We start from the raw sequence: 144,179 nt of genomic DNA on the forward strand, positions 1-144,179 counted from the left end.
TCTGCTCTGAGATTACCTTCATATTAATGATGGGTTTAACTTTTACCCCTGGCAGCCGCCTGACTAGATTAGGGGTCATTTGTCAACAGTGTGGGATCATTTAAGGATCGTTTACTATAAGCATGTGAAGAGATTAACAGTGAGAGAGAGAGAGAGAGAGAGAGAGAGAGAGAGAGAGAGAGAGAGAGAGAGAGAGAGAGAGAGAGGGGGCTTGTGACTCTCCCAACGCAGACTGTATTGCAAGGCACAGCACAGCGCGGCAGAGTGCACACGTGGAATCGACTCTCAGCTGATGAACTACAGTCTATCTAACTAAAGAGCTGGGCTTTGTCTTCAAACACATTTTTCTTGTAGGCGACAGACAGCTCAGCTTTCGTGTCCAGTCAATACTTGACACTCACCCAGAGAGTTTGATTACCAACTGGATTGACTGACTGACAGAAGTGTGTGAGAGAGAGAGGAGCAAGCCGGAGGGATATACAAGACACCCTGGAGTATCTGACCGGTGGAAAGATGACATCCAAGTCATCCAGGCAGGGCAGACCCTCCTCGGCAGGGTCCAAGCAGCCCTCTCAGAGAAAGGAGTGCCCGGCAGGTAATCGCTCCTGTATGCTGCGGGTCGGGGAGAGGCTTATGAGGGCTGGGAGTGAGGGGAACCTACATGCTGTGAGACCCAAACCCGCCCAGCAGACACCACTGGAGGGGGGACACCAAAAGTCCGGTTCCATCACAGCCAAAGGTAGGAAGTCTTAAAGGTCCAATGCAGCTGATTTTATTTAAACAACAAAACATTTTTGGCTAACAATTTACTTCCTTACTGTGATTGGGGCAGCAGGGTAGCCTAGTGGTTAGAGCTGTTGGACTAGTAACCGGAAGGTTGCAAGTTCAAACCCCAAATCTGTTGTTCTGCACCTGGACACGCAGTTAACCCACTGTTCCTAGGCCGTCATTGAAAATAAGAATTTGTTCTTAACTGACTTGCCTGGTAAAATAAAAATTATTTTAAATTATAACAAAAATATTTTCTTAGTAGAAAACATTTCCTCAAGCAAGAATTTTGTTCAACTGTCTGGGAGCGGTCTGTGTGGGGAGGGGAAAACTTATTGCAGAAAAGGTTTGGAACTCTCTTACTTATTGTTCTATTAACTCATTTACCACCTGGTGATGTCACCGTGGAGGTTAAAACTCCATCCCACCAAAAATGGAGGAAAAAAAGGATTACATTTATACTACCGTTCACAAGTTTGGAGTCACTTAGAAATGTCCTAGTTTTTCAAAGAAAAGCAAACATTTTGTCCATTAAAATTACATCAAATTGATCAAAAATACAATGTAGACATTGTTAATGTTGTAAATGACTATTGTAGCTGGAAACGGCTGATTGTTTATGGAATATCTGCATAGGCCCATTATCAACAACCATCACTCCTGTGTTCCAATGGCACGTTGTTTTAGCTAATACAAGTTTATAATTTTAAAAGGCCAGTTGATCATTAGAAAACCCTTTTCCAATTATGTCAGCACAGCTGAAAACTGTTGTGTTGATTAAAGAAACAATAAAACTGGCCTTCTTTAGACGAGTTGAGTATCTGTAGCATCAGCATTTGTTGGTTTGCAAACGGTCTCTAACCAGAATAGAAGGAGGAGTGGGATGCCCCGGTGCACAACTGAGCAAGAGGACAAATACATTAGAGTGTCTAGTTTGAGAAATAGACGCCTCACAAGTCCTCAACTGGCAGCTTCATTAAATAGTACCCGCAAAACACCAGTCTCAACGTCAACAGTGAAGAGATTGCTGGCCTTCAAGGCAGAGTTCCTCTGTCCAGTGTCTGTGTTCTTTTGTCAATCTTAATCTTTTCTTTTTATTGGCCAGTCTGAGATATGGCTTTTTCTTTGCAACTCTGCCTAGGAGGCCAGCATCCCGGAGTCGCCTCTTCACTGTTGCCGTTGAGACTGGTGTTTTGCGGGTACTATTTAATGAAGTTGAGGACTTGTGAGGCGTCTGTTTCTCAATATAGACACAATATAGACACCCACTCGTCTTTCTATTCTGGTTAGTGCCAATTTGCGCTGTTCTGTGAAAGGAGTAGTACACAGCATTCTACAAGATCTTCAGTTTCTTGGCAATTTCTCGCATGGAATAGCCTTAATTTCTCAGAACAAGAATAGACTGACGAGTTTCAGAAGAAAATTCTTGTTTCTGGCCATTTTGAGCCTGTAATCAAACCCACAAATGCTGATACTCCAGATACTAAACTAGTCTAAAGAAGGCCAGTTTTATTGCTTCTGTCACAGTTGTCTGAATAATTATCAGACCAAGCTGCAGCGCGATATGGTTTCCACATATTATTTATTAGAAACGCAGAAAACAACAAAGAAAGAATGAAACAAACAACAAACCGTAACAAAGCGGTGTAACATACACTAACTCAAAACAATATCCCATAAAACACAGATGGAAAAAATGTTGCTTAAATATGATCCCCAATTAGAGACAACGATAGCCAGCTGCCTCTATTTGGGAATTATACCAAACACCAACATAGAAAAACTAAACTAGAACCCCACATAGACCTATTCTACCATAGAAAATAAGGGCTCTCTATGGTCAGGACGTGACAGCTTCTTTAATCAGCTCCAGAGTTTTCAGCTGTGCTAACATAATTGCATAAGGGTTTTCTAGTGATCAGTTAGCCTTTTAAAATTATAAACTTGGATTAGCTAACACAACGCGCCATTGGAATACAGGAGTGATGGTTGCGGATAATGAGCCTCTGTACGCCTATGTAGATATTCCATTAAAGATCTGACGTTTCCAGCTATAATAGTCATTAACAACATTAACAACGTCTACACTATATTTCTGAACAATTTGATGTTATTTTAATGGACAAAAAATTTGCTTTTCTTTCAAAAACAAGTACATTTCTAAGTGACCCCAAACCTTTGAATGGTATTGTATATATATAAAACTGCACTGGTCCTTTAATGTCTATAGACTTAAGCTGAGTATACCAAACATATACCGGACAAACGCCCCTTTTTGCCCTCAGCCTCAATTCGTCAGGGCAAGGACTCTACATGGTGTCGAAAGCGTTCCACAGGAATGCTGACCCATGTTGACTCCAATACTTCCCACAGTTGTGTCAGGTTGGCTGAATGTCTTTGGGGGGTGGACCATTCTTGAAACACACAGGAAACTGTTGAGTGTGAAAAACCCAACAGCGTTCTGGTTCTTGACACAAACTAGAGCACCTGGCACCTACTGCCATACTCTGTTCAAAGGCACTTACATTTTTTGTCTTGTCCGTTTACCCTCTGATTGGCACACATACACAATCCATGTCTCAAATGTCTCAAGGCTTTAAAAAAACATATTTAACCTGTCTCCTCCGTTTCATCTACATTTATTGTAGTGGATTTAACAAGTGACATCAATGAGGGATCATAACTTTCCTTTGGATTCACCTGGTCAGTCCATGTCATGGAAAAAGCAGGTGTTCTTAATGTTTTGTAATACTCAGCATGTAGTCTAAGGCAGTCACTGCTGTACTGCAAGCCTTTAGTGGCAATTTACTAACTCTTTGTTTTCTGTTGATGTATTGTATCAATCATAGGATGCTGTATCGGAGTTCTGTAGAACTTTCTCTGCACCACAAATGAATAATAGATCTGATGATGTACAGCCAGTGTTACAGTGCTACGGTTGCCGACAGTACAGTCGTGGCCAAAAGTTTTGAGAATGACACAAATATGAATTTTCACAAAGACTGCTGCCTCAGTTTGTATGATGGCAATTTGCATATACTCCAGAATTTTATGAAGAGTGATCAGATGAATTGCAAAGTCCCTCTTTGCCATGCAAATGAACTGAATCCCCCAAAAACATTTCCACTGCATTTCAGCCCTGTCACAGAAGGACCAGCTGACATCATGTAAGTGATTCTCTCGTTAATACAGGTGTGAGTGTTGACGAGGACAAGGCTGGAGATCACACTGTCATGCTGATTGAGTTCGAATAACAGACTGGAAGCTTCAAAAGGAGAGTGGTGCTTGGAATCATTGTTCTTCCTCTGTCAACGATGGTTGCCTGCAAGGAAACACATGCCGTCATCATTTCTTTGCACAAAAAGGGCTTCACAGCAAGGATATTGCTGCCAGTAAGATTGCACCTAAATCAACCATTTATTGGATCATCAAGAACTACAAGGAGAACGGTTCAATTGTTGTGATGACTGCTTCAGGGTGCCCAAGAAAGTCCAGCAAGTGCCAGGACCGTCTCCTAAAGTTGATTCAGCTGCGGGATCTGGGCACCACCAGTACAGAGCTTGCTCAGCAATGGCAGCAGGCAGGTGTGAGTGCATCTGCACGCACAGTGAGGCAAAGATTTTGGAGGATGACCTGGTGTCAAGAAGGGCATAAAAGAAGCCACTTCTCTCGAGGAAAAACATCAGGGACAGACTGATATTCTGCAAAAGGTACAGGGATTAGACTGCTGAGGACTGGGGTAAAGTCATTTTCTCTGATGAACCCCCTTTCCGATTGTTTGGGGCATCCAGAAAAAAGCTTGTCCGGAGAAGACAAGGTGAGCGCTACCATCAGTCCTGTGTCATGCCAACAGTAAAGCATCCTGAGAACAATCATGTGTGGGCTTGCTTCTCAGCCAAGGGAGTGGGCTCACTCACAATGAATAAAGCATGGTACCAACACATCCTCCGGGAACAACTTCTCCCAACCATCCAGGAACAGTTTGGTGACGAACAATGCCTTTTCCAGCATGATGGAGCACCTTGCCATAAGGCAAAATTGATAACTATGTGGCTCGGGGAACAAAACATCGATATTTTGGGTCCATGGCCAGGAAACTCCCCAGACCTTAATCCCATTGAGAATTTGTGGTCAATCCTCAAGAGGCGGGTGGACAAACAAAAACCCACATATTCTGACAAACTCCAAGCATTGATTATGCAAGAATGGGCTGCCATCAGTCAGGATGTGGCCCAGAAGTTAATTGACAGCATGCCAGGGTGGATTGCAGAGGTCTTGAACAGGAAGGGTCAACACTGCAAATATTGACTCTTTAAATCAACTTAATGTAATTGTCAATTAAAGCCTTTGACACTTATGAAATTCTTCGTAATTATACTTCTGTATTCCATAGTAACATCTGACAAAAAATATCTAAAGACACTGAAGCAGTAGACTTTGTGAAAATTTATATTTGTGTCATTCTCAAAACTGTACATGACTCTGTGCCGTAGCAGTCATACACCCCCCCTCCCCCGTTTCATTCACACACACGCACACACACACACACACACACACACACACACACACACACACACACACACACACACACACACACACACACACACACACAAATACTGTACTGTATGCAGAGAGCTTAGATCACCCTGTCAGAGGGTCATTTTGTATCGTCATGCATTCCTGGGTGAAGGACATGAGTCTGACCACATTGTTCTGCCTAGGCCCCCTCAGCGGCCAGTGGATTAAGCCCTCGGGTCAATCCTTGTTGCTCTCATTGTGCTGATTAGTTACATTTGCCCTCTTATCATCACATTCCCTTTCAGTAGAGTTGAGCTAATCTCCTGCCCCTGTTCAAAAGCAACTGCTGCAGCCGACCGTCTGGTTGCAAATTGAATTTGACTTTGCCAACTCTGCAGCTGGAATCAGTCACAAAGAGAAAAAAACATTTCTCACACTATCCAGAGTACAAATGAGGGTGTGAGAGAATTCAACTCACAGGTGCATGTGGCCTAATCACACTCGTAGAAGTAGAAAAGTAGAAAAGTAGAAAAGTCTTTTTGCTTTCCACTTTCATTTTTTATTTTCCTTTTCTTTGCAGCTTTTTATTGGGATGTTTTTAGTCAAGTGGGATGTTCCAGAAACATCAAAACAAAGTCATAGGAAAACTCGCTCAATGTCATAATTCAGCATTTAAGGAACTTCCTCTTGGAGTTCTGAAAATATTGCTAGACTTCCAAGCCCAGTTCTCAGTGTATTTTACAAGTAAATGTAATTCTGTCTTCATGCACGGAGAACCTACTCCCCAGGGTCCCTAGGTCGTTTGAGCTGACGAATAATGGCTGCAATACATGTCCTATGACTAACAGATTACATTTGTTGTGACTGTCTATCTATCGTCAGCTGCTGCCAGTGGCAGACTTAACACCAGCGGCTCCATGTATTCGGAGAAAGATCTGAACACTAATCCTCTGTTCTCCTCTCGGGACATGATACAAGACTGTTGCGCTAAACCACCCTTAAACCATTGCTATGCAAACTTTTTCAGTGGGGACACATTTTTTTGCGTCAGAATTTCTGGGGACCCCATTTTTTCCCTGATAATTTCACCCCGCTGCTAATCTTATGACACAACCTTAAAATCTGTAATTTTTCATTTTTACATCAATAATTTTTCCTCAGTGAAATTGTATTTTTCCAATTATATTTCTCAAAACGTTTGTATATTGACTCATACAATAATCTATATGTACTTCTATATTGTATTCTTTTTTTACATTTTGGCAACCCCAATGCAGTTCCACCGCTAGGGGTAGCGACCACTGCCTTAAACCATCCTATTTTTGAAATGTCTTCCCTTTCTCCTTACTTTGTGATGAACTATTTTTCTCACACTGAGCCCTCGGCTTAAATATTCTCACACATCTTCTCACACTTGCTGTGAAATGCAAATGACATACAGTAGAGTTAAATGGGAAATTATGTAAATATATCACTAGCCACTTTAAACAATGCTACCTTATATAATGTTACTTACCCTACATTATTCATCTCATATGCATACGTATATACTGTACTCTATATCATCGACTGCATCCTTATGTAATACATGTATCACTAGCCACTTTAACTATGCCACTTTGTTTACATACTCATCTCACATGTATATACTGTACTCGATACCATCTACTGTATCTTGCCTATGCTGCTCTGTACCATCACTCATTCATATATCCTTATGTACATATTCTTTATCCCCTTACACTGTGTATAAGACAGTAGATTAGGAATTGTTAGTTAGATTACTTGTTGGTTATTACTGCATTGTCGGAACTAGAAGCACAAGCATTTCGCTACACTCGCATTAACATCTGCTAACCATGTGTATGTGACAAATAAAATTTGATTTGATTTGATTTGAAATAGGATACAATAGAATAGTACTGGTCTTCTATTGTGAGTGATAAGGTATTTTGCAATTTAGTTTGGAGTAAATAACCTGTTTCGTTTCTTGTGTGTATGATTAATTGTCACAGATTTTTGATGTTTCACGGTTATTAGAGTTAGCATAGAGTGTAATTGTATCTCTAAACGGTGGCTTGAGGCTCGTACCTGCCCATCTCTAATTGTTTGTCCGGCCTCAACACTCCCAGTAATCTGTGAATGGTGTATATAATCATAGCTGTCGTTTTCACTTTTAATGTACTTTTTTTTGTGCCTCACAAAGACTTGCAGTGGACACCGTCTGGTGGAAATCCTTCCTGCAGTTGAAGCGTATGTTTCTGATGCCAGAAAGGGGGGTTTAAGTGAATCTCTAAACCACAAGATGACCCAAAAACTGTAGTATTAAAGCAAAAACAGATCTCAAAACTCTTTCACAGGTTTCAGCTTCAAAGTGATGCCTATTTCGATAAAGTTGATGTTGTTCATATCAACACCTTGTTTCCAAAGATAGAGATCTGTTTTTAAGTATTGACGTGTGTTGAAAGTTTATGCTTTTAAACAGCAACATTCAGTAGGCTAGATTAAATTGATGGCCACATCTGATGGTATCACTATCAGATTAATAATCCAGATAATGAGCAAATTGTACCCAAATGTTCTCTGTCAATGGAAACATGAAGAACGTTTTTTACGATGTGGGGTAGAAATGGATTCAAGATGTGAATAATATTTTCTGCAAGTCATTACATTGTATACCTTATTGCCCCCAAAAAATACTTATCTGTGCCTAATTAGACATAACATACTTTTTTCATTTGGATTAAGTCACTTCATTTTCAGTTATGTAACCCTTGTGAGTGTGCTTCCAAAATTGTTAAAAATGTTCATTGCAGGCAGCAGCCTAGCTAGCAGTCCCTGATTTGCTCTGACAGCTGCGTGATTTCAGATCAGACAGAGTTCTGCCCCATCCTATCCCGTCAGTCCCAACCCCCACCTCCCACTGCTACAGCCTCTACACTACAGGTCCAATGACATTTGTCTTTTTATATAGTCACAAACTGTGATGCGTGCTTCGATGAACACAACACAAAATCTGAAACAGCTGCTCAGTCCATTTAGACTTCATGTTGATCCCTTGTTGAGAATGATTTAGGTGATACTGGCATGTCATGGCTATTTCTGTGGCTTTGGTGTAGTCTTGGGATGAGATGCATACAGTTGGCATCATGGACGCCAGTGTCCCCGTAAACAATATAAATCATTCCTGCTCTCCCATTTCCTGCTCTCCCACATCCCCATCCTCAATTCTCCAAACAACGCACTTATAACTGGAACTATGTCTCCTCTCTTCCAAGTTGATGGTTGACTCAGATTGATTTGCAGTAGTACCCATCTACCCTGCAGATATGTACCTATTTAACTTGAAAACAACCCTTTTGAATGAAAGTTTTCTTTGGCGTTTGTTTATCTTTCCTCTGGTAGATTGACAGGCAGATAGAGGAGCATAGACACAGCCTTTCATTATCTGTAGCTATATGTTATGGCTAATCGTGCCATACAGGCAAAGAAAATACAAAATCCCCCCCCCCGCCTCTCTTGGTGTCCATAACCTCCTACAGTATATAAGGGAATTATTGTTCTGTGCTTTCATTGTTGTTGTAAAATTCTGTTGCACGCCACATGCTTGACAGCCCCCACCAAGCCAGTTATTGAAAACACTCCCCCGCACATTAGTACTGGTAGCATAATATGAGATGTAAATCGTGCAACAAGAGTGTCTAAGCTAGGAGGAGAAGATGTAAGCACATTCTGTATGAGCTGATGCTAATAACCCATTAGATTAGTGTACCCGAAAGCCATGTTGGGGCAAGTTCACACAAGGTTACTGAAACTATTGTAATTAACCTAATCCTTCTTGATAGCATGCCAAGTTACCTTATATGCAACAAAAGCAAGGCAAAAGAAGAGCAGTCATTTGGAAACGGTTGTTGGCGAAGTTAATAAAAGCTGATATTGAGCATAATAGGGCATGTCTTATTATTAAACAGTACATAACCAGTTTAGACTTTCATTCTATTTATAGTACCCTGATCCAAGCAACAGGTTGCTGTCATGTGAGGCAGCTATTATTGTGAAAGTCTGCCTGTGATATTAGGTGTTTTATTGCTACAGGATGCCATCAGAGTTATATATAGGCCTAGTAGGCTATACCAGGCAGCACATTAACACCACCCTCTCAACATCTTTCAAAACTGACTGAAGGGTAGAGTTAATGACTTTGAACAGGTTTTGATTTCAAGTGGATGAGGCGTACCTCCCCACATCTTTACATGAGATGGATACAGGGTTTAGGTTTTTTGATTAAGTTGCTGGGCAATCTAGATAATTAAAAGATAAGTGAATTTTCAGTGTCAGCTCTTAACAGACACGCCACCGTCCTTCGGGAGTTTCAAAAGGTGGGGGGGGGGAGCGACATAACTTCTTTCTGTTATTGAGTCAGTGATCAGGAGGGCTGTATTCTTGACAGAGCGAGGCAGTGTCCCAAATGGCACCCTATTCCCTACATAGTGCACTACTTTGACTAGTAAATGAGGGGTCTGAATAGGATGGCATTGTAGCTTTGGGAGCAGATAGCTTTGGGAGCAGATTTACCTTGGATTTATTTCGTTTGGAATATGACATGCTACTCAATGATAAACACATTGAGAGTTACTTTTACAAAAATCTGTATACTTCTGGCCCACCAATAGGGGTCATTTGCCAGAGCAAACCATCTCATATTGTGCAGGGGCGGCCACGGGCTCTGGGGGCCCCCACCCAATGGTTTGCCAGTGCTGTGATAAAATATTGCGTTAAAATAATGAATTTGAATAATTTATCTGTACTGTATGTTTGTTAGCTAGCTAGCCAGGCAGTTTTAGAGGAAACATTCCATACCTTTTTCTAATTAACTGCCAATGTGCCAACATTCTATTCAAACAATGCTGTCAATGCACAGTCATACACTGGCTGAAATCAGGACTTAGACAAGTTGTAAAAGCAACTAATTCTGATATTGTATCATATAATAGCATTCTTAGCCTTCCAAGAAAATAAAAATGTTGACATTATGGTCTGTTTGCATATATTTTAGAGGCTATAGAGAAAATGTGTATAAAACCCACATAAACTGTATTTATGATTATATGACAATATTTTAGGTTACAATAAATGTATTTCATCAGTTCTGATATATCACATGCCTTTGTTGTATTTTCCTGCGTAAGTAGAGTCAGGGTTATGCTTCTACTGCCATTCATTCCAATTAGAGTGATTTGGATTTCTCCCTGACCAATATGGCTCCCATATCCACCCCGTTCTGAACTTCGAGGCAAAAATCTGAGGGAGCACAAACTACATGAGGATGGTCTGCTGGGGGGGTAGACTTCTAACCCCTGAAACAGCCATTTAAATGCAATCTAGAGCCATAACCATTATGTTGAATCAATTATACGTTAAAAAAAATGTGCAGTATCTTTTTCTGCGTATCTAAGCATACATCTTGAGCTGTCTGTATCCTCTTGACTGGTGATTCTTTTTTAAAGAAACTAAATATGCTTCTCTGCATCTCTGCTAAAATCTGGGTAAAAGATTGAAAGGACTGTGAGTCTTATTCAGTATATCTAGTTATTGCTTGCTTTTCTATGGCCTGTTAACCTTGCCAGCAGGCATGCCAGCTAGCTGCTCTAACTTGATGGATAGCCTGAAATTACTTATTTTATTTATGTGTTACATTTTTTATTTTACCCTTATTTAACCAGCTAAGTTAACTGAGAACACATTCTCATTTACAGCAACAACCTGGGGAAGTTGCAAGGGTGAGGAGAGGTGATAAATGAGCCAATTGGAAACTGAGGATGATTAGGTGGCCATAATGGTATGAGGGCCAGATTGGGAATTTAGCCAGGACAGTGGAGTAAACACCTCTACTTGTACGGTAAGTACCATGGGATCTTTAGTGACCACAGAGAGTCAGGACACCCATTTAACATCCCATCCAAAACACATATTACAGGCTTCTTGGTAGCTTGTTATGAGATTTGGAGATTCTGAACCTATCTGTGCTAGCTAAAGCTAACTTCATAACATTGCTAGGTGGCTAGTAGTATTACAGAGAAACAACAACAAATTCAATTAAATTCAAACAAATTCAATTAATTTAAATAAATACAAATATTTGTTAAACATGACGTGCCTTTGTGCCCCCTATGGGCATGAAGCCTCTGCTTCGAGGGTTTATGACATAGCCCCTCTAGTATGTTCAAGCCTAATAGGGGCCCCACAAAAAAAACTGCAGTACGCCACTGGCATTGAGATGCAAATCTCAGAATGTTCATGGTTGTGCCACACGACCCTACGATAAGGATACAAAAACCCATCCAGAAAAAAATCCTCCTTATAACCATAGTGGCATTTTCCAGCACTGTACAAAGCGATATGTAGTTAAAGCTGAAGCATTCGCTTGCTGGCAGTGTAGAGTGTAGTCAGTGAACCAATGCAGCATGGCAGACCAGAGATCCACCTTCGGGGCTGAAGTGAACTAGATCAATCAGCTCAGCTTTGTCAAAAGGAGAGCGAAAGACTAGGCTTCCTCTCTTCTTCGCAGCTCTATCTGCTGCTTCCCTTACATCTCTCTCTCTCTCTCTCTCTCTCTCTCTCTCTCTCTCTCTCTCTCTCTCTCTCTCTCTCTCCCTCCCTCTCTCCATCTCCACTTGTGCGGACTGTCACACAGTGGACCTTAAGTGACACATTCACTTGGCAGGCTTTTCATGTTGAATCAATTCAACTGCTGAACAAAATGTGTCAGTTTTTTTATATATAATTTTTTTTTGGGGGGGGGGATTGACTGAAAAACTAAACCGTATAGTTACCATATACAGAATGTGTTAGCTGAAATGTCAGATGTTCTGCTATAGGATTATTTTATTTTATTTATGAACATATAGGCTACATTTCCAATCATCATGATAATGTGATTATATTAATTTGAGCTTTTTAAACAACCTAATACAGTACACATGTATATACGCTAGTGCACCATGCAAAAGCATTACTTTATGAAATTATAATTTTATAATGTCAAATTTTGTTCTGTTCTTATGAACAGTCAAATATGTGACACATCAAATATCATAGCCTGATGCTCCGTGGTGGAAAAAGTACCCAATTGTCATACTTGAGTAAAAGCAAAGATACCTTACTAGAAAATGACTCAAGTAAAAGTGAAAGTCACCCAGTAAAATACTACTTGAGTAAAAGTCGAAAAGTATTTGGTTTTAAATATACTTAAGTATCAAACGTAAATGTAATTGCTAAAACACAGTGTATTCGGGAAGTATTCAGATCCCTTGACTTTTTACACATTTTGTTACATTACAGCCTTACTGTAAAAAATGTTTTTTTTAATGCATCAATCTACACACAATAACCCATAATGACAAAGCGAAAACAGGTTTTTAGACATTTTTGCAAATGTATTAAAATAAAAAACAGAAATAACTTATTTACATAAGTATTCAGACCCTTTTCTATGTGACACGTAATTGAGCTCAGGTGCATTCTGTTTCCATTCCATCATCCTTGAAATGTTTCTACAACTTGTTTGGAGTCCACCTGTGGTAAATTCAATTGATTGGACATGATTTGGAAAGGCACACACAGTTGACAGTGCATGTCAGAGCAAAAAGCAATCCATGAGGTTGAAGGAATTGTACGTAGAGTTCCGAGACAGGATTGTGTCAAGACAAAGATCTGGGGAAGGGTACCAAAACATTTCTGCAGCATTAAAGGTCCCCAAGAACACAGTGGCCTCCATCATTCTTAAATGGAAGAGGTTTACAACCACCAAGACTCTTCCTAGAGCTGGCCACACAGCCAAACTGAGCAATCAGGGGAGAAGGTCCTTGGTCAGAGAGGTGACCAAGAACCATATGATCACTCTGACAGAGCTCCAGAATTCATCTGTGGAGATGGAATTACCTTCCAGAAGGACAACCATCACTGCAGCACTCCACCAATCAGGCCTTTATGGTGGCCAGATGGAAGCCACTCCTCAGTAAAGGCACAGTCCGCATGGAGTTAGCTAAAAGGCACCTAAAGGGCTCCTAGACAATGAGAAGCAAGATTCTCTGGTCTGATGAAACCAAGATTGAACTCTTTGGCCTGAATGCCAAGTGTCAATTCTGGAGGAAACCTGGCACCATCCCTATGGTGAAGCATGGTGGTGGCAGCATCATGCTGTGGGGATGTTTTTCAGCGGCAGGGACTGGGAGACTAGTTAGGATCGAGGGAAAGATGAGCGGAGCAAAGTACAGAGAGATCCTTGATGAAAACCTGCTCCAGAGCACTCAGACTAGGGCGAAGGTTCACCTTCCAACAGGACAACGACCCTAAGCACACAGACAAGACAATGCAGGAGTGGCTTCGGGACAAGTCTCTGAATGTCCTTGTGTGGCCCAGCCAGAGCCCAGACTTGAACCCGATCAAACATCTCTGGAGAGATCTGAAAATAGCTGTGCAGCGACAGTCCACATCCAACCTGACAGAGCTTGAGAGGATCTGCAGAGAAGAATGGGAGAAACTCCCCAAATACAGTTGTGCCAAGCTTGTAGCGTCATACCCAAGAAGAGTCGAGGCTGTAATCACTGACAAAGGTGCTTCAACAAAGTACTGAGTTAAGTGTCTGAGGACTTGTGTAAATGTGATATTTTATATGTTTTATATATTAGCATCATTTTCTGATTACCTGTTTTTTCTTTGTCATGAAAAAGTAAAAGTCAAGAGGTCTGAATAATTTCTGAATGCACTGTATACTTAATAAGAATCTAAAGCAAAAGTACAAATTATTTCAAATTCCTTCTATATTAAGCAAATCAGATGGCAAGATATTCTTGTTTTTTTGAATTTACGAATAGCCAGGGACAAACTCGAACACTCAGATATAGTTTACAATCAAAGCATTTGTGTTTACTGAGTCCGCCAGATCAGAGGAAGTAAGGATGACTAGGGATGTTCTCTTGATACGTGTGTGAATGAGACCATTTTCTTGTCTTGCTAAGCATTCAAAATGTAACGAATACTTTGGATGTCATGGAAAATGTATGGTGTAAAATTATTATTATTATTTATCATTTTCTTTAGGAATGTAGTGAAGTAAAAATAAAGTTGTCAAACATTTAAATAGTAAAGTCAAGTACAGTATTATGAGATATATTTGTTAAATCTTTGACCATCTGGAACATGTTATGCTGTAAAGATATGTGCAGTTGTCGTTGGAAGTTTACATACACCTTAGCAAAATACATTTAAACTCAGTTTTTCACAATTCCTGACATTTAATCCAAGTAAAAATTCCCTGTTTTAGGTCAGTTAGGATCACCACTTTATTTAAAGAATGTGAAATGTCGGAATAATAGTAGAGAGAATGATTTATTTAAGCTTTTATTTCTTCCATCACATTCCCAGGGGGTTAGGAGTTTACATACACTCAATTAGTATTTGTTAGCATTGCCTCCAAATTGTTTAACTTGGGTCAAACATTTCGGGTAGCTTTCCACAAGCTTCCCACAATAAGTTGGGTGAATTTTGGCCCATTCCTCCTGACAGAGCTGGTGTAACTGAGTCAGGTTTGCAGGCCTCCTTGCTCGCACACACTTTTTCAGTTCTGCCCACAAATTTTCTATGGAATTGAGGTCAGGGCCTTGTGATGGCCACTCCAATACATTGAATTTGTTGTCCTTAAGCCATTTTGCCACAACTTTGGAAGTATGCTTTTGGGGTCATTGTCCATTTGGAAGAGCCATTTGCGACCAAGCTTTAACTTCCTGACTGATGTCTTGAGATGTTGCTTCAATATATCTGCATAATTTTAAATTCCTCATGATGCCATCTGTTTTGTGAAGGGTACCAGTCTCTCCTGCAGCAATGCACCCCCACAACATGATGCTACCACCCCAGTGCTTCACGGTTGGGATGGTGTTCTTAGGCTTGCAAGCCTTGCCCTTTTTCCTCCAAACATAACAATGGTCATTATGGCCAAACATTTCTATTTTTGTTTCATCAGACCAGAGGACCCAAAAGTGCGATCTTTGTCCTCATGTACAGATGCAAACCGTAGTCTGGGTTTTTTATGGTGGTTTTGGAGCAGGGGCTTCTTCCTTGCTGAGCGACCATTTCGGTTATGTCGATATAGGACTCGTTTTCCTGTGGATATAGCTACTTTTGTACCTGTTTCCTCCAGCATCTTCACAAGGTCCTTTGCTATTGTTCTGGGATTGATTTGCACTTTTCGCACCAAAGTACATTCATCTCTAGGAGACAGAACACGTCTCCTTCCTGAGCGGTATGACGGCTGCGTGGTCCCATGGTGTTTATGCTTGCGTACTATTGTTTATACATATGAATGTGGTACCTTCAGGCATTTGGAAATTGGTCCCAAGGATGAACCAGACTTGTGGAGGTCTACAATGTCTTGGCTTTAGATTTTTTACCATGATGTAAAGCAAAGAGACACTGATTTTGAAGGTAGGCCTTGAAATACATCCACAGGTACACCTCCAATTGACTCAAATGATGTCAATTAGCCTATCAGAAGCTTCTAAAGCCATGACATCATTTTCTGGAAGGCACAGTCAACTTAGTGTATGTAAACTTCTGACCCACTGGAATTGTGATACAGTGAAATCTGTCTGTAAACAATTGTTGGAAAATTACTTAGTAGATGTAGATGTCCTAACCAACTTGCCAAAACTATAGATTGTTAACAAGAAATTTGTGGAGTGGTTGAAAACGAGTTTTAATGACTCCAACCTAAGTGTATGTAAACTTCTGACTTCAACTCTATATTAATTGGTTCAGCCAAGTATTCCCCAACACACAGGCAAAGGCTGGAAAAAGGGTGTCTGGAAAAAGTGAGGACAGCTTTACAATGGAGCTTCCTCAGGAACACACACAGACACGTTTTAACCGCAACTTTCCATGTATGAACTTACACAACAGAAAGACCTGAACACCGTGTGCTCTGTCAATGTAGAGTTCATATTGTTTAAGAGAATAGGGCACAAAGTAATGGAGTATCATGACATCAAACATCACTGGAGAGGGAGAAGAGGTAAGGCCATAGCGTAATATAATCTTGGTGAAGACTAAATGTTATTTTCATGATTTTACTTTCTCTGCTGATTCGTCTCTTGCTGCGTGTGGTCTGTGCAGTATTCTTCTGGTGGATGTGTTTTGATACTCTCACTGTCATGTTAGGGAATAATTATCCAAGGTGTCATTGAGGAGTCATTGAGGAATCACCAGTAAACTCAACCTAAACAAAAGCAGCAGCCGGAGGTTGCTATAGTTATAGAGATACTTAATAATATTCCCAGTATTAGCTGACTAACACCCAGTTTTAGCCTAACAGGATTGTCAAGTGGGGACCGCTAAGCTTAAATATTTCAAACAGGATAAAAGACAAGGGGGAGGACAAGGTTCTCGAGTGGTATTACTATACAAAACGGTATTACATAAGTGGATTACAAACCCATTTCTCGTAAACTCATCAATTAGTCAGCAACTTTGATAAGCAGAGAAGATGTCTGAACTCTGAAGTGTTTAAGTCTTACAACAAACACTAAGCATATTTCCTGACAACTATGACTACATCATGATGAACTGTAGGTTTGGACTATAATCCAGAATTACATACTATACGCTATAGTGTCAGATTATATTAGGCTATGTGTGGACTTTCTGTATCGTATTTTGTTTCTTCAAGCAGCTGCACATCGAAGTAATAACATCATGTGAGCTGAGATTTGATACAGCACACACCCCTAGTGAATAACAGGTGAATAACTTGATACCAACTGACCTAGGGTCTATTTTGGGTTCAGGAGCTACTGTGCACTCAAATGATACAGCAGAAAACAAATTATTCCTGCCTATTTAACTGGTTATGATAAATCAACAATAAATAGGTTTCATAGCCAAGATAGAAGCACGTGGGTGAAATTCTCAACAGCTGTGTACATGTGCATCCCTGCCTTCCCCGCCCTCCTCCTGAGGAGGCTTCACAGCACATTGCACATGCCAGAATGGGTTCCCTCTCGCCCTTGGCTCCTCTTACCTAATTCCAGTAAGGTAAATAGTCCAGCTTCACTACAACAGGACTCGTACGAGTACATGGGTCTCTGACATGCCACTGTCTCTGCCTCCTGTCTCATGCTTTCTTCCTTTATATCCTGAGTATAATAGGACGTCTTGCTGATTTAAACTCACACACAGTTGATATCTAACTGGGTTGAAATTAGAAAAGCTGTGGTAGAGAGGACCTGAATTAGCTATATTCTGGTTACAAGCCCAGCTTTCCTCTGGAATCAAAGAAGGACCCTCCTTGAACTTAGTCTGTGTCACACCCTTTGTTGATGTATTTTTCCTCCATGCTGGTTGAGGACATCCTCTGGGCTATGCTGCTTGTACCCCTTTGTTTAAAATCTGAAAAGGTTAGGGGACCATTTCCGGACTTGCTCCGGACTTGGCTGATTACTGCTTTAGGGCTGCCTGTGTTAGATTGGAAAGATAGCAATCATCTCCCAGCAAACATCACATGCAGATGGGAGTCTGTTTTTCAGCAGAGCCTTAACCAACGAGGGATGGCTTTCTCGTGGGATAGGCATTGTTTAGAGCAGGAAGGAAATATATGTTGAACATAACCTATAAGAGTCTTCTCTTGGTGATGCTTTTGTCCCATCATTGAATTCTTTCCTATATAAGATTTGCAATTACACTACAACAGGTATGTTCTTACGACACTGCAGCTTTGTGTAAATCTATGCCACTTGTTTCCTGTGACATCATCTCCCGTACAACCCGGGCACGCACACTCCACCCTTCTAGCAGAATTCTAAAAGTCATTTCTGCTTAACCAAAATGGCCTTCATCAAAGGCATACCTTTAGGTCCACTTAAAATGTCAACTTCAATGTTTCACAGCATTCTTTGCCTGAAGTTGTGCTAAATACTACACAATAATGTGGACAGGGCATTAGTCATTAGTCAGGATGAAGTAAACATAGCTTTTGCATGTTCTGATTAAAGCATTTAAAGCATTGTATCTTTATAATTTGTCAAACTGCTCACCTTCACAGCCTGCAATCTGTACGGAACAGAATGTCATAAAATGTTATCTACCTTACAACAACCTCTCTAGAGACGTTCCAAAGTCGAATGCCTGATGTAGGACAAGTGTTCAGTTTTTACTCAATCATAAGAAGGATATTTTCTATTAATAAGTAGACCTATTGCATTCACAGTTTGTCAACTCACAACCAATGAACGTGGCATATTGACCATTGCATATCATAATACTGTGGAGTGCTGTGGAGTGCTGCAGAGATTTTTGTGGAGTGCTGCAGAGATGGTTGTCCTTCTGGAAGGTTCTCCAATATCCACAGAGAAAATCTAGAGCTCTGCCAGAGTGACCATCGGGTTCTTGGTCACCTCCCTGTTCAAGGCCCTTCACCCCCAATTGCTCAGTTTGTCTAGGCGGCCAGCTCTAGGATGAGTCTTGGTGGTTCCAAACATCTTCCATTTAAGAATTATGGAGGCCACTGTGTTCTTGGGGATCTTCAAAGCTGCAGAAATGTTTTGGTACCCTTCCCCAGATCTTTGCCTCAACACAATCCTGTCTCAGAGCTCTACGGACAATTCCTTCGACCTCATGGCTTGGTTTTTGCTCTGACATGCACTGTCAACTGTGGGACCTTATATAGACAGGTGTGTGTCTTTCCAAATCATGCCCATTCAATTGAATTTACCACAGGTGGACTCCAATCAAGTTGTAGAAGCATTTTAAGAATAATCTATGGAAATAGGATGCACCTAAGATAGATTTTTGAGTCTCATAGCAAAAAAATGTGTTTTCACTTTGTCATTATAGAGTATTGTGTGTAGATTGATGAATCCATTTTAGAATAAGTCTGTAATGTAACAAAATGTTGAAAAAGTCAATGGGTCTGAATATTTTCCGAAAGCACTGTAAGCAATATAACAATTGAGATGTACAAACCACGGCATAAGGCCGTAATTTAATAAACCGTCAGTTAGATTAAAACTTTAATGAGTGAGCGGTCGATATAACTACTTGTTCAGCACTTTTGAAATGTACAGCGACACAATTGATAACACATGTTATTCTTACTGTATTCTCCCTGTACACCAAGTCAAAACCGTAGGATAAATTCTGAGGGGGAAAGGGACCAAATGTTTAGGTTAAGACACATGGGCTGCTAACAGCTTGCTACACAACATACACTTAGTCTTTCTTTATTAGCTACTGATCACCCTGGCATAATTCATTTAGCAGAATACAAGACATATTTTTGGACTCACCGTTGTTGTGCTGTGCTCAGTTGAAAGTGGCGCGGCGGTCCTTCTTGTGAGCAAACTTTGTCATCAAAGTCTTAGATTATCTGGTGCTTTCAAGACAACTGGGAACTTGGAAAAAAAACAAAGTCGAACCATGACGTCAGTGATCTTCAGATCGGAGCTCTAGAAAGAGAACAGAGTTCCCGACTTGGAATTCCGAGACAGAATTTTCCCAGTCCAAGTTTTTTTTTTCACAGTTGTCTTGAAAGCACTGAAGTCTAAGATTTCTCAGTTCAGAGTTTCCAGTTGTTTTGAATGCTGCGTGTGAATGTTTATCCTTTTAAGCTTGGAAAAGAGACCCTTTCAGACACGTTTTAAATCCTTACCCAGACTTGGACCACATACCCTCTCCACCAAATAGCAAGCAGGGGAAGCAATATAGTGATTGCTTGCAGTTAGCCATTGTTTCCTTCCAAACCCTTCATTGTTGAATTTGCGATGTCCGACTTGCTGTGTAATGTTTATGTCCAATGGACAATAAGCACCGATACATTTTACTCATAACTTCTCTTCATCTGACAAGGATTGAAAATTATTTGCCAGTAGATTGTCAATGTGATTCATGATGATAATTGCTTATTTAGCTTGCTAGCTAAGATTGTGAAAGTATGATGTTGACATGATCAGTCCAATCAAAGCTATGGTAGATATAATGTGATTTGAGGTAATATTATCTGTGGCCAATGACCTTGAGCCTTCCTGGATGGGCACTGCTAATGTAAATCTATGGCAGCACCCAAGAGTGCTTGAACTGCCTAGCTTGCCCTGTAGCTTCTGCGGTGATGTTTTGTCCCCATGAACAAACATGACAGAACACTGAGCTAATCACATCGCAACTAGAGAAGATTATCAATGCCTCTGCTATGTATTTTGGCTGGCTACCCTTTTACCACAAAAAGCACTGAGCTAGACACCTGCATTTTGGAGCGACCTTACTCACAAAAGACCACATTTGTATGCGGCTTTATTAACTCAATGATTTTATTTGTGTTTTACATTGTTTGCAAACCGATATGTGACACGAATGAATGCCAAAATAACTTGCAAAACAGGTGGGGCTCTGCCTACAGACAGTCTGACTCCAGACTAAATCAACACTGAGTGATATAATGAATAAAGTGGATTAGCACTGCTCTCTCATTGGGTCTGCCTGCTTTGAGATTCTAAGCCCTCATATTCAAGATGTTTAGGTGATAACACCTTTCATAAAATCAAACTCCATGGTAGCCTTATCATTCTTAAGCCATACATAGTCAAATGTTTTCTTTTTCTATCCACATTTCTGGATTCTGGATTTACAACATACGTAGTAAGGCACATGCCTGAGTTCAGAGTTGTGTGTTGTGCATCTTCAGGCTTCTTGCTGATGGAGGAAATTTAGGTAACATATATACATACCAATGCTGAAGTGGTCTGTGTTGCATCTTTGAATACAGTATACAGGGACAGTTAATGTTGCTTTTGTATTCGTGTGCTTGCTGCATGAATAAACAAATGTGCTGAGTTTTGAACTCATGGCCGGAGATGAGTGCAGCTTAGACTGTCACCCATTGAATTGTTCAGGACAAAACAACTTTCTGAAGGTTCATGGAACAGACAGCTATGATTACTCATCACGTTAAATACTGTTGTACACATCATGCATGATCATCAAAATCAAATCAAAGTTAATTGGTTGGTTACACAGATTTGCAGGTGTTATAGCAGGTGCAGTGAAATGCTTATGCTACTAGCTCCAACAGTAGAATGGCTCACAAATACACAAATAATCAAAAATCAAAACAGGAAATCAAGAAATCACAGAATGAGTCCAATTAACAATCCAGGAGTAGATATATTAGTGAACATGTGTCAGAATCCATGTAAGAATGGTTGATGTTGTTTTTTACTTCATAACAACATAATGTGTTTGGTGTGTTTGAATCCAGATATCTTAATATTTAATATCTGTTTTACCAATAGAGTCAGGAAACAACAACCCAAGACTGTCATCACCTGAGGATGTAAAGCGCCTCTACAGACATCAGAACCTAGAGAACCAGAACCACCACTCTGAGCCACACTCCCCTAGCACTGTCCCCAGGAGGTACACCATCGGAGGGCAAGGGCACCGCAGCACCAGGGACCCCCTGACCATGCAGCACGCTGACATAGAGAGGAAGAAAGAGGTGTTCCTGGAGCACCTGAAGCAGAGGTATCCTCACCATGCTGCTGTCATCATGGGCCATCAGGACCACCTCATGGGCCATCAGGATCGCCTCAGAGATGTAAGTGAAAAAAAATAATTTGTTGGTTCTGATTTCCCTGCATAGTGGCCTGGAGAATAGCCTAATGAAAATTATGGAAATAGACAGGTGAATAAACATTCTCAGTACTGACAGCATAAACAGCATAAAGAATGGACCATAGGATTAGCCTATTGTCCATCCTACCTGAAATAGCAGGCGCTCTGTCTGTATACATAACCGTTGCCGCATTAGGGGGGGAGGTGCCGTGCGCGCGCTTATGCTAGAAGTGTGGACATGCACTCTCCCATGTGGTAAAAATAAACTTTGACTGTTCTGCAAGTTTGACGGGTAAGTCTAGACCCGCATGTGGGCTAGGTGGAGTTTGTTTCCATGGCCACTTCATGGAAGGGCAAGCTCAAGGAGAGCTCATTTTACAAACGAACGCGGTTTTGTTGGAGTCATTGCGAAAGAAGCCTCCTATTTTGTTCGGAATTAAGTAGAAGGGCGCATCGCATGTAGCGCGCTCTCACCTTGACGCATTTCAAATCAGAGTCGACATTTTATAGATGGATGTTAATCGTTTCCGAATGAGGCTTTGATATTTACGTTCAGGTAATTTATCAATGAAAGTACATAAGCCTACTTTACCTACTTTGCTATTAGTTGTGCAATTATAGTAGGTATAGTGCATATGTTTTTACAGTAGGCTAGTGATAACTTGTTGGTGGTTTGCAGATTAACGTTAACTTGTTCGATATGAGGAAAGCAGATACCCGCAATGGCCTGTCCTACACATTTCCTAATCAATGTAGCCTATGCTACCAGTAACGTTAGATCTAATCTTTTGTATTTTGTATTTTTCCCCATTTCAATTTAGTGTAGCGCCTGTATTGTATAACTGCCTTAATTTTGCTGGACCCCAGGAAGAGTAGCAGCAGCTAATGGGGATCCAAAATAAATACAAAAACACCCCAAGCACATCGCTGTATATTTGCATTAATTGTTTCAGCTGCTGATTGGCTGCCCGCCATTGTTTCGTTAAAAGCTGAGGGATGGGGCTGTACAAATGTAACCGCTCTTACATTAATAGACAGAGCTATGGATGCAAGGACTGACCATCCGTGATATACTAATTATAGTTTTAACCATGTTTTGAGTCTCGTTTGTCTATATTTGCTTTGTTTACAAACATCGGAGTTAAACAGGTATGACAGTTGAACTAAGCTCATAAGGCATTTATAAATTATGTTCAAGAGTCAGTGGGTACATATCATAAAGTCCAACAATTGAACAGTGTAACCATAGCCCTCTTCTTATGTGGTAAAGTCAACATTGCTGTGGGACTAAAATGCTCATCCATCCACCTGTTACCCAGTGTGATCATTCTAATGGTTTGCACTAAAAGGGAGGGGTTGAGGATAAAACATTTTTACAATTGAGTTCAAGGACCTGGCATCTCACCAAAGCAGATGGATCATGGTCTGGTCTCTCAGAAGCCCGTGCTTCTGCCAGCGATTAGAGGAGATCAAAGTGTGCCATTTGAGCAAACTAATGCTTGGACCCAGCTTTCTTCCCTAGTGGGCTCACTGTGCTGCGCTCTCCCCTCACTTCACTATTAGTAACATCTTGAATAGTAACTGAGTGCTACCTTATGGTGGAAAGGTATGCAATTGTAGATGGGGTCCATATGTTTTGGGGGCACACTTGGAAGTGTTTTTGTTCTAATGAACTCTTGACAGGCTGAGTCCATCTTGGTCTGAGAGGCTTGTAGCTGAACAAAGTGGAGTCTTTGTTTTCACTGCTCAGAAATGGCAAGGTCCTTCTAGAGGGGACCTTTTACAAGCTTTGATAGTCAGATCGGTGAGTCCCACTTTAGTGACACTGGCTTTAACATGTACTAGCTACAATGTGCTACATTTACTTTGTTGCATTATTGTACAAGCTGTAAGCACTATCACAATGTGAACCTGTCTTTACACTGTAGTTACACTGTACCTGTCTGTAGTTATTATGTGTGGTACATGGTTTTACTCCCACTTTTTTATTTTTTTATTTAAAAGAAAATGGAACCTTTATTTAACTCGGCAAGTCAGTCAAGAACAAATTCTGTATTTCTGTAATGTAATGATTATTATGCCAGTCAAAGTGAAGTGGACAGGGTGCTCTGATCCATAGAGCTGCCTGAGGTGGTTATTCACCAGTGTGTCACCATAGCCCAGTCAGTGCCAAGCTTAAAATGTAAATGCAGTGAGTGACTCAGTGTGTGTGTGTGTGTTTGTATCAGGTTGCAGATGTCCCCAAAAGTCCCCCTACAGATGCAGGATGCATCAGGGACACATTCACATCACACGTGATTATATCTGGGGGGGTTTTTGTTGCAAGAATTACAAATCTGTAGTGGACTTAAAGACATACTGTGTGTGTGTCTGTGCATGTTTCACAGTTATGCAGTGGAAGTAGACATTGCTTAAGGTTGAATACACCACATCTTTGACTACAGGATTTTAGTGAGTGTGTGCTGGTGACTGTTCCTCAATTTTTCATTTCTCCTTCTGCTTCTCCAGGTCAGGAGCCCCCCGCACTCTGTCAGCCCCCCGCCCGGTGTAGGGGAGCAACTGGAGCACCTCTCCGTGGTCTCTCTGGAGTCTAAGGAGACCATGTCAGAGGGAGATGGTCCTGCTGCCTTCACCCGGGGCTGTCGGGCACGGGCCAGTCTGCCGGTGGTCCACTCTGCCAACCAGACCAGGGACAGATCACTAGGTAGGTACTATGGAGCTGTCAGGACTTTTCTTTCCTGCAAGCTCTGTGTCACACAGGCTCTCAGTGTGTGATGACATGCTTTCTCTATCACTCAATTTCTCACACAATCACTCTCCTTGAGCACTCACATGTCCCCCCCCCCCTCTCTCTCTCTCTCTCACTCTCACTCTCACTCTTTCACCCTCACCTCTCCAGGTGTGCTGTACCTGCAGTACGCAGAGGAGACCAAGCAGATCCGGATGCCCAATGAAATCACCAGTGGAGACACCGTCAGGGCTCTGTTTGTGAGTGCCTTCCCCCATCAGCTCACCATAAAGATGCTGGAGTCTCCCAGTGTGGCCGTCTACATCAAGGATGACACAAGAAATATATACTACGAGCTAACTGATGTCAGGTGAGTTCATCTAGCTATATTTATGACTTTGCTTTTTTTAATGACTTTTCCCCTCCAGTAAGCATGTTATGCTAGTCTATAGTGCATGCAACACTGGAAGGATTACAGGGTACAGTAATATGATACTACCTAATGCTACTCTATGTTGAGGTTGGGCAAAAAAGGGATTGTCAAGCTTTGTGTACAGCACCATGTATACTACTATATAGTAATAGAGTAAATTATGTCCTATCTATGCTGTTAAAACAATCCATCTTTTAGTATGGATCTTAAAATTACAGGGGAGGCTTGCAATTAATTTTGTCTCTACTTTGGCATTTCAGCATCCAAAGCGCTGCATGAATAATACTCCACCTCCTGCTCTTTCAGTTTAGGCAGGGAGGCATTAAACGTGGTATTGTTGAGGAAATTAGAGAGGAGGCCGATGTCTGAGCGTGTGCTGCTGATAACAGGGTGTCTGTCTTGACCACACCCTAATCTGCACAGACACTACAGTAGACTGATGAATATAGTACCGGAAGGGTTTCCAGTTATACAGTGGAGTGGAGTTCACTGTTAGGCTGTTAGATGGCGATGACCTGTGTTTACTTCAACCAGTGTAACTTTGACGTGTCTTTTCTTCTTTCCAGAAATATCACACCTGGCTGCTGTCTGAAGGTGTACCACAAAGACCCTGCACACGCCTTCAATCGCAGCAACGCAAGGTCCAACAATGCCGACGGCGGGGTTAGTGAAGCCTGACCTTGCACGGCAACACAGCCAAGTGCACAAACTCCCCTAAGTCGCCTAAATCTAGCTGTCTATATATTTGGCACCAAGGAAGCTTCCGCTCCTAAATCCCTAACCAGGGGACAGTGGTGGAAAAAGTACCTAATTGTCATACTTGAGTAAAAGTAAAGATACCTTAATAGAAAATGACTTAAGTAAAAGTGAAAGTCACCCAGTAAAATACTACTTGAGTAAATGTCTAAAAGTATTGGAGGACAAGTACATTAGAGTGTCTAGTTTGAGAAACAGACGCCTCACAAGTCCTCAACTGGCAGCTTCATTAAGTAGTATCTGCAAAACACCAGTCTCAACGTCAACAGTGAAGAGGCGACTCCGGGATGCTGGCCTTCTAGGCAGAGTTGCAAAGAAAAAGCCATATCTCAGACTGGCCAATAAAAAGAAAAGATTAAGATGGGCAAAAGAACACAAACACTGCCTAGAAGGCCAGCATCCCGCAGTCGCCTCTTCACTGTTGACATTGAGACTGGTGTTTTGTGGGTACTATTTAAGGAAGCTGCCAGTTGAGGACTAATGTACTTGTCCTCTTGCTCAGTTGTGCACTGGGGCCTCCCACTTGTCTTTCTATTCTGGTTCTATTCTGGTTAGAGCCAGTTTGTGCTGTTCTGTGAAGGGAGTAGTACACAGCGTTGTACGAGATCTTCAGTTTCTTGGCAATTTCTCACATGGAATAGCCTTCATTTCTCAGAACAAGAATAGACTGATGAGTTTCAGAAGAAAGGTCTTTGTTTCTGACCATTTTGAGCCTGTAATCAAACACACAAATTCTGATGCTCCAGATACTCAACTAGTCTAAAGAAGTCCAGTTTTATTGCTTCTTTAATTAGCACAACAGTTTTCATCTGTTCTAATATAATTGTAAAAGGGTTTTCTAATGATCAGTTAGCCTTTTAAAATGATGAACTTGGATGAGCAACGTGCCATTGGAACACAGGAGTGATGGTTGCTGATAATGGGCCTCTGTACGCCTATGTCGATATACCATAAGAAAATCTGCTGTTTCCAGCTATAATAGTCATTTACAACATTAACAATGTCTACACTGTATTTATGATCAATTTGATGTTATGTTAATGGACAAAAAATGTGTAAGAGACCCCAAACTTTTGAACGGTAGTGTACGTACTGTACGTATCAAAAGTAAAATTCTAAATCATTTCAAATTCCTTATTTTAAGCAAATCAGATGGCACCATTTTAATTTTTTATTATGGATAGCCAATGGCACACTCCAACACTCAGACATTATTTACAAACTAAGCGTGTGTTTAAACACATGCAGAGGAAGTAGGGATGACCAGGGATGTTCTCTTAATAAGGGCATTAATTTGACTATTTTCCTGTCCTTCTAAAGCATTCAAACAAGTACTTTTGGGTGTCAGGGAAAATGTATGGAGGAAAATGTACATTCAATATAGGAATGTATTGAAGTAGAAGTAAAAGTTGTCAGAAATATAACTAGTAAAGTACAGACACCCCAAAGAACTACTTAAGGAGTACGTCAAAGTAATTCTTCTTTGCACCTCTGCAGGGGCCCGTAGCTCATCATGCTGAGACACACAGGGATAAAAGCAGCCTTGTTTATTCTCGACTGTAGCAGAAGCAGGATCAGAAGCAGGGTTTTTCTTCTGTGTTTGGGTATACCCTAATAAGCAGTTATGATGCCCCTCTGCATTGGTTTCCAACTGATGTTGAGATTCCTAGTCAGAGGAACCAATATCCTGGAGCCTCTAGAATCCACTGGGCAGACGATTTTGATTAAATTTGATCCTTTTTAGGAAATGTCAGTGTTTTTACTATTAGAATTTTTTCGTGTTACTCTGAGGTAACACGATCAAGCTTTCTGTTTTCAGAAACTCCTCTCTCACATGACAGGAATCCGCTGTAGTACCAGTCAGTATACCATGATCCTGATAATATGATAAACTCACTCTTCTCGTAACTGTCTTTTATCCAATAATCACATTGGCCATGTTATAGGATCACTACATTGGTCTGAATTGAAACCATGCTACATGTACTAATGTAATATCTAGTACGTTGATCCTTTCGAGGCAAGCTCCCATTCTGGATTAGAAATGACAAGTATTTACAGTAGAATTGTCTGTACTTCTATTACAGCAACAAAATGTCAACATTAGGATATTATTGACCGCCAATGATGTAGTTCATGTCATATAGAAAGAAAGCCAGAGTAAAGTAATACCATAGCCACATAAGATGTGTCTCAACAAACTGTTGAAAGTCATATGATATTATATCTTGTTTCTTTCTCCAGATAGTGGCTGTCTACAATATAGTGACATAGTCCATATGTACATATTACCTCAATTACCTCGACTAACCGGTGCCCCTGCACATTGACTCTGTACCGGTACCCCCTGTATATAGCCTCGCTATTGTTACCTTACTGCTGCTCTTTAATTATTTGTTACTTTTATTTCTTTGGTTTTTTAGGTATTTTTCTTAAAACTACTTTGTTGGTTAAGGGCTTGTGAGTAAGCATTCCACTGTTGTATTCGGTCTATGTGACAATTACAATTTGATTTGATTCGATTTGAAGCTGTGTGACTGGATATGTCCGACAAAGAGTACCGTGTGTTATTCATATCCTGCTGCATTACACAATGGCATATTTGCATCATATTTCTCAGCATTTATCAGGGACTGGGCACTGGATGGGGCCATAGAGGCTTGAGAAGAGTCTTTCTTTTCCAACTATCAGCTTTATCACAGAGCCAGGGTGCCATGAGGGATTGGGAGGCATGTAATCCTACTAGGAAAGCGCTCAAATTCCTTCGGTGGGTGTTGTTTTCAGCACGTTGTTTTGTGGTCTGAGGAGAAGTAATGCCTAGGGATCCGATGTCCTGTTGTTTCCAGAGCGTCCTGTTAGATTGATGGATAGACGTACCGCGTCGAACCTCCACCAGAGGAAGAGCCTGCCCGATCATCCTCAGATTGATCCTCCGATCTACTTGATTTAACTCGCACCTTAAATCAGGCTCACCTCACTGTATGATCAGAGTATTTATGTGAGTTTAGTGGTAGCGCAGATCTTCCTCTCCTATGAGAGATCACCTCAGATATAGATAGACAGAGACTGTTCGGCCCCATGGATGAAAGATGATCTCACTTTTGCACTGGTCTGGAATGCATCGCAGCTTGGAAATGTGTCTTTGTTTAAGTTTATTACTGTACCCACTGGTGGTCAGCCCAGCATGTTGTTCCATAGATGGGGTATGTGTTTTGGGGGTATTTCTGAGCAGATAACATTGATAATGCCTTGCTCTAAAAATATTGTTGTTGTTTTATCACAGGATGAGCAAAGGTTAATGGGGGGATACAAGATAGAAAATATTTCCATTGTAGCAGGCCTACAGGGTTTTTCAGCTGTCCCCGTAAGAGAACCCTTAGAAGAACCCTTTTTTAGTTCCAGGTAGAACCCTTTTGGTTCCAGGTAGAACCCTTTCCACAGAGGGTTCTACATGGAACCAAACAGGGTTCTCCTATGGGGACAACCGCAGAACCCTTTTGGAAACCTTTTTTTACAAGAGTGTATGTTAATTGTCTATGTATGTGTGCTTTGTTGTGGAAATATTGTGGTATCAATGTTAAGCTCAAAAGGTCATGAAGATAATTATGCTAGAATTATGCACAAAATACTATAACTATAGCAAACATAGCAGATGGCAAGTTGTGTATGAATGAGCTGCTCTCTTATTTGCATAAAAATACAATCGGTTTAATACTCTATTTCGCTTTATTTGCGGTCGTTGTAAATGAGGTCACCTCTTTGACTCTAGGGTTAATACTGGAATATTCAAATTACAGTTGTATCTGTTATGACACGCCGCCTTATGAAGGGGGAATAAACAATCCCTATGAAATAGCAGAGAGCCAAGTTAGCCCACACCTCTCTTGCATCATGCAACCATTGTAGAACTCTCTTATCACTGTTCAAATCTGCTGATCTGCTGAAGGTAAAGCATGTAGCACGAGGACTAAGAAGAGTGTGAGTACTATATGAGAACCCTTTGAAGAACCATTTTTGGTTCCAGGTTTAATCCTTTCCACAGAGGGTTCTATATACAGTACATACAACCTAAAAGAGTTCTACCTGGAACCAAAAAGGTATCTACCGAAGAACCCTTTTGAAACCCTTTTTTCTAAGAGTGTACAAAAAAAAATTGTACTGTAGGTCCATGGGGCGACGCACAATTGGCCTAGCGTTGTCTGGATTAGGGAGAGTTTGGCCGGTAGGAATATCCTTGTCTCATTGCACACTAGTGACTCCTGTGGCGGGCCGGACACAGTGCACGCTGACCAGGTCGCTAGGTTGGTGTGGCTGGCTTCCGGGTTGGATGCGCGCTGTGTTAAGAAGCAGTGCAGCTTGGTTGGGTTGTGTTTCGGAGGAAGTATGGCTCTCGACCTTCGTCTCTCCTGAGCCCGTACGGGAGTTGTACCGATGAGACAAGACAGTAACTACTAACAATTGGATACCATGAAATTGGAGGTAATAAAGGATTAGCTGCAGAGGGCTCTACAGTGCAACCATTTTACTCGCATATGCGCCCATTTAAAAATCACCCAGATGATAATTGTTACAATGATTACTTCACTGTACCGCAGCCCGTGAGTGTCATGGAGAATACACTGAGCGCAGATTCATAATTACCATGCTTGTACCATTACTACAAAGATTACTGTGTGCTCTTACATTTTTCAACTTTGGCACACACTTGCTCCTTGTAAAAAAGGTCATCGTAAAGCCATGCTGTATGTTTAAACATCAACATTAATTGACTGTTTCACGGAAACGAGTCCATTTTATTTGACAGTATGATGATGTAAACAATCTTTTTGGATTGTTGTTGTGAAAAGGTTCGGAAGTGAGTACAGACAAAGAGGCAGATCAGGGAGAATTATATGTCAATGCAATGGTCATGTTAGGAGTTCCTCATACTGCATATTGATCTTGTCCTGCACTCATAGTGAACACAACAAACGCTCTCTGTGTCTGCTCTGTACATGGCGAGGCATGACAGTGTTGTTTAGCTATGGTACCATTCAACCTTTGTGGATGTGATTTTCCTCTCTGTTTCTCTCACACTCTGTATATGGCCTTTGTCAGAACAGATCCTCGTTCTGTCTGCGATTTGTCATTTTGAAGGTAATATTTTGACATGTATGACAGTCAGGGAGGGACAACAGAAGATGTTTTTTATAGATTAATTGTTGAGAACACAGACATACCGCTAACCTAATGACTGAGAATCTCTCTGCATAGCTCATCAAGTTTTGTATTAGCAGGCTTTTCTAGTCTCTTTCCATTGACTTTAAGATGATATGTGCTCTGAATTTCCTCCTGTCTACAGATACCAAGAGAGATACTGTATGGAAGTCATAGCCCTGTCCACACTTTACAATCTACCCGCATTCCTGTCCACGCCATTCAGGGGTCCATGTCTCCCCCCATGGCCCGCTCCATGCCCTCCTCCCCCTCCAGGATCCCCTATGGTCGCCAGGCTGGGGGTAGGGTGCCAGGCAGTGCCACCCTCCCCAGGGCCAGCATGTCCAGCGGGCCACCCAGCAGGTCCGTCACCCCCTGCCCCAGCGCCATCCTGGAGAGAAGAGATGTCAAACCTGATGAGGACCTGAGCAGTAAGAGTATGGCGCTGGGGCGTGCCGACGGGTTGTATGTCAACGTCACTGACCCCTACGCTGTCCAGGAGGGCCGGCTGAGTATCGCCTCCTCACAGGGGGGCAGCCACATGGGGGACGTGGTCGACATGGGTGGTGGCCTCCTCCGGGCTTCAGGCAAGTCCACAGCCTCCTATTCAGAGAACCCAGAGCAGCAGCACTCCCTCTACAGACAGAAGTGCCGGAGGTATGGTGAAAACCAGGGACTACCGCAGTTCGACACCAAAACCCCACCACCTTCCCCTCACAGAGTGAATGAGGTCAGGATGATTGACAACCATGGCCCTCTGGCCCCGGAGAGAGGGTCTCCTATTCGCCGGTCCCTGCGGAGGGAGAGTAATGGTAATACTGTGGAGGTGGTGAACAGGACCAGGGGTGGTGTGTCCTCTGTGTCCTCTCCTGTGTTCCTGGAGTTCCCCCCAGGGCACCATGGCGACAAATTGTTCCAGGGTCACCTCACCCCCAATGACCCTCAGACCAGGTGAGACAAAAAACAGAGAGAAGGGCTGGGCAGTCTGAGGCAAACTACCACTTGAACTTGGGGTTTTATGAACATAGCACATAGCACAGTACTACAAAACACAATATTGTTATACACTAGCACAGTATTATGAACTACATAGCACAGTATTATGAACTACATAGCGCTGTATTGTGAACTACATAGCACAGTATTGTGAACTAACGACACAATACAGTATTATGAACTACATAGCACTGTATTGTGAACTAACTACGCAACACAGTATTATGAACTACATAGCACTGTATTGTGAACTAACTACACAACACAGTATTATGAACTACATAGCGCTGTATTGTGAACTACATAGCACAGTATTGTGAACTAACGACACAATACAGTATTATGAACTACATAGCACTGTATTGTGAACTAACTACGCAACACAGTATTATGAACTACATAGCACTGTATTGTGAACTAACTACACAACACAGTATTATGAACTACATAGCACTGTATTGTGAACTAACTACACAACACAGTATTATGAACTACATAGCGCTGTATTGTGAACTACATAGCACAGTATTGTGAACTAACTACGCAACACAGTATTATGAACTACATAGCACTGTATTGTGAACTAACTACGCAACACAGTATTATGAACTACATAGCACTGTATTGTGAACTAACGACGCAACACAGTATTATGAACTACATAGCACTGTATTGTGAACTAACTACGCAACACAGTATTATGAACTACATAGCACTGTATTGTGAACTAACTACGCAACACAGTATTATGAACTACATAGCACTGTATTGTGGACTAACGACACAACACAGTATTATGAATTACATAGCACTGTATTGTGAAGTAAATAGCGCTGTATTGTTAACAATGTATTGTTTGGGGGGCAATTAGCCGAGTGGTTAGAGCGTTGGACCAGTAACCGAAAGGTTACTGGCTCTAATCCCAGAGCTGACATGGTAAAAATCTGTTGTTCTGCCCCTGAAAAAGGCAGTTAACCCACTGTCCCTAGGCCATCATTGTAAATACTAATTTGTTCTTAACTGATTTGCCTAGTTGAATAAAGGTTAAATAAAAAATAAGAAAATTATAATAATTACATAGCACAGTATTGTGAACTACGTAGTTGCCGAGTTGAATAAAGGTTAAATAAATATTTAAAAAATAATAATAATTACATAGCACAGTATTGTGAACTACGTAGGTAGCACCGTATTGTTTTGGGCCAAACATGTATTGTTTTTTGGCAGTGAGCGAATGAAGGCCATGGAACAACAGATCGCCAGTCTTGCTGGCCTTGTTCAGCATGCACTTTTTATTGGGCCAGCTGAGAGAGATGGGAGGACTGCTTCTCCTTTCCATGTAAACAACAGTGCAGGTAACTGTTATTACATAACTATATTAGTGTTACAAAGTCAGTATTGTATTAGTTTTTTTGTTTTTCCATACATGGTTAATGAAAGTTATTTTGTATCTTCCCTATTTTAATCCCACATTACAGTTACTCATAGAATTGTGTCTAACTGATCTGATATGTAGGAGTGTCACCAGTTCCTGCAGCCAGAAACCCTGCCCTCCTGGCAGACGCCGCCAGTGCTCTAGTCTCTCAGGCCTATCCCCCTGACCCCGCCCTGCAGGTCACACTGACCACTGTCAGGAGGAACGTCACTGATCTGCGACAGCAGCTGCACCATCTCAGACAGCTACAGGTAGTCAAGCCACCTGCACATTACATTCGTCCGTTATCTGCATAGATACAATGTACAGGTAACTCTGCCAAAATAAAGGGAACTCCAAAATAAAGTGCCTTGATGAAGTGACAGAACAGCTTCAATGCACCTTAGCATAGATTCTACAAGTATCTGGAACTCTATTTGAGGGATGTGAGTCCATTATTCCACCATCATTTGGTGTTTTGTTGATGGTGGTGGAAAACGCTGTCTCAGGCGCCAGTCCAGAATCTCCTATAAGTGTTCAATTGGGTTGAGATCTGGTGACTGAGACGGCGATGGCATATTGTTAACATCGTTTTCATGTTCATCAAACCATTCAGTGACCACTCGTGCCCTGTGGATGAAGTCCTTGTCATTGTATGGGGGCATTGCCATGGTAGCCAAACATAATGGCCTGCCCAGCATTTTTATACATGACCCTGAGCACGATGGGATATTAATTGCTTAATTAACTCAGGAACCACACCTGTTTGGAAGAACCTGCTTTGAATAGACGTTCTATCCCTTGTTTACTCAAGTGTTTCCATTATTTTGTCAGTTACCTGGACATGTACACAGCATATTTTTATGAGGTGTGTTTTTGTATGTGATCAACAGATTTGCGTACTCAAGCCGCACATCACGATCATCCAAATCTGCATATATACAGTACATCTTAATTAGGTTTTTATGTCGTCCTCCAAAAACAAGTTCAGCCATTACATTCATCACATTCATCCATCAAATAGCTGTATATTAGTCATTAGATATACTGTTTGTAATACCACTGAGAGTCCTGAGACCAGTGGGTGTGATGATCCATCCACAGATGCAGAACCAAGACAGTGTGAGGGTGATGCTGAAGAGAGCGGAGCAGGAGCTGACTGGGGTTATGTCTGAGACATTACAGAGACAGCAGCATGAGACAGAGCCTGCCCAGAGACAGAGGACCACAGTGGATGAGGAGAGACACAAGTACCTGGCCATGGAGGAGAGAGTACTAGCCCAGCTCAGGTAAGGGTTTGGAAGTATTGTAGAGCCCCACAAACTGATTGACAGGATAGACATTTAATGAGGGCATTGACTTTATTTTGCCTATCTTACTTTTGCATACTCTTTGGTGCTCGTCAAAAAAGAGTAAATAATATGATCTTAGTTTCCAAGTTCGAGTTTCAAGAGTTATTAGTCGTATGTACAGGATACACATGGTATACACCGTCCAACCAAATGCTACCTTGCATACTTAAATATTATGATTTTAAAGCATTAGATTAGAATTATAATTTGATGTGCTATGGTAGCCTTTCAACATTCACAATTGGAACAATAAACAGTAATCAGACGATAGTAATCCGCTCCAGATGCCATATTTGTTTTTTTTATGTGGCAAAACTGCAGCTGCTGAAACTAACATTGTGAACTAACTGCGTTATCTCATGTTGAAATGTGAAGTAATATAATTACGCAATTAGTTTCAGCTAAAGTGGGATTAATAAATCAACTGTGGTTATGCAATCGGTTTCCAGTGATATAACAAATGTTATGCAAAAATGAGTCATCCTCCTATAGCTCCTCCCACCAGCCTCCTCTGACCCGGAATGTGGTACATACAGTATTCCAGCTATGGAATGAGTCATTGGTGTTCTGCCAAAAATGTCTAATAATGTTGCACAATGTTTAAATGAGTGAGGCTGTTTCCCTTGTGATCTGGGGGGACTGTGTTACAGACTGTGATAGGAGAGATAAAAAATGGAGTCAATGTCAGCTCATTGGACTAAATTGGGGGCTCACTGGGGGCGTTAGAAAAAACCTGTTGAACAACTGTTATATACTGTATGTAGCTGTTATGTAATCTTGAGAGCACTGTTTGGATGGGAAAACATATATTGGGAAACAGCTCTTTGTCACACTTTCTCACGCTTACTGTAGTTATTTTGGATAGTGAGTCCCTTTTAGGTCCAGACATGCATGTACTTGCTGTGTGACTTTGGATGAAGCATTGTTGCTTCAGAAGAATCCAACCGTTATGGTCATTTTACATTCGACCATTTCAGCAGGAATTTAATTGACTTAAATACGTTTACATTAGTCATGGTCATTGTTCTGCATCTGGTTGTTAAACACCTGTTTTGAGTATTTTGATTGCAGCAGCTGACACAGAGACTGTGCTTGTCAGACTGTTGTCAACAAACAGCTTCTGACTGAGCATGTCAAACAGGTTTCTACTCTGTCAGCAACACTATATCTTTATGTTTGAACTTCCCTCATGGCATAACATCAGGGCTAGCTTAAAACTGTATCAAAGAGTAATGGGAAGCTTAGGTTTTTAAACATGATCTTATCTATAACATTATACTGCAAAAGTTTGAAATCAATTGCATGTCATGAACTCAATGTTTTCTGCCATTTTGTCTATTGCTGGTTATTACATTAGGAGAAATCACCATGCAAAAACTACGGAGGCTATGAGAAGTGAAAAACTGAACAATTCATTTGTTGCGCAGTGAACACAATCACAACATAGGGCCAGGCCAATCTCCAATGTCTTTCCTTGTCATTCCAAGCATGACAATTGTTTTTACTGTAATGTAATTGCCAGTGTAACCTAACCTATGTCTCTCAGGGAGCTGGAGGAGTACGTAGACTGTCTGAGAAGAGACTTGTCCTCTTGCCCAGGTCAGCTGTCAGTCACCCTCAGGGATGTGGAGGAGGGAGCTGTCAACCTCAGGAGGGTGGGAGAGGTCTTGGCTGGGCTTAAAGGTGAGCACTGTCTGGGGCTGCAGCTAGAGGTTAGCACATCACTGACCACAGGTAGAAGATGTTGTGCAAGCAATTCAGAGTTACCAATAGCAGGAGTTATTCCACAGCCACAGTAGCAGCATTAATCAAATCCAATAGTTATTCACAGCCAGTTATGTCATGTTTTAAGGTAAGGGTTAGCTGATGCCTCTTTGAATGTGTGACAACATTTGGATTAATGGCCCAACTACCTCCTCCCTCCCTCCCCCTCTCTCTCCCTCCCTCCCTTCGTCAGGTGAGTTTCCTAGCCTCCAGGGGAAGATGCGGACAGTTCTGCGTGGGGAGGTAGAGGCAGTGCACTTTCTGAAGGAGGAGCCTCACAAGATGGACAGCATGCTTAAGAGGGTCAAAGCCTTGACAGAAGCTCTCAGCGGTCTCAGAAGGTACATGCTGCCCCTGTATATCCTCCATAACATGTAAGAGAATGATTGATGATCTGAGTAGTCGAATAAAGTCATGTTGCATTCCCTTCAGATGTGTCACAGAGAATCATCCTCACGATCCCGAGCCTGGAGCAGCCAAAGCATTCATAGAGGTGGCTGTAGAGCCTGCCATTGCCCAGTCCAATCCCCCACTGAGGAATCGCCCCACCGTGGAGTCCCCCAATCCCCAGCCCAGGTCCTCTGTCAGACCGCCCCTACCCCAGCTCCAGGGTCAGAACCCTGCAGTCAGGCCAGATATGGCCCCCACGTCTCCTGTCGTCATCCACCGTGTGAAGAGCTCTCCCGTCGATATGCAACCGTGTCAGCACTCAGTGGCCCTGCCGCACCACCACCACCCCAGCCCCCCGCTGACCCCCACCCATGGCCGAGACTCCCCCACCGTGGCCACGGTCAGTCCCCGCAGCCGGGAGAACAGCCCAGCCCTGCAGAAGAGAATGATCACCTGGTGCGGAGATGGACCGGCCCCCACGGCTAGCAGCACTGAGACCACCACACAACCACCTGGCTCAGCGGAGAACCAAACCAACAGGGGCAGCATCAAAAACAAAGTCATGGACATTGAGGTAGTCATCCGTCTGATATATATTCTCAGCAATTATCTAATTGACTTCAATGAGACAAGGTGTCTTAGGTTGAACTGGAGAGTGTCTTTAAACCACAGTGGTCTGTTACTTACTGTGTAATATAATCATAAAGCATAGTATAACTGATTAATCATAGGCTTCTGCCAGTTCTCTCAGAAAGTAATCTCAGCAAAGTGCGTCTAAATTTCAGATTGGTATGAGTTGAGATGTCTGGGCCTCTCTCTCCCACCATATAGGCTGCAGAGAGAGAGGGGGACCTGGAGGAGGGGAGGCCACCACAGAGATCAGCCACCTCTGCTGGGAGTCAGTTTGAGCAGATTCTCCAGGAGGCCCAGGCCAGCCTAATGATGGCCATCCCTGACTTAGAGTTGACCGAGATGGGGAGGAGTGAGTCTCAGTCTCCCAATCCACCCTTAGCTCCAGACCAGCCATCTCTCCCCCAGACCCTCCCAGACCCAAAGATGCCCCTCAACACTCCACTGCTAGACGAGATGGATGTTCCTGAACCTACTGAGGCATCTCTTCCAGGTAAGAAACTTTGGAAGTTAATAGATCCATTAAAATGTTGGAAACTATGGAAGGACATGTGTTTTATTTTATTTGGGTTCAGTTTAGGATTAGTATCTTGACTAAATGCGAAGATATATCAATATTATTTTCTGTTTTGTAAAGTACAGTACATTCTATACAGTGTACAGTACATTGTCTGTGTCTGTGTGTCGTCGTCTGACAGAACCCACTCAGCCAGCTCATGTGGCTTCTGAGATGACTGTTCAGGGCAGCCCTGAGCGACCACACAGGCCTATGGTTGAGAAGCCTCGCAGGCCCAGTGTGGAAAGAGAGATGAGGAACAGCCCAGAGAAAGGAGGGAAGTCCCCTCCACCACCCCCACCACGGAGGTTCTTCACCTCACCATCAAGCCCAGGGCTGACCACAGGGAGGTCTGGAGAAGTCGTCTTTACTACCAGGAACGAAGCTGCCACCACACGGGTGTGTGACTAATTTGTTTGGCAGTTTCCCTAGTCAAGCAGCATTCCAAGACATGTGTCTTCAAAAGGATAACCTCAGTGTCTAGAAATAAGCATTCAACATGTGACCCAACATTCATATACATAATATTTGTAACACTGCAAGTCAAATGGAATCTTTAGTAGTGTATGCGGACTATGCACATATGACCTAGTGGGGGATAGAGTGTCAATTTATTCAAGACAGTTTTCAAGTTTCCAAGTCAGTGTTTTACTATCCCCTTCAGGACGATGAAGAGGAGGTGTTCCTTCAACCCAGTCCCAAACCCACCAGACAGCCCCCAGAGGTCAAGCCCAAGCCCCAAACCACATCTGTTATCACAGCCTCAGCTGAGCCAGAGGAAGAGGAGGATGAAGAAGAGGATGAGGAGGAGGATACATTCATGAAGGAACTACAGGTAAATAAACACTCTGTCAGATACAGAGTGACATTTCCTGACATTTAATCCTAGTAAAAAGTCCCGGTCTTAGGTCAGTTAGGATCACCACTTTATTTTACGAATGTGAAATGTCAGAATAATAGTAGAGAGAATTATTTATTTCAGCTTTTATTTCTTTCATCACATTCCCAGTGGGTCAGAAGTTTATATACACTCAATAGTATTTGGTAGCATTGCCTTCAAATTGTTTAACTTGGATCAAACGTTTCGGGTAGCCTTCCACAAGCTTCCCACAATAAGTTGGGTGAATTTTGGCCCATTCCTCCAGACAGAGCTGATGTAACTGAGTCAGGTTGGCAGGCCTCCTTACTCGCACACACTTTTTCAGTTCTGCCCACAAATTGTCTATAGGATTGAGGTCAGGGCTTTGTGATGGCCACTCCAATACATTGACTTTGTTGTCCTTAAGCCATTTTGCCACAACTTTGGAAGTATGCTTGGGGTCATTGTCCATTTGAAAGAGCAATTTGCGACCAAGCTTTAACTTCCTGACTGATGTCTTGAGATGTTGCTTCAATACATCCACATAAATACCCTGCCTCATGATGCCATCAGTTTTGTGAAGTGCACCAGTCCCTCCTGCAGCAAAGCACCCCCACAACATGATGCTGCCACCCCCGCCCTGTGCTTCACGGTTGGGATGATGTTCTTTGGCTTGCAAGCCTCCCCCTTTTTCCTCCAAACATAACGATGGTCATTATGGCCAAACAGTTCTATTTTTGTTTCATCAGACCAGATTATATTTCTCCAAAAAGTACAATCTTTGTCCAAATGTGCAGTTGGAAACGGTAACCTGACTTTTTTATGGCAGTTTTGGAGCAGTGGTTTCTTCCTCGCTGAGCGGCCTTTCAGGTTATGTTGATATAGGACTTCTTTTACTATGGATATAGATACTTTTGTACTTGTTTCCGCCAGCATCTTCACAAGGTCCTTTGTTGTTGTTTTGGGATTGATTTGCACTTTTCGCATAAAAGTACATTACATCCTTCCTGAGCGGTAAGATGGCTGCGTGGTCCAATGTGGTTTATACTTCCGTACTATTGTTTGTACAGATGAGCGTGGTACCTTCAGGTATTTGGAAATTGCTCCCAAGGATGAACCAGTCTTGTGGAGGTCTACCATTTTTCTCTGAGGTCTTGGCTGATTTCTTTTGATTTTCCCATGATGTCATGCAAAGAGGCACTGAGTTTGAAGGTAGGCCTTGAAATACATCCACAGGTACACCTCCAATTGACTCAAATTATGTTAATTAGCCTATCAGAAGCTTCTAAAGCCATGACATAATTTTTGGGAATTTTCCAAGCTGTTTAAAGGCACAGTCAACTTAGTTTATTAAACCTCTGACCCACTGGAATTGTGATACAGTGAGTTATAAATTAAATAATCTGTCTGTAAACAATTTTTGGAAAAATTACTTGTGTCGTGCACAAAGTAGATGTCCTAACCGACTTGCCAAAGCTATAGTTTGTTAACAAGAAATGTGTGGAGTGTTTGAAAAACTAGTTTTAATGACTCCAACCTAAGTGTATGTCAACTTCCGACTTCAACTGTACATACCACAAATACACTACATGACCAAAAGTATGTGGACACCTGCTCGTCGAATATCTCATTCAAATTCATGGGCATTAATATGGAGTTTGTCCCTCCTTTGCTGCTATAACAGCCTCCACTCTTCTGGGAAGATGTTGGAACATTGCTGCAGGGACTTGCTTCCATTCGGGGACTTGCTTCCATTCAGCCACAAGAGCATTGGGGAGGTCGGCCACTGATGTTGGGCATTTAGGCCTGGCTCGCAATCAGTGTTCCAACTCATCCCAAAGGTGTCCGATGGGCTTAAGGTCAGGGCTCTCTGCAAGCTAGTCAAGCTCTTCCACACCGATCTCAACAAAGGGGCATTGTCATGCTGAAACAGGAAAGGGCCTTCCCCAAACTGTTGCCAAAAAGTTGGAAGCACAGCATCGTCTAGAATGTTATTGTATGCTGTAGTGTTAAGATTTCCCTTCACTGGAACTAAGGGGCCCGAACCATGAAAAACAGCCCCAGACCATTATTCCTCTTCCATCCAACTTTACAGTTGGCACTATGCATTTGGACGGGCAGCGTTCTCCTGGCATCCGCCACACCCAGATATGTCTGTTGGACTGCCAGATGGTGAGCGTGATTCATCACTCCAGAGAACGCATTTCCACTGCTCCAGAGTCCAATGGCGTGAGCTTTACACCACTCCAGCCGACGCTTGGTATTGCACATGGTGATCTTAGGCTGCCCGGCCAAGGAAACCCATTTCATGAACCTCCTGACAAATAGTTATTGTGCTGACGTTGCTTCCAGAGGTAATTTGGAACTCTGTAGTGAGTGTTGCAACTGAGGACATACAATTTTTATGCACTACATGTTTCAGCACGGTCCCATTCTGTGAGCTTGTGTGGCCTACCACTTTTCGGGCTGAGCCATTGTTGCTCCTAGATGTTCCCACTTCATAATAACAGCACTTACAGTTGACCTGGGAAGCTCTAGCAGGGCAGAAATTTAACAAACTGACTTGTTGGAAAGGTGGCATCCTATGACGATTCCATGTTGAAAGTCACTGAGCTCTTCAGTACGGGTCATTCTACTGACAATGTTTGTCTATGGATTTCATACACTTGTCAGATATGGGTGTGGCTGAAATAGCAGACACTGTTGTACAATCTACTAATTTGAAGTGTTGTCCACATACTTTTGTCTATATAGTGTATGTACAAAGCATTTGTCCATTTTGGACCTTTTTAACATAAACATTAACACTAGTGTACATGCATTACTACACTGAACAAAAATAGAAATGCAATAATTTGCATGTTGCAATCTTTCCTTCTATATTTTTTATCCTTTATTTAACTAGGCAAGCCAGTCTAGAACCAATTCTTATTCACAATGACGGCCTAGGGACAGTGGGTTAACTGCCTTGTTCGGGGGCAGAATGACAGATTTTTTCTTTGTCAGTTCAGGAATTCGATCTAGCAACTTTTCGGTTACTGGCCCAACGCTCTTAACCACTAGGCTACCTGCCGCCACAGTTACAGTTCATATAAGGTACTGAGTCAATTTAAATAAATTCATTAGGCCCTGACCTATGGATTTCACATGACCGGGAATACAGATCTGTATCTGTTGCTCACAGATACTTCATGCAGAGTGACACGTCTCCTTTGCATGAAGTTGATCAGGCTGTTGATTGTGGCCTGTGGAATGTTGTCCCACTTCTCTTCGATCCCTGTGCGTAGTTGCTGGATATTGGTGGGAACTGGAACACGCTGTCGTACATGTTGATCCAGAACATCCCAAACATGCTCAATGGGTGACATGTCTGGTGAGTATTGGGGCCATGGAAGAACTGGGACATTTTCAGCTTCCAGAAATTGTGTACAGATTCTTTCCACATGGGGCCGTGCATTATCATGCTGAAACATGAGATGATGACAGCGTGATGGCATGACAATGGGCCTTAGGATCTCGTCACAATATCTCTGTGCATTCAATTTGCCATCGATAAAATGCAATTGTGTTCGTGGTCCGTAGCTTATGACTGCCCATACCATAACACCACCATAGGACACTGTTCACAATGTTGATATCAGCAAACCGCTCACCCACATGACGCCATACGTCTGCCATCTGCCCGGTACAGTTGAAACCGCAATTCATCCATAAAGAGCACACTTCTTCAGCGTGCTAATGGCCATCGAAGGTGAGCATTTGCCCACTGAAGTTGGTTACGACGCCAAACTGCAGTCAGGTCAAAACCCTGGTGAGGATGACAAGCACACAGATGAGCTTCCCTGAGCCGGTTTCTGACAGTTTGTGCAGAAAGTCTTTGGTTGTGCAAACCCACAGTTTCATCAGCTGTCTGGGTTAGCGACAATCCCGCAGGTGTAGAAGCCGGATGTGGAAGTCCTGGGCTGGCGTGGTTACACGTGGTCTGCGGTTGTGAGGCCGGTTGGACATACAGCCACATTTTCTAAAACGACGTTGGAGATAAATTTACACTAAATTCATGTCAAATGCACACTCCCTCAAGACTTGAGACATCTGTGGCATTGTGTTGTGTGACAAAACTACATGTTTAAAAGTGGCCTTTTATTGTCCTCAGCACAAGGTGCACTTGTGTAATGATCATTCTGTTGAATCAGCTTCTTGACATGCCACACCTGTTAGATGGATGGATTATTTTAGCGAAGGAGAAATGCTCACTAACATTTGAGATAAATTAGCTTTTCGTGCATATGAAAAATTCCTGGGATCTTTCATTTCAGCTCATGAAACATGGGACCAACACTTTACATGTATGTCACCTTCTGTTGTTTAATGGAGGAATGTCTGTGTGAACAAGAATAAGTGCAGAAAAATACATCAGATAGTGTGATATTTAACTCAGCATTTGTTGTACAGAGCCCTTTTCTTGCAATCTGGAATCTGTGATCTAATCAGTGCACTTTGACCTCCTCAGGTGTTTCAGAAGTGCACTCTTAGAGATGTAGGCACAAAGTGCGTTGTAGACCTCACAAGCACTGCAGCACAAGTCAGACAGATAGAACCAGAGCTCTCCCTTTCACCCAAAGTCCCTAAGGTAACAGATGCCTTATTACTAACCCCCTGTGTGTGGTGTGCCTATGGTCTGACCTGAGGCCTGCACTCATTGCTTATATAGTGCATTCGGAAAGTATTCAGACCTCTTGATTACGCTACAGCCTTATTCTAAAATTGAGTCAATTGTTATTTTTCCTCATCAATCTACACACAATTCCCCATAATCACAAAGCAGAAACATTGTGTTTTTTATTTTAGCAAATGTATTAAAAAAATCTGAACTGAAATATCACATTTGCATAAGTATTCCGACTCTTTACTCAGTACTTTGTTGAAGCATCTTTGGCAGTGATTACAACCTCAAGTCTTCTTGGGTACTGAGGAGTGGCTTCCGTCTGGCCACTCTACCATAAAGGCCTGATTTGTTGAGTGATATAGAGATGGTTGTCCTTCTGGGAGATTCTCCCATCTCCAAAGAAGAATTCTGAAGCTCTATCAGAGTGACCACCGGGTTTTTGGTCACTTCCCTGACCAAAATCAAATCAAATGTATTTATATAGCCCTTTGTACATCAGCTGATATCTCAAAGTGCTGTGAGAAACCCAGCCTAAAACCCCAAACAGCAAGCAATGCAGGTGTAGAAGCACGGTGGCTAGGAAAAACTCCCTAGAAAGGCCAAAACCTAGGAAGAAACCTAGAGAGGAACCAGGCTATGAAGGTTGGCCAGTCCTCTTCTGGCTGAGCCGGGTGGAGATTATACAGTGCCTTGCGAAAGTATTCGGCCCCCTTGAACTTTGCGACCTTTTGCCACATTTCAGGCTTCAAACATAAAGATATAAAACTGTATTTTTTTGTGAAGAATCAACAACAAGTGGGACACAATCATGAAGTGGAACGACATTTATTGGATATTTCAAACTTTTTTAACAAATCAAAAACTGAAAAATTGGGCGTGCAAAATTATTCAGCCCCCTTAAGTTAATACTTTGTAGCGCCACCTTTTGCTGCGATTACAGCTGTAAGTCGCTTGGGGTATGTCTCTATCAGTTTTGCACATCGAGAGACTGAAATTTTTTCCCATTCCTCCTTGCAAAACAGCTCGAGCTCAGTGTGGTTGGATGGAGAGCATTTGTGAACAGCAGTTTTCAGTTCTTTCCACAGATTCTCGATTGGATTCAGGTCTGGACTTTGACTTGGCCATTCTAACACCTGGATATGTTTATTTTTGAACCATTCCATTGTAGATTTTGCTTTATGTTTTGGATCATTGTCTTGTTGGAAGACAAATCTCCGTCCCAGTCTCAGGTCTTTTGCAGACTCCATCAGGTTCTCTTCCAGAATGGTCCTGTATTTGGCTCCATCCATCTTCCCATCAATTTTAACCATCTTCCCTGTCCCTGCTGAAGAAAAGCAGGCCCAAACCATGATGCTGCCACCACCATGTTTGACAGTGGGTATGGTGTGTTCAGGGTGATGAGCTGTGTTGCTTTTACGCCAAACATAACGTTTTGCATTGTTGCCAAAAAGTTCAATTTTGGTTTCATCTGACCAGAGCACCTTCTTCCACATGTTTGGTGTGTCTCCCAGGTGGCTTGTGGCAAACTTTAAACAACACTTTTTATGGATATCTTTAAGAAATGGCTTTCTTCTTGCCACTCTTCCATAAAGGCCAGATATGTGCAATATACGACTGATTGTTGTCCTATGGACAGAGTCTCCCACCTCAGCTGTAGATCTCTGCAGTTCATCCAGAGTAATCATGGGCCTCTTGGCTGCATCTCTGATCAGTCTTCTCCTTGTATGAGCTGAAAGTTTAGAGGGACGGCCAGGTCTTGGTAGATTTGCAGTGGTCTGATACTCCTTCCATTTCAATATTATCGCTTGCACAGTGCTCATTGGGATGTTTAAAGCTTGGGAAATCTTTTTGTATCCAAATCCGTCTTTAAACTTCTTCACAACAGTATCTCGGACCTGCCTGGTGTGTTCCTTGTTCTTCATGATGCTCTCTGCGCTTTTAACGGACCTCTGAGACTATCACAGTGCAGGTGCATTTATACGGAGACTTGATTACACACAGGTGGATTGTATTTATCATCATTAGTCATTTAGGTCAACATTGGATCATTCAGAGATCCTCACTGAACTTCTGGAGAGAGTTTGCTGCACTGAAAGTAAAGGGGCTGAATAATTTTGCACGCCCAATTTTTCAGTGTTTGATTTGTTAAAAAAGTTTGAAATATCCAACAAATGTCGTTCCACTTCATGATTGTGTCCCACTTGTTGTTGATTCTTCACAAAAAAATACAGTTTTATATCTTTATGTTTGAAGCCTGAAATGTGGCAAAAGGTCGCAAAGTTCAAGGGGGCCGAATACTTTCGCAAGGCACTGTAACAGAACATGGCCAAGATGTTCAAATGTTCATAAATGACCAGCATTGTCAAATAATAATAATCACAGGCAGAACAGTTGAAACTGGAGCAGCAGCACAGCCAGGTGGACTGGGGACAGCAAGGAGTCATCATGCAAGGTAGTCCTGAGGCATGGTCCTAGGGCTCAGGTCCTCCGAGAGAGAGAGAGAAAGAGAGAGAGAAAGAGAGAATACTTAGAGAGCATACTTAAATTCACACAGGACACCGGATAAGACAGGAGAAGTACTCCAGATATAACAAACTGACCCCAGCCCCCCGACACATAAACTACTGAAGCATAAATACTAGAGGCTGAGACAGGAGGGGTCAGGAGACACTGTGGCCCCATCTGATTATACCCCCAGACAGGGCCAAATAGGAAGGATATAACCCCACCCACTTTGCCAAAGCACAGCCCCAACACGACTAGAGGGATATCTTCAACCATCAACTTACCATCCTGAGACAAGGCCGAGTATAGCCCACAAAGATCTCCACCACGGCACAACCCAAGGGGAGGCGCCAACCCAGACAGGAAGATCACATCAGTGACTCAACCCACTCAAGTGACGCACCCCTCCTAGGGACAGCATGAAAGAGCACCAATAAGCCAGCCCCTGTAATAGGGTTAGAGGCAGAGAATCCCAGTGGAAAGAGGGGAACCGGCCAGGCAGAGACAGCAAGGGCGGTTCGTTGCTCCAGAGCCTTTCCGTTCACTTTCACACTTCTGGGCCAGACTACACTCAATCATATGACCCACTGAAGAGATGGGTCTTCAGTAAAGACTTAAAGGTTGAGACCGAGTCTGCGTCTCTCACATGGGTAGGCAGACCATTCCATAAAAATGGAGCTCTATAGGAGAAAGCCCTGCCTCCAGCTGTTTGCTTAGAAATTCTAGCGACAATTAGGAGGCCTGCGTCTTGTGACCGTAGCGTACGTGTAGGTATGTACGGCAGGACCAAATCAGAGAGATAGGTAGGAGCAAGCCCATGTAATGCTTTGTAGGTTAGCAGTAAAACCTTGAAATCAGCCCTTGCCTTAACAGGAAGCCAGTGTAGGGAGGCTAGCACTGGAGTAATATGATCAAAAAAATTGGTTCTATTCAGGATTCTAGCATCCGTATTTATCACTAACTGAAGTTTATTTAGTGCTTTTTCCGGGTAGCCGGAAAGTAGAGCATTGCAGTAGTCTAACCTAGACCAAGGCTCTTCTCTCCCGATTGCTCAGTTTTGCCAGGCGGACAGCTCTCGGAAGAGTCTTGGTGTTTCCGAACATCTTCCATTTAAGAATGATGGAGGCCCCTGGGTTATTGGGGACTTTCAATGCTGCAGAAATGTTCTGGTACCCTTCCCCAGATCTGTGCCTCGACACAACCCTGTCTCAGAGCTCTACGCACAATTCCTTCGACCTCATGGCTTGGTTTTTGCTCTGACATGCACTGTCAACTGTAGACAGGTGTGTGCCTTTCCAAATATTGTCCAATCAATTGAATGTACCACAGGTGGACTCCAATCAAGTTGTAGAAACATCTCAAGGATGTTGAATTGAAACGAGATGCACCTGAGCTCAATTTCATAGCAAAAGGTCTGAATACTTATGTAAATAAGGTTGGATTTTTAATTCAATGCTTATCTAGGCCTCTAACACTAATCTAGGGCCTGACTGTCTGTGCTTTCAGCTTCATCAGCCTCTGAATCTGGTCTAAGCTTGGAACTAGAGCTTGCTTGTGATTGAATGTGCTTCTGAATACTGGTCTGACTGCCACTCAGTGCTGTGTTTTGCTATTGCTGCTGGAATGGCCTGGGGGGCGGAGGTTTGGTGTTTCTCATGTTTTCTTCTCATGAAAATGTTATCTCTGCTTTTCAAAGAATTGAATGATGTCTCATATAAAAGATGTATGGTGTCTCTTGGTGTTGGAAAATATTTGCTCTTGATTTCCAGTTCCCTTCCACTTTGAGATAACGGACTAATCATTCACACTGTGCAGTGTTCTTGCCTGGCTTTGTGAATGAATCTGTATCTGATATTTTGTTCCCTTATCACATTCGTATCACATTGTGCTTGACTCTATTTCCCTTAGTGTTCTACGCATGCTCTCTTGGCTGCCATGGCTGGTCTCGTCACTGTAAATGAAAGTGTAAACAGAATTCAAACAGCTGTTGTGCAATGATGTTATCCCCTAAACTGTCCTAGGAGAGTCAGGAGAACCAGGGTAAAGAAAAAAGTGTGCTCAACACAGATGAAAACAGATTTGACACTGTACCAAAGAGTCCCAGGGTAAGTCTTTCATCCCCATATTACCCATGTTCCTCAGTCTGAATACAGTATATACAGGTAACTGCCAAAATAAAGGAAACACCAACATCAGGTGTTTTAATAGGGCATTGGGCCACCACAAGTGGCCAGAACAGCTTCAATGTGCCTTGGCATAGTTTATACAAGTGTCTGGAACTATACTGGAGGGATGCGACACCATTCTTCCATGAGAAATTCCATCATTTGGTGTTTTGTTTATAGTGGTTGTGGAAAAGATTCCCGCGGGAACCGCTCCATAATCTCCCATGAATGTTCAATTGGGTTGAGATTTGGTGACTGAGACACACAAACAGTCTTTAAACACTCTATGCTCCTTTGAGACCCCTCTTTTAAAGTCACTGAGATCTCTTCTTCTAGCCATGGTAGCCAAAATAATGGTCAACTGACCCTAAGCATGATGGGATGTTTTATTTGTTTAATTAACTCAGGAACCACACCTATGTGGAAGCACCTGCTTTCAATATACGTTGTATTCCTAAATGACTCAGTGTTTCCTTTATTTTGGCAGTTACCTGTATATTTTTTTTATATTAATAGATATTTCCCTCCTTTTTTCCCAGGTCATGTATTATGTTATGGGACAGATATCCAATGAAAAGCCTCCATCGGGAAGAACAGACCAATCGGAAGGGAGAGAGGGAACAGTGTCCCCCTCACAGGTGGCAAACACAAATATGCTTGACTCCCAGCAGCTAGAGTTACTAACAGCAGATGAGTCACCTCTAGTGGTGGAGTGCGAAGATTGTCCTCCTGAAACACAAAAGATAGCAGTTGGAGAAGATAGTGAGAAGGCGATCCTCGTAGATGAGAATGACCTGAAGGATCCTGTTAAGAGTCAGGAAGAGGAGGTGGCTGAACCTGTGTGTTCTACAATACCTGCAGAGGAGAAGGACTTACCTGCACCTACCGAATTGAGCACTCATCCTGCTAACAGTATACCATCATCTCCACCAGTACCAGTAAATCAGTCTATGACTATTATAGCTCAGGAGGGTTCAGGTAGTCCAGTTTCTCCTCCACCAGTAGAGAGTGTGAACCTGGATGACAGCCAGAGCCAGCAGGTAGTATTTAGGTCATCCAGAGGCAGAGCACCACAGTATGTAGAGGAGAGCAGCAGCCTGAGCCCTGACCTCCCCGACGAGGAGGGCTCTCCTCCCCCTGAGAACATCTCCTTCATGATGATTACCAGCAACAGAGTGCAGGCTCTGTCCACCAGGCAGTACCAGGAGATAGTAAGTAGGACCAACGGGTCCGAGGTTCAGACCGTCAAGGTGGGGAACGACACCACCACCAGCGTCAGCCAGGAGGAGCACTGTGGCTTCGATAGGAAGCCTGTGATCATCATATTCGACGAGCCCATGGACATCCGGTCGGCCTACAAGCGTATGTCCACCATCTTTGAGTGTGAGGAGGAGCTGGATGTGATGCTGCACCAGAAGAGCATCGAAGAGGAGAACGAGGAAGCAGAGAAGAATGTACCTCAGGTAAAGCCTAACACTGATCTCCAACAGGCAAACAAGACAGCAGTGAAAGAAAACACTGCAAATGGTCACAGTAATACTCCTGCTGTGTTTGCGCAACAGACAAGTACATCAGAGTGCTCATCGCCAGAACAGTCTAAAACAGAGTCCTCAAATGGCAGCAAACCAGAGTCCAAAAATAAGTTCAAATTCAAGTTCCCAACAAAAAAGCTGGCGGCCATCAGCCAAGCGATTCGCACTGGGACCAAAACAGGCAAGAAGACGCTCCAGGTGGTGGTCTATGAGGACGGGGAGGACGGACACATGAAGGAGACCAAGAGGTTTGAGATCAACAGCAGCAAACCCCAAACTGACTCCAGTCACCTCACCACTGTGAATAACGTAATGTCATCAAGCACTCTCACCTGGTCAAACTCTAAACACAGAACAGAGGCGATCTGTAAAAACACCTACGAGTCCAGAAACAGTTTAGATGAGACCATTAAAAAAAGGGAGATCATCGTGGATAATATAAGCCCCTCTGCGCTTAAGATAGACTCCTGTGAAGAGTCTCTATCCACCATGAAACTCAAACAAGAGAGGGAGGGCAGTCCCTCCAAGAGGTCTGCCCCTCCTCAGGTCTCTAAGTCCCTTAATCCTCAGAGTAAGACGTCCAAACCACAACTTCCACAGCTTCCCAGACCGTCCATCACGAGCAGCTCCAAGAAACAGGTCTCTCTTAAAGTTGCTTCCCTCTAACTGCACTGGTGGCTGGGTCCCTGGTAGATTTCCAACCTCTAAACTTTCTAACCAATAAAGATTAACATGTTTTTCAGGTGTTGCTGGGGATACAACTGGGATCTACCTCTGCTTATAACCTGTCTTTGTGGTGTCAGCTGACATGATTGTTGTCCCTTGGGATCAGGGTTGCTATGATGTGTTTTTGTGAACTTTGAACAGTTAACTTTGTCTGGGTCAAAGTGACAGGCTTTAAAATGACTGGCTTTATACTGTACTTGTGGTTATGTTGTGCATGCTCTGCTCTCAGAGTTGGTGCAGGTTGGTCAGTGGTTCCCAAACTTGGAAAAAAGTTGTGTACCCATAACTTGACCCACCAGCTCCCTACATATACAAAATAAAATACAGGTGAACACAAAATCTACTACAGATAATGTCTCAGGCCATGCCCTAGAGCTACACCTGCTTGTACCCCAGTTTGGGAAACACAAACCTACTGTAAGCATGCTGGAATCTTATTTCTGGATACAGGTTTTTCTTTATTGTTGCTTCGGCTCTTAGGTGTTTTCACAATCCGTCCCTAAAATACAGTATCATTTTAGTGTTTCTTTTTGTCTGTTTGAATATTTACAGAATACCAGTGGCTCTCCTTCTTCAAGTCAGATGTCACGTTCTGCATCTTCAAAGTCCTGGCAGCAACCAGCCGGGTCAGCTGACAAACCAGGGGGAAAAGCTCAGAAGCTCCAGGGCAATCAGAAGCAGTTTCGACAGGTAGTTTTACTATAAGATGGCCTGTGTCAGGAAGTATTGGAGCAACCACTTTCATGATGTAGAGAAGTGCGTTCATGTAAAGCATTGGAAACTGTACAATTATAAGATGTTTGTTGAATCCATGCGTTCTCTGTCTTGTTCTCCTATGTCTTCAAGACCTTTTGACTTACCATATGTACCCTCTTCACCTCTATATGCTCTATGAGCATGCTCAGCATGTAACTTTCAGTCCCTTGGAGATGGAGACAAGGATAGAAGATTGCCAAGGATATATTCACTTCACTTTTTGAAGATCTCCTTGAATTAAGCATTTTCATTTTTTGCAAACAAATGCGATTCTCTAAACTTGAACTAAAGCAACTCAAATGATCCATCTAAATTCACCCTGTCAGCTATCCAAGTATTCTTTAACCCTCTTCATCTCACCCTGAGTAGCATGATATTTATGTCATAAACATTGCGTGTGCTTGATGAGTAAGTGCATTTCATTGGTTAATTAGTGGGCATCATTAACCCTTTAGATCATTTCCTGACTTCATCTGTTTTACTGTGGTTGTTTATATTTTCAATCAATCATCTATTTTTTGTGTATTTTAGTGACATCTGTTTGCTTTGTAACATTGTTTATTTATCTTTGTATAATAACACTTCTTTTGCCTTTCTTGACATTCCATGTCTCCTGCCATCTTTGTTTCGCAGGCCATCAGAAGTACTAAGAAAGCAGGTGGGGATAGTAACCAGTCTTTCCTTGCTTTACCTGCTTCTAAGATCCCAGCCTTTTGTCATAGCTCTATAAAAAACACGTCATCCCCAGATCCTAACTCAGTGCCTAACCCTATTAAATCACCTTCATCCTTCCCATCCTCCTCACACAAGTCTTTCATCCCGTCTCTTAATCTGAGTCGTCTCGTCCCTCCTAGCCCGTCTCTCAATGACAGACGTCAAAATCTTTCCCTCTCGTCTCAAACCCAAAATGGCCGACCCAACCATTTCTCTTACTGCTCATCTTCCTCTTCCTCCTCCAACTCCCCCTCCTCCAACTCATCCTCTTTGTCCCCCACATCCACGTCCTCCACTTCATCCTCCCCTCCCTCCTCTCCCCGACTGCCATGAGTCAAGGTGCAAGGAGTATCCACCGCATTGCACATATACCCAGCTTCACCGGTCACAAGATGCAATGTGGACACAGCAGCAAAACCACACAAACACCAGCAGCTTCTTTATCCAAGGACATATCATGATCTTTTTATATCTATATAAATTACAGTGGAGGGAAATGCTGTTTTCATGGCAACATAATACAATTACAGGGCAGTCTTGATTCTCTCTATCCCTTCCATACGTTTTTGATAATGAACCGTTTGAAAAAGAAAATACATTGACCTGGTTTTCATTCAACACTCACTTTGAGCAAGAGGACCTTTTTATTTCTGCCTCGGCTTTTGTATGATGATAACCATATTAACAAGATAACTACTTTGCATTACAAATGATCAACACAAAAAGGTGCAAACATTCTAGAAATAATGCTAATGCAGTTTAGTGGTGCTGGAAATCTGGATTTTATTTTTATTGATGTGAGAAATCTTTGGTTTAATTGATGGTGTTGAATATAATGTATATTTTATAAGAATTTGAGTGACAGATAATATGCAGATTTTATCTAAAATAACAATTTATTATATAAGGAAATCAAATAATTTTGGGGATAGATATAGTATATTTCATCTAGCATCTGTCATTCACTTGTCATCTGTCAGAGAATCTCTTCTATGCAATGATCTTAGATGTGTAGAGTGTGAAATTGCACTGCCAAATTGGCCGACCCAACCATGGCATTGGCACTGCCAAATTGTTTGAGCTAACAAGATAGCTGCTGTACAATCAAAGTGATGTTTAGAGGACTTTTATGGCAGTAGATGTGGTAAATGCCAAAGTATTTGGTTTTACAGACCATGTATCTAAGACATGCACTGTGTGGATGTTGTAATGTTTTCCTTTGGGATGGCACCTACTTATTTTAACCAAATAGCTTACTGTGATACTCTTATATTCATATCAGTAACTGGTGTTTACATTCATACTTAGTGACAGACGTTTACATACAAGTACATTATAGAGATTTGACATATTTATCTGTAATATTAGAGAACTATTGTGTTTGCACAACTCCTATTTAGTGTTCTCTGATTTTGTAAAGCTGTCAACCATGTTGTAAAAATGTATTGTGGAATGAAATACTTGTGAGGTTGAAAAACTAATAAAGGGCTTTCTGTTAGTGATTTGCTGTAGGCTTCTATTTGTTCATGTTATATTCATTTGTATAATTGTATGAAAATATGTTTACTGGAGTAGGTATTGATGCAAAATAAGTTTGCACTTCCTATTATTGCCCAACAGAGGGCAATGTACACATGCAATTTTACACAGGAAAGAGGGCAGCCAGACAGCTTTTGCGTAACAGTATTTTTCAAATGTTCAGAATAATTTACATAAAATAACTATACGTAAATGTAATACAGATTTCAAACAGATTTTGAAGCAATAATTTGCTTCGAGTCCAAAATAAATGTGTGAAATTCTAAAAGAGCTGAAACAATAGATCTTAAATATGGTCTCTGATTAGGTCATGGATATTGCTCTGACAAAGAAATAAACATTACATAAAAACACATTTAGACTTGACAAATATCTGAGAGAATGTCATTAACACATTTATCACAGAGGGAAATAAACATAATGAGATTTCTCATCCTTTTAATTAGTAAATTATTAGTAATTAGTTTCATTAAATGATAATTAGCTCATATGTAAATTCCAGACATAATGAATCCCAATGCCCATCTACTGTAATTAGCATATCATCATTCTGCATCATATTTAACACAGGAAAGTTGAAGAGAGTCCAGATTGTGAGATGCAACTCAGAGGGAGGGATGGCTGGTAATTAAAAATAACTCATTTTAGCATCATAGGGTTAATTATTATATCTCCCAATGCATTATGGTAGAGCTACATCAACAGCACAAGTCTAGGAGGACATCCACAAACCAACAAGGAACTTCCTGTCAGTTAATCAAAGATGTGGCTCCCTAATTTGCATTTCTAATTGGAATTACTGTAATGAGGGTGTGAATTAGTATGCTTGCCAAATTAGCCAAGTAGTTTTCTGTAAGTAAAGTGGCTTGTAATACTACAATTGTGAATTAGTTTGCCATGTTGTTAGATCTTCAGCAATGGTAGAAGGCATGATAGAGGAGAAGTCAAGCTGTTAACCCAATAAGAATCTGTATTTACAAATACCAACATATCCAGTACTGCCAAGAATGACAATTAGCCTATTAAATCACACCATAGAGCAGTGGACACCAACCCTGGTCCTGGCGTGTACAGGCTTTAATTCCAATCATCAAGGGCTTGCTCATTAGTGGAATGAAGGAAAATGTTAAAGTTTTGCTCTTTGGCAGGAACAGAAGTCTACATATGACCCTGTAGCTCCCCAGAACAAGTGTTGGTGACCAGTGTTGTGTAAAGAAATGTTTCCTATGGTCGGTCACAGCCAATGGCCACCATCTATAATTGTGGCTAAAAATAGATTAGGGTAGAATGTGTTCAAATCTATTGTCTTCATTTTTAACACTGTTGCCCTAAATCAATAGAAGTGCATCACGTGAGTGGTGGCCTTTTTTGGTATAAATCCATATCGCGGAAGTTCAGCATTACAGCATGATTGAAATTTAAAGGCAATATTCCCGCTTTATCAGAGACTGAATTCACGGTAAACGGTGCATATCTTGGCTCAATCGGAAATGACATATATTTCCAATATAAACTCTTGTTTTAGTTGCAAAACACAACTGTTTGGACTAATGATTACACACCAGTACTGCAGAGAGCAAACAAATAATCTTTTTTTTTTTTGGGGGGGGGGGGGTGACAGTAAGTGACACTAAGTTGTAGTGGGTAGATGAAGTGGGGCACTATTTTCTAATTAGAAAACGTGTCCCACTTCACGTGGCACATTAAAGTATCAATGAGATTTTGTAGAGGTTTATAGATAACAGTGTTTTTACAATTTTGGGGACATTCCAAGCTTCTGATGAAAATATAACTAAAGGAGTCTGCATAGCTTTTACTTGATCCTGAAACACCTCTATTATTCCCTAAATGCTGTCCCCTTTCACAAATTGAGCATATTTTCTACCCTAAGTTTCTTACAGTCAGTGTCCTTCCTTTCCTACCCTTGTTATTTCCTTCCACTGTCATCCTATACGGTTTATGTGTTATTTAGACTCAATTTTGAAATGTTATGAACAACTAAAACAACATAATTCAATGTACAGTACTTTGGAATATCTAATGAAGGAAATTACATTTAAATTGATTAAAGGTTTATTTTGTGAATTTTTATAGCTTGAAAGGTCCCTGTCCCACTATTGTAACACCATTCAGGGGAAGCGAGACAGTACTATCAATCTAAATGTCATAAAATATAAAAGCTGTTTACATGAATGGTTATCATATTTTAAAACAGTCTACTATTCATTCTAGTACCAAAAGCTCGATTGTTAAATTATAATTGACAGAATGACAGCCTTACCATTCCAGTGCAAGGTTTCATAGTATGTCGGTTTTTCATGGTTTTCAACGGGTCACCCCATCTAAGAAACCTGTACACACATACACTACAGTAAAGTCATACTAACCAAACCAATTTTTTTCATTCCAGAACACATGCAGCAACAACCCAATAACATTTGTTGTGGTTAGTTATCAAAATGACCATAGTACAGTACCCTCATACACAGATGTGCCACGACACCTGATGACTTAAATCAATAATGAAAGTGTGTGCAATATACTTTAAGTCCAGAGGCTTTATGCAATTCATTTCAGGAGGGCACTGATGGTAAGCTCTGGCATATAGAGACATGTATTTTAGTTCAATAATAGCTACTAACTATTCATCAAACTGTAGGTACCCTCTGTCTTTGTTCTTTTTTTTATTCAATGGACTTTCCTCTTGTAGCCTAATTGCGTTATTACTGATTTGGTACATCCTTTGTTCGATTAGAGCTAGGTTTATTTTTAGATTACTATGAATCCCTGTACAGTGCAAGATTTCTTCAAACCCAAGGGTCTCAAGAAAGAGGGTCTCCTGTCCATAGTTACACATGGGTCCAGACAACAGGAATATCAAGGTTATTATTATACAAGTATGAAAAAATGAAGGTTATTCAAAAGAAAACTATAATGTCAGTAGAAGATATTACCATTGTGTACAGTACAGGATATCTAATACGACACAAACCATATTTATAAACCAAAAACTAAAATCAACAATGCACCAACATTTACTTGGTTCCAGATTCCCAAACTTCAACTTCTTTGGAAAAAAAATGTACTATACATGCTCAGCTCCCCAAAAGCGTTTCTGGCACACGACCTTGGCTGAGGCACTAATTCAATTGAGTGTTTTTGAGGGCATCACCTCGGGCTATTCACTCACCAGAGGGGCCAAGAGATAACTCCAGGCACTTGTCTGACAGCAAGCAATTTTCTATCACCATTAACTACTTTAATACTTCATTAACAATTAATTAAATCAAGTCTTTGAGGAATTATGTCTTAAAAGTAAGATCAAGAATAAAGACCATGTTCATTTTCAGAATCACCTGTATTCACCAAGTACTGCCATTTACACATACCCAGAATTTGCTTCATTGTGAAGGTGCTGCCAGCAATAGACAATATACAAACAAAATAGACACAAGTCCACATAAACATCATATACAGTATCGGTACAGTAAACATAACACTGGAGTTTAGGCTGATCGCAGTGGGAACATATATCTATATAAACAGAGGGATTTTACACAGTGCATATACAGCGTTGTGAGGAAGACCAGAGGTGTACATAATGAAAATGAAGTATAGTGCAGATTGGTATTTGAGGTCATTGATGACAAGGTGCAGTAATCGTCCCCAATGCAGTCACTTAATCCCCATGAGCCTGGTTGATGAGGGCCACAGCAGGGAAGAAACTGTTCAGGGGCAGGGCGGTATTGGTCATGATTGGCCTAACCTGTCTGCCAGAGTGGAGTCTTTGAAAGATGGGGGGTCTGGAATGGGCAGGGTAGGAAATGATTGTACCTGCATGCTTCCTAGTCCTGGAGCTCTGCAGGTCCTTGATGGTGGGCAGATGACAGCCTACGAACTTCTCCGCAGACCGAACAATGCGCTGCAGTTTGCACTTGCAGCAGGCAGATCCAAACCAGATGGTGATAGAAGAGATGAGGATTGACAATGATGGACGTATAGATCCGAACCAGAATTGTCCAAGAGTTTGAGTACATCCTCGGTCGAGCCTTCTTGGTCACCACTGTGATGTTGTCCTCCCAGTTGAGGTTGAGAGATGATGGTCCCCAGGAATTTAATTATGACTTGGCTGTGCTGACAGCTGAGCAATCAATCTCGAAAGAGAGAGATGATGGGGGGGGGGGAGTGTGTTCCTGAAGTGTACCACCATCTCCACAGTTTTGACTATGTTGAGTTCTAGGTCGTTGCGACTGCACCAGGCCACCAACCTTTCTACTTGGATGACCAGGTTTAAAATCAGCAAACTTGAGTGTTTTGACAGATGGGTCGTTGGAGGTGCAGTCATTGGAGTAGAGGGTGGAGAGCATGCAACCCTGTGCTGATAGGGATTCTGAAACATGTTGTCCCATCTTAATGTGCGGTGTCCTGTTGGTCAGGAAGTCAGTGATCCACGAGCAGATAGGAGTCCGATACGTTCAACTGGGGGAGTTTGTGCTGTAGCAAGTCCAGAATGACTGTGTTGAAGGCTGAGCTAAAGTTCAAACAATATCCTCTTGCATGTCCTTGGGACAGCGCTATTGGCTCTGTAGACGAACTGCATGGGGTCAAGGAGGGTGTCGATGGTGGTTTTGAGATGGGACAGGAAGAGATGCTTAAAGGTTTTCATGATGACCGAGGTGAGTGATGCAGCTCTGTAGTCATTCAGGCTGACTGAATATGTCAGTGAAAACAGGGAAAGCTGGTCAGTGCAGTGGTTTTGGTAGTCAGTGCTGTTTGGTTCAATACATGAAACGAACAAACTCCGCTTCTAGTTTTGCAATTGTATATTTGCCACTGGCATAAGAGTTTCAGCACTGTTCCATGAATATCTAAAGAGGTATATTTGTGAGAAAGCAAAGAAATCTAAGATTCATTTTAACAACAAACTTCTGATTTTATTCCAAAAGTGTTGAATAATTGCTAGAAACATTAATACAATCTTAAAAAATTAAAACCAATCCATAATTTAAACATTCAGTCCACAAAAATAACATCAATTTATGTATGCATTATTAGCGATTCTTACAAAAACCTACAAAACAACGATTATCTATTCACAGGGTACAAAATCTTGCAAAATATCAAGAGCAGTGTGACTGTACAGCAGTGTGACTGTACAGCAGTGTGACTGTACAGCAGTGTGACTGTACAGCAGTGTGACTGTACATTGCAACTTGTTTCAGTCGTCTTCATTGTTTCCTCCAGTACAGGACCTCAGTCAATGGAAAAATGCACTTCACTGAAACCCTCATCTTCACCGGACTTCTTCGAGTCTTCTCCTCCTTGGTCTTTGCCATCATGTGAATTTATTTGTGAGATTGTTAAGGAAAGTGGTGAGCAGGGCTTTAAATCTAGAATCCTTAATGGCAACATGCATTTTTTGAATTGTAAATTAAAGATATATATAGATTGATTCTTGAAGAATAGAACTTAGAAATGCCTCATGAGGTTAGTTCAACTGTCGTACCTCATCAGAAAGCAAAATATAAACTTGTTTTACTCCCAATGGTAAATAAAATACTGAAACCACAGGGAATTCAGTAAAACATTTGTTAAATTTAAGAAATCCGTTCCCAAGTAAAAAAGGCGTATGTGATCATGCCAATATAATCAAAGTATGACATTATTGTATTTGAGAAGAAAAAAAAACACTCTTTTTGGGATTAGTTGTTGTCAATTTGCAGTCTACAAATTATAATTATTTTCTATCCCCCCAGGACAAAAATCGTCCCGCAGCTGAATCTAGTGGCCTACCCCTGAATCCAGTGGCCTAACCCTGCCGTATAGCCTCAAAACATGGTTAAAATTATAATTTTGACCTCATGGAGGGTCAGTCCTGAAATTGAAGGTGGTAACATTTTACCAGGCCCGTCACTCAGCAGAGGCGGGGTGGCCACTTTGTTATGGTTTCAATTAATCACAATAAGAATCATTACAATCAATTGACACTCTTGTTTTTGGCTGTGCTCGGTGGAATCCGAAAGGCAATCCCCTGTAAAGCATGAAAAACACAGAATCTCACTGCTGATAGGTACTTGTCACAGTGGGAGACCGTTCCTTCTCTTGCATTTAAAAGGATATGATTCATAATCCAAGTTCTGTGTCAATACTCCAGTCAATATAAACTCAGCATTGTGAACGTCTGTAAGGAAGAAACAGGGGAGACAAGAGGCAGGTTTAGCCTCGAGTCAAAACAGGATGCCATAACAATCAGCCATATTCATAGCACATGTCCACATTGACAGGTTCCTCTTACCAATGTTCTTCAAGAAGTACTCTCTACATAGATGAAGATCATTCTCACAGGATATCAGAATGATCTCAGGAAGGTTCTGAAAATAACAGAAAACATTCCATGAGTTCAGTAATAGAAGATCACCTCCGTCATTCTTCAAGTACACAGTTATAACAGTTCTGTGACTACATGGAGATGACCAGTACCTTATTCTGCTTGTGCTCCATTATTTTGCGGAAGGAGGGCTGCTTGGGAAGCACCTTGCCTCCTGCGCTCTCTATGATGGCTTTCATAGTGGTAGAGCTAGGACAGATCCCAGGGGTAATATAGAAATACTTGCCCTAGGGAGGGAGAAGAAAACAGAAGACATGTTTAATTGGGAATCTAATGCATCCAATCAGACAAATGGACTCTTATCACAATCTGACTCAACAGAACAATTAAATATTTCCAAATATCCATACATGGGTGTCCACTAACCAGGCAGATGGATATTGGGGATAGATTCCACTAGTGTATGGGATCACTAACCTTGAAGAGTGGAGCAGCGTGGGCCCTCTTCAGTGACTCTTCCAGACTGAAGCCGAACAGCACCTCTGCCTCTGCATCTTTTAGCATGTAGTTCTGCTCATCTGAATGAACAAACACACACATACTCTAAAGCCAAACAGACTCCCTCTAAGAACATACACACAAAAAGGATGACCTCACAACAGTATCCCACAACATGAAACTCCCTCCCACAGATCCATTATCTAATAACTGAATGCCAACTTAAAGCAAGAATCCTTAGTTGCTACATACATTTTTGGACTTTATGATATGTACCCATTGATTCTTGAACAACATAACTTATAAATGCCTTATGAGCTTAGGTCAACTATCATATAGCCTTAAAACATGGTTAAAACTATATTATTCGTCCTTGCATCAATAGCTGAGTCTGCGAATTTGAGTGGTTACATTTCTTCAGGCATATCCCTCAGCTTTTTTTTTTACTAAAGCAGAGGCGGGGTGACCACTTTGTCATTGTTTCGATTAAGGATTCTCGCTTTAAAGTACCAACAAACTTCTGGCTCTTCCAGCTCTCTTCTAACCACTCAGGGGTGACGATGTGCTCGACAATGGACATCGCCGTGAGGAACTTCACAGTCCTCGTCACCTTGTTGGCCACCAGATGGGTGCACTTTTGAGCACTCTTTGCGATCTCCCCTCCAAGGTTGTACAGCCTCTGAACAGACAGAAAGGGACATTGGATGCATTGTTAGAGGCAGAGAGTGCTGCGAATCGGATGTGAGCCTTTACATTTTTTTATACCTAAATATCGGTGATTGATAATTCACAACAAAGGCTGTTTCCTGCAGACTCTTGCTAAGCTGTGCACAAACATAGAAATAACAATTACCTTCATGAATTGTTGGACCTGTGTTGGCTCAAAGCCAGTGAAGAAAATGTACGGTGTGGATTCTGGTGGAAGCTTCTTGGTTGGGGCTTCGATCTCCTCAAGTCTACAATTGAGAGAATATTTGGGTCATTGGGAGATAAACTTTGAGTTGTATCTGTCATGACTGTCCTGTGAGGATCCGAATGGGTCAGATCAGCTTGGCAATGGCTGACAGTAACCAGACCTTCTCCCACCCACAGAGGGGGGAGGAGGGAGCTGCCGCCGGGTTGACAGCTCACACCCTGTCTTAAATTAAAGGAGAGGAGATCTAGAGTCACCCTCGCCAGTATTAACCAAAGGATTGTCTTTGTTAACAGACTTTCCCCGACGAAACTAACACGTTCAAAAAGTGAATAGTGGAAAAATATTTGTAACATAAGAATGTGGGGAATGGTCAGTGGTGATCTATAGAAAACTAATGTCATATGGGTTGATATTTTGTGATGTCATTAAAATGTTATAAAGGAAATAACAGTACATGTACAAAGTCTCCATCCTCTACGTTGTATATGAAATAAGACCCGAATGCAATTTTAGGAGTCATGAGATCATTTTTCTCCTATAAAATTTTGCACAGTAAGTAGCCACGCCCCGAGTGAGGTCAGAAAGCGTGAGCCTGACAGAACCGTCCCCTTCGACTAGAGTACATAAAAGGATTGGTAAGGAAATTAACATTTAGACAAAAGGCGTGTAGCTGCAGCACAGTGGTCAAACTCTGAATATCAACACGATTTGGAGAAGAAAACTCCCCTCTCAGACAATTACTGGTACAGCTAATTAGCTGTCCTAAGAAAGGTATCTAGAAAAGCTAATTTAAGTGGGACCACTCTACTACTATTCTCAAATCACTGTAGTACACTACTCTCATCACCCAATGGGAACCCGTCGACACGCCTGGCTAGCCTACCTTCCAAGGGGCATCTTCCAGAGTGAACAACAGTAGGAGGAGAGCCCTTTTGGACAATCAGAGCCTTACAAGCGTGCCGCTGAAAGGCCCATCACCCTTCCTAGGGAGGGCTGGTTCCGACAGAGATCCACAGCGAACGAAGGCATTCACACGTAAATACATTCATGATTTCTTACTCCAAACGGGCGGCAGTTCGTGTACAAAGTATATGATTACTGGTGAGAAAAGTTTCTCAAATGTATCAACGGTAAGAGTTAATTTTTTCTCTCTCGCTCTCCCCCTCTCCATGTCGTTGTGTAACAAGCCGTCATATGTTGTGTCAGTCCGCTAGGGACCTTTTCCGAATGTATTAAGTGTGTAAGTTATCCTGTGTAATCATTTAGTTAATTTGGGAGATGGTAACCCTTTAAACAACCACTCTCGTGTTGCCCCAAATTCCTAATGAGTTAATTGTTACATGATTAATTTAAATTTGATAACAATTAAAACAGTTAGTTGATTAGATAGATAACGGTCATAAGATCAATGAAAGTCACATATCCCTATATACAAAGATGTATTTTTAGAAACAAATATTATTACATACAAATTCTGCAGATTGTCTAACTCATCTTCATACCATGCTACACACCACTGAAAACTAGGGTGATGGAGTCTCACCGTGGTTTCTTATTTGGATGCTGGGAGTTCGACTCAGACGGTTTCTGCTTTTGTTGCAACTGCAATGCCGCCAACGCGTCAGGCGAAACCTTCACAGGAGCCCGCCAAGCACCTAAAATTAAGTCCAAAAGGAGAAAAAGTAATTATATTCACACCTATGTTTAACAGATGGCTGTCCAGCTTAACAAAAAATTCAATTTCAAGTCCCCTTGCCCCCACTGTAAGACTTCTGAACCCTGTACCCAGTAGGTTCTGAACCAGATGCTGGTTGGGGATGAGTGGTTCCTGCAGGTTGAAGTTGGAGTATCTGCTGTGCTGGACCTGCCGGAGGACTTCAAAGTTCCCCAGGAGAATGTCACAGAGCCACTGGGCGTTGACGCAGGGGATCCTCCACTCCTTGGCCTTCTCATACTTCAGACCACTGGGCCTAATGAGACAGGGAGGGAGAAAGGGTTAATAGATGGGTTTAATACAGTAGAGTAAAACGGACATGATACAAGCATTAACACACACATTAATTAAACCTGACACCCATCCACACAAACATGAATACGCCAATGACTTGATTGTGCCAACAACATTTACATGCCATTCATAATAGGTGAGAACATATCAAGGTCATCTCTTACTCTTTACAGATGAGCACAGTGTTACTACGACAGAGATAGCCTGTGTATCTGGCTCCTGCCAGGTAGGCCATCAGCTTCAGGTCGTCGCGTTCTGAGTCCACAAAGCCAGTTACGGAGATGATCTGAGGAGAGAATGATAGCAATGTCAATGACTTAGTATAGAAGCTAAGCTATAAGCACCATTTATGAGTCATAGGCTTGCAAGTCTAGTCATTACCTCATGATACACCAAAGCATAATGTATCATTGTACCATTGTTTCAAATTAAAAACATACGACCGCAACCCATGTTAGATGTTTTTAATGGGGTGCGATAAAAAGGAAGTGATGCGTACGTGTTGTGAGCAGGGCTTGGCTCCTGGTGGGAAGGCGAAGGGGAGGTGTAGGGTTCTGTGAGGAGGAACCATCTTCTTTTTCTTCAGGATGGTGTTCAGCCAGTGGGCAGTGACACAGCGCCTCCCCTCTCGTAGGGCCTGAGGTACAGCAACAAGAGAGATTACATTTAAAACCTAATCTAACTGACATACACACAAACAGATTTTGGCCTTCAAGCAGGCCTATTCATTTTTTATTTAACTAGGCAAGTCAGTTAAGAACAAATTCTTATTTACAATGACGGCCTACCCCGGGCCAATTGTTTGCCGCGCTATGGGACTCCCTATCACGGCCGGATGTGATAGTGACGCCTCTTGCACTGAGATGCAGTGCCTTAGACCGCTGCGCCACTCGGGAGCCCTTTAGCTGAGATGAAAAACGATTTAGTGATGCTTACCTGGACATACATGCTGCTGACTTGAGTTTCACAGAGCAGGTGAGTGCAGCGGTTGCTGAGAGAGGAGTCCACAATTCCACCATAGGCCTGTATAATCTGTGATTGACAAAATACAACTCAGCAATGCAAGGGGCACAATACTAGTTGAACAAATGCAGTTATAATGCTGTTTGCTCAGGTACAAGATAAGGCCATGAAAAGACTGAAAGTCTCTCTTACTCTCTTCCACGTGGCTAGGAGCTGCTTGTCTGCCATCTGCTCTGGGTAGTCAGCGATAGCAAACACACAGCCCACCAAGAAGCCATCTTCTGGAACTACAGCAGCAAATAGAAAGATGATTGGTTAGTCAAAAAAAAAAATCACAACCATTAAAAACATAATGATGATCATTGGCTGTATTTCATCCGATCACAATTGTTTCATATATTTTTATGTATTTTTCTAATATATTTTTTTTGTAATGAACTGAAACAGAAGGTGAAACTGACTGATATCTATGTCAGTAAGAGTGAACTTACTCTCTTGGCCTGGCTCGTGACCAAATAACTGGTGCACTTGAGGAAGCTGAGGCTGTAGTGAACCTTGCTGCTGCTGGCTCGGATGCTGCTGCTGCAGCGACTGCTGCTGGCTCTGGAGATGCTGCTGCTGCTGCTGTTGTTGAAGCTGCTGCATGTGCTGCTGCTGCATCTGTTGCTGCAGGAAATGCTGCTGCTGTTGGAGGTGTTGTTGATGGAGTTGCTGCTGCTGGTTCTGCTGCTGTTGGAGCTGTAACTGGAGCCTGTGCTGCTGGAACTGCTGTAACTGCTGTTGTAAAGCATGCTGCTGTTGTTGGAGCTGCTGTGGTCGCAGTTGTTGCTGCGAGAATGCACGTGGCGGTTGCTGTTGTTGTTGTTGCTGGGGGAAGATCTGTTGTTGGTGGATCTGCTGTTGGTGCGGCTGCTTCTGCTGGATGAACTGATGGGCCGGTTGTTGTGATAACTGAGGAGGGAAACCTTGCTGAGGAACCTGCGGTTGCTGTTGCTGCTGGTGGTGCAACTGCATGAGTTGCTGTGGTGGAATATGCTGCAGCATGGGGTGCTGTTGCTGTGGCAGCTGCTGAGGTGGGTGTTGTTGTGGCTGTTGGGGGACCTGGTGGGGCTGCTGCTGCAGTAACTGCTGCTGTGCTTCGACTGTGAGCTGCTGCTGACCTTGGGGCTTCACTTGGTTGAACAGGAGCGGGTTGGGTTGGGTGTTGGGCTGGCCCTGGTTCGTTTGCTGCTGCTCCAATGTCTTCGTTGAGGCAGAGAGACTCTGTAGGATCCGTGGTAAGAAACCAAACAATTTACATTTTAGCACTGCTTTTAGAAATGGACTAGGAAATTTTGACATCCAAGTATTTTATACCACTAAAGCAAAAAGAAACCAAGCAAGAAATAAGGCTTTTGAGCACATTAAAGGACAATATTCTTACATGTGCAACGTTGGAGGGTCTGGTGGTCTGCTGAATGTCAGAGTTGTTGGTAATGTTCCGTAGCGTCCTGGCCGCTGGGCTCCAGCCTGCCATGCCCTCTGGCCTCTCTGCCCCCGGCTGGGCACCACTGGGTCCCAGGGCAGCCCGGGGGTCTGGTGGTCCTGCACTGCCCGGCACAGGGGGCACGCTGGCACAGAGGTTGATCAGGCCAGAGTCCTTCCCTGGCTGCAGTCTGCGTTTGGGACCCGGGGGTGGCCCGGTTATCTCTACTGGGGTCCAGTTCAGGTTCCGTTCCTCCTTCTCCGTGGAAGAGTCATCCGAGTCATCGAACATGAGCTCGTCTCGTCGCTCGGCTTTGGGCGAAGTCCCTCCTCGGCCACTAGCAGGGGAGTCGTCTCTTGAGGAGGAGCTGGATCTCCGGGACCTGGGGCCTGGGCGCCTGCGGCCTGGAGGGCTGTAGCTGCCCTCGGAGAGCGACTCATACTCACTCTCCTCATCCTCTTCCACCTCCTGGTAGGTCAACCGGGGGTGGTACAGAGCCTCGTCCTTCCGGCTCTTGTCCAACGCCGAGTGTGTGATCCACTCCGGCGTGACGATTTTGATGCTGCTGTGCTTCAGGGCGACCTCATACTTTTCCTGGAACACACAATTTACACCATGGATCTACAGACATACACTTCCGGTATACAATATTTTACTGTGTAACTTACTGCAAAATCGGTGTTGTGGTGTCATCTGACCAACACAGTATTGCTAACAATATTGCAGATGTCAAGATTCATCGTTTTATTAGAATACAACCTGAAGTAATAAAGATGTGTTGTGTCCAGTGGTTAAGCAAGGACTAGACAACCCACAGGAAAGCTCTACCTCCTGGTGCCTGAGCACAAAGACAGCAGTAAAACAAGCCAAAGCAAAGCTAATAAAATATCCAACACAATGAAGGCTTCAGCAGGTGCCTCAAAATATCCTAAAAATAGCAACATGCAGACATTCTTTCTCAAAAGACTGTTCAATTCACTAATTTGTCCATGTGCTCCATGTTTTCACCCCTATATTTGCCTTTGAGTCAGGGGAGCATTGGAATTATTTTACATGAAAAAAAAAAAAACACTTATTCCATAACACAAGAATGACAAAGCAACTTTTTATGGCTCTTATAGAATTTAAAAAGAATTACCCCTTTTGGCTCTGGAACAATCAGGTGAGTGCATTTCTTGTTTAGGTTGAGTTGACAGTCACCGCCATAAAAAGTGATCAAGGCCCAAAGACTGTTGAGATCTTCTGGTAGCTAAACAAAGACATGCATGAGAAAGATGTTAAAATTCTATAAAATACTCATCCTATAAATCCATAAACCATTTCATAGATATGTGCACAATAGTTAAAAGGTAATATGTAAAGGCACATACCTTTGGCAGGCATGCCGTGACACCGAAGAATATTTGTCCCGACTCTGGGGAGAATCCTGTAACTCTGTATTATCTTTTGTCAAGGAAGTCATTCAACTCAAGTGTTAGGCTATTCGTTCAGCTTAAGTGTCAGAATATCAAATCAGAAACACAAATCAATTGCTCGCAAAAAGAAAGGTTACGGTAGCAGGTCTCCACATCTTACGGACAAAGTCACCCAAGACGGCTGAAAAACAAAGAAAACAGAGTTTAATTGTTGAACTGTTCCTCTTCCCTTCGCACCAACAAGGCTACAGGGTTGTTAGTGAATTGACTATATAAAAGGGATCTACAATTCACACCCATACCTTGACAACTGGAAGGTCAAAGACTTCTCGAGACTCCCCAACCTCTGGGTTATCCCCATCCTCTGCTATGATGTGTGTAGCCAAGGCATTGTATGAGACCTCTTTTCCTTTCCCCGCTTTTAGGAGCTGGACAACCTATAGTGCACATGAAATCACACCAATAAAACAAAAAAGAACACCTGGGGTCGATTGCACCAGTTATAGGCACATCATATGTCCATGTGTAAAATCCTGTCTCAAACCAAAGTGTGATAATATAAGCCAGTAGGTTTCCAAGATGCTATTCATAAATCATGGGGCGGCCTGAAATGGACATTACCAATAGAAGATACTGTTGATTGCAGCTGTATTAGTAAATGACAACAAAAAAATTGCAAACAAAAGCGCAATCGAGAAACAATTACATTTTTCAAGACGTAATTGATTTTTAATATACCCTATGTACACGATTGATCAAATTACAGGAGTTACTAGAGAGTAAATTTAAGCCATTATTTGGCAGGAATTTAGAACTTGTAGCTCTACAATGGCGGGCATGTCCTCGCACATGCGCAATGTCAGGCGCACAATTCAGCAAGCGGACGATGGGCTCTCACCTCAATATATTGTCAATCCATCTCGTTCTGTGGTAATCCATACACATACAATTCAAACATTAGGAAATTTCTGTGTTTTTGTCTTGCTAGCTAGCTTCATTGAATTGGATAACAAAGTCCCTAGAATGCCAGGGTAATGGTTAGCAAGCTAGGTAGCTATCAAAACTAGCTCGCTAGCATCCAGCTGGCTATGGTAGTTCGGTAATCTCATCTGGATCAATGACAACTACATATCTATTTGTAAATCGCAATAAATGCATTAATTCAAACGGCACATCCGCAAACCATTTGGGTTACAAATGATCAATTTGAGGTGAAATTGGAACAGTAGACTGGTCGTTAGCTTTTCGTTAAGCTAAACGGCTATCGGTAAACATTGGTTGGCTAACGTTAAGCTAGCTAACGTTGAGCTCTTCACCTTTTGGTCAATGTCCCCGACCACGTAGAATTTAACATCTTTGAAGAGCTCTTCTGGGACCTTCGGTTCTTCGCCCGACATTACTATTCATAAAATGCTAATCGGTATATGTAAAAAAAGATAACTAGCAAGTTAAAGGACATGAAAAAGTTATTCCACTGCAAATGTTCATCTCAAGGCAACACTAGCGCCAAATCTCACTGCGCGCGCCATGGACCGGAGGATGTGACGATGAGTGGAGTGGGACAGAATAACATTCTTGATTCAAAAGGGGCGCACAGGGACAACAATTAAGTTACTTTAAAACAGTTACAGAGTTGAATGGCTGTGATAGGAGAAAACTGAAGATGGATCAACAAGGTTGTACTTACTCCACAATAATTGACAGAGTGAAAACAAGTAAGCTTGTGCAGAATACAAAAATTCCAAAACATGCATCCTGTTTGTAATAAGGCACTAAAGTAAAACAGCAAAACAAATAGGCAAAAAAATAACCTTTATGTCCTGAATACAAAGCATGTATGGGGCCAATCCAACACATCACTGAGTACCACACTTCACATTTTCAAGCATGGGGGTGACTGCATAATGTTATGGGTATGCTTGTCACTGGCATGGACTAAGGGATGTTTTATGATTTAAAAAAATAAACGAAAGAGAGCTAAGCACATGCAAAATCCTAGAGGAAAACATGCTTCAGTCTGGTTTCCAACAGATACTGGGAGACAAATTCACCTTTCAGCAGGACAATAACCCAAAGCACAAGGCAACACTAGATTTGCTTACCAAGATGACATTGAATTGCTTGAAAATCGATGGCAAATATTAGAGGCTTACCCAGAAAGTCACATAACTGTCATCGCTGCCATTTACATTACATTTACATTTAAGTCATTTGGCAGACGCTCTTATCCAGACCGACTTACAAGTTGGTGAATTCACCTTATGACATCCAGTGGAACAGCCACTTTACAATAGTGCATCTAAATCATTTAAGGGGGGGTGAGAAGGATTACTTTATCCTATCCTAGGTATTCCTTAAAGAGGTGGGGTTTCAGGTGTCTCCGGAAGGTGGTGATTGACTCCGCTGTCCTGGCGTCGTGAGGGAGTTTGTTCCACCATTGGGGGCCAGAGCAGCGAACAGTTTTGACTGGGCTGAGCGGGAACTGTACTTCCTCAGTGGTAGGGAGGCGAGCAGGCCAGAGGTGGATGAACGCAGTGCCCTTGTTTGGGTGTAGGGCCTGATCAGAGCCTGGAGGTACTGCGGTGCCGTTCCCCTCACAGCTCCGTAGGCAAGCACCATGGTCTTGTAGCGGATGCGAGCTTCAACTGGAAGCCAGTGGAGAGAGCGGAGGAGCGGGGTGACGTGAGAGAACTTGGGAAGGTTGAACACCAGACGGGCTGCGGCGTTCTGGATGAGTTGTAGGGGTTTAATGGCACAGGCAGGGAGCCCAGCCAACAGCGAGTTGCAGTAATCCAGACGGGAGATGACAAGTGCCTGGATTAGGACCTGCGCCGCTTCCTGTGTGAGGCAGGGTCGTACTCTGCGGATGTTGTAGAGCATGAACCTACAGGAACGGGCCACCGCCATGATGTTAGTTGAGAACGACAGGGTGTTGTCCAGGATCACGCCAAGGTTCTTAGCGCTCTGGGAGGAGGACACAATGGAGTTGTCAACCGTGATGGCGAGATCATGGAACGGGCAGTCCTTCCCCGGGAGGAAGAGCAGCTCCGTCTTGCCGAGGTTCAGCTTGAGGTGGTGATCCGTCATCCACACTGATATGTCTGCCAGACATGCAGAGATGCGATTCGCCACCTGGTCATCAGAAGGGGGAAAGGAGAAGATTAATTGTGTGTCGTCTGCATAGCAATGATAGGAGAGACCATGTGAGGTTATGACAGAGCCAAGTGACTTGGTGTATAGCGAGAATAGGAGAGGGCCTAGAACAGAGCCCTGGGGGACACCAGTGGTGAGAGCGCGTGGCGAGGAGACAGATTCTCGCCACGCCACCTGGTAGGAGCGACCTGTCAGGTAGGACGCAATCCAAGCGTGGGCCGCGCCGGAGATGCCCAACTCGGAGAGGGTGGAGAGGAGGATCTGATGGTTCACAGTATCGAAGGCAGCCGATAGGTCTAGAAGGATGAGAGCAGAGGAGAGAGATTATAACATGTATTGACTCAGGGGGTTAAACACTTATCTGATGAAGTGTTTTATTTCAATGTTTTATTTTTACAGAAATCGTTGACACAAAACGACAATTAAATCCATTTTAATCTCACTTTGTAACACAACAGAATGTGGAAAAAGAAAAAGGCAGGCAGCTCCTAGACGATGGCCTTTTATTTAGCCTAGCTGTGGCAGAGCAGGAAAAGAGACATATTATCAGACTGTAGCAGTCACAATTTATGATATAATGAGGCAAGTCATGCGAACAAGGACAGATCACAAGTGTGGACATGCAGAATGTTTTAAAGGCCTTCCCCCCCCATGAATAAAATGTATATAAACGTACTATATTCATCTTTAAGGGTAATAATGTGTATGTTAGATTGTGACTGCTATCAGGCTAACATCTACTATAGGCAATGATATAGTGCAAAACAATAGGTGGGTAAACTGTTGGGCAACAAAAAAGGTGGGTAAACTGTGTTTACTTGCATTTACCCTGCACTACACCACTGACTGTAGGACTGATAAAGACAGTTCTTTTCTATAAAAAAAGGTGAGTAAAACTGTGTTTACTTGCGTTTACCCTCCACTACACCACTGACTGTAGGACTGATAAAGACAGTTATTTTCTATAAAAAAGGTGAGTAAACTGTGTTTACTTGCGTTTACCCTCCACTACACCATTGACTGTAGGACTGATAAAGACGGTTATTTTCTATATTCTTGAGACCATAACATGGTTTCCCAATATTTCAAACACGTGTAATTCACATTTTCAGAGATGTCTTCTACTCTGGAAATAATTCCTCCACAGTTCTTAGCTAATTGGCCTAATTACTTCATTAATTAGAAGGTGTCAAATTGAAGTCCTGTCAAACTGGCCACAGCGGGTGTGTATGAAATAGCCTATAGTTAAATAGCCATAGTGAATTATGGACATCCGTGTGAAAAGACCTTGACAAACTCTGAAATTCATCCAATTAAATCTGTAATGGGATCACTTAATTGACAGCTACATTACATATGAGAATGTGACCTTGTGACCTCAGAGTTAGAATTTGACATCCTTTATCTGAAGTGTTTGACAAGGTGAAGCAGTTTGATTAACGTCCATTTTACCCATGCGAGCATATTGTCTTTCTCCTTTACAGGTATAGCATGCTCAAGAGGATTACATTAATCAAGCATGACTATTGAGGTAAGTACCTGTTCAATTGCAAGCACATCATGTCAGTTCATAAATTAAGTGTAGTGAGCATTATGGCTCTATGATTTCATGACAGGGAGTCCATCTTGAAGCAACAGCTAACATGCTGTGCCGAGGTCCTTGGAAACATTTTGGACAGTGAAAATGTTTCATATATTTTCGACATCAGAAATATCTGATCATTCATAGAGCACATAAACAAACCCAATTGTTGGGCCACTGATTCTCTGGTTCAATAGATTACTTTCTATGAGGTAAATTTGGGTGAACTATCCATTTAAATAATCCATCTTCTTTGTATTCACTTAATGTTTTTCCCAGGACTACAACAAGCTGCCACGAAGCATCACAAGTAGACCTTGTAGTCTATCTTTTATTTGAGTTTTTAATTTGAATTACACTGAGACGTATATTTTCTCACTAACAGGTCTGCCACCAGGCTCACCAGCAGCAACCATCCAGTATCAGTCCCTTCCCTTCTGAGGCAGCTTCTTATACAGTCCTGGTGGGGTACTGACAGTCAGTCTTCCGCCCAGAAATTTCTGGGAGCAGGGCCAACATTTCCTCTCTGGATCAACTCCATGGTAACGGTTCTGTTTCTTATACGAGCTGTGCCTCGGGTCATGAAGATACGTGTGTATTCCATCCATGAATCATGGATCACATGTGGCCTGTGTTGATCATTTTGTAATGACAATTATTAATTTTATGGACTTATTTACATAACAGATTGTTTGGACAATTATCATAAACCAGGTTTTTAGTTTAGCATGTTAACATGGTTAAAAAAAGTATCTGATATGCCAAAATGTTCTTAGATTACAGTTGGAAAATCAACTGAAAGAAATTTTATAAAATCCCATGTGTATCCCAAATATCTTGAACCCAAATGCACCACTAGGGAGCACTGTTTACGCTTTTTGCTTATATGCCGGCTGGTTATCAAAATAACTCTGGATAATGGAAAGCAGAGACCCCTGGTGGAATGAGATATTATTACTTATTTTGCCCGTGAAAAGAAATTCAATAACTACTTTCTTTTTGAAATCACAGAAAATCACTCACACAAACGCATGTGCATTGTGCACACACTTCAAGAAACACTTCAAGGCACTTTCAAACATTTTCTAGGGCCAATAGGTCAAACCATCAACTTTTATGGTACAGCATAGGCTACCTATTGTTAATTTCAATATGGGGGTAACGTCAATTAAATTATGGAAATATTCTCTAAAGAAATAGTGAAATATTATCAGGACTATTACACTTTGATAACATTCTGTTAATTGAAATCCTGAAAATGACCTGCTGGAGCAAAAAGGAAAGAGCCAAGATGTCTAATAAAATATCCCTGGGGTCCATATACACTAGTACTTACACAGGGATTCAATCAGTGATATCAGATTAATAAAAGGGAGCAACACATTTTTTAATTGGGGCATTGTTCCCTGATAATCTATCAGAACAATACTATTTGGTCGATGAAATAACACATCACTAAGGTACTGTCAAGGAGATAGCTTCTAAATGTTATTCTACATTAGGTCAAGGTCTTAAGTTATCAATGCATATTATGAGAAGTGATTGAAAACAAACATGTTATTTCATGGTCAATTATAATGTGGATATTCAAGCCAGTTACACCAAGCACAACACCGTGGTCTCAGTCTTTCAAAAGTTCAATATTTCTAAGTCAATGCATTTCGTGACTTGCGTCTTTGAACGGAGTACAGTATAGGCTATTGTTGACCTCCATGCTGACAAATGATTAAAGTCCTCAGGACAGAGTGATAGATTATTTGTTAAATAATATCTAACATCAAGCAAATGCATTTACTGCACTTCGAATGAACCTATTTTGGCACCAAGGTTCAAACATTTCTGCTTTCCACCCTTTTTCATCTTTTCTTGTCTCTAGCTCTGAGAGAGTGTGAAGCTCTTCATGAAGTATTCTTGACTAAATGCATTATAATGAGAGGCCAGGTATTTTATCAAATCAAATGTCTCATATGAGCCATAAAAAGATGTCACATAACAGTTGTGCGTATTGTAAATTCACTATTGAATGTACGTGCGTATTTCTACAGGGCTAAATTAGTGTCAAATGTGAGTTTACGGGTTAGATCATCTTAGAATATTAGAATGTATTATGATCAATGACTCAAACGTAATATACTGTATCATAGACTACTGAAGACAAGTAAAAGTCCACTAAATTCGTATTATGCACATGAGAACACAGTCCTTGTCTGTAAATGGATCAAGACACTTTTGCTTAGCATTATCAAGTGGCCCTAAATTACACGGCTGGTGTCAGTTAAATTCCATTAAATTAAAGATCCAAATCATTATATAGGCCTATAAGAATTGATCAAGTACTCTATTTCACTGAATTACGCCATAATGTCTTTACTGAACTGACCGAAATTAAAATGCAATGGACCAAAACCCTCTTTTGTCGCTGTAGCCTGGTAGTTGCTGCAACCACGGTACCCCAAAAAGCAAAGGGAAAGACTGGAGTGGAGTTGACTGGAGAAACCCAGACTGGCTCAGTTTCAAACGCCTATTCAGATGGGATTTGTCCACGCCAGGGCGATCAGGGTGATGAACCAGTAACCCGTAATTAAACCCCAAAAGCAATCGTCCCCTTGGCCCTTTCAACGTCTCGTCACTGATCAAGGAGACTTGGCCACTTTAAAGGAAAGTGCGGACAGTGGGACAGATCAATAATCTAGGCCCCTCAAACTCAACTCCGGACCTCGAAACCAGCTCCACTGCATTTTTTCATTGTTCCCCTTTAATCAAGGATTTGTTTAGACCTGGGACACCAGATGTGTGCAATTAATTATCAGATAGAACAGAACCAGCAAGCTCCGGACCTCTTAGGGTAAGAGTTGAGTACCTCTGATCTAGGCTATAAGTAGATAACCAGCATGTCCTAAACTAGTTTCACTCTATTTCTCCAATAAGTTACATGTTTATGGACAAATACACGTGTAAATGACACGTAGCCTATACATATATTAAAATTACATCCTTGACAACAAGCAATTGAGTTTTGTAAAGGATTTATTTTACCGTTATTCACAATTAATTTCCCTGGGATATGACATTATGTGATGTAACATCGTTGTACATTAATGGGTTATATAAGGGATAATCAACGAGGGCCTATGCGTTCTATGGAAAATAATATTGAACGACGTGTACGGTGTGTTTCACGACGCGCACCCCCACCCCACACCGGGTGAACGTTTTTTTTTTCCTTAGCACTACGCAGCTGATTCAAATAATCAAAGCTTGATGATGAGTTGGCTATTTGATTCAGCTGTGTAGTGCTAGGGCAAAAAAACAAAACGTGCACGGGAGGGGCCTAGGACCGACTTTGGGAAACATTGGTCAACTGATAAAATGTGTCGGGAAGATTTAGTTATTAGGCCTATACAGTATGTTCAACAGATCTACATAATCTAACCTAAAGGAAAACACTATGAAAGTTGGATATGTCCTGGCCAGAAAAACCTTATCAGAGTTGAGACCAGTGTGCCGCACAATTTTCACCAACAGCTTTCCAGACTAAATAGGAAGTGGTCAGTAGCCTAACCTTTATCCGCATCCTCGGGGACCCCCTTAGTGTTTTCTCCCTCCGTTTGTTTTTCAAAGGCCAACAGGAAGCAGCAGTATCCCACATGACCCCTGCATTGTTACAGAGCAGATATCACAGCCATTCAATAGAGCACATCTGTGTGCTGCTGATCTGAGACTATGATCTGTGAGCTGCAGCCAACGCTTTAGCGTTCATTCACAAATCCCTCTGACCCTCTAGCGTATAACCCTTTCTGAAGGGGAAGATAAACCAAATAGAAAGATACATTTACCCGAATAGAATGTTTTGGCTGGGCTAGGAGAGCTAGGATGGAAATAACGAAAATGGGCATCAGGTAGGCCTAATAAATATGGCTGGAGATTATTCCGTTCAAATAGGCTAGACTAGAATTATTAGACTCACAAGGCAATATTTTCCCAACTGTTTAGGCTAAGTCATGATGCAGATGTTTTGAGTTGAATAATAATAATAGCCTATACAGAAAAGTGTTTAAGGAAAAGGTGCATAGAGGTTGGTTGAACTGCGATGTTTTAAATATGAGCAGTTAATTATCATTTTGAAAAAAATATGAGTTGGCCTAAGACCAACTCTGTAAAGGGACGGATTGCACATTTGCAATCAATAGCCTACGCCTAATTTGTATTTCTGTTTTACAGACAGATTTGCAGATTGTGAGAGTTGAGGATTTCACCATGAAGCACAGAAATGTCCATGAAATCTATTTCAATGGCTAATCTCTGCACATTTGTTCATCTTTGCACTTCAATTGCAATATTAGGTTATATAAGATAAGGTTTTGCTCAATTACACAAGGCATAGTCACCATTTCAGTAGGCTATCGAATCTGCATGAGCTTAATATAAAATAAACATTACACCCTTGTTGTGGTTTATTAATTAGCTAAAGTTACTGCTCAAAAGTGAAGTAAGTATTTGGACTTTTGACTGTAAATCCTCGGGAAAGCGGTTAAATAAAAGGTAATTGAAGGGAGGATCTACTTTCTATCACCTGCCCTGATTTAAATGACGGAAAAGTAGGCTAGGCCTATAGAATGTCCTTCTAGGATCCTTGTTTTGCCTGAGAAGTTCAAAGCAGGTTAAACGACATTTCGAATAATGGAGTAGCCATAATACAGGCTCAACAAAACCCATCTGACATCTGCTTGGACCTCTGACAACTTCAAGCTGTCTTTTCGATTACAGGCTCCGACTTCACCAATGAGTTCTGGTAAATGTGAAAATAAGCATTGTAGAACAGCGTAAATCATTTCAAATAACGTCAACACGTCTGCGGCACATCAGTTTCAATTGGAACACGAATGCAGTATTCCCCAAAAAGTTTTTCAGCCAATTGGAATTTCCGTGTTTGCTTCGTCACAAGTAGCCTATACCGAACCGTCCATGATAAAAGTGAGCGTTTCAAAAGCTGTTCATAAGCAAAGCACGTTGTCCTTTTAAGTGCTATTAATTGTTGCATTTAATGTTTGGTGTAGGTGCACTTTTTTTTATTACCTTAATCAATATGGCATCAATATGATATGCAAACATAGTCATAATAGCCTGTATCACGACAGAAATACCCTAAACAAAACTAATCACAAACATATATTGAGACACTAGGTCTACAAAACAATAGGCCAATATTTTGCTGAATTACATTTTTTTTTTTTGGGGGGGGGGTAGAAATTATTCAAAACCTTTTATGATTTAATACAGCCATATAACGCAAAGATTTGACACTATTTCGTGAACACTTTTTTTCCACCTGTTTTTGATAGACCTATATGCAAAGGTTTTCTATTCGTGATGTATAAACCCGTAGACAATGAAAAGGGGAAAATAGATCAGCTCAATCCAACTCAATATTCTCAAACAGCAGCCAGTTTTGGACATTTCATATTTTAAAAGTAGCAGTCGAAAACATATATTTTCGTATTAGTTGGACTTACAAGCACTCCCATCAAAACACGACAGCCTTAGGTCATCATTATCAATAGGCTATTCTCGTGCATTATTTTTGTACAGTAATCTTTTGCGGGTCGTTGATAACATTTGGAGTAACTTCTGTCTTCTACATTCCCCAACTATAGGCCAACAAACACAAAATATGGATTCAGGTATATGACCTCTTCCAACAATAGGCTACATCGAGTTTTTTGGTGATGTTATATGCAACAGTTATCAAAAATAGAAAATAACGATGTGCTCAATACGGCTCACCTATAGTGCAACAATTTTGAAGCGCAAGATGCGCTCTTGTTAACATGAGTTAATTTCGCTCCGCATATGTCGAAATGACCCACTTCGATTGTAGGCATATATGACAGTTAGACAGTATATAGACCCACTATACAATCAAAAATGCCATGTGGGACTTTTGCAAATAATCATAAGATGTAGTTATTTGGCCATAAAGGATTTAGGTTTGTCTTTAAAAAATAATAACAGACATTGCTGAAACAAATTTGCATCCCACTTAAGAGAGAACGAGTTGGCCTATGTGGGCTAGCCTAGGCTATGCTGCTCTGCAAAATACCTCACCACAAACCTTGAATCAGCAGTCATGATTATTCATTAGCATATAGGCTATCCTGTTTGGGTTAATGGCTGCATTTTACCTAAAGACTGGACCTGAGGACATCACCCATGGCTTAGGCCACTGAGAGAAGACTTGGCTTCAATTCTTAACTGCAACATGTGAAATCACAGCATTGTGTTGCATCGCCAATATTTAAAGCGCCACGGTCCTTTTTAAGCGCAACCCAAATTTTGGTTCATGAATGGACTTATAGACCAAACAGATAGTCAGCGTCTACTAGGGCAACAATCTTTATGTAGAATTGTAGCCAATCAGTTAATTAGATAACCAGACACCAACGACGGATGACTATTATGCACCATCTTTGATTAGGCTACTTTGACACCATAGGCGAATATGAAATTCCCCATGTATTTTGAAATATAGGACTACTTCAAGTGCAATAGCCGAAAAAACGAGTAGCCTCGCAAGTGAACCACCCATCAATGTGCACCTTGTCGGGAAACACCGCTGGGAACTTATTCGGTAATGTTGGGGACTGCTAAAGCGTTTAGCGAGTGCTGGCTCATCCCTATATGTTTGGTAATCGTCTCCATCAATATGATGCAACTATTTTCAATTCGAAAAACATAGGCCTATTCGAGGTTTTCACACCCCACCCCCATTCGGGGATACCCCTTTTCATGGGCATGCCTAGTGCTCTTTGAACCGAGAAACCAACGAAATGATTTCTCTATAGCCTTACAAAAAACTCTGCAGAAAATACTTTGGTTTTTATTATAAAATTTTTTACCTGTGGTGGCTGACTGAATCGGAAATAGTGTCCTACTTGTTTATGTTTTTTAATACTAGAGTTTTGGGAATTGGGAGTATGGGTGCTGTCAAGTGTTGAGTCATCGGTCATGTGGTAACATTTCAGGAACTCTATTGGTCCAAGGCACGTGTCTTGGATACCGGACGGCAACGTCACTGGGGGGACTCGTAGCCTATTAAAAATAAGAACCAAAATCCATAGTGGAAGTATTTCAGGAGCAGTTAGCACCTCTATCTACTCGTAGTTTAGAAGTTGAAGCATTAATGTTGGATTTGTCCTAAAAGGGAACCACTGCAACTCAGCATTTTATATGGTAGGCTACTTTCTCAACAAATATCAACCATAGCCAGGCGGAGAAATACATTTTAAATTATGTTTTTTCTTTGTGAAAAAGGCAAGAGGCGGATTTTCAGTAGGCCTACTACCACAACTAGATACTGAAAAAAACTGAACTAGTTTTTATTTCCTATTCCGTTTTATTGAAAAACGCATTGGACGAGGAATAAACTAGAAACCTCATAAATTCATATTTATACTTTTGTGTGGGAGAGCGAGAAAAGTGCCACAATTGGACATTGAGTATTTCACTATGGAAGAAAATTCTAATGGCAATAGAGAGCATCAAGATTCGGGCGAAGAGTCCAACAGAGCTATTCTTCCTCTTCTCCAAGCACCTGGGAACCAGCAACCGCACCGGATCACCAACTTTTATATTGATAATATTTTACGACCAGACTTTGGACGGAGGAAAGATGGGACTTTTAATTATGATGAGAATCACCTCAATGGACGAGAGAATAGTCCTGGCCTTCCCCCAAAATCTGGGCAGTTCGGTGGGACGGTGTCAGGGGAAGGAACATCGAATTCTCGTTCAGTCAGTGAGCCAAAAAAAGCAGATATTGTTGCAGATACGCTTCTCAAGCCCGGAGAAGAAATTGGAGATCAGTGCCTGAGCTCCGACTCGGAAAGTTCTCATGCCAATTCTGCACCTTCGTCGAAACCTATGCTCTGGCCAGCCTGGGTGTATTGTACAAGATATTCGGACCGACCATCATCAGGTAACGTCTAGTATTTTTATTGACTTAGTATTTAGTACGAATATGAATACCATGAGCCATTGGATCGCTTGAGTGCAATATAAACTGTCTTGGTGAACTAAATATGTCGAAAAATAAACCTGAAACCACATCCTGCAGCCACATAATACAAGCATTTAAAGTATCTCTTTGTGTAACATATTTTCAAGGCTTTGTCCTGAACTTTTAGGAAATTAATAAAATAATATTCTACATCTTTTTTTTAACCTGCCAATTAATGAAAAATATTCCAAATTTATCCATAACTACAGAAGACCTCGATTATCCTAGGAATTCTGATTGGATAATATTGGCGGTTACAAACCAAATAGCCTATATATCAGGCTACTACAAGTACATTTTATTTTTTACTGTTAGCCTATTATAAGTCTATTGTCACCATACAAATATTTGGGTAGTCATGCAATTATTATCAAGCTGACAATTCCAGTTGAATTATAAAGAGAGAAAAAGAAAATGAAGAAGGAAAAAATAGAAGTAAATCATTTTTGGGAGAAAAAAATGATTGAATCTATCGACATAAATAAAAATATCGAAGTAGTAAAGTTTCAAAGTAACTTTTAAAGCAGTAGTGAAACGTTTACACCATTGCTCCTCAGTAGTCTTTAGAACAAAATATCATTTGAATTTTGTTTACAATGGAGCGAGTCAAAAAGTGTATTCCGTCCACATGCAATATAATATGCGTGCAATCAGACAATTAGAGTGCAACGTTTGGAGAAAAGAACTGGGAAAAATATTAGGAATAAAAACTTTAGCTACTTTTACTTCTCTCCTCTGATATATTTAGCCTGTAGTTGTCATACAATTCTCAAACTATTCTCATATTAGGTCTAGGCCTAGCTGCTGGTTGTGATTGACATTAATAATCTTCCATTATGGCCTATAGCCGAATGTTTGTTTTATTTTTTTTTTTTCTTCAACTTCAGAAGTGTATCAGAGCAACTATTATAGTTGGCCATTTTCATTTAGTTGGCCATTTTTCATTTAATTTCTAGTTACTAGTTAACATCGTTTATTAAATTTAGGAATTGTCATATTGGACTATTAATTTAGCTTTAGAAGCACGAACAAAGTTAATATTGTTAATATCCCATTGTCTATAACATGTTGCCTATAGTCCCTATATTATGCATAATGGAATGAATACATTAACTTCTCCGAACAATTAAAAAATAATAGGCAAACAAAAGAAAGTTTCATTATGCTACTAAACAAAAATCGTTTCCACTGTTTAACCTTAGTCTGAAATAGCATAGGCGTGCATTTCACGAAATAAACGTCATAAAAACCATTCCAGAAAACGGAGGGTATTTTGCAGTACGAAAAAAATATGCTTCGATGGAAGATGGGCCAATTGATCATAATAATATTCAAATGCTACATTGTGAAGCCAATAAACGTGTAGCTGCGAATCGATCTCTTATTTGGTGTAGAACTAGCCTACTCCAAACAGCAGAGTTTCAATAAATGTTTACAATATTCATTACACTTTTATGAAAATGCAAGTTTATAAATGTAGTTCCTATGGTAACAGTGAGAAAGGGGCGCCTATACCGCCTCCCTCTAAACCCCACCCCAATCAACACCATCATCGTCTACTATGCACACAAAACCCCGCACCCTTTTAGAATAGGCTACACTAAATTCTAATGACATTTAGGCCTATAGTTTATTGTGCCTATATTGGAAATGTGGCTCATATTAATACCAACACAATACTTATTCTACTAGCCTGCTACTAAAGGCCCATTTGGCCTACCAGGCCTCCTTGGCTACTAGGCCTACAACTAGGCCTATTCTTGCATGTTACTAGGTTCTGATAATCATCATATTAATTAGTCTGACATTAGTGATCATGTTATTGAGGACGATGAAGGTATACTTTTTTTTCGTTTCAAAGTTTGGTAATTGAATGTATTCTAATCTACAGGGCCAAGATCTCGAAAACCAAAGAAGTCGACCACGACAACGACACCAAGCAAGGATGACAAGCGTCCAAGAACGGCCTTCACAGCAGAACAGCTCCAGAGACTAAAAACGGAGTTTCAGACTAATCGGTACCTGACCGAACAGAGAAGACAAAGTCTGGCACAAGAACTCGGCCTCAACGAATCTCAAATTAAAATCTGGTTTCAAAACAAGAGGGCCAAAATAAAGAAGGCTACTGGAAATAAAAACTCTTTAGCCTTGCACCTGATGGCACAAGGACTATACAATCATGCCACATCATCTAAAGATGAAAAATCAGACAGCGATTGAAGAAAAGTAAACAATGCAATAAATAACTTTAAAGGGCCAGTGTACATAATACCAGCAGATATTTAAACAAGAATGAGACAGGATTTTGCAATTTTCTGTAGCCTATATACAGTATATAGGGACTAAACCATGTTGTGTTGTAACACTTGCCATGTACTCCCTGAAACTTTAGAATGCTTCATCATCATTAAAGTTTGTTGGGATTTTGTTGGGTTTTTAGCAAGTTATTCTTTTTTTTTTTGGTAGGCGTACTTGACTTTGTGGACACGTTTAACGAAATAATGAAAACAGGCTGAAGTCCAAAGATTTTTTCTGCTGCATTTTGCAAACTGTGAATTTAAATAGCCTAAATTGTTTATGATTTTAATTTTTATCACACTGTTTCGTTGTGTTTTGATGTTTATGTTGAAAATACATTTGAGGTTCCTTTGTTTTGTGTAAAAAATACAGCCTTTCTGAGTTGATATGGAGGGACCATACGCATCGAATTATGCGTATTATCTGATAATGTCTTTTTATATTCGAATTCTGCATTAGCTAGGCTATAGTTCTCGTGAGCATTACATTTGAATTATTTCAGCAAAATAATTCCACTTTTGGTAGGCCTAGACTACTTATAGGCTATTGATATGAGACAGATTTGATAAAAATAAATATATTCAACAGGCCTATACGTTACTTTAAACTTGACCCAAACTATAGAAATTAGTTGAGGCTTAAAAGGAATGTAACCTAACTTCACTTTCACTAAAGGACCTCTGTTGAAATAGATAGCATATTGTAAGAAAAACAAAACAGTATTATATAAACCGAAATATGGGTCTGGTATGCATAACACCGACTTCCATTGGTTAACAATGCTACGATGCAACCAAAAGTTTAAGTCATGCGCGCTTAGCTCATATCCGTTTTGGGTCAGTTCCACTACCAACAAAATACATTTTTACCCCGGCTCAAATCAGGATTTCAGTGCCAAGTGAAGCCTATACGGACTGTATGTCTTCATTTCAATCATTATAGTTTTATTAACAACTTCAGGGATGAAGTAACGTCAACGGGCGTCATATATAGGTTTACTGTACAAATAATGTAGGCAATAGATACGGTAAAGAGGTCAATCGAACTCGACCAAATCACTGGAATTGCCATGGAAACGATTAGGGGAAAGGGCCATGGGGTCAAGATCCCGAGTCTCATTGTCCCCCAGTAAAAGTAGCCTAAATTTGGGCTATTGTTTATGTGTATTTCACACTATGTTGAGGTAAAACTCGGAGTATAATGCGTGTATGGATGTCAACACAAACACATGTTCATGTAATCGTTACCAATCAACTGCATTACAGTTACAAACGAATTTGACTACCACCACCGATTTCTGTACGCTAGCTATGCTAACTAGTTTATACGAGCAGGAGTTAGCATTTAGCAGTCACTTCTAAACCTGAAAAGGGACAACTTCTACATGTTATGCAGCGAGAACAGCCAAATATATTCAAAATCGGACTTAAGTAACCACATTGTGGGCCTGTTACAATATATGACGGATTTTTAAAAAATCCACTTTGTTATAGAGCAGATCTGTTGAATGTGCGCCAATCTGGTCTGCGTTCCATTGAATCCTTTACCGCATCTATCTATATCAAATAGTCCATGCGTTCTATAGTATGAAATCCATATTATTTGCAAATAACATAATTCATATTTATGAACAATACTCATAGTCTAAGTGGTCATGTTTCTCGAAAAGAGACTTCTGGAATGTTTACATAACTTATTTATCTTGCAATACCTTGTTTTTGTGAATGAAACGTTTAGAGGCCTTTGCATGAAAGCTGCAATCTGTCACCTGTATATCATGTGAGACAAACGTTGCTGTATCCATACCAAATTGTGGTCTTATGATGTGAATTTCTTTCATTGTCAATATTAAAGTGTGTGTAAATTAAAATCCAAACTTAAAACACACTTTGCCTTAAAAGTTCCGTAAATGAACTTTTCTTATGAGTACTGTGCTACAAAGAACTAACACATTACATGTTTCTATCAGGAATGGGCTATTACCATTACAGATGGTATACAACGTGAATTTACAACATCATTTTGAAACCTGTATAAAGAAGGACAAAGTTTTGGTTGTGTTTCCCCCCCCCCCAGTATTCTTTGATATCAGACAAATGTAAATAATTTGTATCATAACTGTGTATTTAACTGTAAGTAAATAAACCACAAGAATACTAACACAATTTTAAATCCTTTATTTTCTTTTGTGCTTATAAACAATAAACAGCAATCAGTACTCTAAAAATACAGGCTGACTAATAGCCTACTGTTAATTCAGAAACATCCACTCTGGGAATAATTTCTGAGGCATAAATGTGATATGGCCAAGTCACATGTGTGTTGAAACAACAGAATATCAATTAGCATAACAATTACTGGCCTGTCTTGAAGGTTAATGAGACAGCAAGGGAAATTTCATTCTGCTAAACAGTACAGAACAAAATGTGGGCAATAGGGCAACTTCAAAATATTTTCCTCTAATAAGCAGTTGGTAAGTTTTTGTAATATACTATGATGCGAGTTCACTGTTGGATGGGCTTGCTCTCAATAGACATATGTGGACTTGTTTTCTCATAAAGAGTAAACAGCATTGTGTAATTGGCTATTTGCAGGGGGTCCTCAGCTAAATAAATCTTGAAAGAATACATTATTTCATGCATCAAAATTATGGTTATACTTTATTTCACAGTCTGCAATTAAAGTGGTGTTTACATAGACATTAAATGCTAGTAATGGCCTACTGTAATAGGGCAACTTGCAGAGTTCAAGTTCCTTAAAAAAAAGTTTAATTGTTCAAAATGAACAGAATTCAAACATGGTATATAGAGAAAGTATCTTGTCCCCAATGACAATGGAAAATATAACTGTTAGTTTCACCAGGCAAACAGTCTAAAATGTATTTACTAAATGAAAACTACTACCGAAATGTTGACCACAAAAAAAGTTACACATGAACTTGCACCAAGGCGCACCATGATGTTATAGACAGCCTAAGTGATATGCAGCATAGTATACCTAATTTTAGTCGGGTGACCACCCCACAAGTCAAAGCGAAGTCAAAATGCAGATTTCCATTTCTCAAGTCAACGGTGCACTATGCTGAATGCAAGCCACCTATACTTAGTAGTCATGAATAGAGCTTCGGAGCCTAACATGAAGACCCAGCATCTCAACAGCAAAATGTAGTACAGTTGTACACATTATTTCTGTATCCCAGAAATTGCTTAAATGTGCCAAAACTCTTTAAGTATCTCAAAGTGTTGTAGGAATCCCATAACAGCATCTTCACTCAGTTGCTACAAATAACATTTACCTTGAAATAATTTGCTCTGTCAGACATGTCCACAGCAGATAACAAAGTGGAAATTAAAAAGCTTATGGAAACATTCAAACTAGTAGGTTCAATAGGATACATATCCTCATTAAATGAACATTGAGACTTTTCTGTGTTGTTTGGAAACAGAGAAGTTAATAACCCAGAATGTTGAGAGCTATCCCATCCCCAGTTTCTGCCTGTAACGGAGTCTCTTATCAACAAGATCAATTTCCCCTATCATACATCAACCAAGTAAGGTTGGTCAAATCCAGATCACAATGACACCGTTTCAATATGATCATAATACACTATACTCATGTTAATTTCAAAACTGCCATACATAACCAAGCAATTCAAACGCAATCAAATATGACTGAACTTCAGTCACCAATACAGGTTACAACACTCTGCGGTCTCAGTATTACCTGATGCTTTTAAAAAAAAGAATAGAAAAGGATCCAAACACAAAAGGGAGAATTATCTGTGCGGACCATTCGCAGTATTGACCTGCTCCTCAATGCCCCAGAACCTCATCTGCATTTCTATTCTTTCCCAGCTTGTATGTGGAAGTAACACCCAACGGTCACTGACTTGATGAGCTCTCTGGGTTGAGAAAAGCTGGTGCCTCTCAGACGCTGAGCTGAGCAACTTGGTTGGTTCCTCAATAGAGTCTGTGGCCGGGAGCCCGATGAAGGTCAAAGCCTTCGGTCACAGCTGCAGGAGGCTCATTTCCTTTAACCCATCACTTCTTCTACACATCAGAATTCAAAATGTCCCTAAAAAGGAGTCTCATAAAATTATGTAAATATCAAAATGTTCTAAAAAAATCCATCCTCAATAAGCTTGTACCTCAACTCTCGATAACAGTGATGAATGATGTCTATTGAGCACCTCAAAAATATGATGTGGAACAAATTACGCAAGCCCCTCCCCACCCCAGTCCAAAATTTGAGAATTTAGCAGTACATTTTTTACTGATATCTAGACACAATCATTATGCTTAATTCTACAGATGTAGATGTTTGATGACTATTTTGATGCTGAGAATTTTCTTGTACATCAGTAAATGCAAAATTGCAGTGTATTCAACGTTTAAAAAGGCTTCTAAAGTGTGTAATTTCCACTTTAAAAGTGTCAGAATTGATTTGCCCTAACAAAAAAATACATCAACCCTTACAAAAAATGTCCATTAATTTTCATCCACATTTCCTGTCGCTGCAGGATTATTTTGTTGTTGTAGCAAACTGGCTAAAATTAAGATGTCAAAAAAGGTGTATTTTTCTTCATATTTTTCTGTATCCTAAATATGCTTCTCTGCATCTCTGCACTAATGTGGGTAAAATATTGAAAGGAATGTGACATGCCAGCTAAAATAGTTCCTTTGCAGTATGCTGGGGCACGTACCACGAAACAAGTTAGCTATTCTAACAGCATTGATAGCCTGAAATGGGTTATTGGTAGCTAGTCATGAGTTTGGGAACCTAGATGTCTTAGGTAAAGCCAACTTCATAAAACGGCTAGGTGGCTAGTAGTATTACAACAGGACCAATCTGAGGGAGCACGTGCCCCCTATGGGCATGACACCTCTGCATCTGAGCATCAACAACACACAAGTGGTCAAATCATTTCTGAATTAGATAGTCTTCCTGGACCATTGAAATGACATTTGAGAAATAGTTTATCATAGTCCTTATAACCTGTGTGAGGGTTGCATTTCCTCTGAGAAACCCCCTCCAGGAGTCCACTCAGCATACTGCAAAGGAACTAACATGCATAGGAAATGAGCATTTAGTGGTCCAGTTTGTCCAGCCATTTTGAGCCCCTTGCCAACAGCACCTTGGTAACCCTTGATCTATCATGAAGTTAAGCTCAAGCCCTAGACACCCAGAGATGCTATACACATAAAGCTGACACTTTCTTAAACCAGAATAAACTCCCAAAACACAATTTCTAGGAAATTGCAACAAGTTGAAGACTTCTGTTTAGGGAGATTGGGAACCTATATGTGCTAGCTAAAGCCAACTTCATAAAATTGCTAGGTGGTTAGTAGTATTAGAGAATAATCTTTTGAAATATTATTATTTTCTTCAACAGGACAAATCTGTGCCCCGTATGGGCATGACACTTCTGCTTTTGAGCATCAAGTACACAACTCCTCCATGAAGAACTCTTCATGTTGATGAAAATTAAAGTTCTAACACATTTTCATTGCCTGCCTCGACCTGAAAATTATTTGACCACTCCAGCCACCACTAGTCACAAGACCTTAAAAAAGGTCCACATTCAAATGCCCAAAGACAACTAAATAAATAGCTTGCCCTACGTGTTAGTTATCATAAGTTCACATATCCTGTGCCATAAAATTTAACCTCTTCCAATTGGCAGAGGCAAAGGGCAGTCTGATTCAAAAAGAACATACATATCAGAAAAGTATTGGATGCCTCGTGTGTCTCTCAAACAAAAGACCCATCCTGTCCCTTCCCCCCACTGAGTTATTCATCCATAGTTTTTAAACGCTTCCTAGTCAAACTTGAATATGGAATGAAGAGCTAGGGCTTTGTGGCGGAAATATAATTAAGCTGGTGAAAGATGTATATGGTGAAGAATAGGGATGACATCAGGCCAATTTCACACTTGGCACTCGGATGGCCGGGCCCAAGCTAGGCTCTTGCCACGCAACACAGATCAAAGCACGCTGCCACTACCAAAAAGGCAAAAGAGGACTTAAGTATGCTAATCTCCAGGACAAATATATTTTAATCTTGTTAGAATACAAGTTAATGCCGCAGCTCAGTGACTGAACTTTATAGAGACAAAGGGAAAGATTCACTTTCACAACATTTCTGAATGAGATGGTCTTCCTGGACCATTGAAATTACATTTGAGAAATTGTACAAATAGTTTATCATATAGTTCTCATTACCTGTGTGAGGGTTGCATTTCATCTGAGAAACCCCCTCCAGCAGTCCACTCAGCATACTGCAAATGAACTAACATGTATAAAAAAATGAGCATTTAGTGGTCCAGTTTGTCCTGCCACTTTGAGCCCCTTGCCAACAGCACCTTGGTAGCCCTTGATCTATCATGAAGTTAAGCTCAAGCCCTAGACACCCAGAGACGCTATACACACAAAGAAAAGCTTACACTTTCTTAAACCAGAACAAACTCCCAACACACAATTTAAAGGAAAATGCAACAAGTTGAAGACTTTTGTTTTGAAAGAACTGGAAGTGCAGTATGGGGAAAATGCTGTAATTCCTGATGGTAATGAAAATTATATATTGTATCTTGTTTGTATTCAACTAGTCTGGTTCATAGGGTTTCATTTGTCACATGTAGCCAGTGAAAGCTTGACCCATGCATTTGTTCTTTGGCCAAAGGTCTGACATGTTTTTCGAAAACTGACCCAAATATTTCCACAAAGAAGTATAGATACATTTTGTGTAAAACTGTACCAAAATGATAAATTATGTCCCTTGAAATTAAAATATTTAGATCATAAACCCCCCCCCAAAATTGTCATTATATGATGAAGCTGTGAGGGTCATTATATGAAAATTTAACATTGTCCATGAAGTTGAGCTTTTTCCTGGCATATATAGCACAAAGATATCTCCTCTGGAGGAAGTGTTCAATCTGTAGGTGAATTTACAACCGGTGTGCTCTGAGATATGAGTGTTATCACAATTGGGACGATAATTTACTTGATTTAGGCACTTAGACTAATTTGTGTTATTGGGAGGTGGTTATATCAGGCCAATGTATAACTATTAAGGCTCTCATGTAGGTTTTTTCCCCCCACTGCAAACATTTTGTAACATTGCAAATTCACTGATAGAGGGAGATCCCGTTGGATTCATTTTGTACATGTTCTGATCTAAAGCTGGGCAATATGGACAGAAATTCATATTGTGATAAATTCCCCAAATTGATGTGATAATGAAAAATAGAACATCCCAGGTCTATTCTGATCTATATCCATACAAAAAAATGGGTCATAACATCAAAACATAAAGTTCAAATAACAAAATACAAAACATCTAAAAATAAGATCAAGCAAACAGGTGTATTTTTTAGGGGAGGATACATATTTTAGGATAAATTGTTTGTACATTTGTCATTCTCCCACAGATTTTAAAGCTCACAATGGTTTAAAATAATACCACGACAAATTCAATTGTTGCAGATGACGGGACGTAAAGGGACTGCCCATTTCAAAATCAAGAATCAACTCCCTCCTTCATCTAAGAATTCACCGTGCAAATCAAATGCAACCTGTCATTCAGAAATCCACCATCTCCAACGGTTGATTTGAAATATTTGAAATATATATCTAAAACTGGTCCAGTCACCCGCAGCAGAGACGCATGTTAAACTATAGTTCATCACTCTGGAATTTTGTGCCTTTACAGTGATCTGAAAATGAAATATTGACAAAAATTAGACCGCCATCTTGTCAGTTGGCCTGCTGAAAATAACTATCAATATTTGCAGACATCCAGTAGGTGACACACCATTTACTGCAATGACACTCGCAGAAAAACAAACTACATCATATTGACAAACATACGAGATAGGAGCGGTAAATAGGATGATAAATTCCAAATAACTCATACTTCACGTAGCACATTCAGACTATCGGCCTACAACCGCAATCTTGTTAAACAAAAATGGCTATTTTGCTCATCTAATAGAGTATCAGTGTCATATAAATCCACAACATCATCCTCCGCGACTCTATACCGATTCAAAAACAAACGGTTAAAAATGTTACGCTGCTCTGTTTCAGAACCCTCAGTTAACAGGGTTGAAACAAAATGGCGGATCAAAGACGATAGTTACGTAAGGGGGAAATCATGACACTACAAATAGAGCTGTTTTAAATGGTAATTGTCTGTATGTATCCATTTTCATATTCTACTTTAGGATGCATAATAAACAAAAGTGGTCATGAAGGCATTCCCTGGTAGGCACACACGGTACTCATCTAAACATGTCATGGGTAGCGCCATGAAAAATTGCGATATTAAAATGTTACGATAACCAAATTGAGTATTCGCAGGGCATCTGTACTCTATTCTTTACAAATCAAAGCTATCCAAAGCCCAAACACCCAGATACTATTTTCTATGAACAAATAATCATTGTAAGTCATTTAAATAAATTCATATAAAAAAGCTAATCAAAACCCAATGGTGTTATACATTTGGGTAATAATGTGAGTAATAACAGTTCTAGTTAGTATCTATGCAGAAAGGGGCAAACAGGAGGCCTGGTGAGTGAGAAACCACAACATGTCTGAAACCGTACCTGATACTTCATTGCATAACTTGTCGACCACATGGTCAGTCTCTTTGGCAAAAAGAGAGATGATATCATCTTCAAATTCCTCCACAATGCTTTCACACTGTAACAGAAGAGAGGGGATAGGTTACCACACAACAGACAGCACTCCAGGTCCTCCGCACATGAGAGGTTCACAAGCATGTAGTTTCACACAATAGTGGGCACAGCAGTGAGTGAGACTGCCATTTTTCCTCTCGCCATGCTGTTCAGCCATCTTGGATGACTCATGTAACACAGATAGGCAACACGATTCCAAGTTAGCGATTCCACACACACATCTTTGCGCATCATAAGATTACTTGCTTGTGGTGCCTAACTTGATCTTAAATATGTGCAATTTACATGCAAGAGCTCAAGATAATTGTAAAGGAACAAAGGAAAATACGCTATCGTCTGCATTTTGGGTTAACCCCTGGCACGTCTCCAGAATGGAAAACTTCAACACGGAATGTTACTGTAATAACTGTAAAACAAATTATAATCATAATAATTACAATTTAAAATGCACGCTTTAATACACATATTTCCAGATATTTATTGTCTTTCTATATTATAGACTACGGTGCATGCGATATACCTTAACTAAAGTAAAGTGGAAAAACAATATCAACGTACAGATTAAAAAGTTATGGCCCCAATTATTAAGAACGGAACTGGATTTTCAGATAAAATGAAGCTGTGATATCAACGACCAAGGCATAACATTGACTTCTGTGCTTTCAAAATTAAAAAAATGGAAGTTTACCTCAGTTAACCAAACATAAGAGGCAGTTACCCACCGCTACCAATATTTCAATAGATTTTTTGAAAGACATAGGAAATAATTTAGCTACATCACATACTAATCTGAATGTTATATGAAAGCATGTATGAAAGCATGACTGAAAATAAAAATAAATACATTAAAATGTGAGTAAATTAATAAATTATTGCCAAACTAACCGCAAATTGTAGGGCATTGGATCCCTCTGGGCCGTCAAACTTGAAATTGTTAAAATCAGGAAAATCCCCGGCATCAGAACTTCTTGGAGCAAATCTTTTGTATTGCTTTTTCTTGGTGTCTGGGTCCACATGAAGAGCATAGTCACTCATGCTACCACAAACTCCATCCAGAAGCTCACTCAAGTTGGTCTCAGATCTAGCAAGAGGGACCTGGTGGATAAAAAGACACAAAAGTAAATATATTTTAAAAAATGTATCAGGTTTAATCTAAATTTAACTTAATGGAGTCCAGTTCTATGACGTTGCTTAGGATCCGTCTGGGTCATGTTGGTGACCCCTAACTACTATTCCCATCACACAAACAACCCCTACTTCCCCTATGCTGGAACTATGACATTTAACCTGTAGAAGTATACCCCTTCCGCTTGGAAACAGAACAAAACATGCAGTAGTGTCTAGACAGGTCAAGGTGCACTATGCTCCCGCCCCCGTGGCCTCCCCAGAAGGAGAGAGGGGAAAGGGTGACTGGGTGCAGTGAAAGTGCCGGGGAGGGGGGCTGAGTTAAGGAGCAGGGGGAAGCCAAAACAGCAGCCAAGTGCAGGGTAAACAGTTCAGTCTCATCCTTTGGTCTCTTTTGGTGGTTCATCTTCTCCACCCTCGAATGATCAAAGCAGGACGTTTTCCTTGTCAATCCCGGTCAAAAGATCCTGGGTGAGGGGAAGGGGGAGGCATATTGCAGATGAACTGGATTTTGTGCAATGTAGATATATCCCTGACCCTATTGTCCCCTTTCATCCTCAGTATGGACCCTTCCGGACCCACTGATTACATTACAGAAGCATTTCCCCCTCCTCCTTTTTTTATATCTGACTCTTAGTGACACAAAGGGGCTTCCATGGCTCACTACCATCTGCTCACAAATAAGATAAAAAGGTTTCAGGGAACTGCCTGAGCCCTGCCACCCATCTCTCCTTTTTCAATGTAAAGGACAGGAAGCTAGTTGAATGTAGAGATAAATAGTTAATATTGAGGATGGTCTATCAAAGAAAACAAAGGCTTGACGACTTCAACATTAATGTTGAACTGTTAACTAATAGGTTATTGCAAAACAAAAACCAAACAAAGTGGAATTTCAAGTGTGCACTGCATTCAACCATAACAGCAATTATTGGGCTAAAGATGCTCACATGCAATTTTGATATTCTTAGTTTCTATATTTTTATTTTACACCATTAGTGAATTTTATGAAAATGTATGATGAGCTCTTGACTTAGTTGTTAAAGAAACATCTACCTTAAATGTAAAAAAATATATATAAATAAAAACGTCCAGTATTAAAAAATCCAACCTAAAGAGGAACCTTATCAGGCAATCCTGAAAATGTTGTGGAATTAAATTCCTTCCTTACCAGTATGAGGGGTTTGAAAGGGACCAGTCAATCACACATTTCCTGAAGAATGAGGAGGGGACTAGGCAGGCCTGGCAGAGAAAAGGCTTCTTAGGGATGCTATCTTCCATTGAATTCCCATTTGAAAACCAGCCATTATTGTAACACTGAGGAAAAGGGCTTTCAATTTCTTGTGAGAATAATATGGACCAATGAAAAACACAAATTAATAAAAACTAGAACCTATTAATGCCACCATTTACAACAATGTGTAATGTTGTTATAGTCTTCAGAAAAGCGATTGCCACAGTATGTACCTTTATCATGACAATCCAGAAATTGAATTTAATGAAGAGTGACAGCAATTTCTCTCTATGGTCCAACCAGAATCATTAAAAGCCATTAATTGAGAATGAATACATGAATGAAGAAAACAATATATATATATATATATATATATATATATATATGTGTGTGTGTACAGAAAAAGGTAAGACAAAGGTAAGACATTAATAACTACCATCAACTTATTCAATTAAGTTCAATGTCTTTGGCTTAATGATTTATTGTTGTAGGTTTAACATTGTGGTGTGAACCTTGCCTTCAGGGAGCCCCACTGGTTGCTGGAGAGCAAAGGAGACTTGAGACCAGCTAATCTCGTATGATGGAATCTAAGCTTGGACACCCCTCCCTCCTTGATTCTGACAGGGTCAAAAGCCAGTGGGGTGGGGGAGGGTTTCTTTGATTTATGCTCAGAAGTCAAAACAAGCCATTGATTAGCGCAACAGGTAGACCTACACTTCAATAGGGCAGTTAGTACAGAAGTTGATCAGCCATCACTGTCTGTTGGCCGTTTCACTTAAAGGGCTAATCATCAGTTGAAACAATAACAAAGTGTTTCCCCACCACTGATTAAGTAAAAAACTGAGAGATGGGGCTGGAGAAATGTAACCACTCAAATTCATATAACAGAGCTATGGATGCAAGGTCTGACCATCCATGATATCAAAATTATAGTTTTAACCATGTTGAGGATAAACAGTATTTGCTTACATTTTCTTTGTTTCTAAACATTGGAGTAAAACATGCTTTTATTTGGGGTTCTGATGAGTTGACAGTTCAACTAAGCTCATGAGGCATTTTTATGTTATATTTTTCAAGAATCAAATGGGTACATATCATTAATTTATAAGTCCAAAAGTGGACGTAGCAACTGCTGATTGCCCCTTTAAAAGTCAGTGTGCTTACTGTTCAGAGCACTGTAATAGCAAACTACTTAAGTCATTACTTAACTCTTCTCTTACGAACATTCATTTTGATTCAGTAATTATAGTTGCGCTATATCATTGCATTCATACACTCTCTCTCTACTAACAACAAGAGGGGTAATGCAGAGGCACACCCCCACAGCTCGAGGGCAAACAAAATGGAATATGAACAAGACTCACATGGGTATACAAACTGTAATTAGCATTTTTCAAATGAACCCTCTTTTAGAAAACACTTAATGAGAGTCTGTGAATATGACATACACAGTTGATCCATAGATTGAGCATAATGAACAGGAAGGAATGAGACAACTTGATGGCAAGAGAAGACCAAGACAACTCAAATGTTTATAAACAATATGAATGAGAGAACTGGAGTTGTCATATTAGGAAATATGTCATAATCCCTTTTACTTGAAAGTTAACTTAAGAGGAAGAGGAAAACATGAAGCAACCGAGGTTAATAAACAGCATGTTATTAGCTATCAATTACCATCAAAAGGGGATTAACCCCTGAGATCAATAGGGGAGCTGACCAGCTAATGACAGTCCCTGGACACTAGGGATATGACACTGGAACACCACCAGGCCTGACCTCTTCACATGACAACAATACTTGGTTAGAAAAAGTGGAGAAGACCGTGGTTTTGAATTTCCAGAGTGTTAACCAATAAGCAAAGCTTCTGATTTCAGAAATGTAGGTGAAACACGGTGATAAAGCATTTACCAATGCTTACAATGACACAAACTGACATGAAGTTATATACTGATGTTACTTTTCTTATTTTCTTCTGCCGGGATATTTCACAATACACTAAATTCCATTTCTCAAGGTACGAGATTCAGGAAATCGAGCCACGTAACTACCAGACGATTACCGCTGTGCAGCGAACATTCATGTAAGCTCACAAGATCAGGTGGCTTGCGAGGCTACAGGAAACCAGGAACTACTATAAAACCACTAGGCCTAGCCTAAGTTTTGTCAAGTATTTTATGTATAAATTTGCATTCTATATGAATGATGCATCTATCCAATCTCTAAATTCATAAAATATTTTATTTCCAGGAAGTTCAATCAATAGCCGTGTGTGTACGATGAGATGTTTGGCATCAGCGGAGTGCACTTTGGCAACAAGCTTTTACTTAGGTAGCTACCTTTTTATCAGTCAGGCTCCCATCAGGCTTGAGTCTGAAGGCTCCCACATTGATGGTCTTCTTCGGATCAATCTGACTGATTGAATAATTGAGCTCATCAACAATAGCCCTGCATGCTAAAAGAAACAGATATAGGTTAGTACAATATAGGTTAGGGATATATACAGTTGAAGTCAGACGTTTACATACACTTAGGTTGGAGTCATTAAAACTCCTTTTTCAACCACTCCACAAATTTCCTGTTAACAAACTGTGGTTTTGGCAAGTTGGTTAGGACATCTACTTTGTGCATGACACAAGCAATTGTCCAACAATTGTTTAGACAGATTATTTCACTTATAACTCACTGTATCACAATTCCAGTGGGTCATAAGTTTACATACACAAAGTTGACTGTGCCTTTAAAAAGCTTGGAAAATTCCAGAAAATGATGTCAAGGCCTTAGAAGCTTCTGATAGGCTAATTGACATAATTTGAGTCAATTGGAGGTGTACCTGTGGATGTATTTCAAAGCCTATCTATAGCCACAGTAAAACCAGTCCTATATCGACATAACCTGAAAGGCCGCTCAGCAAGGAAGAAGCCACTGCTCCAAAACCCCCATAAAAAAAAAGCCAGACTACAGTTTGCAACTGCACATGGGGACAAAGATCGTACTTCTTGAAGAAATGTCCTCTGGTCTGATGAAACAAAAATAGAACTGTTTGGCCATAATGTCCATCATTATGTTTGGATGAAAAAGGAGGAGGCTTGCAAGCCAAAGAATACCATCCCAACCGTGGAGCACGGAGGTGGCAGCATCATGTTGTGGGGGTGCTTTGCTGCAGGAGGGAGTGGTGCACTTCACAAAATAGGTGAGATCACGATGAAGGAAAATTATGTGGATATATTGAAGCAACATCTCAAGACATCAGTCAGGAAGATAAAGCTTGGTCGCAAATGGGTCTTCCAAATGGACAGTGACCAAGTATACATCCAAAGTTCTGGAAAAATGGCTAAGGACAACAAAGTCAAGGTATTGGAGTGGCCATCACAAAGCCCTGACCTCAACACTATTGAAAATATGTGGATAGAACTGAAAAAGCATGTGTGAGCAAGGAGGCCTACAAAACCTGACTCAGTTACACCAGCTCTGTCAGGAGGAATGGGCCAAAATTCTCCCAACTTATTGTGGGAAGCTTGTGGAAGGCTACCCGAAACATTCTCAAGTTAAACAATTTAAAGGCAATGCTACCAAATACTAATTGAGTGTATGTAAACTTCTGACCCACTGGTAATGTGATGAAAGAAATAAAAGCTGAAATAAATCACTCTCTACTATTATTCTGACATTTCAAATTCTGTACATAAAGTGGTGATCCTAACTGACCTAAAACAGGGAATTTTTACTAGGATTAAATGTCAGGAATTGTGAAAAACTGAGTTTAAAATGTATTTGGCTAAGGTGTATGTAAACTTCCGACTTACACTGTAGATCCATAGTATGCCTACAGTTAAAGAACAGTAAAACTGTTCAAATGAAATAAGCTTGACAGATGGATGATTAACAGAATGACAGCAACATTGAGATACTACTAGAAACACAAGTAAATAAGCAATTATATTTATAGAACTGTTGATAAGAAAACATACAGTATATAGCTCAATGTAAAACGCTACTTTTGTTACTTTTTCATTTAACAAAAGTCTTAATACTCACATAAGCATCAAAGGAAATGCAAAACCATGACTAGAGCCATGCAATACTATTTTGTATACTGATATCTCCTTATGTGTCCACATTCCACAGCTATCCATGACATTTTTTTCAAGACCATTTCAATGATTAAGTGTTACGATCCATCAAAGCTCAATTTAATGAGTATGTATGAAAACTGCTGTAAAAAGTGTTAAAGCCTCATCTTTTGACAAGGTCCAAGTAAAATGTATATAAATTATATCAACACCAAAGTAAATTAACCTTTTAACCCAGAGAATGGTAAGTTAGATAGCATCCAGTCACTCTTTAATTAAAAACCGAGGCTTTGGTCGTTGTGGTAAAAACAAAAAACAAAATTGATCTACAATTGGGGGTAATGCTTCACTAAGAATTGTACAAGATTTTCATTCCAGATGTCAGACTGTATGCCTGGAGGGCTTCTAACAGTTCTTAAAATGTCATCGATACTATGACGCACAGTAGGCTACACTAATGGCGTACCGTGATGAGACTTTGTATTGGTAGCTTGACAAGTGTTACATAGTCATGCAAGGATGACTCCAAGGTTTGGTAAGACTGTAGTCTTGGTGTTGCTGTAGTGTTCAAAGAAAGAAAATGGCCATGTGATGAGCTGCCTTTCACCAAGTTCAATTTGGCGATGTAAAATAAAATTACTAAAACTATGTATTAACTGAAAAAGTTGAATTATGATTAAAGGTTTCCATAGTGATCCTTTTTTATTTTTAGATAAAGATCATTGTAACTTGTCTCTGTCATTCGTATACTTTTGAAATTCAACAGAAATATTTACAAACTGCACAAAAAAAAAAACACTTCAAAATATTTTGACAAATAAAATGATTGTCCAGAATTGTACGTGTAAATTGTGTTTAGCAAAAGGTTACAAACGAAACGGTTGATAATCAAGAAAACTATCAAATCTAGAATAGGAAACTGTTGCCCTGGCAGGTCAAATGATATGAAACGAGCTTACAAGACTTTAGTTTGCGTGACTCAACTTTCACAAAAGTTTATATTTTATGACAATACTTGTTCACTATGCAAATCTATAGTCTGCATTTACTATCAATAACTATTGAATTACATGTACATCCTGAAAACCCCATATCTAATAGGTAAAAAAGGACCTACCTGAACAATACAGCACCTTGTCTTTTTTCCCTTCTGTAGTTTCGATTAAGATACTCATTGCCATCAAGGCAATTTTTATAATCCATGATGCCATATTTGTTGCCTGAGGGAAAGAGATATGTATAAAGCAAGCAAGCAAAGCCAATTCATTATACGAATACAAAAAAGGTATTTGCCATTCATCGCCTCCCACAGTCTATATAGCAAGTCATATTCTGAAATCAGGTTGGGAGGAAAATAACTGTAAAAGTTGCCTTTCTTAAGAAAGAAAATGTTTTTTAAAAAAGAAAAAAGATTTTCATAAACTGTCTAGACAAAAAAAAGAATGTGTAGCGCTTCAATGTGTTACTCCATCTGTGAAGGGGTATAATTGTACAGAGACCGAGTATAAGTAGGTTTAACATGGCCACAAAACTGACTGCCTCTCCACAAGTGTGTCAGAGGTTGGCCACAACTTGGCCAAGTTGTGTCATCTTTAGAAAAAAATATTGAAATAGAACTTAGTCTACAACTTCAAGCTGGTAGTGAAAAGCCGGCTATTGAAAAATAGCGGCACCGGAATGGAGTGGCCATGGATGTAAACAAATACTGAATACCAAATCAAATAAAATGGTTATTTGTCACATGCACCGAATACAACAGGTGTAGGTAGACCTTACCGTGAAATGCTTACTTACAAGCCCTTAACTCTATTTTCTTAACTGCATTGTTGGTTAAGAAAATATTTAAAAAATAAACTAAAGTAAAACATTTGTTTTTATAAATAAATAAAAAGTAACACAATAAAATAACAAAAATGAGGCTATATACAGGGGGTACCGGTACAGAGTCAAATCAAATCAGTCACATACACGTGTTTTGCAGGCTGTATCACATCTGGCCGTGATTGGGTGTCCCATAGTGAGTCGCACAATTGGCCCAGCGTCGTCCGGGTTTGGCCTGTGTAGGCTGTCATTGTAAAGAAGAATTTGTTCTTAACTGACTTGCCTAGTTAAATAAAGGTTACACACATTGCGGGTGTAGCGAAATGGTGGTGCTTCTAGTTCTGACAGTGCAGCAATATCTAACAAATAATATCCAACAATTCTAAAACATATAACCAATACACACAAATCTAAGTAAGGAATGGAATTAAGAATATATAAATATATGGACGAGCAATGTCAGAGCGGCATAGACGAAGATACAGTAGAATAGTATAGAATACAGTATATACATAGGAGATGAGTAATGCAAGATATGCAAACATCATTGTAACATTATAAAAGTGACTTGTGTTCCATTTATTAAAGTGGCCAATAATTTAAAATCTGTATATATAGGCAGCAGCCTCTTTGTGCTAGTGATGGCTATTTAACAGTCTGATGGCCTTGAGAAAGAAGCTGTTTTTCAGTTTCTCGGTCCCAGCTTTGATGCACCTGTACTGACCTCGCCTTCGGAATGATGGTGAACAGGCAGTGGTTCGGGTGGTTGTCGTCCTTGATGATCTTTTTGGCCTTCCTGTGACATCGGGTGCTGTAGGTGTCCTGGAGGGCAGGTAGTTTGCCCCCAGTGATCCGTTGCGCAGGCCGCACCACCCTCTGGAAAGCCCTGTGGTTGTGGGCGGTGCAGTTGTTGTACCAGGCGGTGATACAGCCCGACAAGATGCTCTCAATTGTGCATCTGTAAAAGTTTGTGAGGGTTTTAAGTGACAAGACAAATGTATTCAGCCTCCCGGGGTTGAAGAGGTGCTATTGTGCCTTCACCACCACATTGTCTGTGTGGGTGGACCATTTCAGTTTGTCAGTGATGTGTACGCCGAGCAACTTAAAACTTTCCACCTTCTCCACTGCTGTCCTGTCGATGTGGATGGATGGATGCTCTCTCTGCTGTTTGCTTTAGTCCACGATCATCTCCTTTGTTTTGTTGACATTGAGTGATAAGTTATTTTCCTGGCACCACACTCCCAGAGCCTCGTTGTTGTTGTTGGTAATCAAGCTTAATACTGTTGTGACGTCTGCAAACTTGTTGATTGCGTTGAAGGCGTGCTTGGTCACGCAGGCATGGGTGAACAGGGAGTACAGGAGGGGGCGAAGTACTCACCCTTGTGGGGCTCCAGGGTTGAGGATCAACATGCGGGGATACAGGTTAGTTGAGGTCATTTGTGCATGTTGGTAGGGGTAAAGTGACTATGCATAGATAATAAACAGCGAGTACCAACAGCGTAAAAAAAAAGCAAAGGCAAATAGTCCAGGTGGCCATTTGATTAATTGTAGAAGCTGTTTTGGACCTTTTGGACCTAAATTTGGTGCTCCGGTACCGCTTGCTGTGTGGTAGCAGAAAGAACAGTCTATAACTTGTGTGACTGGAGTCTTTGGCAATTCTTAGGGCCTTCCTCTGACACCGCCTAGTATATAGGTCCTGGATGGCAGGAAGCTTGGCCCCAGTGATGTACTGGGCTGTACGCACTACCCTCTGTAACGCCTTACAGTCGGATGCCGAGCAGTTGCCATACCAGGCAGTGATGCAACCGGTCAGGATGCTCTCGATGGTGCAGCTGTAGAAATTTGAGGATCTCGGGACACATGCCAAATCTTTTCAGTCTCCTGAATGGGAAAATGCGTTGTCGTGCTCTCCTCACAAATTTATTGGTGTGTTTGGACTAGAGATCGACCAATTAATCGAAATGGCCGATACATTAGGGCCGATTTTTTTTCATAACAATCGGAAATTGGTATTTTTGGGCGCCGATTTGCCGGAAAAAAAAGTTTAATCCCTTTATTTAACTAGGCAAGTCAGTTAAGAACACAGTCTTATTTTCAATGACGGCCTAGGAATAGTGGGTTAACTGCCTTGTTCAGGGGCAGAACGACAGATTTACACCTTTTCAGCTCGGGGGATCCAATCTTGCAACCATACAGTTAACTAGTTCAACGCAATAACGACCTGCCTCTCTCTCGTTGCACTCCACAAGGAGACTGCCTGTTACGCGAATGCAGTAAGCCAAGGTAAGTTGCTAGCTAGCATTAAACTTATCTTATAAAAAAACAATCAATCATAATCACTAGTTAACTACACATGGTTGATGATATTACTAGATATTATCTAGCGTGTCCTGCGTTGCATATAATCTGACTGAGCATACAAGCATCTAAGTATCTGTTGTTCCATTTAGTGAATCTGTTATTGAATGTGTTTGTATGGGCTAATAGCAGTAAAGCCAAAAATATTTTTCATAAAATATAATGTTTTGGATACCCCAAGGGGTTTTAAAATTCAAAATGATCCTAGGTATGACCTTCTTAAAACAATTCCATATAGCTTAGTAGTAACCCCCAGCATAGCCAGGGTTTACAGAAATATAAATTGTTGGGAGTAGAGTTTCAGGTAAAATAACAACCCAATGTTTATATCCCAGGACAAATTAGCTTGCTGTAGCTTTCAGTCTCTAAATTGCCATATATGATTAATGCTTTTCGAACTGTCCCCAAATTAATATAGTTGGTTCAGAGTTAGTTTTGATATTTCAACCTGCGTGTCCTGATCGCGTCTGGTGTTGGTCAAAATAAACATGCGCGCGAAGGCGGACGCACGCCCGCGAGCATTGTGGGTGCAATGATTAAATAACATTAACGTGTACATTTATTTTGCAACGCAAGCGGTGTGGTCCATACATACTGATCAACATGTCACTGGCGTCCAGTCGGCGTTTTGAAAGCGTCAAAATACGTTGACTGCAGCATAGAGAAACAAAATAAAGTTGTCGGGCAGCCTTTTTTTTCATGTAGCCTACGTAGGGTAAAAACATTATGAAGACAGACCATATGCTATCCGGACATGAACTAACAATTCCATCAGTCAGAAGCATAATAGGCGACTAGCTTGCAATAGACCCTTGGCTAGACGTGAACTTACCTGTTTCAACGGTCAGGTGAGTAAGAATGGGGAACAACTTTTCAGCACGGTGGGCTATATCGGTGAATTCGGACTTCAGACCCCTGAGACAAGGTTGTGGATTCTGACTGAACATAAAACAAACGGCTAAAGTGAAGTTCTTTTTTTGCTCTTCATCTGTTTTGAATGAAACATGATCATCTACCTTAGTCTACTGACAGTGCATACTTACATGCTTGTTCCAGGAGTTGCCACGTTCAGCTAGGAAACAACAATGACATCTGAGTGAGCCAATAGTATTGTGTAAGCTCAGCACATTATAGCCAATGACTGAACGCTGCCTCATGAATGAACATGCTGAGAACACCGGCGTCTAGTTGCTCTGAGGTGTGTTCCAGATCGACCAAACAATCGCATGCTTTTGAGATAACTTTAAATTGATGCTTGTGAGTGAGTGAGTCATTAGCTAGCTAGTGATGCGCGGGTTGACTCATAACCCTCAGTCTCCGCGGTTATAACTGACCGGGCAGAAAAAGTAAACGTGAATCCAAGGAGGCAAAAAGGACAGTCTCTGAGTTTAATTCAGTAAAGAGAAAATCTGCAAAAGGAGATTTGAAAATAAAGAGAAGGTTGGGCCAGAAAAGTAATGTTAAGGAACGACTTGGTGAAGTGGTAAACAATGTTGACAGTCATATGATGTTGACTTCAAATAGGCCTATGACATGTCAATTGAACTGTAGCCTACTGTCCAGATGGGTTAAATGGAAACTGAAATCTGGACCCTGACTGTTAGGTCTAACACCTCTCACATAGCCTCAAATAACCCCTGCAGAATTAAAAATGTATTCCAGTAAAATGATACAGAAAATGTAGACACAATTTGGACTTGGGAACAGGAGTGGAGAAATATTATTTATTTATTTCAGCATCTTGAGAGAATGGGAATGCACAGTTAGATATTATCTGTAGAGGTGCTATCTTTATCAGCATCATAAAAGCTGATAGTATTTCAACCACATAAAATATGCATCCAAGCTGAACTGAAATCTTATCAGAAACATGTTAGGTCATTTTCCACAGCATTCTATTTTCTTACAATCGGATGTCATTTTGAGATTTTGCAAAGAAAATCTTTCCAGTTTATTTGTTGTTGAGTTTTTGCATTTTCTCCCCGGTCCCTAAACGTCTTTGCTTCACGAAAGATGACGGAGAACTTTACCGATGTCAACTAGATTGAAGCATTCATTCCATCAATTTATGACATTCTGGTGAGCAAGGGTTTATTTAGTCTTCTAGGGAAACATATAATGACATGAGAAGCTGCATGTAGGCCTATATATTTATAGACAAGCTGACTAACAAATAGCCTACCAAAATGTTGGAAAATATAAGCAGAAACATATCTAAATCGGGCAACAACAAAAAATCCTACACCCCTTGTCAAAAATGTGACTGTAGCCTATAGTGCATTATCTTTATTTGTGGGTTAGGCTCGGATGCAGGCCTCAGATTTTCACTTCATCACATAGCCTGTTAGAGCGGTTGCAGATGGGTTATTAACAATTGCGGGCAGGTGCAGGTAAACAAACCAAACTTGTAGCAGTGTCATGGGTGACCTGCCTGACAATTTTTTTGGGGGAAACAGCTAACTTCCTACAATTCTACACATTTTGCCATGGGACAAATAGAAAAATGTACAATTATATATCTAATCTCATGCTATTCTACACATTTTGCAATAAGGCTGAGAGAATTTAGCATTTTTAAAGATAATTTCCTGCAATTCTACAGATTGCCATGGTGCAGAGAGAAAAATGTGCAAAATTCTGTCATTCTAAATATTGTTGTCATGCTTATTACCTGTTCATATGCTATCTGGGGAGGGGGGGATCTCCAGAGAGCCCATGCCCCCCCCTCCACCTTGGGGGCTACGGGGGTGTGTTGTATATCAGTGAGTAGCTCCTCAGTCAATAACAATAACACAATTTCAACAATGTGCTATAATAGTTTGTTTACATCTTATAAACAAATAATTAACAGTTTATAAACTTTTTATTAACCATTTATCATTCATCTTACGGGTAGTGGTCAATACCGCAACCCTCATTTATTGTATAATAACCATGGGTGTGCTGGTATCATTCTTCCTCGCAGGCTTTTAGGATTACCCTTTCACCCTAGTCCATTCTATTAGAAATGAACAATTAGTTATGTTAGCTTAGCTTAATTCTGGGCCCATGTTAAAGGAGATTTTCATTGCTTGTGTTGATTTAGACATCATTGTTTTGCATTCATGGACAAAGTGATGATATCATGGTGCTTCTTTTCTATACATAAAAATGTTTTGTCTCTTAATTTTGGTGGTTAGTAATTCAAAGTAGTCAAACACTATCAGCAAACTAGAGGTGTGCTAGAATGACTGTTGGTTTCACATTGTGCCTCCAGCTAGTGACAGGTGGTCCCTTCACAGGGGAATTCAACCTGGTTTTCTGACCAGTAACAGCATATTATCCACAAATCCCCTTCTCTTATGAATGGGGAGTATGTGTACATTGAGAAGTCTCCATAGAAATGAAACATTGTGATAGATATGATAGAGTTGGTTCTTTATTCTGAAAGAGAATAGTATTATTACTAAACTATTAGTTGAAATAGACACTTTTGATATATTTATATCCATCAATGTGAAGCATTTCAGCATGTACTGTATATAGTGTGTAAAAATGGCTGATAGTGATACAATTCTGATGGTAAATTATTATCTACTTGGTCTTCAGTAAGGACTGATAGTGATATACTGATAGTAGGTCTTGCTCCCCAGAACTGTGCTGGTATGTCATATGAAGAGCTGAATGATGACCTTTAGCACAATGGGCAGGAGGCCCAAACTAAGAGGTTGGATGAACTTTTCCCGCATCTGCAGCCGTCAGTGGTAAAGGTAAGCATTTAGTTGAAAGGTTGCTTTTTGATGTCCCAGAGAGCTTCTGGATGAGAACAAGGTCAGAGTAAACATACAATACGATGTGTTATCTACTCCTGACAAATCAGCAAACAGGGATTACGTGACTGCGTTGACCAACAGCCATTGGGAAAACTTGCAACCAGCTTGGCACCGCAGGAGCATGCTAGTGCTCAGTTTTCACATGGATTGATAGTAATTTGGGGGGAAGTTAGTGTACGTCACTGGAGTTGAATTACAGCATAATGAACAGGTAGGTGTCAGTGGTGTCCCCCCTCTTCTAGCCATGGCCTAACAGTAGGCCTATAGCCCACCTTTGGTCTTCGTAGGACCCGAATAGGAACCTTTGGGGTACACATATTACTAGATGTCTATGTGAACTGGGGACTAACGATGGGAATATTCTGGAAAATACTGAATATTGAGATGTGAGGACGATGAGGCAGAGCGGGGTGGAGACCAAACTACTCACACTGAAGGACAAAATGTCCAGGCCAGGGTGAAACCCATCATATACGTATTAACCCTAGATGACTGATAAGGTGTGCTGTTTTGAAGCCACCGCACATTTTTTTTGTATTGGCTATAAAAAAAAATGCAATTCTGAACACATTTCCGTTTGTTGGCCATCTCACTTAGTGTACTTTTTTTTTAAATAAATTTGTTGTATCTTAGTGTGACCTGGAGTCTGCCAATCATATTCATCAAAACAGGATGTAAACAAGCTCAGCGAAGAAGGAATGAAGTACTTCCAGGTAAGGCGTTTTAGGATCATATTCCATCATTTTAGTATTGAAATAATGCATAAAAGTTGTGTGTACATTCTATGTAAGCAAGCTTTTAATGCAGTGTATTCAAGAGTGTGACCGAGGAGATACAGGAGGTCAGGGAAAGATGAGTGCCTCCCTCACATGTTAAATGCCGACTTCCAGCTGCTGAGGAATTCACCAGGGTTAGAGCACAATTTGTTACATAACGTTATAGAATGTAACATTTTGGTAATGTTATGTTTGTTTGCTATTAGTAAAAGTAAGTTAATGGTAGGCCGTGGTACCAGTAGTATGTAATGTAATTCTATGTCAGAATGCTATTTTCTCTGGAGGCCGACATGTTAAATACATTGTCACGTCACTTTTTATTCTTCAAGGTTCTCTGGATGTACAGTTGAAGTCGGAAATTTACATACACCTTAGCGAAATACATTTAAACTCAGTTTTTCACAATTCCTGACATTTAATCCTAGTAAACATTCCCTCATTTAATCCTTCCCTAACATTCCCTCAGTTAGGATCACCACTTTATTTAAAGAATGTGAAATGTCAGAATAATAGTAGAGAGAATGATTTATTTCAGCTTTTATTTCTTTCATCACATTCCCAGTGGGTCAGAAGTTTACATACACTCAATTTGTATTTGGCAGCATCGCCTTTAAATTGTTTAACCTGGGTCAAGCATTTCGTGTAGACTTCCACAAGCTTCCCACAATAAGTTGTGTGAATTTTGTCCCATTCCTCCTGACAGAGCTGGTGTAACTGAGTCAAGTTTGTAGGCCTCCTTGCTCGCACATACTTTTTCAGTTCTGCACACACATTTTCTATGGGATTGAGGTCAGGGCCTTGTGATGGCCACTCCAATACCTGGACTTTGTTGTCCATAAGCCATTTTGCCACAACTTTGGAAGTATGCTTGGGGTCATTGTCCATTTGGAAGACCCATTTGCGACCAAGCTTTAACTGATGTCTTGAGATGTTGCTTCAAAATATCCACATCGTTTTCCTACCTCATGATCTCATCTATTTTGTGAAGTGCACCACTCCCTCCTGCAGCAATGCACCCCCACAACATGATGCTGCCACCCCAGTGCTTCATGGTTGGGATGGTGTTCTTCGGCTTGCAAGCCTCCCCCTTTTTCCTCCAAACATAACGATGGTCATTATGGCCAAACATTTCCATTTTTGTTTCATCAGACCAGAGGCCCAGTGCACAACTGAGCAAGAGGACAAGTACATTCGAGTGTCTAGTTTGAGAAACAGAAGCCTCACAAGTCCTCAACTGGCTGCTTCATTAAATTGTACCTGCAAAACACCAGTCTCAACGTCAACAGTTATTTTTTTATTTCACCTTTATTTAACCAGGTAGGCTAGTTGAGAACAAGTTCTCATTTGCAACTGCGACCTGGCCAAGATAAAGCATAGCAATTCAACACATACAATAACACAAAGTTACACATGGAATAAACAAAACATAGTCAATAATACAGTAGAACAAAAGAAAACAAAACGTCTATATATAGTGAGTGCAAATGAGGTGAGATAAGATAAGCAATAAATAGGCCATGGTGACGAGGTAATTACAATATAGCAATCAAACACTGGAATGGTAGATGTGCAGAAGATGAATGTGCAAGTAGAGATACTGGGGTGCAAAGGAGCAAGATAAATAAATAAATACAGTATGGGGAGGAGGTAGGTAGCTAGATGGGCTGTTTACAGATGGGCTATGTACAGGTGCTGTGATCTGTGAGCTGCTCTGACAGCTGTTGCTTAAAGCTAGTGTGGGAGATATGAGTCTCCAGATTCCGAGATTTTTGCAGTTCGTTCCAGTCATCGGCAGCAGCGAACTGGAAGGATAGACAACCAAAGGAGGAATTGGCTTTGGGGGTGACCAGTGAGATGTACCTGCTGGAGCGCTTGCTATGAGTGGGTGCTGTTATGGTGACCAGTGAGCCGAGATAAGGCGGGGCTTTACCTAGCAGAGACTTGTAGATAACGTGTAGCCAGTGGGTTTGGCGACGAGTATGAAGCGAGGGCCAACCAATGAGAGCGTACAGGTCACAATGGTGGTGTCACCTTCTGACCTTAGTTCCTTTTTTATGTCTTTGTGTTAAGTTGGTCAGGGCGTGAGTTGGGGTGGGTAGTCTATGTTCTTTTTTCTATGTAGTTATATTTCTATGTGTTTGGCCTAGTAAGGTTCTCAATCAGAGGCAGGTGTCGTTCGTAGTCTCTGATTGAGAATCATACTTAGGTAACCTGTTTTCCCCATTTTGGATGTGGGTGTTTAATTTCTGTTTAGTGTCTGTTCACCTGGCAGAACTGTTTCGTTTTCGCTTCATTGTTATTTTGTGTAGTGTTCAGTTCTTCAATTAAAATATGATGAACACTTACCATGCTGCATTTTGGTCCTCCTCTCCTTCCACCAACGAGAATCGTTACAGGTGGGTAGTGTATGGGGCTTTGGTGACAAAACGGATGGCACTGTGATAGACTGCATCCAGTTTGTTGAGTAGAGTGTTGGAGGCTATTTTACAGATTACATCACCGACATGGAGGATCGGTAGGATGGTCAGTTTTACGAGGGTATGTTTGGCAGCATGAGTGAAGGATGCTTTGTTGCAATATAGGAAGCCAATTCTAGATTTAATTTTGGATTGGAGATGCTTAATGTGAGTCTGGAAGGAGATTTTACAGTCTAACCAGACACCTAGGTATTTGTAGTTGTCCACGTATTCTAAGTCCGAGCCGTCCAGAGTAGTGATGCTGGACGGACGAGCAGGTGCGGTCAGTGATTGGTTGAATAGCATGCATTTAGTTTTACTTGCGTTTAAGAGCAGTTGGAGGCCACGGAAGGAGAGTTGTATGGCATTGAAGCTTGTCTGGAGGTTAGTTAAGAGTCCAAAGAGGGGCCAGAAGTATACAGAATGGTGTCGGCTGCGTAGAGGTGTATCAGAGCATCACCAGCAGCAAGAACAACATCATTGATGTCTACAGAGAAGAGAGTTGGCCCAAGGTTGAACCCTGTGGCACCCCATAGAGACTGCCAGAGGTCCGGACAACAGGTCCTCCGATTTTGAGACACTAAACAGTGAAGAGGCAACTCCGGGATGCTGGCCTTCTAGGCAGAGTTCTTCTGTCCTGTGTCTGTGCCCATCTTAATATTTTATTTTTATTGGCCAGTCTGAGATATAGATTTTTCTGTGAAACTCTGCCTAGAAGGCCAGCGTCCCGGAGTCGCCTCTTCACTATTGAAGTTGAGACTGGTGTTTTGCGGGTACTATTTAATGAAGCTGCCAGTTGAGGACTTGTGAGGTGTCTGTTTCCAGCTACTATAGTCATTTACAACATTAACAAGGTCTATGCTGTATTTCTGATCAATTTGATGATATTTTAATGGACCATTTTTATTTATTTATTAATATTTTATTTTTTTCAAAAACAAGGAGATTTCATGACCCAAAACTTTTGAACGGTGGTGTCTGTGTGTGGATATTCCTGGAAGGTACGGCTTGTTTCAATTTGAGACCTGTAAGGGCCCAGGTCCCAGTTCCATGTGAAGGCTGGGGCTTTGGAGAACATGAACAGATAGAAGAGACATCATCCACAATTTTGTAAGTAGTGTAAAATGTATAATTCTTCACTTGCCTTACCTGTGGTTGACCAGACAAAAATTATAGTGGGAAAAGTAAAATATAATTGAACAAAGGTTTGTCAACATAATTTTCCTATTCAAGAGCAGATCAACTTTGTCACTGTCATGTGAAAAAGGCTACACTTAGATGTGCAGTTTGCACAGTTCACACAAAGACACAGATCTGCACATGGTAGCTTGTTCGATTTGCAGGTCCATCTCCCTTTTACACATTGAGTTTTCTTGCAGGAGCAGAGCACAAGCTCCAAGATGCTAACTGGGGCTGGAGGGAGTGTTATCCAGTTGACCACAAAGAAGTCTCCCTCAATCTTCCAGCCATTGGTGGAGATGTCTGGCTGGCTTTGCAGGCTTCTACTGTAGGCTTCTCCTGCTTGGTAGTTTGTCCATTGGATGTGTTTATGCGAGGAGTCTTTGTTTGGTTGTAGTCTTCTGTCTGAGCATAAGGAAGTGGATGGCTGCAAACTTTCTACTTTTAAACTCGGACAAAACAGAGATTCTTGTTCTAGGTCCCAAGAAACAAAGAGATCTTCTGTTGAATCTGACAATTAATTTTAATGGTTGTACAGTCATCTCAAATAAAACTGTGAAGGACCTCGGCATTACTCTGGACCCTGATCTCTCTTTTGACGAACATATCAAGACTGTTTCAAGGACAGCTTTTTTCCATCTACGTAACATTGCAAAAATCAGAAACTTTCTGTCCAAAAATGATGCAGAAAAATTAATCCATGCTTTTGTTACTTCTTGGTTAAAAAAATGTCTGTCTCTCGATGTGCAAAACTGATAGAGACATACCCCAAGCAACTTACAGCTGTAATCGCAGCAAAAGGTAGCGCTACAAAGTATTAACTTAAGGGTGCTGAATAATTTTGCACGCCCAATTTTTCAGTTTTTGATTTGTTAAAAAAGTTTGAAATATCCAATAAATGTCGTTCCACTTCATGATTGTGTCCCACTTGTTGTTGATTCTTCACAAAAAAATACAGTTTTATATCTTTATGTTTGAAGCCTGAAATGTGGCAAAAGGTCGCAAAGTTCAAGGGGGCCGAATACTTTCGCAAGGCACTGTAAAATGATTTTATTTGATTTGAGCGCTTTCTGTTCCTGAACATCTGACAACTTTCTTGAACATGTGAAAGCTTCTATGGATTATAGGTCTGGTGGCTGTTGGAAAGCTGTTCCCAACTGTATGAAGGTAGAGCAATGTTCATGGCTAGAGTCGTGTATTTGCTGCCTTCACTTTGCCAATGCCATGCAGAGTGCTAGAGCGCTCACTGTATCACAGCCGGAGAAGCAGTGGAGATCGATCAGAGCATTATAGACTTCTTCTTCCAGGTGGTCGTTTGTCCTTTGGACATGTGCGTGTGTTATCCCCTTTCCCTGTGTGAAGTACAGGTTTTCTCCAACCTTGCAAACATTGACTGCCAGTACAAACACATCAGTGTCAGGACTCTTGATTACTACATGCGTGCTGTACTGTGATGCATGCTCGCAATCCAGTAATAGCCAAGTGACGGCCTCCTGTTGTATTGTGAACAGTGCTGGCAGTGGTAAAACCACAAGATCTGTGCCGCTGCTGTTCATTCTGAGCGCATGGCACTCAGATCCATGTCCATCTATTAGGGTAATGTCCTCAATCAGATCTTTCCTGGTCTTGGATCATGTCACAAAGACAAACTGTTGCAGACATTCTTTGTTATCGCCACACAACAAGAATTTGGACAATTGCTTGGGGGTTTTCTGGTCGTCCAAATATATTTTAGTCACCTGCTCAATGACTTCCTTCAGCGTTCCTGATGCCCATTGTTTTGTATGTGTCTGGGACAAAATGCACCACTTTAGATTAGATGGATTTGTCTGTAGTTATCAGGAACTTTATTGCCCTGTTGGCAAACATCCCAAATGTATCTTGCTGTTTCATAACTTGAACAAGTGTAGTTGCATCCCACACCCAGGTTGAGCCATCAGGGATGCTTTCAACTGTGGCTGGTGGGTTTACTGATCCCTCTAGAAAGTACATGAACTTTGCTTTATCGGTTTTCACGAGGGAGCCATGCATGTTGGCAATTGCTGCAGGCAAGGGCCCCAGACTATTAGATGAGCATTTCACTGTTGATCTTTCTCACTGTGCCTACCACAATGAGCCTTGCAAAAAGATCTCGAGGAACAGTGCCCGGGAAGAACAGTGCCTGAGACCATTCAATAAACCGATCAGCTAAGCTGATCCTGTCATGTGTCGAACAGCCATGGCTAATGAGGAATGCTTGGGCATGAGCCATCTCCCTTTCATTGTGAGGTTCATAAAATCCTGGTAAGTTGTATACAATCTTTTGACTCTCCTCCTCTAACATTCACACGTACATTGTCAGTAGAGGGGTCTATTTTCATGCCTGTTGTCCAGGAAATGAAATTGAAAAGCTCATTTGGGACCAGATTTGAGGCAGAGAGAGAGAGCGAGATGAGGACTGTCAGTTCTTGTAGTAATGCTGCCACAGTTGTATAATGCTAATTTAGTCATTGAGCGCTTAATCGGCAATGGTTTTTAACTTAGAAACTAGTCAAAGTAAGGAATATAACAGCTATTGAATATCTTCATTCGTTCTTTGTTCATAATAAAATAAGATTAGCAATTTACACTGCAGGATGAAGACATTATGCAACTGTAAAAAAAAAAATCTGGCTCTTGTACAATATAACAGTAACACATGCAAATGTAAAAAAAAATATTGCTTGCTTTTTCCATGATGTAGTGAACTAGAGTTCTGATTGGATCATCGAATAGTGGTGGCATTTAGCAGTACCGGGATTTTGCCTGACCAGACAGGTAAGATATGTTTTTAGATAAATGTGCACAAACTAGAGGTGCCGACATATTTTACAAGTCTTGTAGAAATTTTTTAGTCATATACAAAAAATCAGATCCTCTCTCCGCAGATCGATCGAATTGACTTATTTTGGCCTCGGCCCACCACTGAACTCTTCCATTGTGAAAAAATATATTTTGGAAGCTATAGAAGATATTTATTAATGTCTACATTCATTTTTGACAGGTCTATTTTATTTCAGACACCTAACTACATGCTTTTACATTATGTTAAGTGAACTGAACATAAAAAAACATATACAAAAATATTCCTTCAAGTTTTTTTTAAGTCTACAAGAAATAAATACTTAAATACACTGAGGACTGCTCTTTCTGTGGAGTACCAATGTGGCCTCCAGTGGCTTCAAAGTCTCGCATTGGCCAGTACATAGCATCAGCAATCCAGGGTTTATACACATCGTTGGGTGAAATCCACATAGATGACATCAAAATCAATGACTCAAGGTAATGAATTTCAAGTAAGTATTCTTTTCTTTTGTATCATGAAAGATAACATTGCATTGGATTTTTAAAGAAGGTAAGATTTCAGATCTATTCTAGTCCCAGGAGGGATGGAGGAAGGATGGGCTGGGTTTGGGGAGGGGGACGATCACATCTATTATTACTATCCAGCAGTTTATTTGTCTATCTGTGCCCTGACTGACAAAGTTTGTCCTGACAGCTTGTTTGGCAGGAGCTGACGTTCCTCTGTCGTCCTTCTTGCTGCTTTCTGCACTGACCTTGGGAGCTGTGGCCCTTTGGAGAGAGATTCATTGTGCTGCAGAGATTCACTGCCAATTACAAGTGACAGGTAATACAATGGCCTCTGTCTACACTAAGACTAGATCTGATAAAGATCTTCACCGGATAAAAGAGTATCGACCTCTTTAGATGGATGTAATGAGGATAATTGTTGCTCCTCTGACTTTGTTTTTACATTCTCATGAGACCCTAGATTACCCGCTGGTGTTGGAGTGATACCTCTCCACCGTGGTCGATGTTCTGTTACTCGCATACGATGTGGTGCAAGGACACTGTAGAAAACCCTCTCTCTTTATCTACACCATGGATAAAGATGTGTTGCTTCCTATAACACCAAGATAAGATGTCACTTTTTAATTCACAGGATATTGCTGCAAAGTGTTGTAATGCTTTTTGAATCCTTGCATGCAACCAGATAATAAGGTATGACTTATATTATCACTTTATATTTAACTGTCCTGACCATAGACTGTATCTTGACATTCTGTAGAATTGAATTATACACAGTGTCTATGATGTTACCCCTAGTTTGAGTGATTCATTTTTTTTAATGAAACTGACAACTCGTGGTCACCAGTCAATCTTTAAAAATACTTTGTTACTCAAAGATGGACCTCTTTTAGTGACAGACTCTAGAGTCCTGATAGACATGCACAGATCTCTTCTGCAGTGAGTATGGTCGTGCAGCAGGCTCTATGCTAAGCTAGGTTGCCATCATTTGTAGCAGGGAGCCACGTTGTTTGTGTCTGGAGTGGGGAACAAAAGGGCAGGGAGAGGGGGATTTTGGGGTGGGTGAGAGGGGTCGGTGGCTTATCGGGGGGGGGGGGGGTAGTAGGGAGATTGGTCGCTTTACAAATGTGACAGGCACATTGCTGTAGTTGATGCACTCTGTCATCTTTACTTTTAGGAATGCCATTAATTTTTACACTTCTGTTAATAAGTATTTCAAAAAAGTGGGCTGACTGTTTTATCATTCACATATATTTTTAAATGAAACCCAGATGTGCCATTTTTGTCTGAAAAACAGGGGCACCTCTCTGGATGTAGGCAGCAGAGATTTAGTGTTAACTCATGATACAACCCATTTTAAGAGGAGCCAAATTCACTTTGTGACAGGTTTTTTTTTTTATCGGTTGAAAGCATTTCAAGCCTACTGATTTGAAGATCTTATTACGTAGGGTGGTGGAATTAATCTTGACATTTAGTATCAGAGAAATACTTGTTGATTCGCAGCATTAAAGGAGATTGCCTGTCAGTTGAAATAATATGGTATGTTTTTGCTATGTATTCAAGCTTCCATCTACGATTCTGGACCTATTCCCATTTGAGCCAGGTTATTTTCATAAATTGTGTTATTGATTTGAACTGTATTACCAGTACTTCTAGGGAATATTTTCTCCTCAGCTGCTGATTTCTGAAATGTTGTAAGCACTTTTCTTTTTCCATGTTTTTCTTACAGTATTTTAAGAATGACTATTGGTGTGTGAAGCTGCAGGAACCCATATGGCAGGGTTCCCCAGTAGGCTGCCCCCCCCCCCCCCCCCCCCCCCCCCCCCCAAATTGTTTTACTTTTTGTTTTGTTTTCGATGTTGGACATAAAAGACTGTAAAATCACTAGGAAATCATCCTAAAGGGATTTTAAATGAGGAAATCTGTTTTCAAGTATTCCCACATAAATAGAGGGGGCATAGTATGTGCTTATGCCATATTATGTGATTGTATCCCAATATAATCAAGGTTTGAAATTACTCTGTTTTTGTCAAATACTTGGGCTTCTTGTGATCATTTTGCAGTGTACAACTTATTTACAACTATGTTCCAGCCTCCGACCATCCGCTCAGCCTGCGGATGAATGTAATTGCCCTATGGGATGCCCTTCAATTTTTATTTCAACCATGTTTATATAGTGGTAATGTTTGCCATCCTCTCATATGTCTTTTTTTTCAGGTAGCTTCTACCCTTCTATTGACATGTCCTTGTGGGTGTAGTATGAGTTTGCTTTAGAAAAAGACAATTAAACCAAGTAATTTCCTTCTCTTATCCATGTTGATACATGGATTATATTAGATGACTTGGCAATCGTCCATTGTGTGAGCGCATGACATGAAAGGAAACGTGTGCTTTGCCTGTGATTTACCATATTGTTCCTTGTTTTTAGGATTTTAATTAAATATGTGTTAGAGCTAGCAATATGCCCGTGAAAACTTTCATGGGGTTTAATTAAAACCGTTGTCTACCATAACCGGCTTAAACATGTATACGATTATGATACATTTAATTCCCATTCCATAGTCCCTTTAGTCATACTCTGAGTTTTCAGGTGGTGTGTAAAAGAGGTAGTCTTGCAAAAGCAGAGTCAAGTAGAGGAGGAGCAGCATGGATGAACAGTCAACATCTTTATTCACTGGTGAGTAATACTGTACACTCATTTACTGTGGCATTTCTCAGAGTCTGACGGCTACTTGTATGTGAAGTATTCAGGTACATGTACAATATATGGAGCATGTCAGGGTTGTTGGCTTTCTTCAGTGCTCCAGGTGATGTTCACTAAAGGGATGTCACAGGATATTCAACTGTAGGCCTGCAGTCATTGATCTTTACACCACTGCTGTACAAGGTATAGCTTCCACAGACAGTGACATGTTCATTATAATGTTGGCCAAAAACAACTCAAATACAGCATACAGTTTCACAAAGAATGAATATGCTGCTCCATTACAAAATGAAGCTTTGTGATGTATTTCACTAGTTGCCCATTCTAAACAGCTGTGTTATGTGTGTAATATCTGTCCCTCCCTCTACAGTTTGTGTCGACACTGATAGTCCACTGATGAGTCCTTATGATCAGTATTGTCCTTCTCCTGGGTTCAGTTCAGGGCTAATATCCAATCACAGCTTTAATATATACACATACAGCCGAGGGACTCGTCAGACCAAAATATACCCCCGCTCCTTCACCCCTCAACTGGCTAAATTTAAGCATGGGGCTGTGTTCTCCTCCTATCTGCCCTGTTTTTATTTTACATATCTGATGTCCTATGTGTTCCTCGATTTAATGTGTATGATCTGAGTGTGATCGTGAAGACGAGGAATAACATTTGTGCTGTTATTTCACCAGCCAACACAGCACACAGGCACAGCACACAGGCATCAACTATTTATGTGAAACACGTTTTGGGAAGAGGTTGTGTGGGATAGGGTTTAAAGGTGAACAAAGAATATGACACGGCTAAAAATGAACGCAAAGGGACAATATTGAAAAGATATGGGATTGTAATGTTGAGATATTTAATAAATATAATTAAGTGCTTTCTCCCCAACACCTAGTTGGCACAGCTCTGTTATGAAACAGTGTTACATTTACAAACCTATAATGTATAAAGACCATTTATACAATCAACATTTTCATCACATGTTACAGTACCCTCTGCCTCAGAGGACTGCACGTCCTTGGCTTACCTCTACCTCTCAGGGGAAATGGAAGATGTGTATCTAGGCCTATAGGTACTACAGCCCATATACTTTCCAGAGAGCGAGAGAGTGTTCTGTTCATTGTATCTGTAAAGATCTCCTTCCTCTCATTGCTGTGCCCTTGATGTGCTCACAAAGCAAACCCAGGCCTGCTGTGGGTCCCCAGAGACACCCAGAGAGTAGCAGCTGCTCACTCTTTCTCCAAACCAACATGGGCAGCACACACATGGGGTGACGGATGAGGGGGTACTATTTAACGCTCCGCCATGGCTAAACACGGTTGGAGAATCGGTAAACATTGATAAGCATCCTTGCACAACTGGAAATGTTTGATATGAGCATCAGGGATTTAATGATTTATTTCATTTAGAGGGCAAGGGGCGGGGCTTAGTTTTGCTGTGAAGGATGAAGGATGCAGAGTCATGGGTCTAGCATATCAAGGCGTACCCCAATGACGGACACTAAAAAGAGGTCCTAAAAAAGTAGTTGTTTTGTATCACTCTCTTTTGGTTCCCTGCCTATAAGCTTTTCCATGTATGTACAAAAAGTGGTGCAATCAAAGTCGGACAAAAATAAAAATATATTTTTCAGCATTCACTCGTTCAGTAAATTAATTACAACCGTATAAAGAGTCTAAATGGGCTGTGGGGATCTAATGTCTAGCCCCCTCCAGCGTGCAGTAGGCTAGGCTGCATTTCCCTGGTATCAGGTGGCTCTGATTGACACATTGTGGGGCAAGCTTATTAATGCCAAAGGGGATGGAGAAAATTTGATTCCAGTCTGAGTCACAGCCAGGCTATGTATGCCAAGCCAAGTCCAGGCACGTATATTTACACATATCAGGGAAAAGGGGATTCTTCCTCATTTTGTGTTTTATTCCCCCCATGAATGTGAGGGAAGCTGGTAATACATAGACTGTATGTTGATTCCACAGTAGTGAAAGGAAGGCAGGGCAGGCATTTGTTGCTGTCTAATCAGATTGTGAAATTAATCATGCAGACAGTATCAAGGTCAATTGCAGTTAATTTCTCTCCAATTAATTGTAATGCAAGCCAATTTCAAGATGTGAAAGATTTGAGAGCACTAACAGAAACCGTCATCTCCATACAAATTGCTTGTGTTTCCACTCTGCCCATCCCACACCTCATCCCAAAGAGTCCCATTGAACAGTTTATATTTTTGTAAATGGGGGGATTAGCCATCAGGAGAACATGGTTGGTTATCACATTTTCACAATGCTATCGCATTGTTGTGGGTCTTTTAATTTAAATCCTACTGTGGGTTTGGAGCTGACGTTTTTTCGAGGGGATAATTAAAACCCTAATTGCGAGGTCCTCCTCTTGTCTGTCTGTCTGCATAGATATATGATTAACTGAGTCTCTGTTAATGGGGACAAGGCTGGACACTGAAGGCTAGATTTGTTCAGTCAGTGGAGTTGTAATTATTCAATCACCATCTCAGATCACCTCCCTCACCTGTCTGCTGGAAGTACATTAAGATGAATAAGGGCCGTTCTGTTTGGTACTTTTTAGCATGTCAGATGATCTGCTTTGCCTTTGCTGTCGTTGAATCAAACTGGTGGTCATTCAGAAATTATCTTTTTTTATCAGTCACTTAATGCTCCTTTCTGATAAACAAACACTCCAGTGATGAATCTGTGTGAGCATGTGAGGGCATCACTGTATTCTAGTGTTGTCTCCCTTTGTGGAGACATACTTACATTGATCTCCTGCTGAGTGTTGTCCTGCACCTAAGGTGCAACAGAAGTAGAGATGTCACGTCAGATCAGCGGAAGTGTTGCAATACAGGGCCTCATGTTCACTTCCCCTCTTTTTATCTTGTCTGGCATTCAGAGTGCCAAGGTTCCCAGGACAGCATATGTTTGATCAGCAGATCCCAGCTCCACTCATGAATAGTAATGTCCCTCTCCCTGGCCAGGGTCCCATAGATTTTAGCCAGCCTGGGACTGGAGTTTTATCAACGGGGCCAGCCCCCCATGCTCCGTGGGGACACTGGGGGGGGGGGCTTCCTTCCGAGGAGGTCCGTCATTGCCAAACCCGCTGTCTGATGCATGGAGTCCCTGTCTGAGTGGGACTGGGTTGGCCAACCCCAGGCATTGTCTCCCCTCTAGACACAGTAAGATGACCCCCAGCCAGGCCTTGTTTTATGTCCCACAGCACAGGGTCATGGCAGAGGTACTAAATGACCAATAACTCTGTGTTATCTCCTGTACTTCATGTTGTCAATACTTTGTCGTCAATACTTTCTGTTGCTTACGTATTGAGGTAGTAGTCATTGACACATCGAAATGACACCACTGTGACATTTATGTAGGGATTAGGGATCACAATATTGAGATCCTCAACTGAGGTTCAAACTATTTTATATTGTTACCTTCTGGATATTGTGTGTTAAGATGCATTTTTCTGTCTTTACACTTGTTTTCGGTTTAATTCTCTGTTCAGATAAACCATTATTTAATCAAATGTAACAGTCTTTAAAATGTCATGGTGTCTTTGTATCACAGCTATAATAAATGCCTCATAGCTGGGTAAGAGCTATACTGCCCTCTAGTGCTGCCTTGAAACAAATGTATTGTCTATGCTATTTTACTGAGAGAAAGGTATTACAGTAGTAACTTTTAAAAGATCTGTAGATAAAGTACAGCTTTTCATCTTGCCCACCACCGAAAGTTTAGCTATCCCCTTTTCTAAATCTTGCTATCTTTGAATAAATGTTAGTATTGTACCCTGAAGGGTTGAGCTCACCACAACAACAGCTGCAGCATTTGTTTGCCTTGGCTCTGGCGAAGGTGAGAGCCAGTTATGCTTATACTCCACCATGCAGACTCCCTCCTGCCTGAAAGGCTAGGCCCGTTGCCAGGCCAGACCACGGTCCTTGCCAGGGGAATGCCCATTACTGGAGAGCAGCCCTCCACCCACACCCTAGCCCTCTGCCAAGGCGCTAGCTGTCAGTACCCAAAGTGCCAGAGTGGAATTGGGTTCAAAAAGTCAAGGAGGAGGAGTGCCTTTCCGCTTACCAACCACAAGCAAGACTACCCATCTGTTCCAACCTCTGTGTCCCGTGAGAATAGCATCTTTATATTTGTTTCTGTTCAGTGTGAAACTATGAATTGTAATGCAGTGATGGGTCAATCCTAATAACCTTTATTTTTTCATTATTATTCATTTCATAACTGGATAAAGTTACAGATATTTAGGTCATAAGAAAACACATTTGTTTTTCTCAAAATACCTTTGTCAGCTAATAGCAAGGTAGACTCTGTACCTCTCATTCGAAGATGTGAATAAGAGGGCTTCCTCCTACAACGTAAACCATTGAGAGATGCATGTATTCTCAGCACATAGATCCTACAGCTCAAGGTCAAGAGGATTCAATGAGGGCTTATCATTAGAGCCAATTATTAGGTCGGACAATGCGTTTCAAACAAATCAATAGCCCCGGTCAGAGCTCTTTCAGAGGGCTTGTCTTCCAATCAATCTCACTCAGTGCCAGACACATCTTTTCTCCCATGTTGATGATGGATATTGATGCAACCCTTCTAGCCCATAGTAATCTGTATATATACATGTATGTTTTCAGTCTGTGAAGGAAATGCATCCAGCAATATAACAGAATTGTTACCATTTTATATGGCATACTAGACTGTTTTTAAGGAGAAGGTTTTAGAAGAAGAGTTATTGCAGAGTATCTCCTACATCAGCGTCCAAGCCAGCACCACAGAGGGTGGAGGAGTGGGTACCTGAGAAGGGCTCTGGCACGGTAGTATGTCCCAGGCCAGCATTGCAGTGCCCTCTGGCATCATCATGGATATTGTACAGGGCTCAACCCAGACCCTGAGGCTGGCTGAGGGAGCACCTTGATTAATGCATTTCTAATGGTCCAAGCTAGATTAGATTAAATGAGGTAAAGATGAGTCTACGGTAGTGTATCAGAGTGGGAGAAAGAGGAAAGGGATGGGCATTGCATTTAATGCACACGTTAGGTATGTAAATATGGGAATTTGCTCTTCCCAATCCTAACATTTAGAACAATTATCTCTTATAGGTGGGAGATTTTCTTTCAGTTATCATATGCATGTTGAATTCATTCTCCGGTTTAATGCAATCATTCTCAAATGAACCGCCACTCTTGTCATATAGCCTGGAGAATAAAGGCTACATGCATTTTACTGGCAATGAAGATAACACAGTGCCAGTCTTCAGATTGGTAGAGGTGGATGTCTGTAGACAGCCAAATCAATGGGGTTTCCTTTGACAAGAAGGTGTAGGCTTGCTGAAAGGCAGATTTGTGAGATGCTGCTACCTTGGGACATTGTTCTCCTGTCAGTCTCGGCAGCCTAACAATGTAATCTCTCTCTTCTCTGCTCTCTTCTTCTCCTCTCTCCTGAGGAGCAAATATCCTTCAGGTAAACAGCAACACATGTCACCCCCTGAAGATGCACAATTAATATTTTGTGTGTGCCATTATGGAGGCTTTGGATTGAGAGGCTTAGCTGCAGATAAAGAAAATACATTTTTCATCAGGAATAATATGACGCTTAAAGAAAGCACAAGGAGTAGGTGAAGAGGACAGGGAATTTGTCACGTGTTGTCACTTCAGGATAATACTGCTTAGCGTTTGATCGGAGTAATCAGGGGGTGTGATGTCTAAGGACGGGGGACTAAACCAGTATTCACTGGGCTGATGGGAGCCGGTTGAATGCTGCCGTTTCACTGGGCTCAATGGAATTCGCAGGAGTTTTGATCAGTCTGATTTGAGTTATGTCTCTGGGTCTGTTGGAGTGTTGCCAACAGCTGTAATTGTCAGTTTATCTTGAAGGTGTGGACTGCAATGTTGAACACAAGACATGAATCTAATCCTTTTTCATTGTATGATTCAAGATGATAACCCGTGAAAGGGTGTCCTCTGGGATAGTCTACTATGAAAGGAAATGATCAATCTATTCCAATTACTCTCTAGTCCTGCTTTTTTGTTTAGATGCCGGTTGCTGTAGTTTGCTGTAAGCCTACTGCCCCTGCAGTGCCAACGACGAGTCTCACCTTTGCTCTTTCTCAATTTCATTATCTTAATATCTCCCTTGATGTTTTCAAATGGAGTCACTAACTTGTTGTGTGGGTTCAGTGGTACAGTGTGACACGGTGTGGTGTGGTGGGTGGATGCTTACATGGAGTCCTCTCTAATTTGATTCTGCTCCAAGGGTTCTCATTAAGGATATGTGGTGGGAGGGCTCACAGTGAGAGGCGGAGAGGCCATGCAGCTTGGGAAGGTCACAAAGACAACCGTATGTTGGGATTACTGGTTGTATGGTTGCGTCCCAAATGGCACCCCATTCCCTATTTACTGTAGCCCACTACTTTTAACCAGAGCCCCTATAGACCCTGGTTAGAAGTAGTGCACTATAAATTGACAAAGCTAATAATGATTCAAAATGTAACGTTGTCCTATTATGTGCCTGTTTTGAGTCTCTGTGCTTTCTGTACCTGCCTACTGTGACCACCTGATGGCAGAAAACACCACAACCACAGGAGCTGTTAATGCCACACACTGAGAACCACAGAGGGCCCTCTCCATGAGGTGAGGTGATAGTGGGTTTTTCACTGGTGTGAAAACATGGGATATGAAATTAATGTCCAGGGGATTTTGGACTAGCCTACTATAGCCTATCAAAACTTAAAGGAGCAAGTGTAATTTGAATTGTTCATCTCACCTCTCAATCAGTGTCTCAACAAGTAATTAAGAAATTACCTACAAGAATGTGGATATTTTTTGGCCCTTCTCTTATCTCCCATGTATTGAAACATCACGAGACACCAGAAGGGCAAACTAAATTGGTTGGCTCAGTACACTCCTGGCTCTCGTGGCAGGTCGTTGTTCATGGGCGCGACAGTGCCGGAGCGAGCCAGATGGGCTGCGGCCGCCCGGTGCCAAACAAACAGATGAGAGTGAGGGAGGGAGCAAAGTAGTGATGAGCATTCCGAGTCTTTTCGGTGAGCCTGCTCATTTGACTCCAAAATGATTTTTCATTCAAAATGCTTACATTGTTCCCAGAACCATGAAAGATTGCAAAGCTCGAAGGGTAAGCTACCATTATGCCAGATAGTGAAATGCAGCTTCAACTACATTTTTACCTGGCCAAGTTATTAGACGTCTTGCAAAAAATATAAAATGCACTGAAAAAATGCGTTGACCAGATTGACGCGCTCTCCACAATATTTATTGTTTCTTGTTTCTTCACACTCATTAGATAATTATTTTGTAAATTATCAGCAGAAAAACTTTGGTTTGAGCAGTGTAGCAATATGCAAATCAGGGAGCCAAATGAACGGCTCTTTCACAGATGTGATTCTGTTTCGACGTTCACAAAAAATATCCGTTCAAAAAGAGCCGTTCGTTGCAGAACGAACCATCACTTGAGCAAAGGGACGGAGCAGCGGACATTCGCTCGTCCGCCATGTCAATTGAAGGTCTTCCTTTGTCAGCTGCTGGTGTCCAACTGAAAAACCTGCTGATGTCAGTTGGACCCATTGAGGTAGGTCAAACCTGCTCTGCGTATCATACTGTGAGCCTGTCTTTTCAATCGAGAAGGTTGATACGATCAGTGCAATTTGCTGTGAAACAGGTTAACCCCTCTAATGAAGGATCTCTTTTTGGGGAATGGATTCATTCCCCTTACACCTTAAACACAGTCTATCTACAGACTCCATGACAGGTGTGGATGGCGGGTGGTTTTACTATCCTTGTCGCTGGTCCCCACAAGGAAACATGCTATTTTAGGTTTAATGGTTATGTTTGGAAAATATCATTTTGAATGGGAATCAATTGTTAGGTCCCCACAAGGATAGTAAAACAAACGTGTGTGTGTAGGAGGAATGTGCTCATGTAATGTGTTGTGTATATGTTATCTGTCTAGGGATGTTTTGTACACTAGGGGCACTCTCGCATGGGGTTATAGGTCGCTGGTCACATGTATATACAGTGGGGCAAAAAAGTATTTAGTCAGCCACCAATTGTGCAAGTTCTCCCACCTAAAAAGATGAGGCCTGTAATTTATCATAGGTACACTTCAACTATGACAGACAAAATGAGAAGAAAAAAAATCCAGAAAATCACATTGGAGGATTTTTAAGGAATTTGCAAATTAAGGTGGAAAATAAGTATTTGGTCAATAACAAAAGTTTATCTCAATACTTTGTTATATACCCTTTGTTTACAATGACAGAGGTCAAACGTTTTCTGTAAGTCTTCACAAGGTTTTCACACACTGTTGCTGGTATTTTGGCCCATTCCTCCATGCAGATCTCCTCTAGAACAGTGATGTTTTGGGCCTGTTGCTGGGCAGCATGGACTTTCAACTCCCTCCAAAGATTTTCTAATGGGTTGAGATCTGGAGACTGGCTAGGCCACTCCAGGATCTTGAAATGCTTCTTACGAAGCCACTCCTTCGTTGCCCGGGCGGTGTGTTTGGGATCATTGTCATGCTGAAAGACCCAGCCATGTTTCATCTTCAATGCCCTTGCTGATGGAAGGAGGTTTTCACTCAAAATCTCACGATACATGGCCCCATCCATTCTTTCCTTTACACGGATCAGTCGTCCAGGTCCCTTTGCAGAAAACCAGCCCCAAAGCATGATGTTTCCACCCCCATGTTTCACAGTAGGTATGGTGTTCTTTGGATGCAACTCAGCATTCTTTGTCCTCCAAACACGACGAGTTGAGTTTTTACCAAAAAGTTATATTTTGGTTTCATCTGACCATATGACATTCTCTCAATCTTCTTCTGGATTATCCAAATGCTTTCTAGCAAACTTCAGACGGGCCTGGACATGTACTGGCTTAAGCAGGGGGAAACGTCTGGCACTGCAGGATTTGAGTCCCTGGCGGCGTAGTGTGTTACTGATGGTAGGCTTTGTTACTTTGGTCCCAGCTCTCTGCAGGTCATTCACTAGGTCCCCCCGTGTGGTTCTGGGATTTTTGCTCACTGTTCTTGTGATCATTTTGACCCCACGGGGTGAGATCTTGCGTGGAGCCCCAGATCGAGGGGGATTATCAGTGGTCTTGTATGTCTTCCATTTCCTAATAATTGCTCCCACAGTTGATTTCTTCAAACCAAGCTGCTTGATTATTGCAGATGCAGTCTTCCCAGCCTGGTGCAGGTCTACAATTTTGTTTCTGGTGTCCTTTGACAGCTCTTTGGTCTTGGCCATAGTGGAGTTTGGAGTATGACTGTTTGAGGTTGTGGACAGGTGTCTTTTATACTGATAACAAGTTCAAACAGGTGCCATTAATACAGGTAACGAGTGGAGGACAGAGGAGCCTCTTAAAGAAGAAGTTTACAGGTCTGTGAGAGCCAGAAATCTTGCTTGTTTGTAGGTGGCCAAATACTTATTTTCCACCATAATTTGCAAATAAATTCATAAAAAAATCCTACAATGTGAATTTCTGGATTTTTTTGTCATAGTTGAAGTGTACCTATGATGACAATTACAGGCCTCATCTTTTTAAGTTGGAGAACTTGCACAATTGGTGGCTGACTAAATACTTTTTTGCCCCACTGTAGGTACACAGCCCACTCTGCACACCACAGTCATTTCAATGTGGACAATTGGGTCATATTTGGTTGAGATGTTGATCAATGAGATTACAGCCTATATTCACACAATCAAAAAGACAGCTAAAAGTTTGTTGAATTCCCAATGTGCTATCACTATGCCTTAAACCATATACAAGCACTACCAAATTCCAATGGAAAACAATGTTTGGTTTTTGGTTTAGTTGTCACCTAAATGTTATCACTGCACTTTCAATCATTTAAAAGCACTTCAAAGTTCAAATCTGAATACAATGTCAACCTAATGTGTTGTCACCCGGGGAAGGACTGCCCGTTCCATGATCTCGCCATCACGGTTGACAACTCCATTGTGTCCTCCTCCCAGAGCGCTAAGAACCTTGGCGTGATCCTGGACAACACCCTGTCGTTCTCAACTAACATCAAGGCGGTGGCCCGTTCCTGTAGGTTCATGCTCTACAACATCCGCAGAGTACGACCCTGCCTCACACAGGAAGCGGCGCAGGTCCTAATCCAGGCACTTGTCATCTCCCGTCTGGATTACTGCAACTCGCTGTTGGCTGGGCTCCCTGCCTGTGCCATTAAACCCCTACAACTCATCCAGAACGCCGCAGCCCGTCTGGTGTTCAACCTTCCCAAGTTCTCTCACGTCACCCCGCTCCTCCGCTCTCTCCACTGGCTTCCAGTTGAAGCTCGCATCCGCTACAAGACCATGGTTCTTGCATACGGAGCTGTGAGGGGAACGGCACCGCAGTACCTCCAGGCTCTGATCAGGCCCTACACCCAAACAAGGGCACTGCGTTCATCCACCTCTGGCCTGCTCGCCTCCCTACCACTGAGGAAGTACAGTTCCCGCTCAGCCCAGTCAAAACTGTTCGCTGCTCTGGCCCCCCAATGGTGGAACAAACTCCCTCACGACGCCAGGACAGCGGAGTCAATCACCACCTTCCGGAGACACCTGAAACCCCACCTCTTCAAGGAATACCTAGGATAGGATAAAGTAATCCTTCTCACCCCCCCCTTAAATGATTTAGATGCACTATTGTAAAGTGGCTGTTCCACTGGATGTCAGAAGGTGAATTCACCAATTTGTAAGTCGCTCTGGATAAGAGCGTCTGCTAAATGACTTAAATGTAAATGTAATGTAAATGTTGTCACTGTGCTTCATCTAATAGCAGAACCAAATGACCTGGATTGCAGTTGAGATGACATTAAAAGTACATGGTGCAAGTGATTAGTGCTTGAGATTCTGTGCAGATAATTACAGAAATTGTGGACAACTCCACAAACCTGCGACTTTTAAACCCATAAGTCTAAACCCTGTCTAAGCCTGGGGAGGGGGTTCTACTAAGGATCATTTTGCTATTTGTTTTAGAATTTAAGACTCCTTGAAACAATTATTTGATCATATGTTTTGGGGCCTTACTGCTATTAGTCCAAAATGCTACAAACGCATTGAATAACAGATGCACGACATGGAACAACAGATACATAGTCACAAAAAATACATCAAAAGGAAGTTTGTTCTGAATTGTCTTTCATATATCTGAGAGATACAAGAAAGATCAGGAAACATTATATATTTTTTTACATTACTTTTGGCACTAAACAGTCCATCAGTGGAGGCTGCTGAGGGGAGGATGGCTCATAATAATGACTGGAATGGAGTCAATGGAATGCTAACACCTCAAACACGTGGTTTCTACGTGGTTGATCGAGAAGAAAAATAAACGCACTCCTATTTAGGTGAGGTGCTGGCTAGCGGAGTAGAAAACTTGAAAATTAAAGAGAGCCGTCCACTCTAGGAGCTCAGATGCAAACATTGAATTACCAACGTTTCGACAGCCAAGCTGTCTTCATCAGGGTATGATGATTGATACCCTTCCGTTGACTCCATTCCAGCCATTATTATGAGCCGTCCTCCCCTCAGCAGCCTCCACTGGTCTTCCGTGAATGTTTAAGGCGGATGCAGTGGATTGAGATGCATCCAATGCAAAAAGACAGAAATCTCTAGTTTAAATGGACAGATTTTTATGGGGATTTTTTTTGCATCATGCTAATTGGATTTCCGCGGGGGCAAGGACATCGACCTTAGGGGGTTAAATTAACTTTTATTTGTGATTGAGATGGAGACGTACTGTATATCTAACATTTAAATATACATTTGGAATCAACCAAAGCTTTAAACCCTAGACTTACAGTGTATTCGGAAAGTATTCAGACCCCTTGACTTTTTCCACAATTTGTTACGTTACAGACTTATTCTAAAATGGATTAAATAAAACATTTTCCTCTTCAATCTTCACACAATACCCCATAATGACAAAGCGAAAACAGGTTTTTAGTATATTTGCAAATCTATTAAAAATAAAAACCAGAAATGCCTTATTTACTTAAGTATTTAGACCCTTTGCTATGAGACTAAATTGAGATCAGGATCATGCTTGAGATATTTCTACAACTTGATTGGAGTTCACCTGTGGTAAATTCAATTGATTGGACATGATTTGGGAAAGGCACACACCTGTCAATATAAGGTCCTACAGTTGACAGTGCATGTCAGAGCAAAAACCAAGCCATTGGGTTGAAGGAATTGTCCGTAGAGCTCCGACAGGATTGTGTCCAGGGACAGACCTGGCGAAGGGTACCAAAACATTTCTGCAGCATTAAAGGTTTTAGAATAAGACTGTAATGTAACAAAATGTGGAAAAAGTCAAGGGGTCTGAGTACTCTCCAAATGTACTGTATACGTATTGTCTATTTTTTTTTGTTGAATCCTGGGTTAAATTTAAACAATAGCTGTTGAAGACTTCACAAATGCTATATAGGCCTAAATAGAATGATTGATATAGTGTAGTGTTAACATTTAATTTGCTCGGTCCCGCATGGCTCAGTTGGTAGAGCATGGCACTTGCAACGCCAGGGTTGTGGGTTTGTGTCCCACGGAGGACCAATACTAATGAAACTGAACAGTATGCACTCACTACTGTAAGTCGCTCTGGATAACAGTGTCTGCTAAATGTAACATTCTTTAAACCTAACCTTTTGGAATTACTTTGACAGCAACAGTGAATCTTTTCAGTTTTTAAGTTGAGGTTTCTCAACAATTATTCTCATGATAGCACATTAGTAATAGTCAGTGACAAATATGGTAAGCAGGGCTGACCATGGTTAAAACCCTGGATAGGGGACCAAAGGGATAGCTCCAGATAGGTCAATTTTCCAGTATTATTTGCTGCCCAGCCAATAGTTGTTGTTTTTCTTATAGTGGATGTAACATTGGAGATCTGATGCTATTTTAAAGGTATAAATTCAACCTATTTTATACAAGATTTGTCTATGTTGAAAATTGTTTACCATGATGACATAATCCTGTTTTTGATATTTCACTCTCATAAAATCTGCCTAAACAGTTTTTGTACATTGATGACTTTTTTAAAATCCAATGTATTTTGTATTTAGATTCCACACCACAATATGTTGAAAAATTACATTGAAACAATGTTGATTCAACCAGTTGGTGCTCAGTGGGAGGTGAACAGGATATGTTAGCACAGGTGAGAGGAGAGAGCATATGGTTATTTTTGTGTGTGTGGTTCAAGCAAGAAAACCGAGGTAACATGCTTAAATGACTACCGACCCGTAGTACTCCCATTTGTCGCCATGAAGTGCTTTGAAAGGCTGGTCATGGCTCACAACACCATCATCCCAGAAACCCTAGACCACTCCAATTTGCATACCGCCCCAACAGATCCTCATATGATGCAATCTCTTTCCCACCTGGATAAAAGGAACACCTGCTGTACGTGATAATGCTCTTCATTGACTACAGCTCAGCGTTCAACACCATAGTGCCCTCAAAGGTCATCACTAAGCTAAGGACCATGGGACTGAACACCTCCCTCTGCAACTGGATCATGGACTTCCTGACGGGCCGCCCCCAGGTGGTAAGGGTAAGCATCAACACATCTGCCACGCTGATCCTCAACATGGGGGCCCCTCAGTGGTGCGTGCTTAGTCCCCTCCTCTTCTCCCTGTTCAGCCATGACTGCGTGGCCAAGCACGATTCCAACACCATTAAGTCTGCCAACAACACAATGGTAGTACTGTAGGCCTGATCACCGACAACGATGAGACAGCCTATAGGGAGGAGGTCAGAGACCTGGAAGTGTGTTGCCAGGACAACAGCCTCTCCCTCAATGTGATCAAGACAAAGGAGATGATCATGGACCACATGAAAAGGAGGGCCAAGCACGCCCCCATTCTCATCAGCGGGGCTGTAGTTGAGCAGGTTGACAGCTTCAAGTTCCTTGGTGTCCACATCACCAACAAACTATCATGGTCCAAACACACCAATACATTCATGAAGAGGGCACAACAATGCCTATTCCCCCTCAGGAGACTGAAAATATTTGGCTTGGGTCCTCCGATTCTCGAACAGTTCTACAGCTGCACTATCGAGAGCATCCTGACTGGTTGCATTACCGCCTGGTATGGCAACGGCTCGGCCTCCGACCGCAAGGCATCACAAGGAGTACTGCGTACGGCACAGTACATTATTGGGGCCAAGCTTCCTGCCATCCAGGACCTTTATACCAAGTAGTGTCAGAGGAAGGCCCTAAAAATGGCCAAATACTTCAGCCACCCTAGTCATAGACTGTTCTCTCTGCTACGGCAAGCGGTACCGGAGTGCCAAGTCTAGGTCCAAAAGGCTTCTTAACAACTTCTACCCCCAAGCCACAAAACTGCTGAACAGCTAATTAAATGGCTACACCCCCCTGTTTTTTTTTACACTGCTGCTACTCGCTGTTTACTATCTATAGTCTATGCATAGTCACTTTACTCCTACCTACATGTACATATTACATCAATTACCTCACCTAACCTGTACCCCTGTATTTTACGGTAAGGTCTACTACACCTGTTGGATTCAACGCATGTGAAAAGTAAAATTTGATTTGAATTGTTACATGCAATGATGCTCCTTGTTACTTGTCTTCTATATCTTCAATTCAGATCTACGTCTGGAAAGACAATTCTATGTGGATGCATCCTGAATTGCTCTCATCTTGTGCTAGTGGAGTTTCATAGGTAGTTACCTCTACAGGAGCCAATGGGGCCTTCTTTCATGCCACAACAGACTTCACATTATTACTGGTTGGCCATAAACTTCTCAAGATAGAATGGCTCCTAGAGCAGTTGGACAGGTGGTGAAAACATGTAGCTCCTGGGGGTATTTTTATATAGTGTTTGCTTTTCATGGGATTGGCCTATTTATTTTTCAGTGACAATGGCCCAACACCCCCATTACACCCACAACAGAAATGCTTCCTGGACGATTTTATGTTTAGTGCATAGCACCACCTTGTGGGCAATGCTGCATAGTACTGAAGGGAACAGAAAATACTGCTGGTTCACATTCTGAACAGAAAAAAAGTAATGTGAAAAATGACCAGTGGTGGAAGAAGTACTCAAATGTCATACTTAAAGTAAAGATACATTAACAGAAAATGACTCATGTAAAATTGAAAGTCACCCAGTAAAATACTACTTCAGTAAACGTCTGAAAGTATTTGGTTTAAAATATACTTAAGTATCAAAATGAAATGGAATTGCTAAAATATAATAACGTATCTAAAGTAAAAGTATTAATAATTACAAATTCCTTATTAAGCAAACTCATATGGCACAATTTTTATTAGATTTTCTATTTACAGAAAGCCAGGGGCACACTCCAACACTCAGACCTTAATTTACAAATGAAAGTGTTTTGTGTTTTGTGAGTCTGCCAGATCAGAGGCAGTAAGGATGACCAGGGAAGTTCTCTTTAAGTGCATGAATTGAACCATTCCTGTCAAAATGTAACAAGTACTTTTGGGTGTCAGGGAAAATGTATGTAGTAAAAAATACATTATTTTCTTTAGGAACATAGTGAAGTAAAAGTTGTCAAAAAGACAACCAGAAAAGTAAAGTTGTGCTGCCATCCTGTTAGAAGGTAACAGATTGTAATAAAATAATGGTTCAAATGTATTTTCATTGTGTTCAATTGTGTTATTTGCCCCCTAGTGGAGCTTTCTGGTACTTAGACTGTACGCAAACAGGAAGTAGAGAATTGTTCCGCACAGCTAAAAACAACGCTACGGTCAATTCTTTCAGTGTAGTTATTTCTTGTCACGCTTCATTTCAGCCTTGGAAAATATTTGTTTGTAAGTTCGATTCAGGTATTTAGCTAATGATGATAATCTTGTTATTTATAGAGTTGCTTACATATCAATGTTGGTTGCATTTACTCACACAAATGGCAATGCCTTTCATGTATGTCGTTAGCTGTATTACTTTGCTCGTGCGTCATGCAAACAAATTGTAAAATATACAATACTGTAGTTTTGTTACTGTTTCTAGTGTAATATGCTTTGTTATTCTACATAGATGGTTGTACATTATTAGAGTAATGAGAGGAGTTAGCCAATTACCATATGAGTAAGAATTAGCTATGTGATTTGGCATCATGCCAGATGCATGGTACCTTAGCACGTGCTTTGTATTTATGTAATTTCTTCAAATGTATAATGTACAGCTACAGTATGTCGGTGTGAATTCAATACTAAAGTATATTATTTTCTGTATTTTGACAACAAACGTTTTCAATATATTCATTCAAGAGAAGTCACGCCTTGGGAGTTTTAGTGAAGACTTAGTTGTTAGCTATCTGTCTAGTTTTGCATGGGAACGCAACTCAAGGGCAGAATAAAAGTACAGATACCCTCAAAAACGACTTAAGTTTTACTTTCAAGTATTTTTTACTTAAGTACTTTACACCACTGAAAATGATACAGTTCTGGAAGAGAGGGGATTCAGTTATGGGCATACCAACATTTTACTCGGTCTAAGGTCATATTCTGCTCAAACATCTAATACAATGCTGTACTCTATAAATGGACAATTATAGTGACTAAATGTTATTGGATTGTTGGATTTCTGTCGGTTAAAGAGAGAGGCAGTGCAGTTAACGTGATTTTCCTTTATATATATATATTTCCACACTGAATTTATGAAAATTATGAAAATAATTTTTTGTTTAAGTGCTGTTTGAAAAAAATGGCTGGAATTTCAACCTGTTCAGGTGGGATGGGTTTTTTGGCCCAGATCATGACATCACACTCTGATGTGATTATTCTGACCAATGACCATTCATCTTTTATTTGCATATGTATCCTTCTACTTTGAAGGGGTAAGCAGGGTAGGATCTAGTCATCCTATCTGCCAATCAGGGCTGTGTATGTAAATGTATTCAAATTTGTATTGACGCGCACACGATCAGCCTGAGCATTTTAATGGCAAAAGGAGGATCAGGGAAATAAATTATAAAAGCATGTTGGAGATTGTGGTTGATGATAATAGACTGAGCAATTATTGATTAAGTTGTGTGATTCAGTTCTTAACATGACATCTGTTTGACCAACTGCCAAGTGTGTCAAAGGGGAGCAGTTTTATTGTGAGCATCCTAATATTACAATGACTGGTTAGGCGATGTAGCCAAGTCTAGCACTCTAGGCCAGCGGTTTTCTTGACTTCGTAACCTGGCCAATTTAAGAAAATCGAGTCAACCTGTTAGGTTGGGCTATGGGCTCCCTGATGCATTCTCTCATTCATTTATTAATTAACTTTATTCATTCAGAATGTGAGAGCCATTTTGAAGAACCAATAAAATAACTGCGAATATTATAATATCAGTAGGCCTACTCTTATATCGAACAGGTGTTTTCTTGCAGGGTCAAAGTGGTAGCTTTGATCAGATGATGGATGGGTGGTTCGTGGCCACCAGAGGCTCCAGTTGCTCCATGGATTGATTTAGAATCAGCAGGCACAGAAATATTTCTGATAGTACCAAATCACTCTGAGGGGAAGCAGGTTGAACTATGCATATGGAAATACTGATTTTTAAACAATGCTTCATCTGAAAGGTATTTGGCAAAATTAGCCTACTGTAGACTATTATACCAACGATTTACAAAGTTTTATATCACTCCTTGAATTCGACTAATCGTTTTCAGTAGGCTTGAGCATTTATGCATTTACAGACATAAACGCACTTATTTCATAGGATAACTAATTCTTCTATTGTGGATTTTGGAAAACGAAATGTGAGAATGTATTTGTTCAGGCTAACATACAAGCTACATGTACACAAATATAATTTATTGAGGCAATGCTTCATGTTCATCCATGAAAATATAAGTCAGTTCACATAACATTAAACAATCATAAAAAAAAAAAACATGTTTAGAAATACATTTTTCACAGAATTTTTTACACTATTCTAGACGAATAAATTCGACTGGTTCATGATAGGAGGAATACATAAGACAATAAATAAGAATATACATGTATGGCTCCAGTGCCCAAAAGTATTTCCATCTTTAAGAACATTGTGTCTTTGAAATGGTCTCAACTTTGTGACATTCCAAGGGGATGAAAGGAGTTTCTGTCCAGCAGCAATGTCCCTATGTGGTATAGAATATCTGAGTACCAGTCTATTCCATCTCTCTGAGGGATTTCCTCGCGCTCTTTGACTAGACCTGTCAACGACATCAACGCGTGACCCAACCGGACTGGTGCAAAGGCCCAGTGCGCCCATTTGTGGTCCTCGATTACCGCGTAACAGCTCGCCAAAACATGGTCAACTATGATGGTTCCTTGTGAAGTCACTGGTGCATAAGATCCCTCGTATTCTTCCACGTAAATCCTTTCCACTGTGACTGCCTTTAGGTGGTCTAGTGCCTCGTCCACGACAAACACCTGTTGCCCAGGTTTTACATTACTGGCAAACACTGCAGTCATATCGCCATCCGTAACGTTATTGGTGACGAAGACAAGGTGTGCCGGCGTCAGTCTTAACTTTCTTTTGGGCTTCTCCGTTTCAAAAACATAAAATTCTCGACTTGTTACTGGATCTCGGTCCATGAACATAAGGAAATCGCTAGATACAATATGTCCTTCTTTGTCTGCAGCTAACACTTTGTCGCCCACCTCCAGTTCCTTTACCAGCTTGCTCCGACCATCCTCGAGAAGAACCGAGGCGGATCCTGGGAAGCAGCCACCCGATTTTGCAGCAACTGAATTTTCTAGAGAAGAGCGCAGAATAAATATAATTAAATAATACAGAATTTGGACCAAGTCACTATTGCCATATACATTTATAAATGTAAACCGAATGACCTGGACAAATATGGGACCTACTGCTCTAACAAAATGGGGCATAGCAGTTGATCGGCTACACTGCAACATGAGTCACAGGCATTGTCTTATAACTTTGTAACAACAAGGCACACACATAGGCCTATCGAACACAAAACTTAACGAATAAATTGTTTTCTTGGCATAGCTACGTACCACGTATGTAATAAACAGTTAATGAACGGTTGTGGAAATAATGTTGACATTTTTTGGACAACATTTCAAATGTACATACGGCATTATTATTATTATTTGTTCATTTGTTATTTACCTGCTTTCACAGAACAATGAATATGGGCTTTGGATTCATAATTGACCCAGTCGAATCCCGCCTCCACTGCGAGCCTGGATAACATTCCATACTTGTTTTTATCTCTGTCAGAGGTGGTGATATCCACAGCCCTTCCTTCATAGTGTAAAGATTCCTCGAAATGGTGTCCATCCTCGTCCCAGCCTTCTGTCACGCGCAGCTTCACTCCCGGCCACTGATTCATGACTGAAATAGCCAAAGAGTTCAGTTTGTCCTTACATCTCTGAAAAGGAGAGAAAGATAATTGAGATGTCAGGAAACACAAGGGGTTAAACAGGAGGGTCTCACACGCACAGACACACTCAATATCGGTCTATAGCATGTACAAGACCGGGTGAAGACATAGTCATATATAGAAGCATCTGTTGATTCATTTTTCGATTTGAAAGGTACGGCCTATAAGGTCAGAAAAAAATGTAACATCATAAAAAATAATTCTTATCATATGTGTGTGGCGCATATATATATATGTAGAGGTTGCATAACTTTCATTGCACGCTTGAACGAGCATCAAATGCAACTGACCACCCTAGAGACCCTGCGGCTGTCATCGGTCAAATTAAAACATACAAATCCCAAGCCACATTCGATCGATAACTGAGTGGTACTAAAAAGTAGACTATTGTTCAGTCAGATTTGACCAAGTCATAATTAGAGGAAAAAGTTGTCTATATAGGTCTTGGGCTCCTGCCTCCGAACTATGCAAATTAAGCATATATCCACAGGCAATACATAACGCAACTGTTAAGGATATAATTACAAATTACATCTACTATTACATCAACTAAAATCAGTTGACCCATCTACACATCAGAATTAAGTTTAAATATCAGAGTCAAATTCAGAAGGAATCCTTCTCTCTCTCCCTCTTTCTGCGTCCGTGTGTGTAAGTGAGAGAGAGAGGGAAAGAAAGAGAGAATGAGAGCGATATACAGACAGAGACAGACAGATAAACAGAGGCAGAGATGTAGGCTATTGTTAATGCCTATTGTTATGGGACCAGCTGAAAGGATAACTTGTTATTGATAGATCATAGACTTACTGAACGACTGAGAGAGGGAGGAAGGGGGGGGGGTAGTCTATAGTTCAAGTGTATCATAGCCTAACATTAACCGTCTAGAACCAACCCCTTTAATGAGTTGTAGCAGTCGTGCACGGGGCATCCATAACGACGTCTTAATTTTCATGCTCGGATAAGCCCAACTGGAGACATAAAGGGTAGAACTGTCCATATACAGAAATAGTCCGATATGGTGCATAGATCAATTTTAAGCCATTTCAAACTATCAAAGCCTACATAGGTTTGCATAGTAACCATAAATGTCATTCGTCGATGTTTAACAACTGTCACTTCAAACTAAGCTGCCATTCATTATTCTCGTGCCAAATGATCACCCAGGACTCACAAGATGCATCTCCATGCGCTTACTCAATGTCTCACTATACGTCTTACTATCCCCACCTGTGTCATAAGTCTGTCAGCATTAGTGTTTTCCTCATCTTTGAAAATAATGTCAGGATTGTAGTTTGGTGTCAGGTCTTTAAATCTTTCAGAGTTCCTTGTGATCTTCCCTTCGTATTTGCCACTGGCCCCAAGGGTCTTCTCTGCCACGTTGGGAATGAACTGCTTGTAAGCCAAAGGCTTCAGTTTTTTCGGATGTCTTCTTTTTCCATATCCCCTACCTGGACCACAGGCGAAGCCAGCGGATACTAAAGACAGGCAGATGAAGCCCACAAGCGCAAGTCTTATCGACATCAGCATCATGTCCATTGGATGAATTGTCTTTAGGTTCCTGTGGTGTAGGCTGACTATATCCTCTCGCTTATCTCGGAGTATCTCACTCTCTACCCTGTATCCGTTTCCTCGTTTCTTTCTCTCTACTTTAGAAGGAGGATGTCAAACGACCCTCTACTGAAGCAGGTGTCGTAATGACAGTTGTGTTGTATGTCGCTGCGCCCAGAGCACATTGGAGCTGTGCTGCTGCTGCTTCAGAAATCGCTGTTCGACGATGGATAGCCGTAGCCCAGACTCCGGTCCAGACGCGTGAATGAGTTGGCTTCATTCTGCTCTAGTGCTCTATATTTGATAGCTCATCAATGTATGTGAAGTAAAGAACCTGCTTGGCTCCACTTGATAACCCGATTTTTGCTCCATGCTATTCAAATAGCAGGGTTGACAGTGTCAATAGGCCACTTAACATAAATTCCTGATTAATTACACTTTTTTTGTATTATTATGAGATACACTTGAATTATATTCATATTGAAAGAAATGATTGGGAGGTGGGAGGCTCGTATTTTTTTAAATTATAATGCCGGCTCACGAATCCCGTTGATGATGTGATGCCTGGGGCAATTTCCTTTTATGCCTACATTTAAATCTGCCACTATGGTCTGCATAGTCATTTCGATGCAGGTTAGTTGCACAGAGAGCATATGCAGGTCAGAATACATTAACTAAGGAGGATGTGAAGTGAGGGACACAGTCGTCAAAAGTAGTGAATTATATAAGGAATAGGGTGCAATTTGGGAAGCAAACGGAATGTCCATCAATGGGGATTAACATGTAGGGGAGTTTATTGCAATCTCTGAGTTTCCCTCTCTGCCTCTGGACTTCTGTGCCTATCACCACCAGTCTTCCAATGGCAAGCATCTGTAGGGCCAGCTGAACTTTATGGGTCAGCAACTGCTCTTACACCAACAATGGCTACTAATTCCAGTGTGACAGTAAAACAAGTGAATGAGATTTTTGTGTACAGTGGGGAGAACAAATATTTGATACACTGCCAATTTTGCATATTTTCCTACTTACAAAACATGTAGAGGTCTGTCATTTTATTTATCATAGGTACACTTCAACTGTGAGAGACGGAATCTAAAACAAAAATCCAGAAAATCACATTGTATGATTTTTAAGAAATTAATTTGTATGTTATTGCATGACGTAAGTATTTGATCACCTACCAACCAGTAAGAATTCCGGCTCTCACAGACCTGTTCGTTTTTCTTTAAGAAACCCTCCTGTTCTCCACTCATTACCTGTATTAACTGCACCTGTTTGAACTCGTTACCTGTATAAAAGACACCTGTCCACACACTCAATCAAACAGACTCCAACCTCTCCACAATGGCCAAGACCAGAGAGCTGTGTAAGGACATCAAGGATAAAATTGTAGACCCGCACAAGGCTGGGATAGGCTACAGGACAATTGGCAAGCAGCTTGGTGAGAAGGCAACAACTGTTGGCACAATTATTAGAAAATGGGAGAAGTTCAAGATGACGGTCAATCACCCTCGGTCTGGGGCTCCATGCAAGATCTCACCTCATGGGGCATCAATGATCATGAGGAAGGGGAGGGATCAGCCCAGAACTACATGGCAGGACGTGGTCAATGACCTGAAGAGAGCTGGGACCACAGTCTCAAAGAATACCATTAGTAACACACTACGCCGTCATGGATTAAAATCCTGCAGCGCACGCAAGGTCCCCCTGCTCAAGCCAGCGCATGTCCAGGCCCGTCTGAAGTTTGCCAATGACCATCTGGATGATCCAGAGGAGGAATGGGAGAAGGTCATGTGGTCTGATGAGACAAAAATAGAGCTTCTATGTCTAAACTCCACTCGCCGTGTTTGGAGGAAGAAGAAGGATGAGTACAACCCCAAGAGCACCATCTCAACCTTGAAGCATGGAGGTGGAAACATCATTCTTTGGGGATGCTTTTCTGTAAATGGGACAGGACGACTGCACCGTTTTGAGGGGAGGATGGATGGGGCCATGTATCGTGAGATCTTGACCAACAACCTCCTTCCCTCAGTAAGAGCATTGAAGATGTCGTGTCTGGGTCTTCCAGCATGACAACGACCCAAAACACACAGCCAGGGCAACTAAGGAGTGCTGGAGTGGTCTAGCTGTCTCCAGACCTGAACCCAATAGAAAATCTTTGGAGGCAGCTGAAAGTCCGTATTGCCCAGCGACAGCCCCAAAATCTGAAGGATCTGGAGAAGGTCTGTATGAAGGAGTGGGCCAAAATCCCTGCTGCAGTGTGTGCAAACCTGGTCAAGAACTACAGGAATCGATCTCTGTAATTGCAAACAAAGGTTTTTGTACCAAATATTAAGTTCTGCTTTTCTGATGTATCAAATACTTATGTCATGCAATAAAATGCAAATTAATTACTTAAAAATCATAATGTGATTTTCTGGATTTTTGTTTTAGATTCTGTCTCTCACAGTTGAAGTGTACCTATGATAAAATTACAGACCTCTACATGCTTTGTAAGTAGGAAATCCTGCAAATTTGGCAGTGTATCAAATACTTGTTCTCCCCACTGTATGTGGTTGACATTTCAGATTGTTTCCTGTCCCCAAGTTGACGTGTGTAAAACTATTTTCCCCTTGTCCCATTGCTGACGTTTACTTGGTCCTGGTTTGCACTGGTTCAATGAAATTACATTGAACCAACGGGGAATTGATGTTGAATTGACGTCTGTGCCCAGTGGGATGTGTTCATGACTTTAGTACAAAATCTGTTTTCTAGAGGAAGCACTGCTACCTGTACTACTCTGGCATTAATATGTATTCACCTTGCTTAACCACATGTTGTACTAAAGTCATGAACACATCCCACTGGGCACAGATACATTTTTGTAGAATGACGTATGAACTAATCCATAGGGCAACCAGTGTGAAATGGCTAGCTCGGGGATAGGGAACTTGTGGCCCACAACCCGCATTTTGAAGGCCCTCAGATCAATACCCACCCCCCAAAAAAGTGTGTTTTTCAATGGTTATTATTTCTAGGAACTCTGTTGTGGTCTCAACTTACTATGGTGAGTTAGAATAGTAGACTACACAAGGTGCAATTTGAAATTTGGTTGTGCATCAGTAGTTTTACTCTTGTTATGCCAGTTACTGATAGTCACTCAATTTGCCCATGTCAGCTAACATTTTTTACATTGCTAAGTTAGTTTAGCATCCAGCCATCTAAACTTGTTATCATGGTGGAATTACAGGCTGGAGGGGCCCCCATTGATTTTGTTAGTCTCACTCAGATATCATATTAAAAACTGCAAACAATTCTCTCCACCCTATGGCAAAAATGTGTAGATTTGCAGAAAATGTGCAGTAAAACAGCACATTTTCCTCTCCGCCCCATGGCAAAATTAGTAGAATTGCATGAAATGTGTTATAAAATTGCTAAATCTTCTCTCAAATAGTATTGCATGGTATACCGAAATTTCAGTACTTTTTCGTTATTTGAACATGAAAAACGATTCGATACTAGAATTTTTGTTACTTTCGGTACTTCTATCAAATGTGTCTCACGTCGTATACGAATGGATTGAGAGGATCGAGTCTATTAAGTTGCCCATCCCTGAGATAGCTATTAGCGGTGCACACTAGTAGCGTTTCAATTGGGGATGTCACTCGCTCTGAGACCTTGAAGTAGTTGTTTCCTTGGCTTTCCAAGGGCCGCGGCTTTTCTGAAGCGATAGGTAATGATGTTTCGAGGGTGACTGTTGTCGATGTGTTCAGAGGCGCGAGGGACAGGGATGGAAGTTACAATATCAAAATTCTAAATGATTAGAATTACAGTAAAAAAACTTTTAAAAGTAGAAAACTGCTTTAAAACTGCAAAACTTTCTCTTAGGCTCATGGCAAAATGTGTAGAATAGCATGAGATTAGCATAAAAAGCTAAGGTTAAGGAGGAGGAGTGAGACTTGACTGGGTTAGGTCTGAGGAGGAATGACAAAGTTCCAAAAAGCTAAATAACCTTTAGAATGATGTTGCAGGTGGACAGATTATCGAAAGTATGTTTGTAGAAATACACTATATGGCCAAAAAGGATGTGGACACCTGCTCGTGGAACATCTCATTCCAAACTCATGGGCATTATTATGAAGTTGGTCCCACCTTTGTTGCTATAACAGCCTCCACTCTTCTGGGAAGGCTTTCCACTAGATGTTGGAACATTGTTGTGGGGACTTGCTTCCAATCAGCCACAAGAACATTAGTGAGGTCGGGCACTGATGTTGGGTGATTAGGCCTGGCTCGCAATCAGCGTTCCAATTCATCCCAAAGGTGTTCGAAGGGGTTGAGGTCAGGGCTCTGTGCAGGCCAGTCAAGATCTTCCACACTGATCTCGACAAACCATTTCTATATGGTCATCTCTTTGTGCACAGGGGCATTGTCATGCTGAAACAGGAAAGGGCCTTCTCTAAACTGTTGCTACAAAGTTGAAAGCACAGAATCATCTAGAATGTATGCTGTAGTATTAAGATTTCCCTTCACTGGAACAAAGGGGCCGAGCCCGAACCATGAAAATCAGCTCCAGAGCATTATTCCTCCTCCACCAATCATCCACCAAACTTTACAGTTGGCACTATGCATTAAGGCAGCTAGTGTTCTCCTGGCATGTGCCAAAAGGTGAATGTGATTCCACTGCTCCAGAGTCCAATGGTGGCGAACTTTACACCATTCCAGCTGAAGCTTGGTATTGCGCATGGTGATCTTAGGCTTGCGTGCAGCAGCTCGGCCATGGAAACCCATTTCACGAGGCTCCCGACGAGCTGTTCTTGTGCTAGTGTTGCTTCTAAAGGCAGTTTGGAACTCGGTAGTGAGTGTTGCAACTGAGGACAAACAATTTTACACGCTACATGCTTCAGCACACTGAGGCAGCTCTAACAGGGCAGAAATTTGATGAACTGACTTGTTGGTAAGGTGGCATCCTATGACTGTGCTATGTTGAAAGTCACTTTGCTCTTCAGTATGAGCCATTCTACTTCCAATGTTTGTCTATGGAGATTGCATTTCATACACCTGACAGCAACGGGTGTGGCTGAAATAACAAAATCCACTAATTTGAAGGGGTGTCCACATACTAGTGTACTATGTTAAAAACAGTGGGGGCAATGATTTTTTTTTAGTGTTGCAGCACCATAGCAAAATTCATGCTGTGGAAACACTGACAGGTAGGCCTACATATATGTTCTTTTTTAAAATAAAAAATATATAATTTTTAACCCCTCTTCAGAGGACAAATATCTTTGTTTTTTATAGCTTTTTTGCTTCATCCACATTGATTTTAAATACACATTTTACATACAGATGAAGTAGGAAGTTTACATACACCATAGCCAAATACATTTAAACTCAGTTTTTCACAATTCCTGACATTTAAAAATTCCCTTTCTGAGGTCAGTTAGGATCACTTTAGTTTAAGAATGTGAAATGTCAAAATAATAGTAGAGAGAATTATTTATTTCAGCTTTTATTTCTTTCATCACATTCAAATCAAATTTTATTTGTCACATACACATGGTTAGCAGATGTTAATGCGAGTGTAGCAAAATTCCCAGTGGGTAAGAAGTTTACATACACTCATTTAGTATTTGGTAGCGTTGCTTTTAAATTGTTTAACTTGGGTCAAACGTTTCAGGTCGCCTTCCACAAGCTTCTCACAATAAGTTGGGTAAATTTTGGCCCATTCCTCCTGACAGAGCTGGTGTAACTGAGTCAGGTTTGTAGGCCTCCTTGCTCACACACGCTTTTTCAGTTCTGCCCACAAATTTTCTATAGGATTGAGGTTGGGGCTTTGTGATGATGGCCACTCCAATACCTGGACTTTGTTGTCCTTAAGCCATTTTGCCACAACTTTGGAAGTATGCTTGGGGTCATTGTCAATTTGGAAGACCCATTTGCGACCAAGCTTTAACTTCCTGACGGATATCTTGAGATGTTGCTTCAATATATCCACAGAATTTTCCATCATCAAGATACCATCAATTTTGTGAAGTGCTCCAGTCCCTCCTGCAGCAAAGCACCCCCACAACATGATGCTGCCACCCCTATGCTTCACGGTTGGGATGGAGTTCTTCAGCTTGCAAGCCTTCCACTTTTTTCCTTCAAACATAATGAAAGTCATTTTGGCCTAACAGTTCTATTTTTGTTTTACCAGACCAGAGGACATTTCTCCAAAAAGTACAATCTTCATCCCCATGTGCAGTTGCAAACCGTCATCTGGCTTTTTTTATGGCGGTTTTGGAGTAGTGGCTTCTTCCTTGCTGAGTGGCCTTTGAGGATTTTTTATTTTTTTATTTTAATTTGACCTTTATTTAACTAGGCAAGTCAGTTAAGAACAAATTCTTATTTTCAATGACGGCCTAGGAACAGTGGATTAACTGCCTGTTCAGGGGCAGAACGACAGATTTGTACCTTGACAGCTTGGGGATTTGAACTTGCAACCTTCCGGTTACTAATCCAACTCTCTAATCACTAGGCTACCCTGCCCCCCGTTATGTCGATATGGGACTCGTTTTACTATGGATATAGATACTTTTGTACCTGGTTCCTCCAGGATCTTCACAAGGTCTTTTGCTGTTGTTCTGGGATTTATTTGCACTTTTTGCACCAAAGTACATTCATCTCTAGCACACAGAACGCATCTCCTTCCTGAACAGTATGACGGCTGCGTGATCTCATGGTGTTTATACTTGCGTACTATTGTTTGTACAGATGAACGGGGTACCTTCAGGCATTTGGAAATTGCTCCCAAGGATGAACCATACTTGTGGAGGTCCACAATTTTTTTTCTTTTTCTGAGGTCTTGGCTGATTTCTTATTGATTTTCCCATGATGTCAAGGCACTGAGTTTGATGGTAGGCCTTGAAATACATCCACAGGTACACCTCCAATTGACTCAAATGATGTCAATTAGCCTATCAGAAGCTTCTAAAGCTTCAGAAGCTTCTTTTCTGGAATTTTACAAGCTGTTTGAGGATTAGGATCAATGTGTATGTAAACTTCTGACCCACTGGAATTGTGATACAGTGAATTATAAGTAAAATAATCTTTCTGTAAACAATTGATGGAAAAATTACTGTGTCATGCACAAGGTAGATGTCCTAACCGACTTGCCAAAACTATAGTTTGTTGACAGGAAATTTGTGGAGTGTATGTAAACTTCCGACTTCAACTGTACATGGTACTTTTATATTAAGCAGTCACATAACAATAATACATTACCAAAAATAAGCTCTTTAATCCCACCCCTCAGCCACTCTCAGCCCATCCCACCTATCACCATAGACCTCAGCTCTTTAATCCCACCTCTCAGCCACTCTCAGCCCACCTATCAC

The 144,179-nt window shown here is 41.1% G+C and overlaps 5 protein-coding genes and 1 long non-coding RNA gene across 12 annotated transcripts; 3 read left to right on the forward strand and 3 right to left on the reverse strand.

Moving 5' to 3' along the window:
- The first annotated feature begins 232 nt into the window (after positions 1–232).
- On the forward strand, positions 233–53,585 carry LOC135558725 (sickle tail protein homolog). 5 transcript variants are annotated; one of them, XM_064992805.1, is made up of 20 exons: positions 233–739; positions 21,624–21,928; positions 24,454–24,649; positions 24,845–25,043; positions 25,673–25,769; positions 31,204–32,009; positions 33,282–33,409; positions 33,571–33,740; positions 34,573–34,757; positions 36,367–36,503; positions 36,778–36,925; positions 37,017–37,548; positions 37,806–38,097; positions 38,303–38,559; positions 38,825–38,995; positions 43,530–43,649; positions 48,212–48,295; positions 48,895–48,993; positions 51,166–51,303; positions 52,003–53,585. In XM_064992805.1, exons 1-20 carry the CDS (start codon positions 514–516, stop codon positions 52,414–52,416), a joined length of 4,704 nt encoding a protein of 1,567 aa, XP_064848877.1. In that variant the 5' UTR covers positions 233–513; the 3' UTR covers positions 52,417–53,585. The 5 variants fall into 5 exon arrangements, with proteins under 5 accessions (XP_064848877.1, XP_064848873.1, XP_064848874.1 ...); XM_064992801.1 differs by having other exon boundaries at positions 234–739; positions 48,895–50,526; XM_064992802.1 differs by lacking the exon at positions 43,530–43,649 and having other exon boundaries at positions 234–739; positions 48,895–50,526.
- Positions 53,586–58,530: 4,945 nt separating this feature from the next.
- On the reverse strand, positions 58,531–68,865 carry LOC135558727 (PAX-interacting protein 1-like). Its single transcript, XM_064992806.1, has 20 exons — positions 68,532–68,865; positions 67,518–67,652; positions 67,353–67,396; positions 67,171–67,234; positions 66,939–67,049; positions 65,759–66,394; positions 64,827–65,598; positions 64,528–64,622; positions 64,309–64,404; positions 63,872–64,009; positions 63,537–63,658; positions 63,150–63,334; positions 62,908–63,019; positions 61,302–61,404; positions 60,959–61,127; positions 60,428–60,528; positions 60,103–60,237; positions 59,918–59,993; positions 59,742–59,803; positions 58,531–58,972 (listed from the first exon to the last, which is right to left on the reverse strand). Exons 1-20 carry the CDS (start codon positions 68,610–68,612, stop codon positions 58,958–58,960), a joined length of 3,252 nt encoding a protein of 1,083 aa, XP_064848878.1. The 5' UTR covers positions 68,613–68,865; the 3' UTR covers positions 58,531–58,957.
- A 10,214-nt stretch (positions 68,866–79,079) lies between these two features.
- LOC135558728 (homeobox protein engrailed-2b-like) lies at positions 79,080–84,445 on the forward strand. The gene is made up of 2 exons (XM_064992807.1): positions 79,080–79,925; positions 81,898–84,445. Exons 1-2 carry the CDS (start codon positions 79,457–79,459, stop codon positions 82,224–82,226), a joined length of 798 nt encoding a protein of 265 aa, XP_064848879.1. The 5' UTR covers positions 79,080–79,456; the 3' UTR covers positions 82,227–84,445.
- A 21-nt stretch (positions 84,446–84,466) lies between these two features.
- Positions 84,467–102,662, reverse strand: LOC135558729 (protein canopy-1-like). 2 transcript variants are annotated; one of them, XM_064992808.1, is made up of 7 exons: positions 102,446–102,662; positions 99,403–99,499; positions 98,552–98,654; positions 95,701–95,816; positions 91,891–92,100; positions 90,913–91,009; positions 84,467–90,018 (listed from the first exon to the last, which is right to left on the reverse strand). In XM_064992808.1, the coding sequence occupies exons 2-7, from the start codon at positions 99,448–99,450 to the stop codon at positions 89,978–89,980; spliced, it is 615 nt and encodes a 204-aa protein (XP_064848880.1). In that variant the 5' UTR covers positions 99,451–99,499; positions 102,446–102,662; the 3' UTR covers positions 84,467–89,977. The 2 variants fall into 2 exon arrangements, with proteins under 2 accessions (XP_064848880.1, XP_064848881.1); XM_064992809.1 differs by lacking the exon at positions 99,403–99,499.
- On the forward strand, positions 101,432–110,738 carry LOC135558730 (uncharacterized). Of its 2 annotated transcripts, XR_010458392.1 has the most exons (5): positions 101,432–101,538; positions 105,246–105,362; positions 106,059–106,138; positions 109,600–109,767; positions 110,037–110,738. It is a non-coding gene; the product is annotated as an uncharacterized LOC135558730 (long non-coding RNA). The 2 variants fall into 2 exon arrangements; XR_010458391.1 differs by having other exon boundaries at positions 106,059–109,767.
- A 23,204-nt stretch (positions 110,739–133,942) lies between these two features.
- Positions 133,943–136,812, reverse strand: LOC135558240 (tiggy-winkle hedgehog protein-like). Its single transcript, XM_064991967.1, has 3 exons — positions 136,504–136,812; positions 135,003–135,264; positions 133,943–134,619 (listed from the first exon to the last, which is right to left on the reverse strand). The coding sequence occupies exons 1-3, from the start codon at positions 136,810–136,812 to the stop codon at positions 133,943–133,945; spliced, it is 1,248 nt and encodes a 415-aa protein (XP_064848039.1).
- Between the last annotated feature and the right edge of the window lie 7,367 nt (positions 136,813–144,179).

The sequence above is a fragment of the Oncorhynchus masou genome, chromosome 17, assembly GCF_036934945.1.
Source record: "Oncorhynchus masou masou isolate Uvic2021 chromosome 17, UVic_Omas_1.1, whole genome shotgun sequence".
In the NCBI taxonomy this organism is placed as follows: Eukaryota; Metazoa; Chordata; class Actinopteri; order Salmoniformes; family Salmonidae; genus Oncorhynchus; species Oncorhynchus masou.

Coding starts and splice junctions, on each gene's coding strand:
- LOC135558725 (XM_064992801.1), top strand. CDS start 514: ATGACATCCAAGTCATCCAGGCAGGGCAGACCCTCCTCGGCAGGGTCC. Junction 24,650..24,844: donor GACCAGGGACAGATCACTAG/GTAGGTACTATG, acceptor TCACCTCTCCAG/GTGTGCTGTACCTGCAGTAC. Junction 33,410..33,570: donor CCATGTAAACAACAGTGCAG/GTAACTGTTATT, acceptor TCTGATATGTAG/GAGTGTCACCAGTTCCTGCA.
- LOC135558727 (XM_064992806.1), bottom strand. CDS start 68,612: ATGTCGGGCGAAGAACCGAAGGTCCCAGAAGAGCTCTTCAAAGATGTT. Junction 63,335..63,536: donor ACTGTGCTCATCTGTAAAGA/GTAAGAGATGAC, acceptor CTGTCTCATTAG/GCCCAGTGGTCTGAAGTATG. Junction 63,020..63,149: donor TCTGGTTCAGAACCTACTGG/GTACAGGGTTCA, acceptor ACTTAATTTTAG/GTGCTTGGCGGGCTCCTGTG.
- LOC135558728 (XM_064992807.1), top strand. CDS start 79,457: ATGGAAGAAAATTCTAATGGCAATAGAGAGCATCAAGATTCGGGCGAA. Junction 79,926..81,897: donor TTCGGACCGACCATCATCAG/GTAACGTCTAGT, acceptor TCTAATCTACAG/GGCCAAGATCTCGAAAACCA.
- LOC135558729 (XM_064992808.1), bottom strand. CDS start 99,450: ATGGGACACCCAATCACGGCCAGATGTGATACAGCCTGCAAAACACGT. Junction 98,655..99,402: donor ATACAGCCTGCAAAACACGT/GTATGTGACTGA, acceptor TCTTTCCCTCAG/GCAACAAATATGGCATCATG. Junction 90,019..90,912: donor GTTATGCAATGAAGTATCAG/GTACGGTTTCAG, acceptor TTTCATTTTCAG/ATCACTGTAAAGGCACAAAA.
- LOC135558240 (XM_064991967.1), bottom strand. CDS start 136,812: ATGGACATGATGCTGATGTCGATAAGACTTGCGCTTGTGGGCTTCATC. Junction 135,265..136,503: donor CTGACAGACTTATGACACAG/GTGGGGATAGTA, acceptor TCTCCTTTTCAG/AGATGTAAGGACAAACTGAA. Junction 134,620..135,002: donor TCATTGTTCTGTGAAAGCAG/GTAAATAACAAA, acceptor GCTCTTCTCTAG/AAAATTCAGTTGCTGCAAAA.